Genomic DNA, 139760 nt, shown 5'->3' on the forward strand with positions numbered 1-139760 from the left:
TGGAGACCACGGCCGGCCTGGGCCCTGTGCCGAGCCCATCGCCCTCAGTCGCACCCGCAACAGCCCAGGAGGGATGGGGACTTTCACTAACCCCATTTTTCAGATGCGGCTCTGAGGCTCAAAAGTGATGTCACATAGCCAGTCCGTGTGGGCCAGGACAATATGTCCCTTGGGGCTGCCTGGCCCCTGACCATGGGACCATGGCTTTCTGGTCTGAAGAAAGCCCAGCCAACCTCCACTGCATAGATAGGGAAACCAAGGCCCAGAGCAGGGCAGACATTTTCTTGAGGTCATGCAGCCACTTAGAGGTCAAGAAATACAATCTCCTGCCACTGGATGAGGCTTGAAGCTATGGCAGCCCAAAGACAGCCCCAGCCTTGCAGAGATGGGGAGTGGAGACAGCCCAGGGTACAGGGAGGGTCTGGCCCTTCCCCAAGCCCACTGGATGCCCAGTCCTTCCTGCGAAGGTCCTTCCTGGTCCTTCTGCCAGGAAGCCCTCCCTGAGCACCCCCCCCACCTCGCTGACCTCTCCCTCCTATGCACTTGCAGCCCTGCCTGTGTCCCCACCATGGCCTTGTGACACCAGAAGTATGCATGAGTGTACGTGTGTACATGTGCATGGAAGTGTACGTGTGTGTGCCCGTACGCATGTGTATGCTGGTGTGTATGTATGTATGCACCTGTGCAGATGCATATGCATGAGTGTGTCTGTGCACATATTCCCGTATGCATGTGTGTGAGCTCTGTGTGCACTATGTGTACCTACGTGCACGTGCATATGTGCAGGCTACATGTGTATGCCCATGCAAGGTGCCTCCTCTGTGGAAGGTTTTCCTGGCGGGTGCCCATTCTAGGAAGCTCAGAGCCATAGTCCCTCAAGGCTTACTCTTTTCTGCCAGACTTCTATGGTCTCTGGAAGGAGACCAGACTCCTCTCTCTGGTACTTAAGGTCTCCAGCCGGGCCTGAACCTCCCCCTCCCACTTCACCCCCACATCACCCCCGAGTGCCCCTCCCCGCACCTTCTGTTCTCTCCGCATTGGCCCTTTACCTTTCCGGCCCTATCCATGCTGTTCCCTGCTCCTCTACCTGTGTGTTTATGGGGTGCCAAACCCCACTCTTGAAGGGTGCATCTCTCTAATCCCCACAGCTACCCCTCAAGGCAATTGTGACTTGTCTCTCCTCATTTTGCAGATGGGGAAGCTAAGGCTCAGAGAGGTGGAATGACTGGCCCAAGGTCCCAAGTGGTTGAGCTGGAACCTCAGCCCAGTTCTGTGAACTCCCCAGATTGTTGCTTCCCCTTCTATGCTTCTTCCTCCAGTAAGTCTTCCTTGGTTTCCCCTCCTTACCCGCATACTTTCCTCTCCCCCTCCCCCCAAGGAATCAGTCTCTCTCTCTTTCTCTGCTCAGCACTCCCACAACTCTGTCTGGCCACCACAGCAGCCTCCACCTGGCTGCCCTGCATCACAGTTCCCCGAAGGCTGACCCCCCACTCAGGTTTATGCCTTACCCGCCGCTCAAACTCTTCTCCCTGCTGCACCTCTCGTGGGTAGCCGTCAATCAGGAAGCCTTTGGAAGTATCTACTTTGGCAACCATGGCATCTCGGAGCATGTCCAACACTGTCTCCTGGGGTTGCAGCAAAAGGGAAGGGGCCATGAGCCTGTCTTCGCCATCCCTCCTCCAGGCCTTTGCTTGGGCTGGTCCCGCTACCTGGAAGCCCTCACCCTGTAACAGACGTCTAAACAAGACTCCCTGTCCAGGAAGCCTTCTCCGAACCTTGAAGCCTGTCGGTGACTGATCGATTGATTGATTGGGTCATTCATTCATTCAACAATATTTACTAAGCACCCTCCCCCCCTGCCCCGGCCCCAGCCAGCTCCTGTCCTGGGCCCTGAGGACATAGCTGTGAACAAAAGAGGCCTTCCTGGCCCTCAGAAAGCTCACAGTCTGATGAGGGGACAATTATACAGTTGATTTGTCAATTTCCAAGCATGACAGGCTGTATGGGCAAAGAAGGGTGCTACTGGAATATAAAATGGGGGGGAGGGTCTTGGAGGTCTGAAAGCTGAACTAGAAGGGAGTTTGGTGAGTGTGAGGAACAGAAAAGCCCGGGTGAAGAGTGAGGGGAAAGTTGGCAGCGTGAGGCTGAAGGTCAGCAGGGCAGGGTCCTACAGGGCCTTGGAAGCCTCTGGAAGAAACTTTCTGCCAAGGGTAATAGGGAGTACAGGAGGGTTCAGAGCAGGCAAGGTCGTGATCAGCCCTGCCAGTGTGTCATGGGCTTTGATCACTCATGTCCATTCAGGCCACCCTTACACCCTACCCCCAGCCCACCAGGGCCCACTCACCAACGGCACAAGTTGCCCCTTCTCCATGATTTCTGACAGCATCTTGCCCCTGGCCGAACCTGAGTTGACCTCAGCCCGTAGGAGGTCCCCGGTGGAGAGGTGGGTGTAGCCGTACTTCTGGACAATCTTCTCACACTGAGTGCCCTTCCCCGAGCCAGGCCCGCCTGCAAGCGCCCACCCATTCAGCGCTGAGAAATGGAGCCCTGGGAGGGACAGGGTCTGCCCGGGTCACCCATCCAGGGAGGGCCTAAGGTGCAGCCCCAGGCCAGGCTCCCACCAGTGCCTGCAAAGACCCCTCCTGCAGCACTGCCCTGCTGCACGGCCCGCCTTCGACTCACCCACCACAAAGACGATCTTGGTTGTTTTCAGCTTCTCTGTGGAAGAGAAAAGGGGAGCCCAGTTCAGTCACTTGCTTGACATAGAACCACAGGCATCTCGTGAGTACCAGGCCTAGGCTGGTCCCCAGCACCAGGGACAGACACAGCTCATGCTCCTGATGGGGAGGCAGACAAGTTACAGCCCAGAGTGTGCAGTGATGGGGTGAAGAAAGCCCAGAGGCTGGGAGAGGGCACAGGACCCAGTGAAGGCAAAGGCCCAGAGGTCAACCCTCATGGCCCCTCCCTGTGGGTAGCTGGACTGCAGGGTCAGATCACCTCTGGCCTTCATGTCTTCTTCACTGCGGAGGTCACCCAGCGCCGAGCAGCAGGCCCCCATGGTCCTGTTCTCCTGTGTCCCCAGTCCTTCCCCTCCCAGGCCCTGGCCCTGCCCATCACCAGCCTCCCAAGGCCAGCACTAATGTTGAGTTGGCAACCACAACATATGTTGCCATGGAGACGGTTGCTGGGGAGGAGGGCTGCGGTGGGCATGTGGAACACTTGCCCAGAGTCGGAGACAAGCTTACTTTCCAACATTCTGCCTCGCTGGCCCTTAGAACTCAGCGAGACCTCAGGTCCACTTGACAGAGGGAAACTGAGGCCTAGAGAGGCAGGGGCCTGCTCAAAGGGGTTGCAGAATCGGAACTGGAACCCAAGCCCCTCTTCCGGGGCCTTCTACTCAAGATTTTTGAAGCCCCAGTAAGTAGGGGACCGGCTAGATTCCACCTCACTATATGAGCTTAAGAAAGAAGCTCCTAGCCCCCTCTGGCTCTCTGCCTGTGCCCCAGTGAGGGGGTGGGCTTGGCAGCTCCCAGCATTCCTGACCACAAGGCTGGGGTCCCCAAGTCCTGGGCCTTAAGGGAGCCGTCACAGTCCGTGTGAAAGGCATGAACCTGGGGGCATGTAGAGAGGTCAGCCCCCCAGTGGTGGCTGATGTCCAGAGCCCCAGGGGTGGAAGGGTGACCACTGGCTTCAGGCACAGCAGTAGTCAGGACCCCCTGAACTCCTTTAAGAGCAGCCCCAACCAAGGCACAGTGCCAGGGACAGGACGGGTGTGCTGCCAGTGGCCGGGGATGGGCCCAGTCTGGGCTCTCTGCCCACCCATGTCTCCCTCCAGGTCCCAGCCCATAGGAGTTAGGAGGGTCCAAAGCATTCTCAACACCCACCCCTTTGGACGATAGGGAAACTGAGTCCCAGAGAAGGGCAGGACCTTTGCCTAGTGCTCATTAGGCTCCGCATTTTGAATACCTGTGGTGTCTCCCCAGGATGGGCCATCTCTCCCCATTGCCCACCCTCCCCGGAAAGAGGCAGGGAGTCTGAGCTCTATAAATACCAGCTTAGGAGTGAGCCGTGGGGCCCTCAGGAGGCTCAGGGAGGCCTCATCGATTCTAAAATTAATCTTGGAGAAGCCGAATCCTGTGAGAGGCCTCAGGAGGATGCTGGAGGCCCCAGACAGGCCCCCTCACCCCGGCAGATCAGCGTCTCCTCTAACTCCTCCCAGAATGCCTCACCAAGAGCACACCCTCTTTAGAGATGGGCACACTGAAGCCCTGGCAGTGAGTAGGGAAGGGGATGAGCCTCCATACCTGCCATTCTGCCGAGGTCCAGGGAGCCGAGTCAGCGCTCTGTAAGACAAGGACACAGGTGGGGTAGGTGAGGGGGATTCTACTCCCCTCTCACCTCTGCTTCCACCAAGTCATACCCAAAGCAGCAGGGTGTGGGCCAGGCCCCTCCACACACTCTGAGAGCAGAGAGGCCGCTGGGGACCAAGGAAGGTCCAAGAGGCTGAGTGACTTTGGAAAAGCCACCTTTCTGCTTTGTGCCTCAGTTTCCTCACCTGTTACAAGAGGGCAGCAATCCCCTCCCGTCCGCACCTACTCCCGTGGGAGGACCAAAGAGGGCGAGGCAGCCCTGAGGGGTGTGAAGAGCAACAAAGCAAAGGCCGAGCTGCTCCCCGCACAGCAACCAGGAAACAGACCATGGCCCACATCCTCGAACACCTCGACAACACTCCCCAGGGCCCACTCGTCACCTCCCTCATCTCTCTGGGCCTCGGTGTCTCCATCTGGAATGGGGTTTGGACAAGCATGCTGTAAGAGACACAGAGGCCCCAGGGGGAGTTATCTGTGGGAGCTGCTCACAGTTTCTAGAGCAGTAAACCCAGGAGCTCAGCCTATGCAGGGCCCAGCTTCCACCCTGCAGGCCCCTGCCCCTCTCACCACCTTGAGGACCTTGCTCCATGGCCCCCCTCCCCTATGCATGTAAATAAACACCAATCGCTCCTGCAGCCCCACCCTGTGCTTCCACAGCCCCTTCCAGCAAGGGCCCTTCCTATTGTCAGTCTTCGGAATTGCCCTTCACACACCTTTGACCTCTACTCCTTCACTCTCCACCTACCAGCCCTGCCCAAGGGCACCAGTGACCATCACAACCACTCTTGCCTGGACCCTCGACCCTCAGCCAGCGTTCCTTCTGCCAGGGACTTCCAACCCAGGCCTCTATTCCATCGTCTCATTCTTGGCTTCAGGCTCCAAGGACCTCCCCACCACTGTCCAGTCAGCCCAGGCCTCGCTTCCCAGTCCCATACGTCCACGGACCTTGGACAGGCCCCTGGAGCCCTTCAAACCCCTCAGACTGTGAACGGCTCCCTCACATCCCCAGCTCTGCATATCCAAGTCCAAACCCTCTACCTCCTAAACACCTCTCCAGTCTGTCTACGTCTCTCCTTCCTACTTCCTCGTTCCAAGCAGGGGGCCCAGGCCACAGTCCCAGCCTCCATATGGGTCTCCCTGCCTCCATACCTCACTGGCAATCTGTAGGATTTTCTCTGTCAAGCATTAAACCACATTCACCAAACCAAATCCACTGCCATTGAGTCGATTCAGACTCATAAAGACCCTACAGGACAGAGTAGAACTGTCCCATAGGATTTCCAAGGAGCAGCGGGTGGATTCGAACTGCCAACCTTTTGTTTAGCAGACAAACGCTTAACCACTGTGCCACCAAAACCCCCTGTGCCACCAGGGTTCCTCAAACCACATTACTTGTCTGTTTAAAACCCTTTCAAGGTAAAGCCTGGGCCTCTTGGCATAGCTGACAGGGCCTGTGATTTGGCCCCTGCCATTCTCTCCTTATCAGCTGCACTTGAACTGCTTGGTTCTCCCTCACCTACCGTTATGATGTCCCACAACCAGGCTCCTGTTGATGTTGTACCCAATGCCTGGAAGCCTTTCCTCAACCAGCTCTTGTTTAGGACTCAGCTCAGGTGTTACCTCCTTCAGGAAGCCTTCCTGGCTTCTCACCACTCCTACACTGGTAGGTGTCTTCTCTGAACTTCCCCCAGCACCACACACTGTGTTATACTTCTCTGACTGTGGGCCTGTGTCCCCCACCAGACTGGGCCTGGCATGGGCTGAGCACAGAGCTAGGGGACCTCCTTCCATCCTCACAGTAGGCTTGGGAGGGCTGTGGGCTGGGGAGTCTACAGAGAAGGAACTGGGTCTCAGAGAGGAGGAGACACTCGCTCAAGGGCCTGGCTGGGGTTGGACTCAGGCCTGCGTTTTCCACTGGTCCAGAGCCTGGCACCTAGTAGGACTTTAAGCAGCTCTGCTGACTCTCCCTGTTGCTCATGGGGCATGAGTCATAGCTGTTTTCCTGCTGAGTGTGCTTAAGGAGGGGTAGAAGCTGCCAAGCGCCCCTTGGCGGCTGGCGAGGGAAGGAGGAGGGCCTCAGGGCCAGGGATGGTCTGCAGTGATGCCTTGGGGAGTGTCCTGGACCCCATCTTACCTCTCCAGTAACCTAAGCCCCTTTGCCCTCCTGGCACCTGCCACTTCCTTGGTCCAAAATAACTTGGGCCGTGAGGAGGCCTCACAGAGGCCAGGGGGCCAGGGTGGGGTTGAGCTACGGGCTCAGCACCCAGGCCTTATAAGGCCCACAGCTCAGGGCCCCAGCAACTCCTTGTATGACTGGGTGGTCTGCCGAGAGGTCTGGGGAGCCAAGGCTCAGAGGGACAGTAACTTATTCCCAGCCACAAGGCAAGGCCAGGGCAAAGCCCAGTGTCCCAGCTCCTGATCCAAGGCCAGGCTTCCCAGTGGTTGGTGACAGACTAGGGTTCAAACCCTAGCTCCATCACTCAGCTTTGTGACCTTGGGTAGCTGGCATCCCCTCTCTGGGCCTGCACCCCCAGACCGTCCTGCTGCTGTGAAAGAGTCTTGGGTGGGTAGCTGAACAGTGCTAACCCCAGGGCTCCCACAGAGCCCCCACCTTTCCAGGAAGCTGGGACAGAAAGCTCAATATCCAAGGGGCTTCCTGTACCCCAAGCCTCAAAGTCATATGACAGAATAGCCCCTCCGGGCACACAGGCTGCCCCTGCCCAGGTCCTTTGGGGCAGGGAGCCAGGCCACAGCCCGCCCTCCCCGGGCCCTGGCTGGGACGTGCCAAGGGCAGGGACCCAGAACCCCAGGAGTGCTTGTCAGGACAAAGGAGTGACTGTCTAGGAGGCTGGGAGGGGCTGCCACACACACACACACACACACACACACACACACACACACGGATCTACAAAGGCACACAGCGTGGCACAAATACCCAGAGTCTGTGGAATACAGACACTCAAAGACGCACAGATACAAACACAGACATACACAAAACCCATGGATACCCTGACACACACAAACACACCCTCTCCCTCCCCCGTCCCAGGTGCGGCTTCCTCACTTCCCGAATAGGCACGCACACACCCACACAGACACATACACGGGCACACACTGACCTGGGGAAGGGGTGCAGATAGGTGCCAGGGGCCAGTGTGTGCCCTACCCGTCCTCCGCTGGCTGCCGGCAAAGGCGACTATTTATAAGGCTGTCGGCGTGGCGCGCAGCATGCCGGGAGCCAGTGCTCCGTGATGGCAGGGAGAGAGGAAGGGAGGGAGGGAGAGCCAGCTGGGATGGGAGGGGTCTGGACCTGAGTGGAGCCTTGAAGGGAGGTGGGAGGTCAGAGCAAGGCTGGCACCCCCGCTGTGCACCCAACAGGTGGCTGTGCCTGTACACATGCACCGCACTTCACAGTTCACCAAGAATTTTCCATTCCTGTTTTACCTCCTCTGATGCCCACACCACTCCATCGCTCCAAGAGGACAAGGTCAATCTTCCCGTACATAAGCTGGGAACACTGAGGTCCAGAGTGGAGAGGCTTTTTGCACAAGATTCCACAGGGAGTTGGTGACAGAGAGAGGCCAGAATGTGGGAGGGAGAGGAACGGACCTGGGCTCTGCTGGCCAGACCAGTTCCCCAACCCCTCCTCAGATCCCGCGGGGCTGAGACCTGTCTGAGACTCCCCCTCCTATGTTGGGAGGGGCCCCCAGGAGTCCTTCTGGAGCTAAAACTCCCCAGGACTCCAAAGACCACCCACATACCCAACCCCTAGCTGGTGACTGGGAACTCAGAGGTTATAAAAGTCAGTCAGCCCTACCCCTAGGAGTTCTGGTCTGCTGGGAGGTTCCAGTGAGTGAGGCTAGGGTGGGAAGTTCAGAACTCAGGCACCCAGACGGGGGACTGACTAATCCTAATAAAAAGAATCACTCCCATTAATTGAGCACTCACTACACACCAGCTGCTGGGCAGAGTGCTGGACTCACTCCACATCTGTAAACCCTTAAACACACAAGGGGAAAAAGAGGTTCAGACATGTACAATAGCTTGCCTGAGGTTCCCAGGTAGAAAGTGACCATCATTAACATTTAGCCAGCCTTTTGCATGAAAACTTGTACAGAGTAGTAGGTGCTTAACAAATGTAGCAGGACAGGGGGACAAGAGCCTAGGACCATCCAGCTCCAAGGCTCCCTTGCCCACTACACCATACCATGTTCTTGAAGGGTGGGTTGAATTTTGAGTTTGTCTTGTAGGCACTAGGGAGCCATGGAAGGTGTTTGAGCAGGAGAGTGAAACCACGAGGAGAGGGAGTCCACCTTAAGAGGGTGGCATCTTAACAACAGCAGCCAGGACACCAGGAGGCCTGCATCTAGCCCAGCCCTGCCACCTGTGACATCAGATGAGGTCCTTACTTCTTGGGACTTCAGTTTCCTCATCTTTTGAGTGGGAACGGTGCAGTGAGTCAGAGGTTCTGCATTAGAAGTTGTTTAAAAGGTCCTCTAAAAAGTTATTGGTGGCTGTGTGCATTGGCACAACCTTTGGGGACAGCAAAGTGATGATGTAAATCAAAATTTTAAATGCACCCTTAAATCCCACAATTTTACTTTTAGAAATCCATTTCAGGGAAACACACTCAGTCATAGCATGCATACAGGATGGTTCTCTAGTGCCAGCGGGGGAACTCGTGGGAGGAATAGTGGGGCAGCCAGCAGGGGCGAAGGCAGGTGACTGCTATCAGTGTGAGAAGGGAAGTCAGCGGGAGGTTTTCAGGGCTGGTGGAGGCAAGAAGCCCTGGATGCATAACACTAGTCTGATCTCACCGGCAGGAAAGTAACTCTGAACAGGCAGGCAGGTGTGTGTGTGCACATGTGTGTAAAATCTATTCCAAAATGCACACTGTTTGCATTTTAGCATCTCTGAAGTCGAACTGTCTTACAATCAGCAATATCTTAGAGTCTATGAAATGAAGCAGAACTGACAAACGGGGTGAAGGCCCCCCTGCAGCCCATCCCCCTGCGTGAAGGCGGGACTTTCACTTACTTAAAGGCTTCCCCATGCTTCTTTTTTTTTTTAACAAGCATCTATTACTTTATACATAAAACAATTTTAAGTACCTCATTCTAATTATTTCATTGGCATGTGACCTGTGAATTTTCCACCAATGCCAGGGTATTGAAGAGTCAGGACTTTTTTCCCAGCTATAATCTAAAGAGAGAAAAAAAGCCATGAGGAGGGAAGGAGGGAAGAAGGGAGAAAAGAAGGAAAGAAGAGAGGGAGGGAAGGAAGCAAAGAAGGGAGGGGGAGAGAGAAAGAAAGGGAAAGAGGAAGGAAGGGAAGGAGGGAGGAAGGGAAAAACTTACATGGAGGAAAACCTGGAAGATTACACCTATCACAGGGAATAGGATTGGAAGTGTCCTCGCTTTCTACCTTATATAATTTGTATGGCTTAAATTATTTTATAACATATATATACACACACACATATGTATCTAAATACCTAAAAGCATAAATATGTAAAGATGAAAGCAATTTTTAAAAAATATTTTATAACTATTTTTGTTAAAGAAGGAATTTCAAAGCTTGAAAACAAGCCAGCATCATGGAATGATTCTAGTGTTGGATCACTCTAAGAATCACGACTGGGTCCACGGGGTCCCCACGCAGGGTCCAGGGCACAGGGCTGCCCTGGGTGGGTCCTGCTGTGGAACCAGCAGAACCGGAATCTCTCAGCATCAGCAAGAAACAGCTGGAACAGGCCCAGTAGAGTGTCTCTTTCAGGAAGTATATGCTCGGGATTGCAGCTTAGGGGAGAGGTTGCAGGAGATGGGCACCCTCCCAGGAGGGGTGGGGGTGGGGTCCCTCTCCACAGAGGAAGTGCATGGTTCACAGGGGTAACTGGAAAGGGGATACAGTGGGGGTGCAGGTGCAGATGTAGGTGCAGGAGGGCCTTGAAAGTTAAATGAGGTGGTGGGTTTGGTCCTGGCCACAGTGGGGAGCCAGCAAAGGTTTCCAGAGCTAAGAGGAATGTGAGGGTGGGGACATCAAGGAGACGACTTTGGCAATGAGCAGATCAGTGCCCCTGAGTCCCACCTGAGAAGGTGAGAGTTTGAGGGGTGGAGGATTTGGGGACTAAGCCCCAGACCTCCTGCCCTCAGTGTCCTCCACCAAGTCCCACGTCCTGATGCTAAAATGAGCTTTCCCAGAGACCTCCCCTCGAAACCAACCCCCTCTTGACACCCTCCTGCCAACCTCCCCTTCACACCCACCATTAGGCAGACAGAAGAACGAAGGCATTCTGGGAATAATGAGACTACCCAGAAACCTCTGTCTTCGCATGGGGTTGGAAGTGTGCCACATTCCCTTACCCACGCGGGACTTTAGACTCTCCATGTAATGACTTCGCAAGGAGTCCCTGTCCCTCTAGAACGCCGCCCCCCCCCGCCCGCCCATTGTTGCGTCCGGTCCACCCCAGCACGTTGGGCCAGGCAACCTCCCAGCCTCCTGCCCTTCCTGCGGCTGCCTAACTTGTCTTCTCCAAGCAAGAAGCCTGGAGGCTCCACCCTCAGGCTGGCATTCATGGCCTTGGGCCATCTGGCCCAAGTGCTCTCATCTCCCACTGCTTCCTCCTGCTGCAGCCAAACTGGCCTCACTGTCCACTGAGTGAGGCCATGTTCCCCACCAGGCCACGTGCCTGCCATCCCTCCCACCTGACAGTCCCTCATTCATCAACTGCACCTAGTACGCGTGTGGCACGTTTCTGCTTATTGTACAAATGTATACGTGAGTTGACAAACGCAAAGGGCCATTCTGCCTCCAGCTCTGGTGGCCACCATCCAGCTGGCCCAGTGCCTGGGGAGAGTTCTCTTTCTCTCTCCCCAGCAGCCCAAGGCCCCTGGGAGGTTCCAGCACATAGGCCTGTTGCCCTTGTCTCACAGTTATACTTTGTTCGGCCTCTGCTCCCAAGGGCATCTTATCTGCCTAAACAGGTTATAATCTTCCGGAGTCAGGGACCCTCTTCCACCTGCCAACCTGGAAGAAACAAAGCTTTTGCTGTGAGGTTGGCAGCAGCAAGCATAGGGTTCTGGGCGTCCACCATCCCTCCATTCATGTACCCCTCCCTCCCCCTGCTGAGGGTTGCAGCCCTGCCTGCTTGTCTCCTGCTGGGCCAGGCCCGCACCCGGAGGCCCTCTGCGTTCTGGGTCTGCAGACCTCTGACCCACCGCCTGCCTGCCTGCCTGCCTGCCTGCCTCCCTGCCTGCCTGCCTGCCTGCCTGCCTGCCTGCCTGCCGCCTGCCACCCTCCACCCTCCCTCCCGTGTTCATTCCTCTCTGGCCTCCTCCAGCTCCTCCTTGGCTGCTTTCTGTTGCAGGAATTTCACTCTCCCTGCCTGCTTCCTTCCCCCCTCCCAGCCCAGAAGCTCTTCCCCTAGACCTCTGCATGACTCCTCAGCTTCCAGGCCTCAGGAAAAAGCCTCATCTTCTCAAAAGTCCCTTTTGCAGCCCTGTGTTACTATCTTCATAGCCCTTCCCCCTATAGAAGAGACCAACTAAGGTAGAACTTTTTGTCCCTCCCCTCCCTAGGACCTGAACTCCTCCAGAGCAGTGTCTGGTTGTAGCTGTACCCAGATGAGAGGACTGAGGCTCTGAGAGGTGAAGTGGCTTGCCCAAGGTCACACAGGCAGGAAGAGGCAGGGACAGGGCAAGCCAGGTGGGCTTGGTTCCAGCCCTTAACAAGCTGAACCTCCCACTTTTCCGTGAGTGCTCAGCCCAAGGGTGGGGCACTGTCCTGAGGAAGCTCACAGCGCTGGGCCAGAGAGGGCTGAGTTCGACCAGGGAGACACAAGAAAGCAAGCCAGAGCTTAGGTGTGTTTATTCCTGTACAAATCATTACAAAACCAAGTCTGGGGCAGTCACCAGCCCCCCACCCCAATGTGCAACGGCTGTCTGCTGACCTCCACCTCTGCCTGACCCCTCCGCCTCCACAACCTCCTCCAGGAAGCCCTCTGAGTCTTCCTTTCCAAGCTCTGGAGGAGCAGGGGACAAATCCACTCCACTGAGCTCCAGCAATAAAGGGCCATTTGAAGCAAGGGGACAGAACACAGGCAACACGGTTCCCGGCCCCCTACAGCCATCCTAGGCCTGGCTGGGGAGACCCTTGAAGCCCCCAGCGGCCCCAGTGGCTCTAGACAAAAGAACCACATGAAACCCAAGTTTGGCTGGGATCCCACCCCTTCGTCAGCCCCAAAGGCCCCAAGTGGAGAGGCCTCACACTGGATAGTGAAAAGGAGGCCCGGCCCTTTAAGAACCAAGCTAATGCCAGTGGGGCTGAGGGGACTAAGAAAACAGCTGAAGTTTTGTCCCACTCCTGTCAGAGTCCCCCAACCCTGGAGGAGTTTACGCAAAAATATCCTAAAGTTTTCCAGAAGGAGGTAGGGAAGGGAACCCCAGACCCCCAGGGAGCTGAGCCTCCCAGCAAGGGGTAGTGGCTGGAAGGGTCCAGTCTCAGGGAGGACAGACCCAAGGGTGGTCAGGTCAGTGGGGGAGGTGGAGGGGGGTTCAGACTCCACATAGAACCTGACACAGGCAGAAGGGTCCCCAGAGAAGGGGAGGGATTTTCCCAAGGTCACTTGGCAGGGCCCAGACCCAGATTCAGGACTTCGACTTCTGGAACCTCCCCACAACCCCCATAAATTCTCTGGCTCAGCTTCCAGACAGCTCCTACCCCCACACAACGTCTCTTTCTAGCACTGGGAGGTGAAGGAGTCACACAAAGTTCCCAACTTCTTGGGACAGGACCCCATTGTCCCACCCCCACGTGAGGAGTGATTTGGGGGTCCATTCCTGGGGCTCTGAACCAAGGCCTCATGGGAAAGGACATGTTGTTGGCCTAGACTGGCTCAGAAATAGTCCCATACCCTGACTGACTATGCTCAAACCCTGATTGGATACAAATACCTCTCTGACACCCTGATTAACCACACAGAATCCCAAATCCCTGATTGACCAAGAGATATGACCAGGCCCTGACTGGCTGGAAGATATATCCTCTTCAAGGCCCTGATTGGCCGGGAAACACTCTGGCCAGCCTTGACTGGCCAGGAGATGCTCCGTGGTTGAGTGGCTGAGCGGCAAGCCGTTCTCCTGTGTCCCTAGGCAGGGTGGCCTAGGTCCAGGAGGGGTGGGAGAAGGTGATGCCATACAGCTGGGCCCAGGACGAGAAGACCCTCTTCTCGGTGATGAAGCGGTGGTGGTTGCCCTTGTGGCTGTGCTCATTCTGGATGTAGGTGACACACTCATCCGGCCCCTTGGGCTCATAGTAGTGGTAGGGCATGCGCTGCAGGCGGGGCTGCTGGCTAGGGCAGAGCAGATGGGGGCCATAAGGGCAGGGCGGGCACCAGCGCGACCCTTGCCCAGGGTGGGGCTTAGGCTTTCCAACTCCTGACCTGCTATAGGACCTCAGTGGGGGAAATCCTTGCCCCTCCTTGGGCCTCAGTATCCCCATCTGTAAAATGGGTATAGAGTAGGCTAGGTCTGAGATCATCAAACTATTTTTTTCTTAAAGCAACAGAACTTTTTCCTTTCCCCAAGAGGCCACCAGTGTGTGGTACTGTGGGGACTCTGGACTCTGGAGATTGGTCCTCTTACCACTTGTGGAACCTCAGGCCACTCAGAAAAATCCTCCTCCATTTTTCTCAGCTATGGAATAGGGAGAATAACTGTATCTATCCCTTAGGTTGCTGTGAGGAGTAAATGAGATAATAAATGTAGTCATGCTTGGCACATGGTCAACACTCAGTAAAGAGTAGCTGTCACCTAGTATGCTTTTCATACAATGACAACAGTAATTGTTAATAAACTCTGGCTAAGCTTAGGGTAGAGAAGCTCTGGTGGCATAGTGGTTAAGCACTTGGCTGCTAACTGAAGGGTTGGAGAGTCGAATCCACCAGCTGCTCCGTGGGAGAAGGATGTGGCAGTCTGCTTCTGTAAAGATTACAGCCTTGGAAACCCTATGGGGCAGTTTTACCCTGTCCTAGATGTCAACAGGGTATTTTTTTGTTTTTTTTTTAAGTTTGGGGTGGAGGCTGATGAGATACCCCCAGGAGCCTAAATCTCTGCAGAACAGTTTGAACGTCATATAATAGAGACCCTTAAAGGCAGCCCCAGCCAAGATTTCCGAGTCCCCCAGCTCCTCCCGCTGTCACCAACTGGGCATTGTTCTGGGAGGGCACTGGCTAGGGGAGCTCACCTGCAGTAGTCAGGGGGGACCATGCCATACACGTGCACATGGTCACACAACTCCACTGCAATCACCATGGTGAACCAGCCCGTGCTCAACCACGAGTGGGACTTCTCCCTGGGGGCAGAGAAAGGTCATGATGAGGGGCATGCAGGGAAGAATGGTCAACCCCCTGGAATTTTCTGGAACTCCTCCCACCCACCCATTGGAGCCCTCCTTCCTCTTCAGTTACCCCTAGTCCAGCCCTTCTTTGGGAGCAGGATATGCTAGCAGAGGGCTCGCCTGGGCAGAGATGAGGGATGTGGAGAGAGCTACTCTGGGGGAAACAGTGGGAGCAGCCATACTAGAAATAAGCTCTCCCGGGGAAACTGGTCCGAGCCAGGCAGGCTGGGAGTGACCATGACCACAGAGCATGCTAGAAGCAGCTGTACCCATGAGAGTCTCCTAGAGAGAGATTAATCAGAGAAGGTCATGCTGGGAGCGACCACAAGTTCATAGCAAAGCATGGAAGAAGCATCCAAGACCCTAGAGCTATGTTGTCCACTACAGCAGCCACTACTCATATGTGGATATTGAGCCCGTGACCTGTGGCTGTGATGTGCTCTAAGTGTAAAACACACACTGGATTTCAAAGATAGTACTAAAAAAAAACAAAAGAATGTAAGATATGTCGTTGATAATTTTTCTGATATTGGTTCATACTGAACTAAAAATATTTTAGATATATTTGATTGAAGGTGGTTTTTGAAAAGTTAAAAAAAAAAAAAAAAGATAAACCTCTCACAAGACTGACAAGGAAAAAGAGAGCAAAGACACAAATTACCAATAACAGGAATGAAAGAGGTGCTATCACCATAGACTAGGTAGACATTAAAAGGATTAATAAGAAAATACCAGAAACAACTCTGCATATATAAATTTGACAACTTAGATGAAACGGGCCAACTCCTTGAAAACCACAAACTACCAAAACTCACCCAAGATGAAGCAGATATCCTGAATATCCTATATCTATTAAAGAAATTGAATTCATAGTTTAAAACCTTCTGAAAAATAACTCTCCAGACCCAGATGGTTTCCCTGGCAAATTCTACCAAACATTTAAAGAAGAAATAACACCAACTCTACATAATCTCTTCCAGGAAATAGAGGAGAGGAGACAACATTTCCTAATTCTGGGGCCAGCATTACTGTGATCCCAAAACCAGACAAAAAGAGTACAAAAAAACCCCACAACTATAAACCAATATCTCTCATAAACACAGACACAAAAATTCTTAACAAATCAAATCCAGCAATCTATAAAAAGAACGATATACCACAACGAAGTAGGGTTTATTCTAGAAATACAAGGCTAATTCAATATTTGAGAAGCAGTCATGTAATCTACCATGTTAACAGTCTTAAGAAAAACCACATGATCATATAATTGATGAACAAAAAAAAATTTGATAAAATTCAATATCCAGTCATGATAAAAACTCTCAGCAAACTAGGAAAAGAAGGGAACTTCCTCAGCTTGATAAAGGACAGCTATAAAAACCCACAGCTAATATCAAATTGAATGATGAAAGACTGAATGCCTTCCCTTAATATTGGGAAAAAGCAAGGATGTCCACTCATACCACTTCCAATAAATTCAGCATCATATTGGAAAATCCAGCCAGGGCAATACAAGAAAAAGAAATAAAAGGCATGCAGACTGGAAAGAAATAAAACTGTCCTTATCTGCATATACATAACTATCCGCATAGAAAATTCCAAAGAATCCATTGCATTTCGCGAGACTAGCAATTAACCATTGGTAACTAAAAAAAAAAAAAAAAAAGAAATTCCGTTGCCCCAAAAAATGTTTAATATTTAGGTATAAATCTAACAAAACATGTACAGGATTTATAAGCTGGACATATTGAGTTAAATATATTAAACTTGATTTCACCTGTTCCTTTTTATTTTTTCAATGTAGCTACTATAAACTTTTTAACTACATATGTCGTTTGCATTGTATTTATATCGGAAAGCACTGGTCTAGACTAAGGTACAATGCTGGAGAGCTTTCCTAGGGAGATTAGTCAGAGCAGAGCGTGCTGGGAATGCTATATCCTTAGAATAGAGCAGGCTGGGAGAAATTGTGTGCTTTAAGCAAGACATGCTGGGAATAGCCAAGACTTTAGATTAGGTATGCTATGGGGAGTTCTCCTAGAAACATGTTAGGAGTGACTATGTAATCTTAGAACAGAGCATGCTGGGAACTCTTGTTTTTTCAGAGCAAGGTGTGCTGGGAGGAAAGTTCTCTAAAGGGGGCTAGTCAGAGAAAGGCATGCTGGGTGAAGATTTGCCTTCAGATTATGACTTGCTGGGAGGGTGCTCTCCTGTAGAGACTCATCAGGACAAGGGCCTGATGAGGTGAGCATGTCCTCAAAGCAAAGCATGCTGGCAGGAAGTCCTTCTGGGGAGACAGCCACACAGAGCATGTTAGAAATGACCCATGCTAAGAGTTGGACATAATGAGAACTCTCTTAGGAAACCTGACCAGCGGGTGGCAAGAAGGGGTGACCACACCCTCAGAGGACTGCATGCTGGGAGCCAAGGCACTCTGGGCAGAGCATGCTGAGAAGGAACAGGGGGCTGGCCAGAGGAGGCAGGTGGGAGGCTGGTACCTGTCTTTGCCCGTCTCACCCCGGAAGAGGTCGTCAAATTGGTGCATGCGGGAGGGAGAGACGGCGTAGGCCTCCATGTTGGGGAACACCAGGCCTGCCCGCTGGATGACACGCACAAGGCTGCCCTGGGGCTTCTCCATCTTGCTTGGGGGACCCCAGAAGATGAATACAGTTTCAGGGGTCCGGTTGACGAACTCCTGGGGCCTTCGCAGCACACGGAATACACTAGAATGGGCCACCACACGGAAGGTGGTCTTGTTGCCCACATCAGCTGAGTAGCCTGTGGTGGGAGCATCGTTCATGCGGATGGTGCACTCAGCCCGCTCAATCTCAGGGCCCAACTTGGTGCCCAGCAGGTGGCTGGAGCTGGTGACAATCACACATTGGTGGCACCGGGAGGGCAGCGTCTGAAGGACAAGGAAAGTGAACACCGTCATGGTCACTCCATGCCAGGCCCTGTGCTCTGTACATCCAGGCCTCCAGGAGACCGGGATTATGCCCATTTCAAAAACAGAGAAACTGAAACCAGTTCATTTCAAAAACAGAGAAACTGAAACCCATTCATTCAACATTTAATATATACATATAACAAGCTGGCTAATGGACAGGCTCTGTAGCAATGAACAAGACAGACCCAGCCCCTGCCCTCAAGAAGTTCACAATCAGGGAGACAGAGACAACAAGTTAAATAATAAATAATGCCAGGTAGTGATATATGCAAGGCAGAAAATAAAACAGGAGCAGGGGATCAACAGAGACCGGAGAGGGGCTACTTTACTACGGTCATCCCAGGAGGCCTCTCTGAGCTGAGAACTAAAGGATGAAAAGGAGCAGAGGGAAAGGATTTAAGGCAAAAGGATCAGCAAGTACAAAGCCTATAAAGTAGGAATGAACCCAGTGTGTTGAGAACCAAAAGAAGGCCACTGAGTTGGGGCAGTTACCAAGTAGAAGAGGAGAGTCGTGTAGGGATGCCCTCAACGTCACATAGCAGAAGAGTGCAGAGTCAGGATTTGAACCCAAATCCTATGACTACAAAGCCCCAGTCTCAGCTTCAGCCCCAGTTCCCTTAACAGGACAACTTTCTAAAATGCACCCTGGACATTTCCATATCACCCATAAACAAGATAACCAAAAAAAAAAAAAACAAACCTTTTGCCGTTGAGTCGATTCTGACTCACAGATACCACCTCATTATTAAGCAAGAGGTATGAAAGCCATTCTGGGCCTCTATTTCCCCATTTCTGAAATAAACAGGTTAGAACCACAGGCACTTTGGGACCTATTTTCTGCCCATGAAATTCCTGTTCACCTTTCAGGGCTTGGTTCAAATGCCACCTCCTCCAGGCAGCCTTCTCTGAGCCCTTCCTCCAAGATCCAGCAACATGTCACATGTTCCTCAACTGATGGCTTTTCCACTTTTCCTGAGCTCTAGTGTTCTGCGCTCCCCCATCAGGCTAGAAGCAGCCTCAAGACAGATTCTGCCTCCTTCCCATCCCCATCACCCACACTCAGGCTGTTCCACTTTCTGCTGAGTTCCACCTTTTTTTATTCCTCTTCCAAGGGTTCTTAGGATAGAGAAAGTCTTAATTAGGTGCTAATCTGTCTCTACACACTTCCTAATGGGCCTTTTCCCAGTGAGGGTATGTCCAGAGCCCAGGGCTCAAGACTGTATATGCAAATGTCCTGAGGAAAAACTGGTAGGGCCAGCGAAGGTGGGAGAGGAGGGAGGTAGGCAGCGCTAGGGAAGGCAGGGCTTCCTAGAGACCTCATCTTCCTAGAAGGCAGACTCCATGCTCCAGGCCAACTATTTTCTCCCTGACCCCAAAGAAACCAATTGGGGCTTGGAGGCCTACAGCGTGAACCCCAGATCAGAGTTTCACGGCCATCCAAGGTAAACAGAAGTCCCCAGGAATGATTTTTTGGTCCCTCTATGCCTCCTTAAAGGAGCCCTGGTGGTGCACTGGTTATGCGCTTGGCTGCTAACCAAAACGTTGGCAGTTTGAGTTCACCAGCTGCTCCATGGGAGAAAGACGTGGCAGTCTGCTTCCTTAAAGAAAGCCTTGGAAACCCTATGGGATAGTTCTACTCTGTCCTTTAGGGTCGCTATGAGTCAGAATCGACTTGATGGCAATGGGTATGAATGCCTCCTCAACTCAGCAGAGGTTGGGGCAATACTATGTAAGCAATAAGGAAACCAGGATTTAAAGGAATGTTCCAGTGGGGCAGCCTTGAGGTCCCAGAAAGAGCACGGGTGTGGTTGTCAAATCGGAGTTCAACCCCAGCTCCTCCCCTCCCTTACTGTATGGCCTTAGACCAGTAACTTCACCTCTCTGAGCCTCGATTTTACCATCTATTCAAGGGAGATACCAATGCTGACTTCACAGGGTTGGTCTCAGGATTATTGATGATCATAGCACCTGGCACACAGCAGGCACTTGATAAAGGGCAGCTGTTATTATTACTGTTTTTGTGTTGTCAAGTACCCAAGTGTCCTGCCCCCAAGCACTGTGTGGACTCCCCAGCAGAGACAGAGATAAGTGAGAACCAGAGACACTCTTCCAAAGGGATTCTAAGTCAGGACAGTGTAGAATATTAGTGCTAGGGGTGAGGCCTTGGACAGAATTGAGGCCCAGAGAGGGTAGGACAATTATCCAAGCAAATGGCTGAAGTCACAGGAAGCCAAGGTCTCTGACTCCTGGGATCCACCATTTCCTTTAGGAGAGATGGGGTGACAGAGAGAAAAGGTGGAAGGGCAAGAGGAGAAGTGATGGTAGGCAATGGGGAGGATCTGCCAGCAGGCAGCTCCCGAGTGGGCTCCCCCAAAGTGGCTGGCCCTACCTTGTTGCCCAGAAGGGGGACGTAGCCATTGGTGATGCTCCACTTTTTGAGGTTGATGGGCCGGTGGCTGTGACCCCGCAGGGAGCCATAATGGAAGACCTCATTGGCACTGTTGGAGCTGTAGAGGATGAGGATGGTGATGAGGGCAAAGAGGACCACGAACACTACTGACCGCTGCTCCTGGAGAGGGGAGAGGCCGGTGAGGGCCCAGCCACGTGCAGGCTGGCCACCCCACCTCCTTGAGCTAACTCCTGTTGTTCATTCCCAGGCCAGCTCAGACACTACCTCCTCGAGGAAAGTCTCCTACAGCCCCCTGAGCAACCCCTCATCACAGTGCTGATCACACTGCATCCAAACTGCCATTCTTTCCTCCCATTTGAAGCTCAGAGGGCTAGGTCAGCCTCATTTCCCATCATATCCCAGTGCCTGTGGTAGGGTCTGGAGTCCAGTAAATTCTCAGAGACAGTTTGCTGGATTAGATTGGATATGGGTGTCAGAAGGATCCCTCCAGTTGCAGCCAGGAGGATGCCTAGAGGTAAGTGGTGCATCTGTGTGAGAGGGTCCAGGTCTCTTCCAAACAGTAACTTTACATAGATGTTTATCATTCAATTAAACCAGAGGGAAGTGTGCTGGTCAGGAATTGAGATACATGAATAGTAGGGTACCAGGGTGCGGCTGTGGTGGCCAGATAATGGGTGATGTCCAAGGCTGGGACTTATTTGCCCAGCGTCTGCAAGGCTGGGCAAGACCCAGGAGTCCTTCACCATAGCTGGACCAGTCAAGCCTAGGTAGACAAAGGCGGGGCCTGGTACCAGAGAGAGGCAGGAGCTTGTCCAAGGCCATACAGCAGATCAGTGGCCCAAGTAGGGCTCAAACCTGGGCCTCCCAGGCACCAGCTGCTGCTTGGCAGGGAAGAGACTTGTGGTGACCTGGGTCCCAGGCAGCTCCAAAGGAGCTGATTTCACAGAGGGAAGTGAGAGGCTCAGATGGGGACAAGAAATAGAGGAATACTTACTTTGCTGCTACTCATCTCTCTCCGGCGTCTGCTGAGGGGTGGGGGCCAGCGTCCTGCAGTTGGGCCGGGAGGCAGGGAAGACGGGTCACACCTGCAAGCCACCAGAAATTTACAAGATTTTGGCACCCTTCCCTGGGCCCATCTGGTCAAAGGCTACAAGCCCTACACCCTCCCACCCCTTACCAGCTCTTCTGCCCACCCAGAACTTTAAGACTCAGGGCCATAACCATTTTGTAAATGGAGCCACTGAGGCCCAGGAAGGGCAGGGACCAGCCTGAGGTCACACAGCCAAGCGGTGGCAGAGCCCTATCTCTCCTTGCCTCTTGCGCTCTCTCCCACTCTCCTTCCTGAGCGGGAACTACCCCACACCCAGGCTCTCCTAGGCAGCTGGCAAGCCTAAGGCTGGCTCCCCTGCTGGAGGACCTATCTGCTCTCTGCCACAGGCGCACCCCCCCTCACCCCGTCCCTGCTCTAAACCCTGTCTCAGGTCCCTGTGGCCTCAAAATTAATAACACTCCTCCTCCACATAGTTCCCCAAACTCCTTTCCTCTCACCCCTCCAGGTCTTGCATAAACTGTCCCCTCTGCCTGGAACACCCTTCCCTCCTGCACCCTGCACCCAGATGACTGGTGCTGATCCTCCGGGCCTGGGGTGGGCCAGAGCTTCCTCCGTGTCCCCCCAATAACTGTGTTCATCTAGGTCCTTGCTCCTATCCAGGCTGACAGCTCTCTGAGGGCACAGTTGGCACAGGTCCGCGCATCCTCCACTGTACCTCAGCACCCAGAGATACACAGCGTGGGAGTATCACTGAATGACTGAATTCATTAATCCATAAGATCTTGGTCCTTAATGGCATGTGGACGCACTTCTGAGAGACCTGGTTCTAGTCCCAGCTCCACCGCTGACTAGTTGAGTGAACCAGGCAGGTCACTTGGCTCCCTATCCTCCGACTCCTTCTGTCAAATGGCTGTAATCACAGCCCTCCCCAGGACGGGGGAGGTGCGGGGGGGCACCTCAGTGAGACAATGCAATCTTGAGCTGCCGCTTCCTTCCTACCTTCGTCCTGTGCTATGAGGGGATAAGCCCAGCTCCGCCCCTCACTCCCCAAACCGTCCTCTGCAGTACCCCGAGCTCCTCTCCAGACGTCAGTTTCCCCACCTGTATGAGGGCAGAAGGAGCCCCGGTGGTGCAGTGGTTAAGCGGTTCCAACCCACCAGCTGCTCTGAGGGAGAAAAGATGTGACAGTCTGCTTCCGCAAAGATTACAGCCTTGGAAACGCTATGGGGCAGTTCTACTCTGACCTAAAGGGTCGCTATGAATCGACTCCACAGCAACGGGTTTTGGTTTATAAAGGGAATAAGTGTGTGTCTAGCCTACCTGCAACAGATTCAGAAGGTAGTAATGGAGGGACAGTGTACAGAGGGATAAACTGGGGGTCAAGGGGGCCCCCCAGCTCCACTCCTCCTCCAAAGGCCTCTCAGCACAACCACTATCTCCGCCCCCTGACCTAGCGGCTGTTTACTCCTACCCTGCCATCAGAAATAACCAGAGAACCTCAGGCCAAAAGAGGCTTCCCACACACACGACTCCTGATTGGTTAGGCCCTGGCTCCGCCCCCACCCAACTTCTCTCCCTCTCCACCGGAGCCCCCCTCCCCCATGGCCAGCGTCAGGTTTCTCCAGGGCAGGCCCTTCACAGGCAGCTAGGGAGGCCCCTGGGCTTCTCACCTGACCCGGAGACTCAATGACGTCCGTCCCAGACGCGCAGTGCTACAGATCAGGAAACTGAGGCTCGTCAGAAAGGAGGAGGGGATTGTCCTTGGACTCAAAGCCCATCGGGGCAAAAGCCAGGGTCGCCCCCATCATCCTTGAGCCTTTGAAATTCAAGGCCCTCACTGTCCAGCCACCTTTCTGAGCTGAGTCTCCCCTCTCACTACCCTCTCCTGCCAATGCCCCATGCTCCACATACACTACAGCACTCCAGTTCCCAGGCCCACCCCCCACTTTCCCACCTTTGCCTGATCAGTGCCCTCAGCCAGGACCACCGTCCCCCTGGTCAGCCCCCTCACAATCCTGCTCTGAGAAGGCCGTGGTCAGTACAGCTTCTCAGGTGCGAGTTCGAATCCCGGTTCTACCACTTACTGGCTGGGGGGCCTTGGGCAAGCCATGTGACCTCTCTGAGCCTCAGTTTCCTCATCTGTGAAATGGGAATAATAAGAGCAGGTAACTCATGAGGTTGTTGGAAGGATTCAAGCCAATTGGGAGAAGGGGCCAGTTTTCTCTCTCTGATGTGGCAAGAGAAGCACAAGGCTTCAAGGGGCTCAGTCAGTGCCAGTGCTGTTAGTCTTGCTGTTACTCATTGTTCAAGGCCTGGCTCTACCGTTTTGTCAGCTCAACACCTACTCCCCATCCAGCCCAGCGACTTCCCCCTAATATCAAGAAAGGTGTGCTGGAAGCATGCTAAGCACCAAACACGCACTGAATACTCGTGGCAACACCCCTAGGCAGAGGTTCTTACTCCCCATGGGGAGACTAAAGTTCAGAGAGGCAAAGAGGCAGGGTCGCCCAGAAAGGCACAGACCATCTGGGTAGAGGAGCCTTCTTTAGAGACTTGGTTACAGGAGGCGGCCCAGGGCCGAGACTGACGGAGTCTCCCTAGCGATTCCCCTGGGCTGGAGAGAGCCAGAGGCCACCTTGTGCGTGCCAACACCTGGCCAAGCAGTGGGGAACAGGCTTGCTTAGGGTGGAGAGGGAGCAGGTCTCTCTTGTTGGGGAGCGACTTGCTCGGGGTGGGGAGGCGGCAGCCCAGAGAGCTGCGCCAGGAGCATGCATTCAGCCCAAAGGCTGGGTGCACAGGCTGAACCCGTGGGCCGAAGGTAGGAGCTACTACATTCTGCCCTCAGTTTGGGGGCTTTCCCTCTCCCAGCCCGAGGTGCCATCCCGCAGGGCCGGGACGCCCCCACCAGCTGCGTGGGAGGAGGGCTCCAGGAATAAGCGGAGGGGGACTCAGAATTCCGAAATCATGGGGGGGGGGGCGCCAAGCCCGCGAGTCCACCTGGGAAAGGGGCTCGCCCCTGCGCCTCCCTCAAGCCGACCCTCTCCCCAGCTCCCCGCACTCCCAGAGCCCTAGCCCCAGCTGGGAAGAGAGGGGAAGCAGGTCGGCGGCAGGGTCCACGAGCTCTAACGGGGTCGTCAGCGGCAGAGGGCCCAGCAAACCCCGCGACAGCCCTTGGGGGCGAGGACGGTGATCCCTGGGCGCCGATACCAAAGGCGAGAGGATCGGGGGAGCCCCCAGGCCACGCATCAACCCATCTATAGCTACCTCCCATCCCCGCCTCTCTGGGCGTAGGCAGCTCCCCACTCCCGCAGCCCGCCCCCGCGCGGCGCCAGCTCACCTCCGCCGGGGAGCGCCCGGCCCCCCGCGGCCCCCGAGCCCCCTCACATGGCGCCGGGAGCCGAGAGCCGGGGTCCGCTCTCCGCAGGCCGCCCAGGCCCCGCCGCAGCCCCAGCCTACTGGGTCCTAGTGCCGCTTGTCGCCTCCCGGGCTCAGGCAAGGGAGGTGGCCGGGGCCTCCGCCCCCGGACGGCGCCGGCGGGGAAGGGTAAGGGGTAAGAGACCCGGGTCCTAGGGCTTCGTGAACGGATCTGTTACCCCTCGGTGCAACCCGTAGTAACAACAAAAATAATAATCTTTCCGAGCCCTTTAGCATGGGTCAGGCCCAGTTCTGTCTCGCTGAATTATGCAACCACGGATGGGGAAACTGAGTCCAGAGCACACTGCCTCACCCCGGGCCTCCAGCTCCCTGCCCAGCGCCCTGCACCCAGTAGTCCCTTACTCAGGCGTTCACTCAGGCACTGCTGATCACTAACTAGTGCAGCTCCGAGAGAGGGCCACCTCTCTCAGGCAGTATGTATCAAAATCTACATGTCCATCATCCGTGTACTTCGACCCTCCACTCTGCGAGGAGAGCCTGCACACACTGTGCAAGGTTGAGCAGCACAGTGGTTGGGAGTGTGGCTCAGGTCACTCTGCTTGGATTCAAGTCCAGCTCTACCACCTACTAGCTGTGTGGCCTGGGCACATTACTCACCCACTCACTGCCTCTGAACAATGGGGAGAAGAGCAACCTCACAGGGTTGTAAAGATGAAAAATGTTTCCTCTTATAATTACTGGGGTATTCATTACATCATTTTATGTGACAGTGAAAAATAACAAATTAAGAAGCCATTCATGGGGGACTGGTAAACCAAAAACTCAAACTAGTCTACAGGACTAACAGCCCACATGAACCACAGCCTCATTCATCCTAAGACCCAAAGAACTAGATGGTGCCCCACTACAACTAACAATTGTTCTGACCAGGGACACAATAGATGATCCTGGATAGAATGGGAGAAAAACGTAGAACAAACCTCAAATTCCTAAAAAAGGTCAGACTTGCTGAACCAGTAGACTAGAGGATCCCCCGAGACTATCGTCCTAAGATACCCATTAAACTTGGAACTGAACCCACTCCTGGAGGTCACCTTTCAGCCAAATAATAGATTGGCTCATAAAACAAACAATATCACCCGTGAGTACTGTGCTTCTTTAAATAATCATCTATATGAGACCAAACGATCAATATTTACCCTAAAGCAAAGATGAGAAGATATGCGGGGGGGTGGGGGGGAGAGGAAGCAAGATTAATGGAAACAGGACAACCAGAATGCAAATAATGAGAATGCTGACACATTCTGAAAAATGTAACCAATGTCACAGAACAATATGTATAGAAACTGTTAAATGCAAACCTAGTTTGTTGTGTAAACTTTCACCAAAAGTACAAAAATAAAAAAAAGATAGGGTAATGGTTAAGAAAACAAAGACACAGTCCTGCTAAAGTGCACTGTGAGGCTGTTAAAATGAGTGATGTAGATCGATATGTACACAGAGGAAAAGATGCGCAGGATATTTAAATGAACAAAACAAGAGAAAACTACATTTCACATAACCACTTTGGAAAACAAAGTTATAAAAATGTGCATTCCACTTCCTGGGTATATACTCTGGAGAAATTCTTACAAATGTACACAACAATGTTCATAGCAGCATTGCTTGAAATAATACAAAGCTGGAAACAGCCCAAATATCCATCAACAGGAGAATGATTTTTTTACATTGTGGTACATTCACATTATGCAATATTACACAGCAGAGGATATTGAATGAGCTATAATTACATGCAATTACATGGATGAAAGTTAGAAACATGAAGAGTGAAAAATAAAGACAAATAAAACCACACAATATATTGGTGAAGCATCCAGCAGGTGGTGGACAATTATGATATATACAGCCTTTTGTGTATAGCATAGTATTCAAAAAGAAGGGTGAAAAAGGGAGGAAAGATAAATAAAAATGAGATACGTTTTAGCTTATCATAATAATTCCACCACCGGTCTGTCAGTTTGTCGTACCGTGGTGACTTGCATGTTGCTGTGATGCTGGAACCCATGCCACTGCGATTTCAAATACCAGCAGGGCCACCCATGGTGGACAGGTTTCAGCAGAGCTTCCAGACTAAGACAGAGTAGGAAGAAAGACCTGGTGATTTACTTCTGAAAATTAGCCAATGAACACCTTATAGATTACAATAGAATACTGTTCAATTTTGTGCTGGAAGATGAACCCCGTAGGTTGGAAGGCACTGCACAATAGCCAATGGACTCAAACATACCAACGATCATGAAGATAGCACAGGACCGAGCAACATTTCACTCTTATCATAAGGTTGGCAACTAACAACAACATTATAGTGACTAAAGTGTTAGTGTGGTTATTTCTGGAATAACGAGATTCTGGTCTTTTTTCTTTTGACTTAACTGTATTTTCCGAAAGTTTTAAGACAATGAACATGCCATGTTTTTAATATTTAAAAACTTATTTTTAATCTATAAAAAATGAACTGTATGTATAGCATGATTCATTTTTTTTTTGTTTGTTTTAAAATACAACTATCTATGCATGTATGTTTGCAAAAGCACACAAAAGGCGTCTGGAAGAATGCACACAGAAATACCAGCAGTAGTTTCCCCGAAAGGGTAGAGTTGGCTTGGAAGAGGTAGATACTACTTTCACTTTTTTGCGTTATAAACTTCCAGGTTGTTTGCTTTATACCAATTTGGTAATGTAACATTACTTTGTTTTTAATTAAAAGTCAGCAGCCACCAAGGTCCAGCCTCCAGGCTGTGAAGGCACTATCCTATCCAGCAGTCTGGGGCCCCAAGGGCGGATGTGAGGCCTCTTGCCCAGCCCCTGGTGTCTAGGTCCATCACTTCCTCTCAGCCCCCACCCCACCCACCTTGGGCGGTCTGACCTTAACAGAAAACCACCGAGCTGGGGCAGGGCAGCCAGGCCAGAAACCTGATGAACTTGGCTGCTGTGGGCTCAGAGAAGGGGAGCCCCTTGCCGAAGGTCACAGGATGAGTGGGAGGCTACACAGGGGTGGGGGTGTCTTATCCCCAGCCCTTGTCCCTGTCCCAGGTCAGTGATGCAGACCCCAGAAATGAGGGGGCTCCTCAGCCCAGCTCAGGCCTGCTGTGTCTCCGGGCCCAGGCTCGCTCCAGGAGGATCTGCTTTTTTAGGACTGGCTTCCCTTCCTGGGCCCCCAGAACAATAACCACCACCTAAATAATAATAACAAGGATAAGAAAAATAGTAGCTCCCATTTCTTGGGCACTTACTTCTATGCCAAATGCTTTGCAAACATACCTCATTGAATCATAACCTATGAGATGGGTACTATTGTTACTCCCACTTTCTAGAGGGAGAAACTGAGGCTTAGAGAGCACACAGGGGGCTAGTGGTAGAGCTGGGATTCCACTCAGCCTGACAGCTTAATTAACCACAGGCCTGTTCTGTTCCAAGGCCCTAGGTCTGTTGATGGCTGTGCCTACTGTAGGACTGCCCATGCCCACACCAGAATGGTCATGGATGGGCGGCTGTGCCCAATCCTGGCAGTACTACCCCACTTCGGTGTGCTGGATCACTTTCATACGGCCTGTCTTGCCATGGTCTTGTAACTCCCACTAAATGATCGGGTGAAGGTATGCAAATAAGGTGCTTGTGGCCCACCAACGGGATTAGCTTGTTAATAATACAAATAAGGTGCATGGCACCCTTGTGGGGGTGGTACCACGCAAATAAGGTGTATGGAACCCTAACGAGGGGATTGGTCTGTCTTGCCATCCTGCTAGGCTTAAAAAACAGCCAATCCCAGAGCAGAGGGGGGACCTCACCACCACCAAGAAAGAAGAGCTGGGAGTGGAGTGCATCATTTGGACCCAGCATCCCTGCACTGAGAACCCCCTAGACCCAGGAGACACAGAGAGCTATAACACAGGAGATGGCTCAAGATGGTGAGAAACTGGGGTAGAGAAATGGCGGCAGCAGAAACGAGAGATGGGCACAAGATGACACAGTGGGCTTCTTGGCCCACGGAGCAAGGTGGTAACAGTGGGTGTCGTGACCCACTGAGCAACAAAGCTGAACATCTTGAAGCAGGACACTTCCTGGCGGAATAAGGTGCCTCCGGGCACTTGTCTGTGGACAGAGCTAGAGAGCTGACCGCCTTCGGGTGGAGGCTTACCTGCTGAGTGAGGTGTCTCCGGGCACTTACTGGTGGAGCAAAGAGATTTTTAACACTTCTGAGCAGGGCAGAGGCTGGGCTGAAGGGCCGAGGGCCAGAGAGAGGCCTGCCTGGGGGCACAGCTGATAAGAGACTGTCGTGATGAAAGAACTGTATCCTGAATTGTCACCTGTTACTTCCCTAATAAACCCCATAACTCTAAGTACGGTTTGAGAGTTCTGTGTGGCCATTGCAACGAATCACCGAACCCAGCAGAGAGTGCCACAGGAAGGACAGCTTTTAGAACTAGTAAAAATATTGGCCTGTTGATCTTGATTCTCCTTCCCCCTCGTGAAGTTAGATGAGGAGGTCTGACACCCCACCACGCCATTTTTACACCTACCCTGAGTGGAGCAGGGTCCCCTCCACCCCTCAAGTCCCTACTCCATGATCTGAGTGTGCTGGCCTCTAGTCCAGTCCTTTCTGCCCCAGGGGTGGGAGTCCTGGGTGTGACCACCTTTTTTGCCCCTGAGCAAACCTTCTTTGCACTATTAAGATTTTTCCCTTTCACCGGGTCCTGGAAAGAACCCTCAGAGACCTCACCTGCTGCTATTCCAGCTCTCAACTTACAGAAACTGAAACCAAGGCCCAGAGGGGACACAGGACTTGCCCAAGACTCCCCAGCAGGTCCCAGGCAGAGCTGGGATGGGGTCCAGCCTGGGGACTCCTGCCTCTCTGCCTCTGGGCAGAAGAGCCTGAGAGAGAGGCATCTGAGGGAGACCAGGGAGAGCAGCTAGCAGGCGAGGGCCTGAACACAGTAGGTCCTCCATAAGCATAAGCTCCCAAGGCCTGGGCGCCCTCTCAGTGGAGGTGCAGGGGACACGGAACCAGGAAGTGCCTGGTTCTTCATGGACAGAGGCTGGCGTAGTCAGATTGACCCAGGGGATAACCTGGGACCAGCAAGCCATGCTTGCTTGGGCCAGCCAGATAGGTCCTGCGGGCCACACAGGACACCAGTGCCCACCATAACCAGAAGGCCTAAAATTCCTTTCCCCACCTGGTAATGAGGTTTGAGCATGAATAACTAGCTCCCAGCCTTGCTTAAGGCCCCTCTGAATAAGGAGCCCTGGTGGCACGATGGTTAAAGCAGTCGGCTACTAACTGAAAGGTCGGTATTTTGAACCCACCAGCTGCTCCATGGGAGAAACATGTGGCAGTCTGCTTCTGTAAAGATTTCAGCCTTGGAAACCCTAAGGGGGAGTTTTACTCTGTCCTATAGGATCGCTTTGAGTCAGAATCAACTTGACGGCAATGGTAAGGCACCTCCAGGCTAAGAGGGTTATCTGGCTTCCCCTCTGGCCTCTGGTCCCCACAGACGGGAAGCAGTCTGGTGGGTCCCCAGCAGGCCAGGGTGTGGACGGGGAAACAGAGGCCCAAAAAGGGGCTGCACATCAAGGTGTCCCCCCAACTCCTCAGGGCTGGCAAGGAGGTTCCTGCACCCACTCACCTTACGGCAGCCGCTGGGCGAGTAGCAGCAAAAGAGACAGGTCCTCAGTTTGCTCGTGGCGAGAGCCCTTTGTAAGCCCCAAACTAGTCACTGGGCCAGTCTGAAGGAGTAGCTGGAGGATCACTCCAGCTGAGTCACAACCCCAATAAGACAATATTTGGTCAACCTAGCAATAAACCCCACCTTAGGGCAGGGCCAGGACAGAGGCACCTCTGTGTGGTGGGCCTAAAGGTGGGGCAGCATTTCCCAGGGGATGGAGAGGGAAAGGAGCCCAGGTGGCACAGTGGTTAAGAGCCCGGCTGCTAACCAAAAGGTTGGCAGTTCAAATCCACCAGACGCTCCTTGGAAACCTTATGGGGTGGTTCTACTCTGTCCGATGTTGTTGTTGTTAGGTGCCATCAAGTTGATTCTGGCTCATAGAGAGCCCATGTACAAGAGAACGAAACCCTGCCTGGTCCTGCACCATCTCCACAATCATTGTTATGCTTGAGCCCATTGTTGCAGTCACTGTGTCAATCCATCTAGTTGAGGATCTTCCTCTTTTTCGCTGACCCTCTACTTTATTAAGCATGATATCCTTCTCCAGGGACTGGTCCCTCCTGATAACATGTCCTATATGGTCACTAAAAGTTGGAATCGACTTGATGGCATCAGGTTTGGAGGTGGAAAAGGAGGCAACCTCCAAGGAGGAGGTTAAGCTTGAATCTTAACAGGAACAGCAGACCCTGGGCTTTGGATGCTGTAACCAGGGAGGAAGTTGATGTAGGCGTGGGAGATCTTCCTGCCCATCTGTCACCAGACAAGGTAGGGCCAGTGGAGGGTGATCCCATATACAGCAAGTCTGCCACCTGTCTGTCATTTTGGCATACTGTGGTGGTTTGTGTGTTGCTGTGATGCTGGAAGCTAGCTACCAGTATTTCAAATACCAGCAGGGGCACTCATCATGGACAGGTTTCAGCGGAGCGTACAGACTAAGACAGACTAGGAAGGAAGGCATGGTGACCTACTTCCAAAAATTAGCCTATGAAAACACAACAAAATATTGTTCAATATAGAGCTGGAAGATAAGCCCCCTAGACTGGAAGGTACTCAAAATACACGGTGGTCACAACAATGGACTCAAGCATACCAACAACAGTGAAGATGGAACAGGAGCAGACAACGTTTCTTTCTGTTGTACATGGGGTTGCCATGACCGGGCAGCAACTAACAACATATCAAGTGCCAACTATGTTCTAAGCCCTGGGGCCAGGCACTTTACATGTGCCATCTCTCTGAATTCATACAATTCCGAGAGGTACGGACTATTTTAAAACCTTTTATAGATGAGGAAACTGAGGCACACAGAAGGGCACTACCAGAATGAGGCCAAGTCTGACTCCAGAGAGTTCCTTCTGAGCCTGGAAGTTTCCCCTGCCTACCCTCCACCCAGCTGCCAGGTTGCATCTCACCCTTATCTCTGCCCACCACCTGCTCCTAGGCCCTGGCCGATACTGCTGGGCCAGCATATGTGGTTAGGCTGCCAGCCTGCTCCTTGCTCCTCAGCTCAGGGCTCTCCTTCCTCCTCCCACACCCGAAGAGCTTTCTGGGCCCCCTGGCCATGGGTAGGGAGAGGCTGGGCACAAAAGGCAGTGCTGTGGGCCAGGTGCCAAGCCACCAGCCTCTCCTTAGTAGGCTGGGGAGGGAAAGGAGTGTGCTAAGTCACCCAGAGCCCCCTGGCACCACTATGTAATTTGCAGCGCCTACTGCAAAATGAAAATGCAAAGCCCTTGTTAAGAAATTAAGAATTTCGGGAAAGGCAATACACAATATGAGGGAAGTCAGTAAAACATGACCAAGGCAAGCGAAAAAAAAAAAAAAAAAAAGAAATTAAGAATTTCAGGTCGGCCACAGCAGAGCATTAAACTAATGTGGGGCCCTCCTGAGTGTGGGAGGCAACTACACAGTTCACACAGCCATGACAGGGGCCTGACCCCTGGAACTGGGAGCTAGAACCCCAGGGCTCTAGCCCAGCTGACAGCCTGAGGCCCTGCAGTCCTATCCCTTCATTAGTCTCCAGGTCTTCAGAAGAAGGAAGGAAGAGGGAGGAAGGGAGGGAAAGAGGAAAGCAGAGAAGGGAGGGAGGAAGGAAGAAAGGATGGAGGGAGGGTAAACAGTTACTATCCTGGCCCTTGTGAGCTCTTTCAGGCTCCTTGGCACAGGACCCAGGCATTTATGCTCTGCTCTCAGACCTGGGATTGCTCCCGGCTCAGCCACTCAATGGCTGACTTCACCTAGTGGTTTCACCTCATCTATAAAATGCAGCTAACGCCAGTCCCCCTTCCCAGCGTGGCTGTGTGCCCTCCCTAACTGCTAGCAGGTCTGTCCACTTCACAGGCGAGGAAACTGAAACTCAGAAGGAAACCCTCGACCTGAGGTGGGCGCTGGGAGTCCGACGTGAGCAGGGCTTCGAACTGGTTTGTTCTGGTTTGAACCCCTGCTCAGAATTTGCATTTCCACCCTAGATACACCGAATCCGAATCTACACTTTAATAAGATCCCCAAGTAATTCTTATGTATAACAAATTTTGAGAGCCACTGCTCTACTAGTGGGGCCCTGGTGGCACAGTGGTTAAGAGCTTGGCTGCTAACCAAAAGGTCGGCAATTCAAATCCACCAGCTGCTCCTTGGAAACCTTGTGAGGCAGTTCTCTGCTCTATAGAGTCGCTATGAGTCGGAATTGACTCCATAGCAAGGGCTTGGGCTTTGCTAGTGGTTCTCAGAATTGGTCCCTAACCAGCAGCATTAGCATCACCTGAGAACTTGTTAGAAAAGCAAATCTCAACAGGGGTTCGTACCGGAACAAACAGGTTTGAAGCCCAGGACCCCGCCTCCCAGCCATCCATCGCTGCCTGCTTGCCTGGCCTCAGTCAGCCCCTCACAACACCCCCTTGGGTCTGTCCTCTGCCTTCCTTCCTTGCAAGGAACCAAGCCCAGAGTTAACAAGAAATTTATTGGCAAAGTCTTTGGAATTTGACCCATGGACCAGGGAGGCAGCATGGGATAGAGGAAATTTCCTTCCCACCCTGAGACGTTTCGTCTCAGGCACCAGGCTTTCCTCCCCCTGGGGGCAGGGTAGGGAGCCCAAAGAAGCATCTGAGTGTTTCCTGGGCCACATGCAGCCAAGGGGCCAGACCCCCAAAAGGCTCCCCGACCCAGGGGGAAGAGGGTAGGGCCGGGCGCCACCAGCAGGAAGCTCTCTGGGAAGACATTAGAGGTGGATTAAAATGCCCAAAAGCCATTACCGAACATTTTGATCAAAGACTCTACAGAAGAATCCTGATCAAATGCGGGGGGAAATGTGGAAAAGAATTTAAAATTCTCAGGGAATCCGGACTTTCTGGAGTCCTTGAGGCTAGACAAACCCTTGAAACCATTGCCCTAAGATAATCTATAAACCTTAAACCAAAAATATCCTCTGAAGTCTTTTTTAAACCAAATAATAGTTTAGCTTAATTAATAAAGAATGTCTGTCTTGAGCATCGTGCTCTTTTAAAGATCTGTATGGGATCAAATTGACAACAGCATCCCGAAAGATTAGATAGGGACCTTAGGGGGCAGTGAGTTTATGTTAATGGGAGAAGTAACAATTTGGAAAAGGAGGGTGAAAATGGTTGCACACCTTGAAGAATGTAATCAGTGTCAGTGAATTATACGTGTATAAATTGTTGAACTGGTATATGTTCTGCGGTGCATATTTTCAACAATAATAAAATAAATTATTTTAAAATTAAAAAAAAAAAAAAAATGCCCAGAAGCCCAGCTGGCCACCAGCCTGGGGAGGGGACCACAGGCCTCAGCCTGCCCTCAAGTCAACAGGTTATGGGATTGTGGCAGGGAGGGGAGCCTCAACCCCCACCCCCAGACACATGACCACACAGAGGCAGGTGTTAGAAGATTATTTACCCGTACACTCCTGAGATGGCCCTGGCAGTCACATTTCAAAGGCCCATTTGCCCAACGAACTCCAAATTCTCGGCTGCCCTGACCAGGGTACTGCAGGCAGGACAACCAGCCTGTGAGGTGTGGCACCAAAGGCGGGTGGGGGCAGAGAGGAAGGACCAGGGCTGGTGCAAGGTCGAAGGTCATGATGCTGGTGAGTAGGGGCCATTAGCCCCAGGGGCAAAGGCCACTTGACAGACCTGGGGGCGAGATGAACCCCAAAATGAAGATTCGGATCCCGCAGGGGGCAGAGAGGGGAGGAGGGTGGAAAGGCCGCCGTGGCTCCCCTCAACTCCCGCTAAAGTCGTGAAGCTGGAGATGGCTCCAAGTGTCCCCAGCAGGGGGCAGGAAGAGACCCTCTGTCTGCCCTGCATCTGGCAGGAGGTAGGATCCACAAATTAAAAGTTTTTGGTGGAGTGTGTTGGCTTCAATGGAATAGAGGCCTGACGAAGGCATGGTGGCCAGCAGGGCTACTGGGCCCACCAGGACGGGTGGGCGAACACAATGGGCCTCTTCTTGGCCCAGCGGGAGAAGATGGCCTTCTCGGTGATGAAGCGGTGGGCGCTGCGGGGGGCCCGCTCGTGCGCCAGGTACATCTGACACTCGTCCAACCGGCCCTTCTCAAAGTAGTGGTAAGGCACCGAGGGGTGGCTCTCCTCTCTGCAGGGTGGGAACAGGGCTGAGGGAGTCAGGCACCAGAACCCACCTGCCTCTCCCCAGACCCTGTCCCCCACCATGACTACCCCTCATCAGGTACTCTGGGCCCACAGAACCCAGTGCCTGGGCCTGGGGGAGGCCAGGACAGGTAGGGGAGAAGCAAGCAGCCTACAGATCCAAAAGGCCAGAGTCCGAGCCCCGGCGCCACCTCTTGCGAGCTGGATGACTCTGGGCAGGAGATGTACTCCCTGTGAGCCTCAATAGTCCATCTGTAAAATGTGGATGGTAATAGCCATCTTCCAGGGTGAGTGCATAAGTCAAAAAGATGAGGACTGCAAAGCACCTTGCTGGTGAGGGAGCCCCTCACTCTGGCGGCCTGGAGCTGCCAGCCCTGCACACCCACCTACCCGTCAGACCATGCGTGCCAGCAGTCTAGCCAGTGCTGTGCAGGGGCACACAGCTCCTGCCATCACACCCACCAGCTCAACAAACAAGTTCCAGAGAGAACAGAGCATGAAAACGTGGGATCTCTTCTGAACTTGTTAATCACAAAAAATATTGAATTATAATAATATAACAATACGACAAAATAATAATTTGAACTAGTCTGAAATATAATATTAAGTGATATTTAAAAGAATAATAGTAAATATTAATAGTTTTAGTATAAATATTACATAAAAGTAAATATTAAAAGTAATAACTCATAAGTAATCTATAACTGATATATATATATAGGTCCCAGTGCTGGTGCTGTGTCAAGCACTTTGGTGGATTATTCATTGTTTAATAAATGTTTCAAGGAGTCCCTGTATGCTGTAAAGAGTTAACGTGCTTGGCTGCTAACCGAAAGGTTGCAGATTGAGTCCATCCAGAGGTACCTCCGAAAAAAGGCCTGGCGATCTGCTTCTGAAAAATCAGCCATTGAAAACCCTATGGAGCACAGTTCTACTCTGACATACTTAGGGTCGCCAGGAGTCGGAATCAACTTGACGGCAACTGGTTACTGGTTAAATGTTTCAACAACCTTCTGAGGAAGGTGCTATTCTTTTCTCTATTTTACGAATGAGGAAATTGAGGCTCAGGAGGTGGCGTGATCAGACCAAGGCCACACACAGCAGAGCTGGGATTGGTATCCAAGCCTGTTCCAGAGGCTGAGCTCTCTCCCACCGCCCCATGACCCACACCTTGGCCACCCACCATGAAGCCCACACAGCCTCACCACCCTTCTCCCGCTCCTGGCCTGGCCGGCCTGACCTGCAGTAGCTGTCGCTGACCATTCCATAGACAACGATCTCCTCGCACAGCTCCAGGGCGAGGATCATGGTGAACCAGCCGGTGCTGAGAAAGGAGCCTGACTGCCTCCTGCAGGAGAGGGGACACTGTCAGCCACCTGTACAACATGGAGCAAGGGTCCTGGCCTCAGCTCGCTCACAACCCAGGGTCATTCACTTTGACCTCTACAGAAGGGACCCTGGGAGGGGACAGAGCCAGCCTGAGGCCACCAGCAGGCAAGAGAAGAAGCTGCAAGCAAACCAAGGACTGTTCAACTCCTCCCCACCCAAGCAGGGCTTAAACCAAGCTATGCTTTGAGCGAACCTCCAGGGCAATGGGTGTGGGGGCCCTGGCCACATCCTCTCCACATCAAAGGGATGAGGCTTGGGGTGACAGTAGGAGGCAGCAGAACACAATGGGGAGTGTGTGTGCAGTCAACCTTTAACCTCTCTGAGCCTCAGAGACCCATCTGTGAAATGGGGATAATTATAGGTCCTACTCATGGGGTGGCTCATTCATTCAAATAACTTGACACCAACCAGGCCCTCTGCTGGCCCTGAACCTGCCACACCTGGTGCAGGGCCAGTTGAGACAAATATATTAGCAAGACAACGTCAGAGGGTGACAACTGTTGGGAAGACAAGATAACATGGCAATGGGCTAAAAAATGTCAGGGCAGGAGGAGATCCTTCAGATGGGCTGGTCAGGGAGTGCTTCTCTGATGAGGTGACATTTCATCCAGACCTGAATGGCAAGAAGAACCAGCCACAGAAAAATGTGGGGGAAGAACATTCCAGATAGAGGGACTGGCATGTGCAGAGGCCCACAGGTGGGGACAAGTGTGGTTATCTGAGGAAGCCCAGATGGCCAATATGACTGAAGCAGAGTGAGCGAAGGAGAAACAAGGTCCCAGGACCAGGGAGGGCCTGATCATGCAGGGCTTGTGGGCCGGGGAGGAGAAGGGTGGTGAATCCAGACTTTACTCTCCATGTGATGAGAAGCTGCTGTAGGTTTGAGGGCAGGTAACTGATGGGATGGAATTCACTGGGGCAGCTGGAGGAGCTCAGACTGCAGGGGCAACAGTGGCTGCAGGGAGACCAGAGAGGGGACTGCTGCAGGGGGCATTGTCATGGATTGAATTGTGCCCCCCAAAATATCTGTCAACTTGGCTAGGTCATGATTCCCAGTATTGTATAATTGTGTAATCTGATGTGATTTCCTTATGTGTTGTAAACTCTATCACCATGATGAGGTTATACTGATGACGTCCAGAAGATTGGATAGTGTCTAAAGCCAATCTCTTTTGAGATATAAAAGAGGGAAGCGAGCAGAGACACATGGGAACCTCATACCACCAAGAAAGCAGTGCCAGGAGCAGAGCGTGTCCTTTGGACCTGAGGTTCCTGCACAGAGAAGCTCCCAGACCAAGGGAAAATCGATGACACAGACCTTCCTCCAGAGCCAACAGAGAAGACGAAGCCTTCCCCTGGAGCTGACACCCTGAATTTGGACTTGTAGCCTACTGGACTGTGAGAAAATAAACTTCTCTTTGTTAAAGTCATCCATTTGTGGTATTTCTGTTAGAGCAGCACTAGATGACTAAGACAGGCATGGAGAGAGATTCAAGAGCCAGTAGGATGACTACAGTAGCAGGTGATGGAACAAGGGAGTTAGAGGAAAAGTCCCACAAGTTTTTGGCTGAAAAGCTGGCAGTTCTATTTCCTAAGCTGGGGAGGCTGAGGGAGGAGCAGGTGTGTGGAAGAGGGGGACAACGGGCATTAAGAGTGTTCTTTGGGATGTGAAATGAAGTGAAATCTTGAGTGCAGAGTGCTTAACCTAGTGCCTGGAGCATGAAGAAGGCTGCTATTTTGTGTTACTTCCATAATCTGGAAGAGATGTCAGATCTCAGAGCATCCCCTCCTGAGGGAAGTGTTCCCTGACACCCCTGATCATGTGCTCACAGGCCAAATGCCCCTCACCGCCATTTGGGATTCAACATCTGTGTGATAACTCCATGAATGACAGTCGCTCTGTCTCCTGCTCCCCAGTAGAGGACAGGACCACACCGCCTCCATCACTACTGTCCCCCCAGGCCCCGATCCTTGATACACAAGAAGCTCCTGGAGAAGGCTGGGCCCCAACTGCCCCAGACTCACCGGTTCTTGCCTGTTTCGTCCTGGAAGAGCTGGTCACAGTACGCCATCATGCGCTCGGTGAAGGTGTACACCTGCAGGCCTGGGTACATTTGGGTGAGATGCAGAAGCGTGCGGTAGGTACGGCCGCCGAGCGCCCGGTCCATATGCCTGCCCTGGCCCCACACCACATACAGCGTGTCGCGGGCCTGCTGAAAGTAGTGTGAGTAATTGCGCAGCAGCAGCGGCACGCTCGTGTGCGAGATCACGCGCAGGGTGCTGCGCCGGCCCACGTCTGCCTCGAAGCCCATTGTGGGCGCCTGGTTCATACGCAGCACGCACTCGGCTCCGTCGATCTTGGTGCCCAGGCCCGAGCCCAGCATCTGGCCAGAACTGGACACCACAGCACAGCTGCGGCATGGTTCCCGGACCAGTGGCTGCAGGGGGTGGTAGAGACAGAGGCATGGGCACACAGGTTCCACCCACCTGCTCCTCCACCCAGTAACACCCACTGACCTCCCTGAATCCTTGTATCAGCTCTAAGTATTGCTGTCAAACCATTTTGCAAATAAGAAAATGGAGGCTGGGAAGGTGAAGTGACTTTCCCAAGGTCACACTGATATAAAGCTAAGATTCTATATTCAAAGCCTATGCTTCCGTATCAGCCAGGTTCCCTGCCCTTGTCTCTGTTGCTGTCTCTCGGAGTGGACACTGAGGTCCTATCAGTACTCATTTCACGGGTTCCTGATGAAAGTTACACGAGTCAACACATGCAAAGCACTTAGAACGGTGCCTGGCATAGACTGGATGTCATACAAATATTTATTAAGTAAACATGAACCTCAGTTCTTCAGAACCATCCATAGGTCACTACTTCCCGGGCCCAAGCCCACCCACTCTGTGCTCAGTTTATGAGCAGAGCAGGGTCTTCAGTGCCCACAACAGGGCTGGAAATCTCTAGTTCTGAGCTTGAATCTTGGCTTTGCCTCTTCCTAGCTGCATGGCCTGGGGTAAGTCACTTTGCCTCTCTGAGTCTCAATTCCCTCATCTGTAAAATGGGGATGAAAGCAGCATCTCCTTGACCAAGTTGTAAGGATTAAATAAAAAATGTCGGAAGAGTGATCAGCACAGACCTAGGTCACAGTGAGGGCCACCACCCCTCCCCCCTCATTATCCCCCGAGAGGCAGAAGCTGAGTGAGCGAGCCTCAAATATCCACTGCGGGTGAGTGATCAGGGTTCCCAGAGAAAGACTTGCCCCCATCACATGTCTCCATGCCCTTCTGGGGGAATATGGGTTTAAGGAGACCCCATAAAGGATGTGGGGACATTAATCTAGTTAATAAAAAACACACCGTCACATCTTACTCAGGGAAATTTCATATCTGACATAACGTTGATTTAAGAACACGTAGGCCCAGGCGCACAATGGTTAAGCACTTGGCTGCTAACTGGAAGGCTCCACAGGAGAAAGGACCTGGCAATCTCTTCCCATAAAGATTACAGCCTATGAAATCCTATGGAGCAGTTCTACTCTGTCATATAGGGTTGCTAAGAGTTGGAATCAACTCAACAGCACCTAACAACCACAGGCTCATTTCCACACCCCAGCAGTAAAGAACAAGACTTTCTCATTCTGCCCTCAGTTTCGGCCTGTCCTGACAATTGAGGGTCACCACCAGTCCCCAGGAGGTTTCTGCTTGTACCCCATGAGGGCTTTAAATTGTATAATTAGTTGTCAACTATAAAAATTGGTTCTGACATTCAAAACCTGGATTTCCAGCTTTTCTTAAAAAAACAGAGGATCTGGTCACCCCAGGCCCTCGTTCTCACGAGGCTCCGAGTGTCTGACATGAACATCAACTGTCCCATGTAGGTGGGACAGGGTCCACCCAGCCTACCTGGCTGTTCATCCCACCTGACCAATCCTGTGGGCATTTGTGTTGATTTGTTTCTTCATCCATGATTTACACAGCACCTGCTCTGAACACTGTGTAAGAATTACCCAGCTGGATCCTCACAGCAGCTCTATAGAGGCAGGAACTGCAACGACCGTCTTTTACAGATGAGGAGGCAACTGAGACACAGAGGGATGAAGACTCAAAATATGCCTCCTCCAAGCCAGGATCCCTGAGCCTACCTCCCTCTGAGACACCCAACTCAAGAGTGGGAGCTTTCTGCACTGTGTGTCCACATGGGATGCCTTTGAGGGTGCTCACTGGATAAACCTACTATGTGGGGCCACTGAAATCAGCATGAGGGGGTAAAGTGCTCCCCACCAGATTGGGCAGAACAAGCGTGGAGAGGTGGGTGCCATGGGGCGAGGGCCGTATCTGACTTGTCACCCCTGGGTCCAGCATCCCTATCTCCCCGTGAGACAGAGGACTCTGGGGCTGAATGTGGCTTTTATCTATGTCATCTTTCTATCCCCAGCAGCTTGTAGCACAAGGCCCAAAACATCACAGGCGCCACATACATACCTGTTGAATGCATGGATTATGTGTCGACAGATAAATCTAAAGATGTGGAGAACGCACATATCACACCATGATATGACTGTCTGTCTCCCCCACTGGACTGGGAGCTCCAAGCAGGCAGCCATGCTGTCTGACTCCCTTTTTATCCCCAGCCCCCTGCTCAGAGTAACCACACAACATTTGTTAAAGAACTTGAGGCTCAGGGAGGTGACGTGACAGCCAAGGTCAAAGAGCTGGTGAGCCTGGCACAAGCCCAGCTCTCACAGTCCCCCAGAGTTGGGGGAGGAAGAATGCCCTTGGCCAGGCCTGCCCCTCATGTGACTCACCTTCCCATCCGGCACGCTGCTATATCCACTGAAGTGCAGGGGTCCCAGCATGGTGGGCCTGGAGCTGGTGGGGAGGTGGGGTTCCAGGCAGGTGGCCAGGCAGAGGGGCAGGCAGGCCCAGCCACATATTAGGATGTAGACAGCCAAGAAGACCAAGGAGCACAGGATGATGAGCAGGAGCCGACCCTGGGGGAGATAGCAGTCATGGGGGGATGGTCCCCAGGGACCCTAGAAGCCTCAGTAGTGGACTATACCCCAGCCTCATGAGTCCAGACCCCAACTCAGCAGCTCCTAGATATCAGCAGAATCCATGGCCTCTGTTTACCTGGCCTTACTCTGGGTTGCCAAGCTCTAGGCACATGAGGCCCTGGAGATTAGCTCCATCATTATCCCTGTATTCTGGATAAGAAACAGACCTGGGGTGAGGTGTGTGGTTAGGCCACACAGCAAGGAAGTGGCAGCATGGGGCCTCAAATCCAGGCTGTAGAGCCCATGCTCTTAACTCAAACACTGGGTGTGCTGTGCAGCCCTGAGTATGACTCTCATCTTCTCTGGGCCTATTTCTTCCTCCACTAAATGGGAGCATAATGACCGCAGTACAGACTTATTGTGAAAATTGTGGTTGTCTTAGTAATCTAGTGTTGCTATAACAGAAATACCACAAATGGATGGCTTTAACACAAATTTATTTTCTCACAGTTTAGGATGCCAGAGGTCTGAATTCAGGGGAAAGCCTTCTCTCTCTGTCAGCCCTGGAGGAAGCCCTTGTCTCTTCAGATTGTTTCCTGGTTCCTTAGAGATATCCATGTGGATTGGCATCAATCTTCCCCATTTCTGCTTCTTTGGTTTGCTTATTTAATCTGTTTTATATCTCAAAAGAGGTTGACTCAACACACCCCCTACACCTGTGTAAGAATCACTGATTAGAAAATTAATTTGCTATATAAACTTTCACCTAAAGCACAATAAAATGCTAATTAAAAAAAAAAAAAAGATTGTGTAACTATGTCCCTTGTGTCCTTAGTTTGTACAACAGAATTTTCCAGATCTTTAAGTCCTGTTTTCATTATGCACAGCTCATTTTTAAGGCCATTTCTTTCCTCTTGCGTTTTACTATAAGCAGCAAGGAGAAACCAAGCAGCCCCTTTAGGATTTTGCTTAGAAATCTCATCAGCCAGATATTCAAGTTATTCACTTACAAGTTCTACCTTCCACCAAACATTTGACCATAATTCAGACAAGTTCTTTGTCACTGCATAAAAAACATCACCCTTCCTCCACTGTCCAATCACATGTTCATCATTTTCTTTTAAAGCCTCACCAGAAGCACATTTAACGTCCACATTTCTAGCAACAACATATGTATTCTCTAAGACGACAGAAACTTTCTCTATGGCTTTCCTCACTTCCTTCTGAGCCCTCACCAGAACTGCCTTTGACATCCATAATTCTACTAACAGTCTTTTCAAAGCAATCTAGGCTTTTTACTATTAACCCACTGAAAAACCCATTGCCGTCAAGTCGATTCCAACTCACAGTGATCATATAGGACAGAGCAGAACTGCCTCATAGGGTTTCTAAGGAGCGCCTGGTGGATTCGAACTGCCGACCTTTTGATTAGCAGCTGTAGCTCTTAAGCACTATGCCACCAGGGTTTCCTTTTTACTATTAGGCACCTTAAAACTCTTTCAGCCTCTACCCATTACACACTTCCACATTTTAGGTATTTGTTAGAGCAGCACCCCCCTCTCCAGTACCGAATTCTGTCTTAGTTACCTAGTGCTGCTATAACAGAAATACCACAAATGCATGGCTTTAACAAATAGAAATTTATTTCCTCACAGTTTAGGAGGCTAGAAGTCCAAATTAGGGTGCCAGCTCTAGCGGAAGGCTTTCTCTCTCTGTTGGCTCTGGAGGAAGGTCCTTGTCTCTTCAGCTTGTTTCCTAGTTCCTTGGAGATCTCCATGTGGCTTGGCATCAATCTTCCCCCATCTCTGCTTCTTTCTCTTCCGTGTTTAATCTCTTTTTATATCTCAAGAGATTGACTCAAAACATACCTTACACTAATCCTGTTCATTAACATAACAAAGACAATCCGTTCCCAAATGGGATTATAACCACAGGCACAGAGGTTAGGATTTACAACACATACTCTGGGGGGACACAATTCAATCCACAACAGTGCTGAAGTGCTCAGTATACTGTAAAGTGCAGTGCACATCAGGTCAAGAGAGCAGCATGTCCAAAGAGCTAGCAGCTCCTTCAGCCTCTAGCCTGAGGCTGCCCAGCATGGGCCCCCTCACCCATACCCCACCTCCCAGCCAACTCGGTGTTGTCCACTTAGTTGATGATCACGATCTGGGCCAGCTGTCCGATCTGGGTCAGCTGTCCAGGTGAGGAAGGAGGATGACGGAAGAAATGCCGGAGAGGTGTCATTCAAGAGATGGTTTCAATAATTGAAAAGCTGCTGCCCAGAGGTCCCACCTCCAGAAACCATGTGCCAAAGGCTGTTTGAACCAGGAAGCCTTCCTGGCCTGGGGCTGGCCCTGTTGGTCAACTTAGGGAATGCCTTCCACCAACCCTGTGAGAAGGAGGGGCCAACTGGTAGGGAACAGGACCCTGGGTGGGCTGTCATGTTCTGGCACACCCTGGTCACCACCTATGCCTCTCTGGCTCCATGTTTCTCCCAAGACTGCCCAAGGTACAGGTCCTTGAGCAACCCCTCAGAAACCACCTAGCAGCTGGTTGGTGCTCTTTGAAAATCAGAGGTGGGAAAGCAACCCACATCCTAGGCACCACCTACCAGACGCCCACCATTTTCTGCCACAAGCCACATCAGCTTCTAAAAATAAGTCTCCTCTGTGTGGCCAGGTGTGCAAGGGGAGGGAGTTCAGGCCCTGGGGACTCAGGCCCTGCCTGGCACCTGGTCTCCTGCCCATGAGGAACCCAGAAACTTTGGCTCAGGCAGTCAGGGTTGACTACACCCCCAACACCCAGGACTTTCTCCCACCTCGACCAGGGGCTCCTGAGTAAAGACAGGCGCAGCTGCCATCACTGAATTCTCACACCATATCCAGCTCCCTGGGGGCGCCTCACCTGGGTGACCTGGGGAATGCACACAGGAGGTGGGTACTATCACCCCCATTTTACGGGGGTAGGGCACTGAAGCCAAAGAGGGGACACCACTTGCCTGGGGCCACACAGCCAGCCCGGGCAGGGTTGGACTGTGAGGCCAGCCCAGCCTTATCTGTCCAAGAATGTAAAGCTATCAGGGACATTCAGTCCTGGGATGGCAGAGGCTCCTGAGGCTGCTGAAGGCACCCCCAAGTTCCCTGTGAGCCCTGCTCTTCCGCCACTTACCGGAGCCTTCATGCTGCTGCTGCCGCTCAGCAACCCAGGGGCTGCCTTCTTTAGGGCTCGGGACGCGAAGAGGTGGGAGCCGGGCACCTGCCAAGACCCAAAGACTCAGAGCCCAGACGGGGGAGGGCAGGCCAGGTCCCAGCCTCTCAGGAAAACTAAGGCAGGAGAGTTGAGGCCAGAGTCTAAGGCAGATGGTGCCTGGGAATCAAATGCCTTAGAGCCCCCAAACAGTGGGCAGCAACGCCACCATCCTAAAGGCGCTGGAATCGGCGACCTTTAGGATACCTCTAGCCAACCCAACCCCAATTGTGTAGATGGGGAAGAAGAGGCAGAGAAAGGGAACCCTCAGCTCAAGGTCATCCATCAAGTCTGGGGCAGACAAAGCAGGAACTAGGACCCCGGACTCCCACCCCATCCCTCCTAGCCCCCACACGCGCGATGCAATGAGAGGCCTGGGGCGGGGCGGGACGCGGGATTTCCAACCCCCGCCCCTCCCCCCAGTCTCCACTGCTCCCTCCCCCGGCCAGGCGCTAACCAGGCAAGTAGGTTGGGGTGCGCCGGCTGCTGACGATCCACTGCTCTAAACTCCATGGCCCGTGGGCCGGGCGGGCAGGACTGGAAGCCGTAGCCCCAAGGCGGAGGCGGCGCGGCGGCCGCAGCGTTTGGAGACCGAAAACTGAATCTGCGCTGCCGGGGTCAGGGGCGGGCTCTGCGAGGCTGGGGCGGAGCCTGCGCGACTGAAGGCGGGTTCAACTACAAGCTTGGTCTGCGCTGCCGGCAGCAGGACGTGCGTGGCTAGCGGCTAGGCCTCCAGGCTGGAGGCGGGGTCTGCGGGCCAGGAGCCGGGAGCTCCAGCACCTTCACTTCACGTTTTCGGCCCACCCCTATTTCCCCCTGGGGTACCACTGAGGAAAGTGTTGGAAGGTGTTGAAGCTACGGCCCAGTAGCTGTCTAGCCATCAGTACTTGAGTTTCTCCATGTCAGAAATTGGGGGATGGGTAGAGAAATTAAGCTGTGGCTTGGCATTATGCAAGGTCCCTGGGTGGTGTAAAAGGTTTGCCTTTGCCTACTAACCTAAAGGCTTGTGGTTCAAACCCACCCAGTGGCGTCGCAGAAGAAACGCCTGGCGATCTGCTTCAGTAAAGATTACAGCCAAGGAAACCCTATGGAGCAGTACTACTCTGTTACACACAGGGTCACCATGAGTAGGAATCGACTGGAGGACAACATTTTTTTTTTTTTTAAGTGAGGATGATAACAGCATCTGCCTCATAGAAGGAGCAGCTTGTAGCAGTCAGAATTCAAACTCTGGGCAGGGCTCTTATCACCTACTTCCACCTCCCAAAGTCCCTTTGCCAGAGTGTCCACCAAATCCACATCAACCCAGACCAGGGCCCTGGCAGATGCTGAAATGTGTCCTATTTGAAGGCTCAGACAGGGTCCCTCAGGGGTCTCAAACTCAAGCCTTCAGGGGCCAGGGTGGTGGCAGAAAGGATTGAAGAGGGTAGATGTCAGGCAATAGGGAGGGGTGGATCCTGTGGTGAGGCGGAGAGCACATGCCCCACCTAAAAGCTTTTTTAACAAAATGTTGTATGGACCAGACAAGCTCATCCAACCACCCCCTCCACACCTACCTACCTCTGCAGGGCCCTGGCCTGGGAAACCAACCTGCATCCATTCAAGTCTCACCCTATCTGTACCAGGTTTCATTTGAAACTCCATTTTCATTTTTCTCAGAGGCTCAGGTATGGGCACAATGCCAGAGCATCCGTCCATGGCTCAGCAACCTCCCATGGCTCCCTTGCTCCAGGTCCAAAACCAAACCCTCTAGCCGGGTGTCTAGGCTGCATTCCTCTCCCCATACTGCACAAGCAGGGAAGGGGCCCTGCTGCAGCAAACTTGCCCCTGAGGCCTCCTTTAAACACAAACCTTCCACGTCCTCCTAGCCCCAGCCTGGCACACTTCAGAGGCAGTGCTCCAAGCTCACACTCTTCCTGTGACTCTTCACTCACACAAGGCAAGGCACACAGTGAGTCTGCAAGCCAGGGTCCCTCTGGCCTCCTCCAAGTCCTCATCCTTCAAATTTCTCTCCTTATAGACTCAGCCCCAAGGGGACAACAGATTCATTCATCACCCACAATGGCTGGTGAGGTGACAATTCTTTCCCCAGAGAAAAAAATCCCTCCTTGCTAGGGTCACTCAAAGGCAAGGGCATGCCCAAACGGCCTGGCTTCCCAGAGCAGATGATGATCATACATCCACAGTGGAACTGAGACTGGAAAGAACTGCAGCCCCAGATAAAGCTCTTCAGTCTGGTTTTGGCAAAAGCCCACACTTCAACAACTATTGGTCTCTACTTGTCTGGAGCAAAAGAGAATGAAGGAAACCAAAGACTCAGAGAAGGAACTAGTCCACAGGACTAATAGCTCACACGAATCACAGCCTCTTCTAAACTGAGACCAGAAGAACTAGATGGTTCTTGGCTACCACTACCGACTATTCTGACCAGAGACACAATAGAAAGCCCTGGATAGAATGGGAGAAAAATGTAGACCAAAACTCAAATTCCTAAAAAAGGCCAGACCTACTGGACTGATAGAGACTAGAGGAACCCCCAAGACTATTGCCCTAAGATATCCTTTGAATTTGGTACTGAAGGCATTCCTGGAGATCAACTTTCAATCCAAATAATAGGATTGACTTACAAAATAAACAATATCACTGCTGAGTAATGTGCTCCCTTAAACAATCAACTATATGAGACCAAATGAGCAACATTTTCCCAAAAGCAAAGATGAGATGTCAAGGAGGGGAAGGGAAGCTAGATCAATGGAAACAGAACAAACAAAATGGAAATAATGAGAATGCTGACACATTGTGAAAATTGTAACCAATGTCATGGAACAATTTGTATAAAAATGCTAAATGGAAACCTAATTCGTTGTGTAAAATTTCACCTAAAATACGAAAAAAAAAAAGCCCACACTTCTTACTCCAGCCTACAAAGCCCTGCACAATCTGACCCCTGCCTTCCTCTGCATCACCTTCCACCCATCCTGGCCACCCTTCTGACCTCTGAAGCACACTGAATTCATTCCCACCTCAGGGCCTTTGCTCTTGCTGCTTCCTCTACCTGGACTGCTCTAGTCACATGTCTTGTTCCTTCTTGTCATTCAGCTGTCAGCTCAAACATCATCTCCTCCAAGAGGCTCTTGCCAGCTACCCTGTCCAACACTGCATCCTCCATTTTATTTTCTTCATTGCATTTGTTACCCTGTGTATTAACTGGTTTCCTTGTATATGATCCACCCACCACAAGACTCTAAGCTCCACGTGGGAAAAAACAGACCAGACATGTTCTCATGGGCATTTCCAATACCTGCACAGTGTCTGGCACACACTAGGTGCTAGGTAATGTCTGTTGAATAAAAGAATTAGGAAAGTCAGGAGTCCTAGGCCCATGAGATCTTGGATAAGTCACTTCCCTCTCTAGCCTCAGGCTCTGTCTGGTCCCAGTGCCATAGAGGCAAAGGGGGAGATGGGGCTGAGTCATCCCCATCTATGAGAGCAGGTCTCTGGGGCTCTGACTCAGCTTGTCCGATTCAGACCACAGGGACAGCTGAGGCCAGACCCAAGTCCCCGCCTCAAGGCACAGCCACCACTGAGTTTCCATGGAACCTACTACCCAGACTAATGAGCTTAACGCACTTGGTGTTTCCACTTCCTGCTGAGCCAGAACAAGAAATTCTCCCGTGGCTTGTGTCAGCTCAGAGAGGTTGAGTAATTGCCCAGGGTCACTCAGACCATACGAAATCCCAGCAGCCTGCAGCATAAGCCTTCCCTTTCCGCCCCCTTCCCCATCAGCCATTTTTCTTTAGGGATAACTCAAGGCCAATGGCATGCCAGTGCTTGGAACAACTGAGCGGCTTTCCCAAGTTCCTGAGTTGTCCACTCCTGGGCTAAGGGGCATCTGTCAGGCCACACAGCCCCCACCCACAGCACACTGTCCCCTCCCACTCTGCACACTGGCCACAGTGAAATACTTTCTTTCTCTCTAATGCCAGGCTCTCTCTTACCCCAGGACTTGGCTCTACCCTCAACATGGAACCCTCCCAGGGATGTGTCTCACTGGAAGAGGCTGCGTAGGTCTGACTCACTATTATTAGTCCCCATTGCTAACACCCACATTGTCTCATGATCTTGTTTTTCCCTCCCATTCCAGTCTCTATAAAAAGTTTAACATTAACTTATGTTCCTCCTTGGAGGGTAGAAAACAAGTGATAATGATCTAGGAATGAAAAATGGAACAAAACACCCATCTTGGGACAAGAAAACCAGGTGTCGCCAGATAACCCCCAAGAAAAGGTTAACTTATCTGGGATGTGACCACGTCAAGGGGGAACTAACACTAACTTCTAAGACCCATAATCCTGTCCCTATAAAGCCTTCAGCCAATCTCTAGTGCGGAAGACAGGTTTTTGGAGGAATCTATTCCCCTCTGTCTCCTATATATCGATATATAATAAAACTCTTGCTGCTCACCTCACCCCGTCTCACAAGTGGCTATTGCGGCAGGCAGCTCCAATCCGCATTATTGCGGTAACAGCACTCTTCTGGTCTCAGTTTACAGGTGAGAGCCCCCTTCCCCAGCACCACCCATCAAAGCTCCATGAGGCATTGTCATGCCAGGTTGTTTTCGTCACTGTCACCCCAGATAATGAGTTCTGAGAAGGCGGAATTTGTCCATCTTGTTCAACCTCATGTCGCATTGCCCAGCAGAGGGCCTGTCACATGGTAGATGTTCAATATTTATTTAATGAGTTAATGAGGTCAGTTTTCATCCTTTCCATTTTACAGATTAGAACACTGAGGCACAGAGAGGTTTAGCACCTTGCCCTGGTCACACAGCCAGGCCCCAGAGCAGCTCTGGAGGAATAGCCCGCTTGGGTGTGGCCAGACTGGATGGGGTCAGACACCAGGCTGGAGTTTCCTGGAGAAGGGGAGAAGGAGTAATCAGCGCCTTCACAGGCACTTTATGCTTCTACTCCCTGTGATGTCTGTTTGTCCAGGGCATTTGGCCTGACCACCAACCCCTGCCCCATTTCACAGATGAGAAAAGTGAGGCTCTCAGCTCCTCTGGGTTCAGTGTCCCCTGCACAGAGTTGGGGCAGACCAGAGGGTGAGACCAGTAGCACTCACTCAGGACCAAGTGGACTCTAACAGAATGCTCCCCAGACCCCAAGACTCTCTCCACCCCCCACTACACCATCTTCTCCCTGCTGCATCCCTAGAGCTGGAGTGAGGTGGGCCATCCAAGAGGGGGGATTGAGCTAGGGCAGGGGGGCAGGAGGCCTGGGTTCTTGGTTGGCTTGCTGCTTACCCATGGGTTAACCCCTTAAAGTCTCTGGGCCTCAGTTTCCCCATCTGGACAAGGAGTTTGGAGCCTGTGGCCTCCCCTGTTCCCCAGAGCATGAGGACGGGTTTGGGGAGCTGGTGGTTAAGAATACAGGCTGCTGAATTCAAAAGGCCTGGCTGGGTTCGAGTCCTGGCTCCAGCATTATTGCTGAATGATCTTGCTCAATTCCTTCACCCCCTAAGCCTCCATTTCATGGTCTGTAAAAAGAGAATAGTAATAGCATTTTTTGAGGATTAAATGAGCTAATGTAGTGGAGTTCATGGCACAATGCCTGGCACAGCATCACCATCAAATGGAGAGGTGTTGTTATAGTATTAGTTAGGGGATGCTGCTCTCTGGTGGCCATCAGGAGGGAGGGACAACAGGCAAGGGGAGCCCGCCCCGCCTCTCGTCCAGGCTGGAACCAGCGCTCCTGCCGTGCTCCCATTGTCCAGACAGGGAGAGTGTGGCCGGGCTCTGGTCACTCAGTGTGCGCCTCCACCCACTGGCAGAGGCGACGGGCGTAGCGAGCCGGGCTGACAGTGGAGAAGGTCCGGCCTGGATAGCGCAGCGTCTTCCACAGGTGCTCCAGCCGCTTGCGGAGCCCGTAGACCGTGGCAAGGTCCACGAGGCCCAGGAAATAGCGTTGCTCAGACCCGTCTAGTATGTGTAGGGCGTTGGGGGTGTCAGGCAGCAGCCGGCGATTCTGGGCTCCCAGCTCCTCCTGGCTCGGTGTCCCCTGGACAGACCTGGGGGCAGACCGGAGGGTGAAGCTGCGGCTTCCTCCAGGGGGCCTCAACCAATCAGCCCTGTAAGCCTGGCCAGGCTGCCTCTGGGCGGCGCTCTGTGCGGACCCTGCTCTTCAGTCACTCATTCACACACCAGATATGGGAGGCTAGTGGTCTAGAGCTGCGCAGTGGAAATTCGTGCCACTAGCCACATGCTGCCATTGAGCACCTGAAGTGTGGCGAGTCCCAGTTGGGATGTACTGTAAGCGTAAACACGGCCCAAATTTCAAAGACAATATGAAAAAAAGAATGTAGAATATCTCATAAATTTTTATATTGATTACATGTTGAAATGATAAAATTTTGGGTATATTGGGTTAAATAAAATATATTATTAAAATTAATTTTATCTTTTAGAAAGTAAAGCTACTAGAAAATGTAAAATTATATCTGTGGCTCACATTATATTCTATTGGGTAGAGTTGAGCTAGACCATTTGGGTCATAGAGAGCCTGGTCTGCACGTATGTGCCAGGTGACTTTGGGTAAGTCCCTTATTTGGGTATTTCCTAAACTTCTGTTTGGGATCATCCAACCCTCACCATAGCAGAGCTGAAGCCTTATTAACGAAGTCCAACCCCAGTTTGTAGATGTTTCATGTCTTTTCACCTCAAAATATATCCCAAAACAGAAGATGCCTTTGGTGGGACCTCCAGGCCCAGCGAGAAGCAGGTTAGATTCCCTAACTTGTCCTCTAGTGGCGAGGGCTGAGGGGCTTTATTTCTGCTCTACTTGGGTGGTGCAAATGGGTTGCACTTGATTACTAAACAAAAGGTTGAAGGTTCAAGTTCACCCAGCAGTGCTGCAGAAGAATTGCCTGGCAATCTACTTCCTTAAGAATAATCCATTGCTGTTGAGTCTATTCCAACTCATTGCGACCCCATGTGTTACAAAGTAGAATTGCTTCGCAGAATTTTCTTGGCAGTAATCTTTATGGAAGCAGACTGCCGGGCCTTTCTTCTGCAGCACTGCTGGGTGGTTTCAAACTACAACCTTTAGGTAAGCAGTCTAGCGCAAACTGTTCACACCACCAAGATACTTTTTTTTTTTTTTTTGTAAGATTACAGCTATTGAAAATCCTGTGGAGTGCAGTTCTATTCTGAAACACATGGGGTCACCAGGAGTTGGAATCGACTTGAAGGCAAGGTCTTTTACCCAGGTCTCGGGGAAAAATAGGCCAGTGAGAGACAAACCCTCCCAAGCACCAACCAATGAGAACCCAGGGGTCTGAGGGCCTGAGAGCAGGGGCAGGGCCCTGGTACTCTGCCCTGCAGGTGTTAACCGGCTAGCTGCCAGCTGATAAAGGGCAGAGTTGGTTCTGAGCAACGGGCTGGGAACTGCGGTGGGGGTGGGGCCGGGGCAGTGGCTATTTACCAATATGTTTCAATATATTAACAACTACCATGTGTAAATCATGCGTACTGGCCAAATGACGACTCTGACCTAAGCACCAGCCTGGGGGTAGAGGGCAGGGGAGAAGCTGACTTAATGGGCAGACTTGGTTCTGCCCCCTGTGATTGACATTCTAGCAGCCTACCAGAAAGTGCCCAGCTCTAGGCTGTGTGGGGGGAGCCATTACTCTAGATTCTACCTAGCCTCACCCATCCCAAGGTTTTCCCCAGGGCGGGGGTGGGGGGTGGAGGAGGAGGATGGAGGGCTGGGGTGAGTGCACCTCATCTTTCACTTCTCTTGTCCACCCACCTGATAAATGGGATTCTTTTCCTAAAAGTGTCTGTCTCAACCCTTGTGTAATTCTTGTTGCTTCCAAACCGTCTCTCCCTCCCCCCTGCAACTCAGTCTGGTTCCTCAGCTTTGCCTTTGATGTTCAGGGCTCCTAGATTGTCTTATATAATCGATCCACTTGTTTTTTCAGGTCTTTGTTGTAAGAAGGAACACCAGAAGCATCTGGCTACTCCGCCATCGTGGCCCTTAACCCCTGTGTAATTCTGTTTAACCACGAGGGTGGACCTTGGAGAACTGAAATCCAAATAACATACTAACATTAGTGCTAACACAAGCAACTTACTTCCTCTCTCTGAGTCTCAGTTTTCGCATCTCTAAAATGAGAATGGGCCCACCCTCTCAATGAGGCTTGTGGTCAGCACGTAGAGACGGAGAGCTACTACTACAAAGATAAGGACAACATGGCAATGACCTCGGGGTCCTCATCTCAGGGTCCAAAAAGTGACATGACTGTGTTAAGGGACACGGGATCTTTCTAAAGTTCTAAAACGTCCAGTGCCTCCTCATTCCCTGCTGGAAAATGGGCAGATTCTTCAAATCAGCACCAAAATCCTTGTCCACTGAACCTCTCTGGTCCTGTCTCCTGCTGTGGCCCACCCATGCCCACTGTCCTCAACGGCCAGTCTTTTCCAGCCCAACATTGTACACATACACACATTCACACATTCACGTGGACACACATGTACACACAAGTGCTCCGTATTTTCCTGTCTTCAAATCTTTGCTTGTGCTGTTCCCCACACAGGGGAGGTACTCCCCCACCTCACCAGTTGTCCTTTCCATGATCTCATCACCTCACTCTTGCCTCTGCCCCGGGGCGGGGGGCCCACCTGGCCATGCGGAAGATGAGGTTGCTTCCCGGGCCCCTCTCATCCTCATGGAGACACTGGAAGGCCATCAGGAGGCTGTAATCCAGCACGTTGAGCTCCTGGAGGAAGGTGGTGTCCAGTTCCATCTGGCGGAGAAGCCAGCTCCGCTGGGGCCCTGCCAGAGCATCAATGCCCCCACCTCAGTGCCCACTATGTGCCAGGCACAGTGCTGAGGGCTTCACATCTACCTGCCCCAGGAGGGCAGGTGTCATTATTGCCCCCATTTCACAGATGAAGAAATTCATCTATAATTTGCCTTAGTCGCCTAGCTAGCAAGTTGTGGAGCTGGGATTTGAATCCTGATCTTTCTGACTCTGGAATCTAGCCTCTTGACCACTAGGGCAGAGGGCAGAGCAAGGCACACCATTCTAAAGGCTCACCCAGGTCAATGGTCTTGCCCTGGAAGTTGAGGTCCTTCAGCACCAGGACGACAGAGCTGCCCTCGGGGGCTGGCTCCACCCAGCGGCTCACCTCGCAGCCCTTGATGTCATACCTGTGTGGAGGACAGAATTCAGCTTCACAGACTTTGAGGCACACAGGAAACCTCACAAGGTAATAATAAGAAACAAGAGCTTCCATTGGGTGACTGTTCATGTATGCACTAAACCCATTATATACATCGGCTCTAATCCTCAGCACAACCCCCTTCTATTATTGTTCCCATGTTAGACATGAATAAACTGAGGCTCAGAAGGTTTCTCTGACTTGCCCAAGACAGTAAGGGGCAGAACAAAAATTTAAACACAGGCTTTATCCCTTACACAGGCTTTGGAAGCCCAGCCCAGGCTTTACCCCTGCCTTTCAGCACCGTCATCCTTGCGGGTGTCCCAGACAGAAGGGATCCATCAGGGGGCTTGAGGGAAGCCAGCGGTGGGGGCAGGCACTAATGGGGAAGCTGTGGGCAGAGCCAGGGCTGGGAGGCACAGCGGGCAATGTGCAGTCAAGAGAGGCTGGATTCAAATCCCTGCTCCCTCACTTATTAGCTATGTGGCTATCCTCTTCCTCAGTTACTCGTCTATAAAATGGGGATGGTAACAACGCACGGGAGGAGCCCTGGTGGTGCAGTGGTTAAGCTCCCCGCTGCTAACCCAAGGTCGGTGGTTCCAACCTCCCAGCCGCTCCACAGGAGAAAGATGTGACAGTCTGCTTCCATAAAGATTACAGCCTTGGAAACCCTATGGGGCAGTTCTACTCTTTCTTATACTAGATGGCACACTACCACCACCACAACACATCTCGCTCAGAGTTATTACGGGAGTAAAGGAGATAATGAATGTAAACGGCTAAACAGCGTCTAGCATACTGAGCATTCAAGAAATGCTGGTCGTGGGCATGCTTGTCTGATCCACCAGGAGACCGTGTGAACGCCCCTTCCCCTCCCTGGGCCTCAGTTTCGTCGTCTATCGAGTGCGTGTGGGTGCTTCAGGTGGCACATTCCGGTGGGGCGGTGCTGTGTAGGCCGGCTCTCCGCCAGACTCACCTCTCGGAGATGCGGCCTGCCGGGTAGAAGACGCTCTGCATGATGATGAAGTATTTCTGGGGGCCGGGGTGGGGAGTGAGGGAGGCCAGGATCTTACCCTCCTCCAGCGGCCCCCCTCCCCGGCCCGGCCCCTCGCCTCGGCCTCACCCACCTTCTTCCCCTGGGCCACTCGCAGGCTGTGCACTCCTGGAAAAGGAAAGACAGCCAGGTGAAGGGTCCCAAATCCCACAACCCCTGGTCCACCCCGCCCCAGTGCCCGCTCCAGGCCACGCCTCCTTGAGAACTGTCCCATCCCAAGCCTGCCCTTCTAGACCCAGTCTCCAGGCCCCTCCCTAAGCCTGGGTCGGAATGGAATCGGGACTTCTCCCCAGGGGCGTCTTGCCCTCCAGGGCCCCACCTCCTGGCCTGGCCTGCCCACAGATCCTGCCATATTCCGAGCCTGCCCCTTTGGGCCCGGCCTCCAGATGCAGCCTTCAGGAAACCTCCCTCTGTGAGGGTCTTGGTTCTGCCCCCTATCCCCGCCGCCAGACCTCGCCCATCCACCCAAAGACGTCCCGCCTCCAAGGGCCCCGCCTTCGGGACTGGCCCACAGGCACCAACCACGCCCTCCCCCTGTACTCTGTCTGCTAAGACCCGGCCCTCACCGAGCCCGGTCCCCCGCGGACCCTCCTCCATGCTGGGTCCCGGCTCTGGTTCCGCCAGCCTCTCAGCCCCGGAACTGCCCCACTGCCTGGCTACCTCCCCTCTTCACCCTCTCCTAACCCCCTACCCCGCGTCCCGGGTTCCCAGATCCCGGACGGGCCGTACCTAGCAACCGTGCGAGCAGCGAGTGTGGGTGCCGCTGCAGGTGCTGCATGTATCGGGGCAGGTGGGCGAGCAGCGCCTGCACTTCCTGGCGCCGTTGTGTCTTCAGGAAAAAGCGCTGGTCATGGCTGGGGGGCGGGAGGGAGGGGACACCGCCCAGGCCAAGCTGGAGCGGCCCCCACCAGGCACCTGCTCCCACCTGTCTTTCCGTCTTCCTGCTAAAGGTTGGGAGGATCTATCTTCCCACCGCCCTCCTGCCTGACCCTTCGCCCTCACTCTCTCATGTCCCCATCTGGCCTCCATCTGGCCCTGACCCTCTCTGACTCCTTGACGCTGTTTCTCTTCCCAAGGAGTCTTCCCACACCCCTCAGAAAACTGCCACCTACCCACCCCCACCCTTGCCGCCTGCTCACGACAGGAAGAAGCTGGCCTTGCTCTTGGAGGTGCTGAGAAACTGCAGGTAGGGGACGCCAGGGCCCAGAGCAGCCTGATAGTCCTCCTCAGCCAGGCCGAGAGAGCGTCGCAGCCTGGCGAAGGCCGGGCCCGCCAGGGTGTCCAGCTCGAAGCCCTGTGGGGGAGGGAGAGCAACCACAAGAGCACCCACAAGGGCCAGGTGTGTGCAGGTAGCCCTGGTTGGGAGGGTCAGGGTGGCCACACCCTTCCTGCAAGACCCTAAGGCAAGCCATCACTCCCTCTGCACAGATTGGGAAACTGAGGGAGAGAGAGGAAAGGCAGGTACACGCCCACTCCCACCCAAGAGTCTTGGGCTTCTTACCTCCTGAACCTGGGTCAGGACTTCCAAAAAATCCTCCTCGCTGGGGGGCCCCTGCAGGGAAGGATGGAGGGGCAAGTCTCAGGCCCCAACTACCTGCCCCAGGATCTCCAAGCGTCTGGCCAGACAGGAAGCAGCCGAGCATGCACCTGGCCTCACCCCCTTCCTCCAGTTTGATTCCTTCAGCAAATAGGTCTGCTCTGGGGGTGCCTGAGATGGGCAGACAGGCTGCTGGTCTTCCCAGGGCCTGGGTGTGTCTCACCCAGCACACACTCCCAGACACACAAGTTGGCCAAGTGAAGCCAGATGCCATCCCTGTACAAGGAGATGGCCCTGAAGGCAAGGGACTTGCCTGACCCCACCTGGGAGGGGTAGGGTCAGAGAGGGCTTCCTCGGGGAGGTGACCTCTAAGCTGAAATCCCAAGGGTGATGGAGAGAAGGGGCAGGGTGCTCATGCCAGTAGGAACAGTGTTGGCGGTCACCAGGAAGGGGAGGAGAGCCCTAATGGCTGAAGAGAGTAAGAGAGGGGTGGAGTGTGAGCAAGGCTGGACAGTTGGCCCCTGGGCTTGAGCTAGTAGGATCTTGAGGCTATGCTGAGGAGACAGGATTCCATCCCAAGGGTAATGGGGAGCCATGGAAGCTTTTCAGCAAGTGATGAGGTTTATAGGGTTCCTTGTGGTCCCCACATTCTCCCTGGATCTCCAGGTCCCTGTGCCAGGTATGTAGTCAGGCTGTGTACTTGTGCACGCACATAGATAACCCACACACTCACTCAGGCCTGTTCAGCTGCTGAACTTGCATTTGGGTGACCCTTTCTGCTGAGCCAGCCTGGCCCCAGCCTGAGCTCCAGGGAGGAGGGGTGAAGCGGGCAGGGTAGGGGTGAGTCGCTTCTGAGCCATACACCCTGGTTGGGCTGGGAAGGCCTCAGAGACCAGGAAGTATACAACCCCACCCCGATTATCAGAGGGAGACAGGAGGCTCAGAGAGGGGCAGAGGCCCACTTAGAGTCACATGGCAACCAGCTGGTCAGGATTTTCTTCACAAGTCCAAACACACTCTGGGCTTTCTGGCTTCTGGGCCTCGGCTTGCACCCCAGAATGTCCCTCTCTACATGTACACAGGATGGTGCAGGACTGGGCAGTGTTTCGTTCTGTTGTACATAGAGTTGCTGTGAGTCGAAACCGACTCGATGACACCTAACAACAACAACGTGTACCTAGCTCTGTCCCTTCTTCATGATAGCTCTCTCTGATCCCCAGCCCAGTGGTACTAGCAGGACAGAGCATCCGTCAGTGCTATGGGTTGCATGGGACAGACTGTTCACTCACCGTGGGCGGGTGGTCCATGGCGACCTGGGTGGCAGCCCACAGCCCTGCCTGCATCATGCACGTCAACTCGTGCAGCTCATGGCCTGGGCCAATTTCAAACAGGCCCAGGCGTGACTGCTTGTCTCGAAAGCGCCAGAGGAGCCCTCGGCGGCTGGAGCTTGAGGCAGCAGTTGCTCTGCATCCAGCCTCTGGGGAGCAGACCAGGACCTGGCGGAAGGAGGTACAGGAAGCAACGACCAGGCTTTGGACAGCCCAGGTTTGAATCCCACCTCCACTACTCATGAGCCTTCCCCTCACTTCTCTCTGCCTCAGTTTCCTCAGCTGTAAAATAGGGATAATGCTGGTACCAACCTGATAAGGTGTTCGAGGGGCTGCATAGTGCCTGGCATGCAGTCAGAACCCAAAATAGATCGATGGTGATTACCATCAGTATCATTGTCAGTAGGTAGGGCATGTGTTCTGCAGTCACACCTGCCCAAGACTGACCAGCCTCTCACCAGCTGTATGACCTTAGGTAAGTCATTTAACCTTTCTGTGCCTCATTTTCTCTTCTGTAAAATGGGGATTGTAACAACTCCTTCACCGCAGGTATTATAACAGTTGTTACTGCTGAATTTGAGCTCTGTGCACAGGAACCCTCAATAGTAGGAGCTGGGATGCTGCTGATTCAGTCATGTATTCCACTCACCTATGCTGAGTTGCTAGTGTGTGCCAGGCTCCGAGCGGAGGGTCAGCACCAGGCTGAGTTTATACCAGCTGACTCATTAGTAGTAGTGGGCACCCACCACGTGCCCAGCACTGTCTGAGAGCTCGACCTCCTAATAGCCCTATGAGGGAGGGGCTTTTATTACCATCTCCATTTTCCCAATGAGGAAATTGAAGAAGTTAACGGGGGATACCTGTCAGAGCCCGCCCTTCATACCTGCGGCCCAAAATGGGGCGTGTCCTAGTCCTCACCCAGTGCAGGGCCCCCCTTGGCTCGGATAGAGGGAGTGTCCGCGCAGCTATGGGTAGGGTAGGACGGCCCCTGCCCCCCAACCCATCCTTCCCTTTTCTCTTTCGGGTCCGCACCTACCTCACCAGGCCCTGGGCTCGGCGCAGCCATCGCCCGCGCAGCAGCTTCCCGGGCTCTGACCGCGTCCCCCGCTGCCCTGCTGCAGGAACCAAGCCCCGCCCCTGTTTCTGGACCGACCAATCGCATGGTGTTGGTCACGGCTACACCCAATCCGCGCGGGAGGCGCCGATGAAAGCCTACGGGTCCCACCCCCGAGGCTGCAGCATCCTTCCGACCGCGGTCCAGAGCCGGGCGGGGCCGCCGGGCGTTGGCCAGGGTCCTCTGGAGGTAGGGAGGAAGGACCCTGGCTTCTCCGGGGTGCTGGGCTCTGGTCTGCGGGGCTGCAGGTGGAGGCAGAGTAGCCTTAATCCACTCCTGCCACCCACACTGGCGTGAAATCCCCACCGACTCACTTTCGGGTGAGGAAACTAAGGTTCAAAGAGAGAAGTGGCCCAGATCACACAGGAAGTCAGGGGCATGCATTCATCCAACACATATTTTTTGACACTCACTATGTACCAGAGGCAGTGCTAGGCCCCGGAGGGGATTCAGTGGTGAGGGAGAGGGAGGGACACAGCTGCCAGAGTGATCTTTTATTAAAAGCATAAATCAAATGATGTCACTCTCCTGCTTAAAGTCTGCAGTGGCTTCCCACGCACCGCACCGGAACAAAATCCAAACCCGTGCTGCGGTCCCAGGCCCTGCGTGATGCGGCCCTGCCCACTCTCCAGCCCAATTTCACGCCACACTTCCTACACCCTACACCCAGCTCCGTGTTCGTTAGACACCAAACTCTTTCTCATTTCGGTACTTTTGCATTTGCTGTTCTCTGTTCGAAATCCTTTCCCTCAGACTTTTACTCCTTCTTGTCACCTCCTCAGAAAGAGCTCTGAACCCTCACTCTTTTTTCTAATTGCAGTAAAATATATATAACAAAACATTTGCCATTTCAACCATTTTTAAGTGAACAGTTTAGAGACATAAATTTCATTCAAAGAGCCAGGGTGCCGCAAGCTGTTTGCCATCGGTTGCTCACCTAAAGGTTGGTGGTTCAAACCCACCCAGTGGCTCCACCCCGACTAAAGTCCTGACCAACTGCTTCCATAAAGATTACAGCTAAGAAAATCCTATGGAGCAGTTCTACTCTGTAATACATGGGGTTGCCATGAGTAGGGGGTCAACTCAAGGGCAGCCAACAACCACAAATTACATTCACCATGCTGTGCAACCAACACCACTATTCATTTTCAAAAGTTTTTCATCCCCCTAAACAGAAACTTAGTACCCTTTAAGTAATAACTCCCCATCCCCCGCCTCAGTCACTGGTAACCACTAATAAACTTTTGCCTCTATGCATTTGTCTATTCTAAGTATTTCACTAAATGGGGTCATACGGTATTTGTTCTTTTTTGTCTTAACTTATTTTGCTCAGAATAATGTTTTCAAGGTTCACTCATGTCACAGCATGTATCAGAACTTCTTTTCTCTTTATGGCTGAATAATATTCCATTGTCTGGATATACCACATTTTGTTTATCCATTCATCTACTGAAGGACACCTGGGTTGTTTCCATCATTTATCTATTGAATAATGTTGCAATGAACATTGGTGTATAAGTATCTGTTTGCCATTGTTCGTTTGGGTTTCTGCTTTCAATTCTTTTAGGTATATACCTAGGGATTGCTGGGTCGTATGGTAATTCTGTTTAACTTTTTGAGGAACTGCCAAACTGTTTTCCACGGCAGCTGCACCATTAGTGAATGAGGCCAGCTCTCACTTTTAAAAAAAAAAAATTGTACTTTAGATAAAGGTTTACAGAATAGTTTCTCATTAAACAGTTAGTACACATATTGTTTTATGACAATGGTTAACGAACCCATACATGTCAACACTTTCCCTTCTCAACCTTGGGTTCCCTATTATCAGCTTTCCTGTCCCCTCCTGCCTTCTAGTCCTTGTCCCTGGACTGCTGTGCCTCATTAGTCCCATTTTGTTTCATGAGGCTGTCCAATCCCCAGCTGAACGGTGAACCTCGGAAGCAACTTCACCACTGAGCTAAAAGGGTGTCCGGGGGCCATACTCTCGGGGTTTCTCCAGTCTCTGTCAGGCCAGTAAATCTGGTCTTTTTTTGTGTGTGTTAGAATTTTGTTGTACATCCTTCTCCAGCTCTGTCCAAGACCCTCTGTTGTAATCCCGGTCAGAGCAGTCAGTGGTGGTAGCTAGGCACCATAGAGTTGTACTGGACTCAGTCTGGTGGCCAGCTCTCACTCTTGATCACATCACCTTGTTTTATTTTCATCACCATTAACACTGTCCGAGATTGTCTTGTTTATTTGTTTATTACATCTCTCCCCCAGAATGTGAGGGCCATGAGGGCTGGGAACCACATCTGTCTCGTTTCCTGGTTCAGTGCCTGGCACAAAACTGGTGACTAATAAGTATACACTGAATGAATGAATGAGTAGGACATGCAAAGGGCCACGTTGAGTTCCAGGAAATGAAAGTCCTGTGTGGCTGGAATAAGGAAGAGAGAGCATGCAGGGCCTTCCTTGTAGGTTTGGTAAGGAGGGGTATGGGAACCCAGAGATACATTATGTCTTAGTTATCTAGTGCTGCTGTAACAGAAATACCACAAGTGGGTGGCTTTAACAAACAGAAATATATTATCTCAAAGTTTAGGAGGCTAGAAGTCCGAATTCAGGGTGCTGGCTCTAGGGGAAGGCTTTCTCTGCTGGCTCTAGAGGAAGGTCCTTGTCTCTTCTGAGCTTCTGCTTCTGGGCAATCTTCACGTGGCTTGTCATCTCTCTTCCCCCATCTCTGCCCGGCTCCCTTGTTTAATTTCTTTTATATCTCAGAGATTGACTCAAGATACACCCTACACCAATCCTGCCTCATTAACATAACAAAGACAACCCATTCCCAAATGGGATTATAACCACAGACATAGAGGTTAGGATTTACAACACTTATTCTTTTGGGGGACACAATTCAATCCATAACACATTTTAAGTGTGGAGAAACATGCTCAGATGTGGTTTTAAAAGGCCACATTGGCTGTCGTGCAGTCAGATTGGAGGAGACCAGCACAGCAGGGGACAGCAGTGAAGAAGCCATCAGTGATTTAGGGTAGAGGATGGTAGTTTTGCACTAGGGAGGTGGCTGTTGGGAGGGGGAGGGGGATAGAGGAAAGGGCAGGGAGAACTGACAGGATTTGGGGTCGTGTGGATGAGGGAAAGCAGGGTCAGGGATGTCTGCCAGGCATCAACCAGGGTCAGGATGATGCTGGTCACAAGATGGGGCAGGGCATGACAGGAGAAACAGATTTGGGGGGCAAGTCTGTGAATTCAGCTCATGACAGGATGAACGTGAGGTGCTACTGAGGGAGACATCCCATGAGGATGTTAGGTCAGCATCTGGGCGCATGTGCAGAGCAAGCCTGGGCACTGACGAGGTCACCGAGGGGGCGTGAGTGAGGTCTGCGACTGAGCCCTGAGGACCCCCCAGGCTCGTGGCAGAAATGACAGGAAGGAGCGAGAGAGGCAGAAAGTAGAGAACGAGGCATCACAGACACCAAGAGGGCATTTGAGGGTAGATGGGATGATATCACAGGGATGTCCCAAACGTGGCAGAGCAGTCAAGGAAAGCCCCTTTGGATTTAAAGACTGGATGTCACTACTTGCATTAGTGGGTGCAGCCTTCCTGGGTGATGGGGATGGATGCTGACAGCAGTGGGAGGTGAGGAAATGCAAGCAGCAGATGTGGACACCCTTTCGGGAAGTTTGTGAAGGGGAAGATACTTGGGGGGATTACTGGGTTGACAGAAGGTCCCTTAAGTGGGTTATGATCATGAAACAATGGGAGAATCCTGCTGAGAGGCAGACGTTGTACCCATGAGTGGGGAATCCCTGGTGACAGGAGGTTCCTGCTACAGCAGTGGGACAGGATAGGTCCCAAAGCCCAGGTGTGCAGCTCTGTCTGGGACTGGGGGACAGGGAAGATGGAATAGGTGAAGTGAAGGAAAGTGTGTCTGCAGTTGGACTCTCTTCTCTCAGCAGTGAGGGAGACCAAGTCCTCCACTAACTGAAGGAAGGGTGAATGTCTGCTCTAGGCACTCTGGAGGATGGGAGCGCCAGCTGTCCAGGGGGGCACGGTGGGATTGCTGGCAGGGCTGAGGGGGCCTGTGCCAGATCAACCCAAACACAGTGGAGCCAGCCCCGTTCTCATTGAGCACCCCTTGCTCCTCAGGGCCATGCTGTGTGCAGGCAATACATGACAGGCTTAGGCTTTGGCTTTTAGGGGATTGGTCCCTGGAATGCTAGTCTATGCTAGCTGAGCAGTCAAAGGGAGGTACAGCGGAGGCTGATATGGTCTCTGGCAGATTTCTATGCCAGAGTCCCCACCTGGCCATCTGGTGGGTAGAGGCCCTGAGCTCCTCCTCCAAGCACTTATATCAACTGCCCAGCACCGATTCCCCAGGTGTGACCTCCACCAGGATGGAACCACATCTGTCCCAGTCCCTGCTCTTTCCTGTGTTCAGTCAGCACAGGGCTGGTTCAGAGGAGGCACCCTCATTGCATGAACCAGGGTCTTCTGACCTGAGGCCAACACAAGGGCCAGCTCCGAGCTCCTCTCCAGTCCCCATCTGCCCAGCTCCCCCGTTCAAGAGTGGCACAGAGACAAACACATGATCAACATTTATTGTTAAACTCTCCCAAACAGGCCAGCACTGGGGCTCGGGGGCTGTGCCTCCATGAAGAGGGGTCAGTCTGGGGGCCCAGTGTGGCCACCCTAATGTGCCCTGGTGCCTGGTAATGATCCCAGGGTCTGTCAGCCCTTCCCCTAGGCTTTCCAGATCCAAAAGTCCTTATAGGGCCTGAGGCTGTGTCAGACTCTAGAAAGCTGCCTTTGTAGGGGGAGCAGGACATGGTGGGGAGAGATCATGTGCTCCCTCAGAGCCTGCTAAGTCCAACATCAGCATGTGACAGGAGGGAAACTGCAGCAAGAGGGTAGAACCCAGAAGAAAAGGTGACAGGGAGTCTGAAGGTGAGGTGGAGAGGACCAGCATCTTTCAGGTCCTGGGCTAGGAGTAGGTGAGAAGGAGACTTCTAGGTACCCCCCACTCCTGACTTCTGGAAGGGTGAGCAGGGGAGGCGCAGGGGCTCTGGTCGGTCAGGGGTGAGTCCTGAACAGCTCCATCCCATGGGCATGACTGCAGGGCAGCCAGGCTTGAGGGGCTTCAGTGTATGGACCAGTCCTATTGAGTCCCACACTTGGTCCCTGCCCTGGAGGGAAGCAGAGAAGGGACTGACAGCCTTATCCCCTGCTGGGTCTTCATTGAGCCTTCTTGGCCACCTTCTGGTTCTTCAACATCACGCACGTGATGAACACTCCTGGAACATACAGACCACACAAGCTAGATAAGATCTGGGTACAGGGTTGCTGTAAGGCCAGAGCAGGGCATGGCATGGTGGAGCGACCCACATGCAGGGCCATGTACCCACCCTGCCACTCTCCAAGCCACCGGGTCGTCTTTTTAGTCATTAATCAAGCTACACACATTCACATCCATTCAGCAAACACCAATGGAGTGTCAACCATATGCAAGATGCTGTACTTGGTGTCTGAAATTCCATGGGGAACAAGACCCACCCATCTATTCATTTACTCATTCAATCAACCCTTGTCTACCTACATACCCACCCACCCACTCAAAATCCATCATCCATGCACTCATCTACCCCATCATCCAGTCATTCAATTGTTGACTCATCCAAACCACTTTCTTGAGCCCCAACTCGCTGGCAAACCCCGTGTCACATGCTGTGGACAAAGTAACTATTAAGACATAGTCTCAGCTCTTGGAAAGCCCACAACACTAAACCATGGGAGACAGAGAGGTGCAGGAATTAAAAACCAGGGTGACAAGAGCGTAAGAGGTGACTGAGGTGTGACCAGAGTAATGGTAGTGGTGATGGTGGTAGGAAAAAGGTAGACATCGCATTAGAGTCTTACGAGCTTGAGGCATTGGGAAGACCAGAGGGGTCACCACTGACTTCCATACTTGAAAAGGAAACAGAAAAACCCCAGGGGAAGACATGGGGACAATAAGCTTCAAGTAGATCTGCAGCAAATGCCAAAGTGTAGAAGTATTTTCAGGAACGAGAGAAGGTCAGGCGGGCCCTCCAAAACAGCCCTGCCCAGGGTTGAGGGAGTGATGACTTACCTACAAACAGGAGCAGCAGGAGGCCCACGGCCAATGGGATGGCGACAGCATAGGCTCTGGGCAGGAAATACTTGTGGATGACATGTTGGCTGTCGATGAATGGCTGGCACCAAGGGCAGAGCTCTGGTGAGCATCATTCACCTTGCCTAGGCTCCCTAGCTCCCTAAGCCCCATTCAGGGCACAGGGATAGCATTTGCTTTTCTTTAAGATGATGGCATTTGGGTTTCTTGGTTTGTTTCCTTCATTCATTTGTTTAATGGTTGTTTACTGGGTACTTGTTTGGTGGGCTAATGCCCACCCAAGCCACCCACCCTGGGTTGATGCTGGGGATCTGGCAGTGAAGAGAAGACAAGGGATCTGCCATAGGGCACTTACAGCCTAGCAGTGGCAAGAAGTACATAAGGAATCCTGAGAGATTCTGAATCTGAGCTCCAAGGTCTTCTTTGCTAGTATTTTTCTCTGAAGAATATCAGGTTCTGCAAGATTTTGCCTTCCAAACACACTATACTTCCTAAGCAATAACTGAAAAATTTTCCCATAAGAATAAACAAAAAAAATCCCAAAGGCTTCACAAAATCCATTAGCACTAGCCGTGCCCAGAAGCTAGCAGGATAAACACAACGACTACAATTCCCATCAAAGGCAAAGTAACTCAGGAACAGGGCTTTACAATGTAGTGGTTAAGCATACGACCTTGGGCCAAACCCTTTACTCTGAGCCCCAGCTTCCTCACCTACAAAATGAGGACACCACTAGCATCCTCCTCATAGTGCTCTTCTGGAGATTAAGTGAGGTAAGGCAGGTAAAACACACGGCACAGTGTCTGGCACACTGTAGCTCCTTAAACGTTGTTAGGGTCGGTGTTAGGGATGCGGGTAGGTGAATAGAGGGCGGAGGAGACGTACCAAGAGAATCACCCAGACGGTGTAGTAGGTGAAGATGAGCAGGCTAACAGCGACGAGGCCGAGTCCCACCACCTGGTCTGTTCCCGTGGCCTGGAGGAAAGGGAGGACTCAGCTGACGAAGTTGACTCTCCATCTGGGAGAACAGCTGGGTAGGGGGACCGGGGCAGGAGCGTCGTGCCTGACTGATCTAAACTTTCCGTTCATTGAACAGACGTATTGAGGGCCACCTAGCGGAGTCAGTTTCTAGGCTGGGCAAGGGGTACCGGGCCTCGGTGTTCTCATCCGTACAATGGGCCGGCGGGAAGGCAATCCCGGTTCCGAGTGCCGAAGACCCAGCTCCTGAGCCGAAGCGGCCTCCGCGCCTAAATTCCCCAAACACCCCGCACCTGGCCCCAAACTCACCATTACCCCCAGGCTCCGACAGCGGAGGAGCAAGCTACTTCCGGATCCGGATCCGGGACCTTTCTGCTTTGACCCGCGGGGCACGCCGGGAGTCGTAGTCCTCAGGCTGGCCCAGGACGACGTCACCCAAGACAGGCAGGCACCGCCTCCCCTTTGCATGTCGGGAAATGAAGTTTCTCAAGGGCATTGTGGGGACGATTGTTCACCGGAGGCCCGTAGGGAAATATGACAGAGTTGGGGACCTAGACTGCCAGGCCCTCGTGGCGTCAGTCTTGTCGCACCCGCCCCAGAAACCTAGCTTATTCCTAAATATTTAATAGTCCCAAAATCAGAGCTGGATGGGGTTGGGGGTTGGGAGTCCCATATTTCAGATGACGAAAGTGAGGCTCAGAAAGGGGCAGAGACCCGCTGGAGGTCGCAATTTGAGGAATGGTGAAACCGAGGCCAGAATCAGGTGTCGCTTCCCGGTCCCTAACTTGCCTGCTGGGGGAAGGGGTGCAGAGTAAGGCAGGAGCCTTTGATAACTGGAAAAAGTCCCGCAGTAAGTGTGGCCATGAACCAAGCGAGATAACATCGTAGAGCTTGTATTTCCTCTTTCAGGCAGGACGCTCAAGCGGGAAGAGCCGGTTTAAACTAGTTCAAGAAACCTAGAGTTAACTTTGGGTTATTAAGTGCCTCATACATATTAACTTTCCCACCCCTAGGAGGAGTTTAACCATTTTCTAAACACACATCCTATTAAGTTGTATGTAACCTCTACTGCGCCTGCGTGGCATGGTTTAGAACGTTGCTGATGTAGTTCACATGATCTCCCTGCTTGTAAACTCTATAAGTGACATCCCTAAACCTTATCCTTGAACAGCCTCAGAGGCACCGGCCCTACCGTTCCTTGCGCAACTAAATAAAGCTGCCTTTCTAATCTCCCACCTCGGCCTTTTGTCTATTGGCTGACCAGTCCTGCTGAGCAAAACCTGGGGTTTCCAGGTGGCAAGAGAATGTTCACTGCTGGGTCTGGGGTGCGAGGAAGAGGGGCTGGCTTGAGTCCGCAGGGACGTGGGAGATTTCGACTGGCAGAGAAGGGGAGCCTAGCATAGGGATAGGTCCTACTTCCCCGCAACCCTTGGGGTGTCCCTCTTCACTGCAGGGCTGGGGCTAGGAGTCCCTCCCTCCCTTCACCAACTGCCCAGAGTGTGGCAGCAGCCCAGGCACGTCTCCCCGACTGGCCAGGTGAGGGCAGGGCTACCATCCCCCTCCGCCCTGCCCCCTCCCCCACTCCACCCCTCCCCCCACACACATTGGAGGCCTTTTCTTCTAAGTACAAGGGGAGGTTGGACCAGATCATCTTTGACATCTCCAGCTAGCTCCAGGGTCTAGAACAGTCTCCCCACAGCTCACAGGGCTGGCAGCTCCTCATCCATTAGGTCCCACTGGGGATCCTCCAAAAGAAGTCGCTTGGGCATCTGGAGGCAGAGGCTCCCTCCTGTCACCATGTTTTAATCGGCTAACTTACTTGTTGGTCTGGCCCACTATGAGCTCCCTGAGGGTAAAGCCTGTGGTCACTGCTGTATCCAGAATGGGGCTTGGCACTCATCAATCAACTAGCTTTAAGATTCTGTGATTTTTTTTTAGATCCTGGAATAATACAGAGTACAACATCTGGGCACTCCAGGCCTCCCTGATGAGTTACGTGGAGGCCCTGGGCCTGCCATCTCCCCTGCAAGGGGGAAGTGGCCAAGTCTGAGTCTGGCATGGTTTGCTCCTGCCAGCAGCATTTATCTCGCTCGAGTCATGTGAGCTCATCTCTGACTATAAGGGCTGCCCAACACCCGCCCCCCCCCCAAAAAAAATGGCTGATAGGAACAATCCTTCTTGGCCTACAGCTCAATCCCTTCCATCTCAGGACTGATGGGGCTCGGCTGGGAGCCAAGTTCTCCCTGGGTGTGCCTCACAGAGGAAAGGGCTAAGAATTAGCATTCAGGGCTTAACGGGGCCACGAGTCAGGGTCAGCCCCGAGAAGGGGTGGGGCTAATGCTGGGCTAGGGATAGGGACCAGACTGGGGAACATAGTCCCTTCTTGCCTGTCCAAAGCCACCAGGCTTCCCACCATTTCTGAGATCATTAAAGGCCAGGACAACCTACCTTTCCCAGAGCTTGGCTAGGCTGCCCAGCTCCTGCGTGACTTTAGAGTCAGGTAAATGGGGAAAGAGTCAGGTAAGCGTGGAGACAACTCTGGCCTGGGGATAGAGAGGTTGGGAATATGCTCAGCACCTCCCACAGCATACTCACTTTCTCATTTAATACACAACTCCATTTTGCAGCTGAGGAAACTGAGTTATTTGCCCTCAGCCAAACCCATTGCAGGCCACCTGACTGCTGGGATGGTGCACAGAGCAATGGTTAGAACTTGGGCTCTGAAGTCAGAAACAAGTTCAAATCCAGGACCTGCCAATTAGTAGCTGTGTGAGATTAGCAAGTAAGGGCCCTTCTGGGCTTCAGCTTTCACACTAGGGTTTGGAATAATAAAGGTGGTGAGAATTATGACTGTAGGCAAGACTTGGCAAACCCTGACTGCTGACTTCTTCCCCACTCCCAGGGCATCACCTCACACACACATCTGGGCTTCCTTCTGATGCTGTCTTTGACCCCAAAGTCAATGTGGTAAAGTAACAAGATAAAAAACAACATGCCATACCAAAACAAAAACCACAATATTTATTTATTTTTCCCCCAGACCAAGACACTGACACTAGACTGATTTCCCCTTCAAATGTTATTTTCTACAATAGAAGCTGGGACGGATATACAAACACAGTCCACTGAATTCAGGGGTGGAGGTGGCAGCATTCTGTTAGAAAGGAGAGGAATTAAAAAAAAAAAAAAAGGCTCCCCCCCAACCCTTGTTTCACTGCTCAACTCCCTAAAAGGAGAAAACATGGACATCTTCCATCCTGGTAGATCACACCATGTGGTCAGTTTGTGGGGTGACCAAAAATAAAAACCCTAAAAAATATTGTAGACCTTTATTTTCTTTAAATCTCCTTGTAAAAAGGCTAAACTGTCTTCCAAGAAGATTCCAAACTGGCATTGCATAGACCAATTCCTTTCCAAAAATATCTCTAATATATCTCTGTCTCTATATATAGAATTTGAAGTCCAGGAACTGTGGGCACCTGGTCGGGATTCACTGAGCTTGAGGGGGCCAGAGGGCTGAAGAAAGGGCTCCCACGTGGGGCCGAGGCCAGGGCTCTTGGCCTCTGGCTCCAGCCAGTGTTAATTTGGTTGTGGCCAAATTCTTAGCTAGTCCAATTCTCCTGCCCAGGGCCTGGCGCTGGAAAAGTATGGCTGGCTCTGTCTCCTCCTGGGGTGACTGCTAAGCTTAGACCTTGCCTTGGGCGGGGCTGGGGTTCCTGGTTTGGGGGAGTCTCCCCAAGAGTGCTAAAGCCAGCAGTTTTGTGCCTGAAGCCCCAGAACTTTGGACCAGACCCAAAAACATCCTGAATGCACCCCCCCTCGCTGGGCTGAGGTCACAGACACAGAAGGGAAGGATGACACTTCCCCACCTTCTGGGGGTCACCCCATTTGGAGATAGTGCCACCAGCTTCCTTTTAAAGTGCCAGGCATCTGCGGGGCAGGAAGGGACCCTCAGAGCTAACCAGAGCTCCATTCTGCCCCAGCACGCACCTTCTAACATTCATTTTCTACAAAAAGACTTAGGTGATTAAAAAAAAAAAAAAAAACAGTAAAAACAAAACCAAACCTAAAAACGCTCTGGTCCCAGTGCCAGCCAGGTTCCAAGACCAAGAACCCCAACTCTTGCTAGCAGAGGCAGATGAGAAACTGCGTAAGGAACCCTCCCAGCCTGGGGAGGAACCCTACCTACCTATACCAGAGAACCAGCATCCTGCGCCCCCTCCCCACATCTACATGCCCAGCCCTGCTAGGACCCAGCCAGCAGGCAGAGCAGAGCACAGAACCTCCTACCCCTCACCTGGGGGAGGAGAAGATACCCAACTGTGAAGTCAAAAAAAAGAAAAAAGAGAGAGAGGGGAAAAAGAAGAAATAAAAAGAAAAGAAAGTTGTAGAACTTAAACACCAGCCTGCTGGGTTTATACAAAATGAATGGAATTTAAAAGAGGGGTGCGGTGGGGGTCCAGGGACTGGCTGGCAGCCAGAATCCACCTTTAAGCAAGTAACGAGGACCAGGGAGAGAAAAGTGCTGAGAGCAGAGACTTTGGGGAGCGGGGGGCAGGGCCAGACTGCTCCCCACTGGAGAAACAACTCCTCTTAAAGGACTTCACCTATGCCTGGCCCAGAAGTGGGGGATGCTTTCAGAGGAGGGTTGAGTGCTTGTCTGGCCAGGAACCCAGCTCCGGGCCAGCCCAGCCACAGCCCACTACCTCTCCAGCGTCAGCCCCAGCCTGGGCCAGATGATCCTGAAAGGCAGAGAAAGGGGGTTCTGCTTGCCAAGCCCAGCCTAGCCAGACCCCCAACCCCCCAGGCCTTGGAAGGCACCTTCCCTGGCCTTCCTACATGAAACCCAGCTGCTCAGGACCCAGCCCCGGCAGAGGGGAAACGCTTTGACATTCAGACCTTTTTCAGCACAGGTCCCAGGCCTGAGCTGCGGCTAACTGGAGGGAGGAGAGACAGTGCCACGTTCCAGCCGGGCTGCTAGGCCTGGGCCTGACTGCACAGCAGGCAGAGCCCAGGGATCCTTGGTATAGGGCCGGGGAAGGGTGGCAAGGGGCAGTGGGGCTGTGCTGGGACAAGCATGTGCAAAGTGCAGACTGCCAGGGCAGCAGGAGAACATTCGATGGGGCGGGGGGGAAGGGAGAGGTCTCAATCTAGAGTGTGGAGAGGATCTGAGGTCTTGGCTCCCAGGAGGAGGCCGCCAGCGGGCCCCCCAGGATACAAGGAAGGGATAGCTGAAGCACTAAGCAGTCAGAGTGTCACGGTGGCAGGATTCTGGGGATGGGCTGGGCCCACAAGGGCAAGGAGGCAATGGAGCCAGGCCCTGCCAGAGTGGCTGCAGCCAGTGTTCCTGGAGTGAATGGAGATGCAGGGAAGAGGCCCCCCAACCACAAGCAGCCCCCTCGTGTTTAGGAGCTGCTGCCTGTCCCTGGCCGAGGGGACCCTGTCTGCAGTGGAGGCAGTCCTGCTCTTTGTCTTGGCTACCTGCTGCAAGGGCCCGCTTGTCCTGCCCTCTAGTGGTTCAGAGGAGAATATTCACAGTGGTGCCTGGGCCCCAGTGGGTCAGGAGGGTCCCAGCATGGAGGGGAGGACCATGGAATGATGCTTTGGGGACATGTGGGGCTGGAGTGCATGGAGGAGGCACAGATGAGATGCAGCCCAGATGGGGATCTGAAGGGGAAGGTCCTTCGTGGAACGACATGAGTCTGGACGTCCACGAAGGCAGGGCCCTTCTCCAGTCTGGACACCTGCTCCTCAATGGCTTTCGATCACGACTGGCTCGTAGACCCCAGAGGAGACCCTGTGGGGGAGAGACAGGTCAGCTCCGCCTCCTCACTGCTCCATGAACCCAGCACTCCTCTGGGCCAGGCCCTCGCAGGTGCTTTACAAGCAGGCGCTGCTAACCAACACTGTTTTGCAGAGGGGGAAACTAAGGCTCAAAGATGTTAAGTCACTTGCTCAAGGTGACACAGATTGTAAGTATCGGAGTCAAGACTAACTGCCAGGTCATCCAGGGGACCACAGAGCTGGCACAGGCTCTGTCCCTGAGCTCTTCCTAGGCACCAGTGGCTCACATACATGGGTGTGCTGTCCCCATCCTCACAGCAACTCTGTCAGGTAGGGACTGCATCATCACCCCATTTGACAGATGAAGAAACTAAGGCTCAGAGGGGTTCTGAGATTTGCCAAGAGGCCAGTGGAAGGTAAGGGGGCCTGACAATTAGCCAGCTCTTGTCCGCACTGAGACCAGGACCATCCACGGGGTTATGGACACTTGGGGTTCAGCATCCAGCTCCACTATCACCTTGCTGCCCACCAGATTGGTTTCATCCCTCTCCTGGACTCCAGCTTCCTCATCTTCAGTGGGGGTGTTCATAAACCTCCAAGGAAGCCCCCTGTTTTCTCGTTGCCCAGCCCACCTAGGGCAGCCCAGAAGGCCAGCTGGGAGATGGGAGCAGCAATTTCGAGCCTCGGCCAGCAGGGGTCAGCAGAACAGCAGCAGAGGGCAGGTCCTGGAACCCTGGGCTGCCCAGTCAAGTCTCTTGCCTCCTCTGGGCCTAGATTTTCCCACCAGGCCAACAGAAACATGGAGGAAAGTTTTTGGCACAATTCTGTAGGTGGGAAGCTCCTCTACTCACTTCCATATCCATTCATTCATTCATTCACTCATTTATTCGGTAAGCTAAAGACCTAGTGAGCTAGGTGCATGGTAAACACGCTCTTAAATGAATGGATGATAGTGACAGAACACTCTATAAACTGTAGAGTTGAAGGAAAAGTTTGATCCTACCACCCCCTCATCTTGAGCATCCTGTGGGCAGAGATGTGGGCTGCTCACTGCTATATCCCAGCACCTCGCACAGTGCCTGGCATATAACTGGTGCTCAATAAACATTTGTCCAATAAATAAATAAATCATCATGATGTTTTTAGGGATTCCGGGAGGAAAAATAGGGTCCAAAATAAACATGTATGCCAAGCTGTGTGCCAAGCCCTTTGCCAAGCCCTTTCCAACGATTACCCTTGGAACTCTCACAGTCAACCCTGTGGTGTGCTTTCTGTCCCAGGTTCCCGGTGAGATGGGTGTTGTCCACACCATTTGACACGTGGGGAAACTGAGAGTCAAAGAGAAGTGACTTGCCCAAGGTCACACTGCAGTGACAGAGCTGACATTCAAGCCAGGTCAGGTGGTCTGCAGAGACTTTGCTCTTACACCACACCCCAAGGCTATCCTGATGACCACCCCTACCCAACTTTCACCCCCTACCTGTTGGCCAGCTGGATGCCACTCAGTGTGGTGGAGCCATCACGACTCACAAACAGCCGTAGGTTGCTGTCTGTGGAGACATGGGGGAGGATGGAGGCTGAGCTCTGGCAGGCGCAGCTGGGGAGCCCCTAGAGCAAGCAGCACTGCCCCCAGCCTGCCCAGCACGGGCAGCCAGCTCACCCTCACTGTTGCTGCCATCTGTGAAGTCCTGGCTCTGCATGATCTTCTCCACGATGTCGTCTGCGTCGATTCGCGTGTCATCCACCCAGGTTGGGTGGCTCTCCATCAAGTCCTTCTTCCGCCTGGGTTGGGGCAGAGCAGAGGCACGACAGTCAGAGCAATAACAAGTACAACAACTGCATCTACAGCTCTTAGAATGTTCTAAGCACATTCCATGTTGTATTCATTTAGCCCTTACAACAACCCAGGGATGTCGGTGATGACTTTACAGATGAGGACATGGAGGCTCTGAGAGGTAACCTGCCCAAGGTCACACAGTGTGTAAATGGTGGACTCAACCCACTCTATCAGGCCTGACAGATCATACTCTTGACCACTACACTAAACTGCCAACAACCATTAACTGAGCACTTGCTATAAGCCAGACACAGAGCTGTGCCCTTTATGAACATCAGCTGGTAGAATCATCAGCATCCAACCCTCTGAGATGGTGACAGGATTATCCCCATGTTATTGATGAAGAAGCAGAGGCTCAGAGAGCCATTAGAAGCCGAGATTTCTAGCCCTCTGCATCATGCTGCTTCTGGAGGTCAAATGCCCAGCTGAGTCCTCTTGGGCTCCTCAGCCCTTACACCAAGCCCTGCCTGGTAAGCTGCAGCTCCGGCCAGGCCTCACCGGAGGGGACTGTTCTCTCCAGGAAGCACTGAGCAATAGGGCTCACCGAAAGGAGCGGTCTGACAGATGTGGGGGCCGGGGTGGCCGGGGCGGCTTCTCAGGGGGCCGGTGCTCCCGCTCGCTGCCCTCAGGGCCCTCCACAGTCATGCTGAGGCCGCCAGAGGCGCTGCTGCTAGTGGACGTGTTGCGGCGGTGAGTCAGGTCCGACAGGCTAGAGGAGCGCGAGTGCTCCATGCTGTAGCCTGGTGGGTGGTCAAGGGGGGTGGTTCATTATTTGGGGGGCTCTCAGGACTATGGAAGGCCACTGACTTGGGGCCAGGTGGACACTCACCAGAGATCTTGGACTGCTGGCTGGCGTAGCTGGAGTTGCGGGAATGGCCAGAGTGGAACACCTCCTCGGGGCTGGACAGGTTCTGGTCCGGCTCCTCTGGCACCCCTTGAAGGCAGGGAGGGGAGCGGAAGGAGGTTACCCAGTGGTGCCCACCCTGGCCCTTCTTCACACAAGTCTTCTCATTGAAACTCCTACAGTGGGTGGTTGCGGGGGAGCATCTATATTTCCATTTCACAGACTGAAAAACTGAGGTTCAGAGAGAAGAAACCTGCCCCGAACCACAGTTGGCCATTTGAACCCAGGTTTGTTCATGCTACAAATATCTGTTGAGGAGCTCTTCCATGCAGGGTGCTCTACTGGGTGCTGTGAACAGGAGACAGGGTTGATTACCTCAGAGGGTACAGCAGACAGGAGGAATGTTGAACAAAAAACAACCCGCAATTAACCGCAACTGAGGTGAGTGGTACAGAGCAGGGGTACTAGGAGCTGAATGTGTACTGGGCGTCAGGGAAGGCTTCTCAGGATGCAGGGGAGGGAGGGAGCCAGATAAAGCATCAGGGAAAGGGCCTTCCAGGCAGAGGGCACAGCATAAACAAAGGCCCTGAGGCTTGAATGAAGCTGGGTGAGTGTAGCTGGAGTACAGAAAAAAGGGTGAGGGAATGGGCTGGGAGAAGGAAGAGGACTGGCCCTGAAGGGCCTGTCATCCAGGGCACACAGCCTTGTCCCAAGTCACCCATAAGTCCAACTTCAAAACAAACATTCTTGACACTCCCCAGCAGGAGGCACAAGGGAACCAGGAATCAGACAACAGCCACCATCTGCTGCTCATCCCAGCTTCCCCTGGCTGAGACCCCTCCAGGGCTCTGAGGCTGCCACGAGCCCAGGACACGAAGGAAGGACTCATCTACCTCCTCTTCAGAGACGAGCACACCCAGGCCAAGGGCCGGACCCTCGGCCCGTTTGTGACCCTACCCAAAGCCAAGTGGCTTTTCAAGTTTCCAACAGGTCCTCTGCATGGGGGGTGGGAGCACCAGCTGCAGAGAAGAGTGGGGGCTCAAATCCCACCCTGTCTAGAAGAGGCGCCTATTCTACTTTTCCTAAAGGCACCGTCTGTTCTGGGTGGCCAGTCCCCAGATCTCTCCTCTACGGGCCCCACCCTGAAGCTGGAGAACACTGGCACTGAGAAGCCCCCATTCCTACATTCAGCCCCCAGGCTGGGGCGGACAGCTCTGGACCTAGCCCTCTGCCATCCTGACTGGGTCTGCAGGAAAGGTGGGAGTGGAGGAAAGATGGCCCCTTAGGGTGAGGGGGTCCCTCACGGCTCCCCACCCCTGGGGGCAGAATCACCCAGCAAACATCTGCTGTGCACCTAAGCCCTGTGCCCTCTCTAATTGCTTCTGTGGCACAAATCAGGGCCACCATGTACCACCTTGGTCACTCATCAGCTTGGGGCCGGTCCACCTCCCAGCTCTGAGCTCACCAATGGAGAGCGGGTGTCGGGGGGCAGGGGGCCGAGGTTCCTGTCGGGGGGCCCTGCTCACCCCGCACAGCATTAGGTATAGAGGGGCCCAGCAGACGCTTGGGGGCAGGCTAGCGCCTCCTCTCCTGGTAGTACCTCCTCCTAATTGCCACACCGGCTCCTCTGGGGATTCAGGCTCCCTCTCATTTTTCACAACATTAGTAATAGTGGTAATTTAATGAAAATACAGTGCCAGGAAATAAACACTGAGTGTTTATTATGTGGCAGGCATGGCATTTGCACTTGCTTAGTTAATCCCCAAAGCAACCTAGGATGTAGTTACTATTAAAATCTGGTGCCGTCAAGTCGATTCCAACTCATAGCAACCCTACAGGACAGAGTAGATGCCCCATAGGGTTTCCAAGGAGCGGATGGTGGATTCAAAGTGCCGACCTTTGGGTTAGCAGCTAAACGCTTAAACCACTGTGCACTATTACTGATCCCCATTTTACAGGAGGCCACTGAGACTAGAGGCGAAATGGCTGCCCAATGGCATACAGTACTTGGGAGAGCGTTCTACACCACCTCTCTCTGCCAGGAACACTGCGCCCCAGATGTCAGCCCAAACGCCACCCAGACACTGCCTCTCCCGCCTTCTGTACCTGCTTTTCACAGCTCGTCACAGCTTTAAATGGATATGTATTTGATTTACTTATAATTTAACGTCTGTCTGTCCTGCTAGATTAGGAGGGCCACGAGGGCAGGGACACCATGTCAGTGTCGGTGCAGGTCACTGCTGTGATCCAGGGGCCAACCGCAGCACCTAGCACACAGGAGTGAATGGAGACCCCATTCCATCACCTCCCTCTCCTCAACAAGTCTCCCTTGGGACCTGGAGACACTGTGGTTATAAAAGCCTTCCGTCGCTGGGAGGGAGGGGCAAGGTAGATGGGGAATGGTACCTGAGCTGAGGATGGTGGGCCGGGCCTTGGGGGGCCGGGACCCTGTGAGGGAGTTGGTGCTGCTGCTGCCGCTGCTGCTGGTCCCACCGCCCTTACATGTGAGCTGCAGGGAAGAATCCTGGCCCGGAATGGAGATGGACTTGGCAGTGGATGGTGGCCTGGGAGGACAGATGGGTTATGATGGGGGTGCCCCGCCCTTGGGGCCAGACAAAAACAGGAGAACCCAAGAGCCTGGCGGAGGGAAGAGTCCTTGTCGTCCCCCAACCCAGTGCCGAGGACCGAGCTCCCACCCCCTCTCACAGCCTGCACTGGCACTCACGTCTTGAAGCAAGGGTCTCCAGAGAGCAGGGACATACCAATGGTGACCTATGGGGAAGGGGGAGAAATCAGTCAGCCCGCCTGCCCACACCCTGCCCAGGTACCATGGCCTCCCTGCAGCCTCCATGGCTTCAGAAGGTCTGAAGTTTAATCCTGTCTCTGCCCCTTCCTGACTGGGGGGCTCTGGCAAAGCCACCTAACTTCACTGAACCCGTTTCCTCATCTGGAGGGTGGAGACGAGCCTAGCACCTGCCTCATGAAGTAGTGCATTTGCCTGGCTCAGCGCCTGGCACCGAGGGAGTGTGCAGCACAAGTTAGCTAGTTTTAGTTTAAACTATGACTACACTGTGAGCTCCTTGAGGGTGCCAGGAAATACACGTTACTAAGTACTTACTACATGCCAGTAATGGCATACGCATTTGCTTGGTTAATACCCAAAGCAACCTAGGAAGCAGTTACTGTTCCTAATCCCACTTTACAGAGGAGGTCACCAAGACTAGAGGCGAAATGGGCAGCCCAAGGGCACGCAGCACACAGGAGAGCAAGAGCATGCTCACTCTCTGTCCTCAGTGCCCAGCCTGCAGTCTTCACAGTACGGGGGAAGGTGGGGGGCTCATAAAGCTCCACATGGTGGAAGAAGTGGCCCCTGAGCCAACATGGGGGACAAGAGTAGGCGGTGCTCTCAGAATCCAACTCAGTTGGAAGGGGCTTAGTGAAAGTTTGTTGAATAAAAAGTAAGGCATGAAGCCATTAGAAATTTAACATCCGCCTGTGCAAAGATTTTCACGATGGCCCAAACATGGCAAGGTTTGGATCCCAAAGTCTGGGCTGAGATAGAACAACAGGCAGAGGGTGGCAGGGTTGGGAAGAGGTGCTCTGATCCCACTGACAAAAATGGTGACCACTGGGCTGAGGCTTTTTATGGGCTATTTCATTTTGGCCCTGGGAGCAGCCTATAAAGTAGGTGATAGCCCCAGGTTGCAGATGAGGGAACTGAGACGTTGAGAAGGGAAGCCACTCTCCAAGAAGTTAGGAAGTAGGGGAGCTGGCCTTGAACCCAAGGCAATATGACCACCAGGTCCTCCTGATATGGCTTGACAAGAGCGCGTGGGGCCACTGTCGGTGAGGCTCAAAGGCTGGACTCCCGCCACATTCAGCCTCGACCTTTGGTCTCTGGTACCTCTGGTTCCTTCTGAAAAGGGTCCAGGAGGTCCAGAGCCCCTGCCCACCACCCCCTGCCCAGCTCTGCTCTGGGCATAACATGCTCCCACTGGGCCAGCTCCCTGTGAAGTTGTTAGGACAAGACTTGTTTTCTCAGCCGGATGGAAGGGTGTGGAGATAGAAGAAGAGCGGAGTGCTGATGGCGAAACCCAGACCGCTCTGTTCCCAGGAGGCCAAAGAGGCAGCTGCCTGGGGCGAAGGAGCTCCCCCACCACTGGAAACCCGCACGTGGCTGGCCAGGGCGGGTGGCATCTGGGCCCTCAGGGCAGCCGCCCACAGTCCACACAGGTTCTTCCACTCACTGATACTCCACCTGGCAGCTCAGGCCACCTCAACGAGGTCATGTGGGGCAGTGGTTAGGGGCTGGACTGCGGAGTCAAATGCTGGGGGATCAAGTCCCAGCTCTACTTGTGACCTCAGGTGAATTACTTAACTTCTGTGCCTCAACTCCCTCCTGTGCAAAACTGGGACTAATAATAGACACCACACCTCATAGACTGTTGTCAGGGGATCTTGAGAGATAAGAGATGCACGCATTCAGCACGCTTATCTCATTGAAAGCGCTCACCTAACCATTAAGACAACTGTCTGGGTCCAACACTGACCCTCATTTATGGATGGGGGACACTGAGCCCAGTGGCCAGGCCTCTGATGGTGGTTTCCTGATCCCTGGGCCCACATCTTCCCACTGCGTCTTCCCATGGTCTCACTGCCAGGTTCTGTGCCCACCTCCCACTCCTGCTCCTTGGTGGGAAGGAGCCAGAAGAGGCAGGAGGGCCTCTGGGTACCTTGAGGATGGAGTTGTCCTGGCGGGTGTTCTTCGTGTCATATCCTTCCAGCAGGCAGCAGCGTACTGTGGAGCCTGAGCCCGCAAACTCAGCCAGGTTCAAGTCGGCAAAGCCCAGCTGGGAGAAGAGGAAGGAGCGTGTGGGAGGTTTCAGGGAGTGTGGGCTCGGGGCTGGCAGACCCAGCCAGAAAGGTTAACTTGGCAGAGATGGGGGAGGGACAGGAGGGAGGGGCAGGCAAAGCCCCTGGGCCCACCCCAGAGCCCTGACTGTTGCATAACCAAGGCCCAAGAATAGAGGCCTGGGTCGGCGGCACTGCACCAATGTGGCAAAGCCAGGAGCTCACATCCCTGAGCTGCACAAAGCGCCCTTTGTGCTGCATCCCAGAGTGCACCAGGGCCAGTGTGCCTGAGATGAAAGGACATTGTTGTCTGTGACACAGACACATTGTTCCCTGGGAAACAAGGCCGTGCTGTCGGGAGCTGCCAGACGAGTGAGCAGGGGAGGAGAGAAGGCCTGTGGGAACTTGGCAGCAGGGTGGGGTGATGGGACACCCCTCCTCCCTCAGGGGCTTGGGAGGAGAGGAACGGGCACTTTGCAGGACAAGTGGGAAACCCCAGGGAAGGCTCTGGCCTACAAGTCCCCCTGGCAGAGGCCTGATGTTAGGGGGCTGGCAGGCAGAGTCCAAGGTCTGGACGGGCCCTTGAGGCCTGGCAGGCTCCTTGGAACTCTGGGATCCAAGGAGGGGTACTCTGGCTGCTCTTCTGATGCTAAGTCCAAGACGGGGTGGGAGAAAGAAGTGCTCTTAAAGCCAAGTCTGCTCAGACCTGGAGGGAAAACTGAGGATGAAGTAAGTGGGTACCAGGCTTGGGGGCGGTGAGCACAATCCAACAAACCAGGGACATTTACTGAACACCTGCTGCATTCGCATCTCTACTGCAGGGTTTAAGAGAATAAGCTCCAGAATCAAAGACTTGGGTTCAGATCCTGGCCTCCCCATTGACTAAGAGTGCCCCTCATTTTACAGATAAAGGAAACAAAGGTTCAGGGAGGGGAAGTGATTTGCTCAGGACCACCAGCTTTAACCAACAGAGCCAGGAGTAAACTCAGGCCTGACCAGTGCCAAGTCCCACCACCTCTCTAGGTCTTGTTTTCTCTTCTTATACAGAAAGTAAAGCTTACAGTGAAGATTCAATTTAGATGCTGGAAGGGAAGGGGCCTGCCAGTGGCTGACGTGCTAGGTGCTCCATACATGTTTTCTGGGTAGAGGTGGGATGCTCCAGCTGTTTGCTGATTGTTTCTTTCCTAGTTGGATGGCTGTCCTCACCCACATGAGGCCACAGGAGGAGAAATTTCCATTCTGACAGCACCATCCCCAGCCTGGTTCTAGCCACCCTGTCCTCTGCTTTGGAGAGGGCCATCAGCACTCATGGCCAGGGCAAAGTGCACGGTACAGCCCGCTGAGCTTCCTGAGCTCTGGTTAGTGGGAGGGCCACGCCCTGTGCAGCACCACCCTCAGGACTTCCGTGCAGGGTGAGAGTTGAGGTGAAGGCATTTCCCCCTTCCAACTGACTAAGCCCACCCTCCTGCTGGACTATCTTCCTGGGAGTTATAGAGAATGCGCCAAGAGTCCCCATGGAGGAGGACTTAGGGTAGAGCCTGAGGTGAACCTTCCAGAGCCATCTTCTTGATGCAGGGATGAATTGTCTGTTGGTGCAGTGAAAAGCTGGCAACAACGTAGATGTCCAACAAGTGGGGACTGGCTGAATCAACCCAGCCACACAATGTGATACTCTGCCGCTGTTAGAAAGTACATTTGTCTGTGCTGACATGAAAAGATGCCCGTGATGTATGGGTAGGTAAAAGCCCAAGCTGCAGAATCAGTTTAGAACAAATCCCATTTGTACATGAAAAATCATATTGTTTGCCATGTGTACCAGTATATATATATAGAGTGATCATTTTATATTTCTCTAATCATATGTATGTATTATTCACTGTTCTGTATGATATATTTCACGATAATTTTTTTCCCCCTGAAAAGGTCTGCAAAGATCCTAACCAATCCCAGTGGTGAGGTCTGGGGAGGAGGCCTGGAGTGGGGTGGGGTGGGTGGTAGAAACCGTCCCTTTTCACCACATGAACTTCTGCATTATTTGTGTTGCAACAAACCTATGCTGCCTTAATATTAAGTGTGAAACTATCAATAACGGCATTTCTAAAAAACAATCCATTCCACGTAGGGCTGAGTGTCTCTTGTTTGGGGAAGAGAGGGGGCTGGAAGTTCTCCCAGGAGCTTCTCTCATGCCTGTCCTCTCCCACCCCAGTGCATTCCATCATTCCACCCCTTCACAGCCCCGCTTACCTTAGAATAAGCCTTCCCGCCTTTCAGCTCCTGCACAGGGAGGGAAGACATAAGCAGTTGGTGACTAGGGAATCCAAGGAACCGTGTGGGACCATCCCGTTTTCCCTTGGGGGAGGACAAGTCAGGGGATGGGCCTGAAGCCACCAGATCAATGCCCCAAACCCTGTCCCCTGGCCCTAGGCCTGCAGCCCCCACCCTGCCCATGAGCCCCAGCCTCACCTTGCGCACAGACACGCGGAAGACGCAGGGGTCCAAGAGGCCGGTGGCCGGGTTGGCACTCATCTTACACACGAAGGTGAACCTCTTCCGCCATCGCACACAGTTCTCTTGCACCTCCTCCCTGTGGGTCAGACGGGGACACATGAGCACAGGCATACATGTGCATGGGCACGCAGGTCCAACGCTGCCAAAGGGACCCCACATCAGCGACAGGGCTCACCTCTGAGGATGGGGGGGTGGGTGAAGGGCCTAGTGCCAGAGGGAGTGAAGGGGAGGGGGGCTCTCACGTCTCACTTTGTATCACAAAGTGACTTAATTTTCACAATAAGAATGTGCTAGTGAAATTGTTAAAGTGTAAAAACACAAGGAAGGGTGAAGTCATGCTGAGAGCAGCTGACCCCTTCCTCAGAGAACCAACAAGCTGTCTGTGCACTCTGGGCCTGGTCAGCAGAACCCTCCTTTGCCCGGGCGCTGCCTTCCCCAACACCTTGCTCTGCGGCCTTGGGCAACTCCTTCACTGTTGCCATTACCTCCTACTAGCCAAGCTCCTGCGGGCCATCTACTGTGTCCCTCCCAACTGTCTTCCCAGGAAGGACTACTGTTAGCCCACTTTATAGATTAGGCTACTGAGGCTAAGCAAACAGCCCAGTTCTGCCTGACTCCAGAGCCCCCTTCTTCACCAGTAATAACAACAATGGCAATAATAATAATAGCTGCTAACACTAATATGGTGCTTACCATATGCTGGACAGTGTTCAAAGCATTTTACAAAAGCTGGCAGTCATTGATGACTGCTCCAATTGCTAGAGATACATGATCACACGGAACCCTTCCAACAACTCCCAGGGGCAGCTACTGTCGTAATTCGATTCCTCATTCAAGGAAACCAGAAACTCTGAGGGCTAAGACTCTCCCCCAAGGTACACCACTGGTGAGAGGCAGAACAGGGATTTGAACTCAAGCAGCCTGGCTCTAGGTGCCACACCAGAGCTGAGACACCAATTCAGGGCTCTCGGCTTCCCTGACACTAAATGGGGGCCTGGCCTTTCAGTCCCCAACATTCCTCCTGGGGCTAGGGAGCATGACCGAGCTGAATAAATCAGCACCCCTTTAACAGGGAGGTGCTTCGTGCCCTCGGAGTGGGTGGGAACCAGTGGGAGCAGTTCGTCCAAGCTTCTCCCAGCTTCTGTGGGGGCCTTGGCAGGATCTGGGGGTGGTGGCAGCACGCGGCAGAGATGGGCTCTATGCCGCGCACAGCACTCAGCCTCCCGCAACCCGCCTGGCAGAACCGATGCTCAGGGAAGAGAGGGGTAGCATGAGAGACATTATCTCTAGTTTCCAGAGAAAATAACCTCTCCACACCCTAAGTGACCTGAGGGGCATGGGTTAACTGTCAGACTAGGGAATGAGAGTGGAGGGCCACAAGCCAAGCATCTCCTGAACATCGGCTTGTTTGCTTCTCACAGCAACTTCGTAAGGTAGCTCTGTTCCACCTCCTTCTACAGCTGAGGGCACTGACACGCCAACAGAAAGCCACCCTCCAGAGATCACACCTCTAGTAAGTGACAAAGCAGGATTTGAACCCTGAACTTTCCAACATCAGAGCCTGAGCACTCAGCCACTGCCCTGGTTCCCAGGCCTCAAAGAGCCCGGAGCCTGGCACAGAAGCTATAGGTGTTCAGAGCCAGCAGTGCCCTGCCATGCATACTCCCACTCATCTATATGAGTGCCAGGTATGTGCTAGGCAATGGGCTACTGCAGTACACTTCATTCACAGACTAACATTTTACAATTACCCCCAGTGAAGACTCAGTGTCACCAGGAGAGGGTAGGGGGAAGAGCTGAGTCAAGGGCAGTGATAGCTGCAGGGAGGGGACACTCAAGCTCAGACCCAAACGAAGAGTGGGCAGTTGCCAGGTCAAGACAGTTCCAGGCAGAGGAAACAGCATGAGTGAGGGGCAGATGTACTCTCCATTCTATTGGGGAATGTCTCCTTGGCTGATAAAAGCCCTAAGACTAGTCTTCTGTGAGGAACCCCCTCCTGTCAACCCTCTCCTGTTTCCACGAGGTTTTAAGGATGGGACCAAGGCTTATCTTGTGTACCAGAAAGGGCCATGAGGGACACTGGGACTTGGGTCAGGCAGATCTGGGCTTACAGCCTTCATACTCACTCTGGAGCTTGACCTCTCTTTGTTCTCATCTGTAAAATGGGCAAGCCACCGACTCCCTCGTGGGCCCTGAGAGCGCCCAGGGAAGTTGAGCCCCACAAAATGCCTGGCCTTGTGAGAAAGGCTGCTGTGAGACATGTTTCATCTGATAAAGATGCTGGGGTATAGGGGGACTCAGTCACCAGAATGCGCCAACCTCTTTAGGAGGGTGCACTCCAGCAAATTCCTGTAACCCCAAGACTGGGCAGGAGCAAAAAAGGTCAGGACCAGAGATAAGGGGGAGGAAGGAAGAGTACCTGACTCACCTGGCAGCAGGTATGGGTGGATACTCTCGGGCAGCAGGTGCCACAAGAGGAGTAGAAGCCCTGGGGTAGGGGGTGTCACCTGACCTTAGTCATGCAAGCTTCACTCATTCATTCAAAAAACTGAGCAACATCTGTGTACCCAGCCATGTTCTACGCACTGGGAACACAGCAGTGAGCAGCTTACATTCTGGTAGGAGGATAAAGATGAGGATCAAACAAAGCAGAAAAATACATGGTAGTGGAAAGGAAGAAGTAAAACTATCTTTATTCACTGATGACATGATCTTGTATGTAGAAAATCCTAAGAAATCCACTAAAAAAATAATAGAACTAATAAATGACTTCAGCCTGTTTGCAGGATAAAAGATTAATATACAAATAGCAATTGTATTTCTATAAACTAGCAGTGAACAATCCAAAATGAAATTAAGAAAACACTTCCATTTATGATAGCATGAGAAAGGATAAAATAAGTAGGGATGAATTTAACAAAAGTGGTACAAAATTTATACACTGAAACCTATAAACCATGTTGAAAGAAATTAAAGACGATTTAAATAAATGGAAAGACATCCCATGTTCATGAATGAGAAGACTTAATATTGTTAAGATAACAATATTCCCAAATTGATATACAGTTTCAATGTAATCTCTATCAGAATCCCAGCTGGCTTCTTTCTTTGCAGAAATTGACAAACTGATCCTAAAATTCATATGGAAATTCAAGGCACTAGAATAGCCATAGCAATCTTGAAAAAAAGAGCAAAGTTAAAAAATTCACACTTCTTGATTCAAAACTTACTGTGAACTTACAATAACTGAAGCAGTATCATTCTGGCATAAGGATAGATACAGAGAATGGAACAGAACTGACAGTCCAGAAATAAACCCTCACATTTATGGTCAACTGATTTTTAAGAAGAATGCTAAAGTAACTCCATGGGGGAAAGAACAGTCTTTTCAATAAATAGTGCTGAGACAACTGGATATTCACATGAAAAAGAATAAAGTGGGATTCTTACCTCATACCATATACAAAAATTAACTCAAAATGGATCACAGACCTAAATGTAAGAAAACATAGGGATAATTCTTTGTGACCTTGGATTAGGCAACAGTTACTAAGGACACCAAAAGCACAAAGACAAGAGAAAAATTTGAACTTCATCAAATTAAAAACTTTTGTGCTTAAAAGGACACCATAAAGAAAGTGAAAAGACAATTCACAGAATGAAAATATCTGCAAATCACATCTATGACAAGAGACTTATATATCTAGAATGTATACAGAACTCTTACAACTCAATGATAAAAGACAAATAACCCAATTAAAAAAAAAATGGGCAAAGGACTTGAATAGACATTTCTCCAGAGAAGATATATAAATAGCCAGTAAGCACATGAAAAGATGTTCAACATCATTAATCACCAGGGAATGCAAATCAAAACTACAATGAGATACCACTTCACACCCACTAGTACGGCTACAATCAAAAGAGGTAATAAGTGTTGGTGAGGATGTAGAGAAATTAGAACCCTCATACGCTGCTGGTAGGAATGCAAAATGATGTAGCTGCTTTGGAAAACAGTTTGGCAGTTACTTAACAGATTAAACATAGAGTTACTATATGACCAAGCGATTCCACTCCTAGGTATCTACCCAAGAAAAATAAAAACATAGCCATTATTTATAATAGCAAAAAAAGTGGAAAACAACTCAATGTCTACCAACTTATGAATGGATAAACAAAATGTAGTATATCCATATAATATTACTTGGCAATAAAAAGAAATGAAGTACTGACATATGCTACAACACAGATGATAAACCTTGAAAACACTGTGCTAAGTGAAAGAAGCCAGACACAAAAAATCATATACTGCATGATTCCATTTACATGAAATATCCAGAATAGGCAAATCCATAGAGATAGAAGGTAGATTAGTATTTGCCAGCAGCCTGGAGTTGTGAGAGGGGATTAGGAGGGAATTGAGAGTGACTGCTAATGGGTACAAGCGTTCTTTCTGGGGTGATGAAAATATTCTAAAATTGTGGTAATGGTTGCACAACTCTATACTAAAACCCACTGAACTGTACACTTTAAATTGGTGACCTATACAGTATATGAATTTTATCTCAATAAAGCTGTTACCAAAAAAAAAAAAAAAAGCATGGTAGGTCAGATGGTGATAGAGAAAAATGGAGAAAACAGAGCAGGGAAAGCAGGTCAGGAGGGGTGGGCAGAGATCAGGAGATAGGGCTGCTACTTTAGGTGGTAGACAGGGAGAGCCCCTAAGGCAGTACAATCTGATCAAGGCATGGAATGAAGTGAAGACGTAAGCTGTGCAAAGACCTGGGGTAAGAGCTGTTCGGAGGCGGTAACAGCAGGTGCAAAGGCCCTGAGGTACAAACGTGCTTGGTAAATGGAAAACAGCACAGAGGCCAGTGGCTGATGGGGAGAGGGGTGGAGGAGGAGAGGAGGGGTGAGGCTGGCAAGAGAGCATGGGGTCAGGTCACATCAGACCTCGAGGGCCATGTTTGAGGACTTTGGATCTTATTCTGACAGTGGCTCTGTCTTGTCATCATGGATTCTGGCTTTGGGCAGAGGTCGAGAGCAGCCTCAGAGGAGGCAGGTAGAGGGCTGAGAGACCAGAAACGCTTCCCAAACAGCCAAGGGCCCAAGCCTGAAAGCGGGAAAGGGCTACAGGGTAGCCATGTCTCCCTTACGTACTCTCAGACCCTCTCCTCCAACCCTGCTCAGGAGTTGGAAGCAGCTGCTGGAGACCTGAGGAGGAAGCTTGCTGTGCTGGGCATGCTGAAACACCCAGAGGAATTAGGATTAGTGTCTGGGAACAAAAGCGGATATATCGAATTGTGGGTTTTTCTCCCTTCCCTTTTGAGAGTCAGCCGTGGGAACGCCTGTCCAGGAAGCTCGCAGGCCGCTCGTGGCTTCTGCTGGCCCTCCCAAGCTCAGGTAACAGGCCTCTTCCTCCTCTCTGAGGGAAGGAAGGTGAACCTGGGCAGGACTCACAGGATCTGAGCTGGGCCTCCCTCCTGTTTCCATAGGGCTCTAAACACACACTTACTAAATGCCATCACTCCCACAGGAAGAAGCTAACAGCCTCGCCTCACCTCACCCCTAGGAGTCACAGCAAGGGTAAAATAAACACCACAGCAGGGGCCATTTCCTGAGGGGCCTACTGTGTGCCACCTGGAATTCTCCAACAATGTTTAAATGTGTTATCATAGTCCACTTTCTGGATGAGAAAAGGGGGTTCAGCAAGGTTACCAAACTCACCCTAAGCCTTAGAGCTGCGAGCAGCAGAGGCAGGGCTCCAGACCAGCCCTGAATGACAAAGTCCGAGAGATCCCAGCAGGACTTAGCCCTGCAGCTGTCTCCAGGGCCCACAAAGCCTCCCCATCTACACTGAGGGCCCCTCTGGCGGGAGGGCACTGGGTACCCCCAGTTGGGTGGTATGGGCTCCCAGGCACATAGAAGGGGTAAGAGGGGAGATGATCACAGGCTCAGGGGTGGGGATGTGATCATAGAAATGAACCTCCCTCCCTCCACCCACAGGAATGAAGATGGAGCTAGGCGCTAGTCAGGTCACTTGAAACCTGTTTGAGTAAATCTTAAGACTTGATTAACACAAAACTCTTTTATTAAGTACCTACTATGTGCCAGGAGCCCTGGTGGCATAGTGGTTAAGAGCTCGGCTGCTAATCAAAAAGGTCACCAGTTCGAATCCACCAGTTGCTCCTTGGAAACCCTATGGGGCAGTTCTCCTCTGTCCTATAGGGTCACTAGGAGTCTCAATCGACTTGACAGCACCGAACAACAACAGCAACAACACGCCAGGAAGGAGCCCTGGTGGTGCAGTGGTTAAGCGATCGGCTATAAATCAGAATGTCAATGGTTCAAACCCACCAGCCACTCCTCAGGAGAAAGATATGGCAGCCTGCTTCCGTAAAGATTTACAGCCTTGAAAACTCTATGGGGCAGTTCTCCGTCCTACAGGGTCACCATGAGTCGGAATCAACTCGATGGCAACAGGTATGTGCCAGGGACATAAGCAGGAACAAAGCAGACAGAAATTCCTGTCCTCAAGAAGCTTAAACTCTGGTGGTGGGTCAGATGGTGCTATGGGGGAAAAGGAAGTAAGGGCATGAGGTTAAGATGGCCAGGGAAGGTCTTAATGGCAAAGTGCGATCTGAGCAAAGAGCTGAGGGGGTAAGAGAGGGAGTTATGCAGATACTTGGGGGAAGAGCAGCCCCGGCAAGTGCAAAGGCCCTGAGGTGGGAATGTGCCTAACATGTTTAAGAAAGAGCAAGGAGGCCAGTGTGGCTGGAGCAGAGTGAGCAAGGGGGAATGGTGGGAAGTGACACTGGGGAGGAAATCTTGGCCTCAAATTTACAAAGACTTCTCAGAAGGAAGGGGCCTTGCAGAGTGCTGGCAATCGCTGGTGTCCACATGTACAGGAGTGAGCAGCTGCTGCCGTGTTTACAGTCGTGAAGAATGGGGACAATCCAAATGCGCAACAACACGGGTCTGCTCAAGTCAGCATCAGGCTGGCAGGTTCCAGGAAAAACCGGAGGTGCAGGGGTGCCTGTGCTCACCGATAGAGAAAGATGGCTCCATCTCACCTGCAGGAAAAGCAAGATGCAGAAAAGTATCTACAATACAACCTCACTAAAAAAGAAAAAAAAATCCACTATGTAATGTCTGTGCGCACAGAAAAAAACTGGAGGTGTTCACCTCACCTTGCTAAGTCACCAGGGCCACCTCTGGCCACTGGACTTCCAGAGATTAGAGATGGGCAGGGAAGGCGAAAGAAAGAAGAAGGATGTGGAGGGGGACGGGGTATTGTGTATTCTTTTTAGAAGTGACAAGTATCAGTTTAACTTTTTTTAAAAGCAGGTCTGGGGGGAAAAAACTCATTTAGGAGTCCTTAAAGTTTCAATCAAGTCAGAGGCCAAAAAGTCTCTGGGGAGTAACTCCTGGGAATAGCAGAGGCCCACAACAGCACTGCAAGACCCTGAAGAGTGTCTAGAATCCTGAAAACTGAGAGCCCCCAGCACATGTCCTCCAGTGACAGGGAAAAGGCAGAAAGCTGCCTCTAGTCTCGGAAAGAGGGAGTGTGTGAAAAGTTAAAGCAAATAAGCAGCTATGAAGAAAAATTACAAATAAAATGTTTATTAAGAAAACACCGTGGATAAGCAAAGCATTACTGAAGAAGAACAAAGTAGGAGGCCTCACACTTCCCAATCTCAGAACCTACTATACGGCTTTGGTAGTCAAAACAGCCTGTACTGGTACAACGACAGACACACAGACTAATGGAATAGAACTGAGAACCCAGAAGTAAATTCATCTATCTATGGACAGCTGATCTTGACAAACGGCTGAAGTTCATTAAATAGGAAGAGAGAGTCTCTTTAACAAATGGTACTGGCAAAACTGGACATCCATTTGCATAAAAATGAAACAACAGCCATACCTCACACCATACACAAAAGCCAACTCAAAACAGATCAAAGACCAAAGACCTAAACGTAAAACTTAAGACTATAAAGACCATGGAAGAAAAAATAGAGACAATGTTAAACCAAAAAAAAGCAAACCCAAATCTGTTGTTGCCGAGTCAATTCCAACTCATAGCGACCCTATATAGGGCAGAGTAGAACTGCCCCATAGGGTTTCCAAAAAGCAGCTGGTAGATTAGAACTGCGGACCTTTTGGTTAGCAGCTGCTCTCTTAACCACTGCACCACCAAGGCCCCAGGGCAACGTTAGGGGTCCTAATACATGACATAAATAGAATACCAAACATAGCTAAAAATGCACAAACGGCAGAAGATAAACTAGGATAACTGGGTTTCTTAAAAATTAAACACTTATGCTCATCAAAACACTTTATTAAAAGAGTAAAAAAAAAGAACCTGCAGACTGGGAAAAACTTTTTTGGCTATGACATATCCGACAAGAGTCTAATCTCTAAAATGTATAGAAAACTTCAACACCTCAACAACAAAAAGACAGCCCAGTTAAAAAATGGGCAAAGGACATGAACAGACACTTCACCAAAGAGGGCATTCAGGCAGCTAACTAACATATGAAGAGATGCTTGTGATCATTAGCCATTGTTGTTGCTGTTGCTGTTTGCCATCGAGTCCATTCCGGCTCATAGCGACACTATAGGACAGAGTAGAACTGCCCCATAGGGTTTCCAAGGAGCAGCGAGTGGATTTGAACTGCCGACACTTTTGATTAGCAGCCTGAACTCTTAATCACTTCGCCATCAGGGCTCCAAATAGCCATTCCAAAATGAAACCAAATCTGTTGCCATCGAGTTGATTCCGACTCGTAGCTACCCTATAGGACAGAGTAGAACTGCCCGTTAGGGTTTCTAAGGAGCAAGGTGGATCTGAACTGCTGACCTCTGGGTTAGCAGTCAAGCTCTTTAACCACTGCACCACCAGCCAGTAGAGAGATGCAAATCAAAACTACAATAAGATACCATCTCACCCAGCAATGATGGCGCTGATCAACAAAACGAAAAACAATGAATGCTGGCGAGGTTGTGGGGAGACTGAAACTCTTATACACTGCTGGCAGGAACGTAAAATGGCACAACCACTATGGAAAACGTGCAGCCCTGGTGGCGTAGTGGTTAAAAGCTAGGATGCTAACCAAAAGGTCGGCAGTTCGAATCCACCAGGTGCTCCTTGGAAACACTAAGAGGCAGTTCTGCTCTGTCCTATAGGGTCGCTATGAGTCAGAAATGACTTGACAGCAACGGGTTTGGTTTGGTTTTGGTACTACGGAAAACAGTATGGTGCTTCCTTAAAAAGCTAGAAATAGAAATACCATATGATCCAGCAATCCCTCTGCTAGGTATATATCCTAGAGAAATAAGAGCTGTGACAAGAATAGACATATGCACACCCATGTTCATTGCAGCATTATTCACAATAGCAAAAAGATGGAAACAACCTAAGTGTTCACCAATGGATGAACAGATAAACTTTGGTACATACACACAACGGAATACTACACAACAAGGAACAATGATGAATCCACAGAAAATCTCACAACATGGATGAATCTGGAGGACATTATGCTGAGTGAAATAAGTCAGTCACAAAAGAACAATACTGTTTGAGAACACTATTATAAATAGCTAAGAAAAGGTTTAAACACAGAAAGAAACATTTTTTGATGGTTACCAGGGGTGGGAGAGGGAGGGAGGGAAAATCACTAACTAGAGAGTAGACACGTGTTAACTTTGGTGAAAGGAAAGGTAGTACATAATATGGGGGAAGTCAGCACAACATGACCAAGGCAAGGGAAGACACTGAGAGGTACGCAAGAATAAAAGGCAACGACAGTAAATACTACAACACATACAATCCTGCAACAACAGTAATTGCTGTTAGGGGCCGTCAAGTCGGTTCCAATTCATAGCGACCCTATGTACAACAGAACAAAACACTGCTTGGTCCTGTGCCATCCTCACAATTATTATGCTTGAGCCCATGGTTGCAGCCACTGTGTCAATCCATCTCACTGAGGGTATTCCTCTTTTTCGCTGACCCTCTGCTTTACCAAGTATGATGTCCTTCTTCAGGGTCTGGTCTCTCCTAATAATATGTCCAAAGTATGTGAGACGTAGTCTCGCCATCCTTGCTTTTAAGCAGCATTCTGGTTGTACTTCTTCCAAGACAGATTTGTTCATTCTTTCAGCAGTCTATGGTATATTCAATATTCTTCGCCAACAGTAATAACAAACAATAATTTATGAGTGGATATGTAGGTAGATATGTATGCTGAAAAGGTGTGAGAGGATGTATGGGAGTACACATAAGTGCATATATAGGTTTGGTTGTGGATATTTTTACATACATATTTGTAAGTGCTGCATGTATATTCATTTACATAATAGAGCACACAGGGGGCACAGTCATGGAAACATCCTAGACATAACCAAACACCTTGCAGGACTGAGTTGCTGGGCTTGATGGCTAAGGACCATAGTCTCACGGGACATCTAGGTCAATTGGCGTAACATAGCATAAAGACAACGTCCTACGTCCTACTTTGGTGAGTAGCATCTTAAAAGCTTGCAAGCAGCCATCTAAGATACAACTATTGGTCTCTTTCCATCTGGAGCAAAGAAGAGTGAAGAAAACCAAAGACTCAAGGAAACAATTAGTCCAAAGGACTAATGGACCACAGGAACCACAACCTTCACCAGCCTGAGACCAGAAGAACTAGGCGGTGCCCGGCTACTACTACTGACCACTCTGACCAGGATCACAGTAGAAGGTCCCGGCTAGAGTGGGAAAAAAAAATGCAGAACAAAATTCAAATTCATAAAAAAGACCAGATTTACTGGTCCGAGAGAGACTGGAGGAACTCCTGAGACTATAGCCCTTAGATACCCTTCTGATTTGGAACTGAAGCCATTCCTGGAGATCACCTTTCAGCCAAGTAACAGACAGGCCTATAAAATAAACAGTAACACCCGTGAGGAAAGTGCTCCTTAGAACAACCATCAATATGAGACCAAAAGGGCAACACGTGCCCAAAAGCAAAGATGAGAAGGCAGGAAGGGGCAGGAAAACAGGGTGAATGGAAACGGGGAGCTCAGGGTGGTAATGGGGAGAGTGCTGACACATTGCGGGGATTGCAACCAATGTCATGGAACAATTTGTGTATAAACTATTGAATGGGAAGCTAATTTGCTCTGTAAACCTTCACCTAAAGCACAATAAAAAAAAAAAAAGAAAGAAAGAAAACCAAGACTGAGTAGCCCCCCTGCTGATGTGCTCACCACTGGCCTATAGAACTAAAACAAAAAACGACAAAGCCAAGGCCCAGAGGGCCTTACCATGGGGGCCCAGGATCTTGGAGTCTGGGCTTGAGTAGCTTGTTCCACTTCCACATTGACGTGAGGAGACGATGCCTAGGAGGAGGGAGGGAGGCCTGGCTAAGGTAGGGGTGAGGGGTCACCAGTGCCATTCTCTGTGTTTCTGTCCTCAAGTTGTTCCCATAATTGAAACTTAAATTGGAAAGTAAGAAAAGAGTGTGAAGTTATGAGGGCTGGTCAAAAGCAAAAAGGATTTGAACCTCCATCTACCTGATTCAGGCTTGGGCTACACTTGCCCGAGGCATTGCCGAGTTGCCCCGTGGGGTATGCGGGACCGCAGGCAGGACTGGGTATCCTCATGGAAAGAAAGAGCAACACCCGGGCTCTCCCCAGCCTGGGGTTTCAGGGTGCAATTTGCCAGATCCAGGCTGCTGGGGACAGGTAATTAAAGAGACTGGGTTTTCAGGGCGGCTTCAGGGGAGTTTCATTTTTAGCTTTAAGATATACAATTAGACGTCTAAACCCCAGAGGCAGGGCAAGGGATAGTGGTGGGGTGAGCCCTCCACCCACCGCAGATCCCAGCAGCAGAATTCAGCTATTTCTGGGCTGTCCTGAAATAGAACGGCGCGCGCCCACCAGGCTAGTATCCTCAGCCCACAGAACTCCCCTGGCCCCAGGAAGGCGAGACGAGTGACCTGACCACCCTGTGGCCCATCCCTGGTGACCATGCAGAGTGGTGTGGGACCTGGAGTCAAAGCCTGACTGGGGCCTCTATCATGCACCCAACAAAGGCTTACTGTGGGCGCCAGCTCCACGCCAGGCCCCGTGCTGGGTACAGGGACACAACGTGAGCACACCTCCCTCGAGGAACCCCCGGTTGAGTGGGGAACAGACATTACACAACAAATTCATGACAAATGCCACCAGTCTCAAGAAGCAGAACTGAGTCAGAAGAGTGTTGAGCAGAGCAAGGGTCTGATCTAGTCTGAGGGCAGGAGTCAGAGAAGGTTTAGGGGACAACGACGTCAGAGGTGGGACCTCGAGACTAAGGGTGGTTGGTTGGGTGATGATTCAGGTAGAAGGATGTTCCAGGCAGTGGGAACAGCCCCGGGAAGACCCAGAAAGAAGGAGATGGCTCCCAGGAGGAGGTGAGAGAAGACCAGGGTGGTGGGATCAGGCCGATGCAGGCCAGGGGCTGCCTCCGTGGCCCAGGGGAAGCCCCATCACAGTGAGTCTTGACTCCTTCATCTGTAAAAGGACATGGTGCTTATCACACGGGGTGGTTGGGATGACTCCACAATCCTGTGTCCAGGCTCCTTTATCCACTGCCCTGCTCAGCTGGAGAGGGCAGAGGATGCAAAGATTTCTGCCAATACAGTAGGTGTGCAGCCTAGTGTTTGCCCCATTGCTCTCAGGGGACCAAGGCAGGCAGCTGGCCACAACGGGGACCCCATATGGAGACCCCTGAATGGTTGTGGATCCCATGCAGATGTTACCGCTGTCTCCCCAGAGCCCAGGACATAGCTGGCCTAGAGCAGGACCTTTGCCCTGGTCTGACCCCAGCACCTGCTCTGAAACATACAGGTTTGTCTTTAATTAATCAACAATAAGAACAATTCCCATTCACTGAGCTGTTCTGTGGGCCACATGTTTTATGTACTTGACCAACTGAATCCTACTCCAATCCTATGAGGTATATGCCATTATCATCCCCATTTTGCAGATGAAGAACTGAGTCCCACAGAGGGGACAGGACAGGCCCAAGGTCACAGAACAGGGCTGGATGCTGAGCCGAGGTGGCCAGGCACCAGGCTATACCTTCACCTCTACACCCTACTCCTTTCCCCATGCCAGCTCCCCTCAAACACAGGAAGGAAATGGAGACCCCAGAGGAGGGAAATGCTGTCTCCCCAGGTCCTCAGCACCTGAAGGCTGCTGAACAGGCCTTGAAGGTAGTGAAGGATGGCAAGCCACACTGAAGTGAGCCACCATCCTCAGGGACTCCAATAGTTTCTATGGTTTCTGGAAATTGACTCACTGTCACATCCCCAGCACCTAGCCCACGCCTGATTCAGTGTCACTGTCCATTAAGTACAATGAGATCGCATAGTCTTGGAGCTCCTGGGATTCCAGTATGCAGGCAACAAGGGCCAGAGCCATGGGAGCTATCTCCTGGCAATAGGCCACCCATGGCCCCCAGGATGTCAGGCCAACAAGGTCCTTGCTGACAGGGACTAAATGGACTGATCAAGACCTCTCCCCAGAGTCATCGCAAGAACAGGGAAGACAGAGAGGAGGTAACTGTGGAATCAGTGGGGCAGCCCAGCCCAGCCCAGCCCAGGCCCTGTGATGGAGTCTTACGACAGAACTCCCACATGAGCCCACATCCACCCTCAGCACTTCGCCTTCCCAACTGCAAGTACTCTGTCCGTACATCCGTCTTGTGCATCACTACATGCCTAGCACGGAGCCCTGGACCGGCAGGGAGCAGGTGTTCAATCTGTGGCAGAGCCATGAGCAGAGAGGGTGGTGGCAAGGCGCTGCAGGACAGGGGTTCTCAGATTCGAGCAAACATGGAGAAAAAAAAAACAACCTAGCTTGTCAGAAATGCAGATTCCCAGTCCCTGCCAGAACTACAGACTCAGGACACGGTTTCTCAATCTCGGCATCACTGATGTCATCACCGTAGTGGCTGCCCTGTGCACTGCAGGGTGTTTAGCAACATCCTGCCAGTAGTACAACCCCAGTTGTGATCATCAAAAATGTCTCCAGCCGTTGCCAGAGGTCCCCCCAGGGGAACAAATCACCCCCACTTGAGAACCACTGCTGGGGCCTTGGTTTAGACGTTCTGAATAAGCTCTCAGGTGATTCGGATGCAGGGAGCTGGGCACCCTGCAAAGAGCATGGCTTCAACAAATGAGGCCTCGCCCCTCCAAAAGGAGAAAAGATACATAAGTCCATCCTACCCCTGGCTGACAGCACAGTGGGAGCCCCCCGCCACACACATTCCATCACGGCGGCCCCTGGGGCCTGCACCTCTTTAGCCACGTGAACCCTGTGACGGCCTGGTCTCTCAGTCCTTGGCCAGGTTCCTGCAGGAGCGAGCAGGCACAATGATGCAACCAAAGTTCCTGGCTGATGAAACCCAGCCCAGGCCCAGGCTGGGAGAGGCGAGAGTCTAATAAGGAAACAATTTAAATCAACAACATCTGCCTGTGCTTCCCCGAAGAGGAGAGTACGGCCGCCTGGGGAGGGGCCCACCCCAGGGACCAGTCGGAAGGGCCTCCATCCCGGCAACACGGCCAACGTGGCAGTCCAGCAGTGCCTGGCTCCTGCCAGAAATTCAGGGCTGTGCACAGGGAAAGCAACTTGTTACAGTTCTCGCATGGCCAGGCCCCTCCTCCCACGATAAGGCAGCAAGAAGTTCCTAGAAGACAAACCATTCTGTTCCCGATACTGGAGAGCTCAGAGGAGCCACCCCAGCTGCCCCAACACCCCTTCTTAGTTTCCTACCAACGTGAGCCCCGAGGGTGGCTTGGGTTTGGTGGATGGGCTAAGAGTAGAGGTTGGCATCAGTGAGTGACCTGCTGATGTAGGGAGTTGGTGGACAGCATGCTGGAAGCTTCAGAAACTCTAAGATGGCAAAGGGGCAGGCTAGGTCATTCACGCTTGGTAGGGAAACAGCAGGGTTAGGAGGAAGGGTTCTGGAACCAGACATACCTGGGTTCAAATTCTGCTGCTCCCCAGCCAGATAACCCTGAGACAGTGCTCTTCAAAACCGACTGAGGGCAGGCGCCAGCATCCCTGTTCTACAGACACAGGCCACAGCCTCTCTGCTATGCCTCCTGCACCCGAAAGCGAGGTGAGGCAGGTGTCTCGAGCTTCCCTACCACCCGTGGGACGCTGTGAGTGCTGTTCTCAGCTGATGCCAGTGGGTCATTCCCTCTTGCTCTTATAGCCCAAGAGGAGAGCGGGCCATTGAAGAAATCCAAATTAAACGCTGGCTGCATCCAAAGATTAGACAGGCCCATAAAACAAAACGAGACTAAATGGGCACACGAGCCCAGGGGCAAGGATGAGAAGGCAGGAGGGGACAGGAAAGTTGGTAACGGGGAACCCAAAGTTGAGGAGAGTGTCGACATGTCCTGGGGTTGACAACCAATGTCATGAAAACAATATGTATCATTTAATGAGAAACTAACTTGCTCTGTAAACCTATATCTAAAGTACAAAAAAAACAAAGTAAACATCGACTATGACCAAGCGCTGGCCCAACCCCACACACCCACGGGAAGGTGCCACTACCCCCCAACACGGCCCAGTTTGGCTCCTGTTTCCCAGGTACCCTCCCCTGTGCCAGGTGCTTCTCAAGCATTCTCTCCCCACAGGCAGACCACCATCTACCCCACAGCTGGGGAAACTGACACTCAGTGAGTCCAGGTACCTGCTGCAGGTCACATGGCAGGTGAGTGTGGTTGCATCCCCCATGCCCCACCTCAGAGTCCACTCCCCACTCCACCCTGCAGGATCCCTGAGAAAATCTGCCGAGACACTGAGCCATTCTTAGGGGGTTGTGGCTTCAGGGTGTTTGTCACACCGGTGACCCTGGACCCTTCACTTTGTGGGATGCCTCTTCACCATAAGTCTCAATGCCAGAAAGACGTGGCCAAACCCATCAGGACCTGCTGCTGGTGGGGACCAAGCCAGGTCAATCTAGGGTCAGAGGGAGAAGTGGAAAAATGCTTCCCAAAAGGCAGACACTGTGGAAGTTCATAACATTGGCTTCCCGCCTCCTGAGCATTTACTACGAATCAGGCACTGAGCCGAGAGCTTGACCTCTGGGAATCCAGACCCCAATCCTGGGAGGTGGATACTACTTTCCCCATGTCACAGGCAAGGGAACTGAGGCACAGAATGGGGAAATCACCTGCCCAAGGTCTCACAGCTAAGAAAGGGCAGGGCCGTGATTTGACCCCGTGGCTGTCTGATCCCAGAGCACCAAACTGGGCCCCCATACCAGGGCTGGGTCAGACTGGTAGATCCAGGAATTCAGAGAAAGAAGTCACAGTTGGCATCATGCTGGGCTGTGGTCATAGCTTCCCCTCCCAGGACCCACATCTGTAGAACACAGAGCTTCAGGGTTGGCTTTGTTCAGGAAATTTCCCTTCTTGAGCCTGCAAGCCTCTCATCAGGCCCACTCACAAGTCACAGGAGGCAGAGAGGCTGGGGTTGAAAACCCAGCTCTGCCACCACTGGACACTTGACCTCTCTGGGCCTCAATGTCTCCAGGGGTTGCTGTGAGGGCCCAATGAGAGAAGAGGGCCTGGCACATACAGGACGGGCACTCAATTACACTGAATGGAGGACACGGACTAGATGCTCAGGAATCACTGGAGAGCGACCTGAGTGTCCCTCCAATATGGATGGTCCAGCAGCAAGCCAGGTTCGCAAAGCCCCTAACCCAGCCCCCCACCCAGGACCATGGATCAGGACATTTCCACAGGCCTTGAACCTGTCCAGGACACTCTGGCAGGGATGCCCAGGGTGGTAGGCAGGCAGGTGGCTCAGGTGTGCCCAGGCTGCTCCTGGCTGACTCACGCCCGGGTGGTGTTTGATCTGCCAGAGGAGGAAGGGAAGAGAGGTGGGAACGAGCCCAATCCCTGGGACCTGGCTCCTCAAATGGCTAGACTTGGGTTATGGAGGTGTCCCTGTCCTCTAAGTCCCTAGTGTCCATCCATACCATCCTGAGAGCACCTCTACCCGTTCCTGCAGACTGGACAAATTACCTCCTCTTGGGGCCTCAGTCTGAGGTATAGTGAAATGGAATGAGTCTCCCATCCCCCAGAGAATGCAGGGCCTGGAGGTAGGGCCTTGTCTCACTTACTGCTGCATACCCAGTCCCAAGGAGGGCACCTGGCACAGTAGGTGCTCAGTAAGTATCTGATGACTAGTGCTCGTCACACCCCTGTGCCTAACTAGGGCTGTGCCTAAGCCTCCTTGCACTGACATCTCTGCCTCCAGGGAAGGGGCCTCCCAGCCGTGGGTGGACTGCATCCTCTTGATCTCTACAGAATCCAAGGGGTCAGGAGTCATCGCTGGAGCTGCCGCCCAGGTGTTCCCGCTGATCCACACAGCATTCCTTGAGGCTCCCTGGTCTTTTGAGGTTATCAGGTGATAAGCAGGGAGCACTCTGCCAGAGTCACATCTCCTCACAGGCCTGGTGCAGGCTCAGACCTGTTTTTCTGGCCGTCTTCAGTGAATGCCCAAGATTCCAACCACAGGAGGAAAGGCTCAGGGTCAGGACGGACCATGAGGCCCTGACTCACTATCTTTCCCTCCTCCTGAGACACCTAATTCCTCTGAGGAATCACTGCCTCTGCCTCCCACTTACTCCACACACATTTTCTGAGCACTTACTATGAGCCAGGCCTGCATGGGGCACAGAAAGACACCCTAACACGCCTGCATCCAAACTGTGCATGCTCATCCTCACTCAGGTCCCAGCTGTAACCCTTAGGAAGTTCTGGAGCCCAGGGCCACTTCTTTTGTCATTCAGGGAGAGCAAGGGCCAGTCACCAAGGAGAGTTCAGGGCCAGAGCAGGCAGGAGGCCAATGCCTTCCTTGCCCTGCTGTACTCACAGCAATTCTCTGCGAGATGGATGAGTCTAATGGTCTCCCCTACCTACGGGCACTGAAAGCAGGCCCCATGACCGTCTTGGGCTTTGCTGGGCCCAGGGCAGTATCGTGGCTCTAGTCACAAATGTTTGCTGAATGACTGAACAAGGGAAGAGAGAAGAAAAACGATTAAAGGGAGAGAAGAAGAAACATGGGCCTTTCTTCTCTCCTCCCACTCCTGGGTCCCCTCCAATAATTGCCCTGGATTAATACCAATCACTTCCAGCCTCTACTAAGCACTCACTTATGCCAGGGGCTTGCTGGGTATAAAACGAGTTTAACTCATTTACTCCAAGCACCAAGAAAGAGCTTATTACCCTATTTCACAGATGAGGAAATCAAGGCTCAGAGACATCTCATGGTCTGGCAGCCTCAGGAACTCTCCTTCTGAATCACTAAGCCCCACAGCCTAGCAGTCTCAGCCAGAAGCCAAGATGAGTTATTGCCTTGTAAAAAGAGGCTATGCTTATAAGGTCAGGATGGCTCAGGAGAAGACCTGAGGATCTTCCCGGCTTCCAGCTGCTCTAGAAGGTTCCACATTTTTGTCTGAAAGACTCTGGCTCCCAGGCACCACCCAAAGGTGTCAGGAGTCTCAAGGCTTCTTTTTGGCTGAGATGTGCACACATCAGTACACAGCTTGACGGATTCTTGGAGTGAATGTATTATGTAGCCATCCCCCAAGAAAGAGAATATTGTTGTTGTCAGCTGCACGGAGTTAGCCCCCCGACTCATGGTAACCCCATGCATAAGGGGATTGGACCATTGTGATCCACAGGGTTTTTCATTGGCTGATTTTTTAGAAGTAGACCACCAGGCCTTTCTTCCTAGTCCACCTTAGTCTGGAAGCGCTGCTGAAACCTGCTCTGCATCATAGCAACCAGCAAGTCTCCACTGACAGATGGGTGGTGCTACGTATGACATACATTGACCTGAACCCGGGTCTCCCATATGGAAGGTGAGAAATCTACCTCTGAATCACCAACATTCCAGGCCCCAGAAGCCCCCGTCCAGTCATGACCTCCTCCTTGACAAAGAGAACACCAGTCTGACTTGTGTCACGATGTTTGTATCGGGAACACTACAGAATAAATGACATACAGCACACTCTTGTCTGGCTTCTTTCACTCAACGTTATGTTTGTGAGACTTACCCTTGCTGCTGGGAGTAGCAGCAGCTTGCTCATGCTCACTGCCATGTAGCATGCCTCGAGTTTTGTTTTCAGTCATTCCATAAAGACGGAGGTGGGAAGCCACTCCTCTCGGCTGATAGCCACCTCCCCTTCTCAACCTGGAGCCTCAGCAGTCAACGCCATCACTGCCCTAGGTGGTTCTAAAACACAAATCTGACTATTTCTCCCTGGAATAAGGTCCAGGCCACCCCACTCCACCCCTACCTCAGCACTCTACCCCTGTTCTTCCTCTGGTCTGAGCTGCTCTTCTCCCTCCACCCGGCTTACCCTACTCACTTCCTCAGGGCCTGCCACCACAGCGATGATCATAAACAGAACCAAAGACTGCAGGAAGATTCAATTCATAGGCCTCCCCCACTGAAGGGAGTTCTGTGTCCCCAGGGCCCACACTGGGCCTCACACACAGCAGGTAGCAGACTGGGAGGGGAGGGTGGGGAACCGCCAGTGTGCTGCTCCCCACGTCTGCGGAGAGCCTGTTGCTCTCAGAGAGGAAGTGGTGGGGAGGTGAGGGCACCTCGCGTGCGAAGAGCACTCAGGCATGCCCCTCCCCGAGCACTGAGTTGCCCCCTTCTCCCCAGCACCACCTGCTCCCTCAGTAGGCTTTAGTCTGTTTTGAGCTGCTACCTGCCTGGCCCTGTGCTGAGCACTTCACTGCCTGATCTCTGGTTATCATCACCCCCAACTGACAGAGGGGGACACTGAGCCTGACAGGGCAAGGCCCTTGGCCATGGCCACAGGGCAAACTGGCAAGGTCCAAGTGCAGAGCCCAGTCAGGCCACAGCTCCCTCCTCTCCTCATGCTGCTATGACCACCCCTACCCCCACCAAGGGGTCTACCAACACAACCCATCAGGCTGCCAGCTGCCTCTCAATTGCGGCCTCTGAGCCCATGGCTGTACCCAGCTGCCTGGTATGCGGGTGAGGCTGCTCCTGACACAGACTGGCACCTCAGGGCACAGGGCTGGGGAGGGGTTGGGCTCCAGCAGCTGACGGTCCAGCAGCATCAGCACCCACGCTGGTTCTGAGCCAGGGGAGGAAAGTCCCAGCCCCACGCCAGCACCAACCTGCAGCAGGAAGCCCCAAGACAACGAAGGTCACTCCTGCGGCCAAGGGCCCACAGTCTGGGGAAGGAGCTAGAGACGTGGCTGGGATTGCAGTGCCCTGAGACAAGGGCCCACAGGGGGTGAACAAGCTCAAAAGAGGCCAGGGAGGGCTTCCCAGAGGAGGTGGCTTTTGGACTGAGCAGGAGTTCAACCAGGTGAAGAAGTCAGGGAAAGGAGCTTGAGGAAAAAGCAACTGCACGAGCAAAGGCACAGAAACTGGAAGAGTAAGAGGTGGTCACGGAAGCAGACACAAGGACAAGGAGGGGCCGGGACTCCCATCCCCTGAGGGGCCCTGGCTTTCTTACCCACTCCCCTACCCCCTTAGTGGGTTGCCAGCCAGTGGCCTCCACCTAATCTGGTGAGCAGTCTTCTGCTGCTGCCAGAGTGGGTCCCAGAGATGGCTGTGCCAAGGGCCCCTTCCTGCAGGCAGAAGCTTTTCCAGGTCGGCCAGCCCAGCCCAGCAACGGAGCAGAAAGCTCCAGACCTCAGCAGCATGTAGCTGAACACCCCATCACAGCAGGTTCAAAGCAACGGAGGCGAGAGGGTGTGGACATCACTGGGGACCCTGAGCTCCAACCCTAGCCCCTAAAACACCAGGTGTGCTCCTCATCCACTCCCACCCCTCTGGAGGGCAGAGAGCCCCGTGCAGGAAGTGCCCTCTCCCTGCAGCACCCAGAAGAATCATGAGACAGAGTCAGCACCTTAGTCCTGGCCCACAGGGAAGCGCCAGTTGCCACAGAAGGGCAATTGAGGTAGGTCCTTTGGCTCACCACCGCGACTCCACCCCAGGACCAGAGAACGACTGTAGCGTGTATGGTGTGTCTGCCACGTGCCAGAAGCCAAGCTGGATGTCTGACAGGCATTATCTCACTGCCTCCCCCGACAATGCTATGAGGCAGGCCCCAGCAGCCTCATTTCGTAGGGAAGGTCACTGAGGCTTAGAAGCTAAATCCCTTGCCCAACGTGGCACATTAGTGAGTGGCAGAGGCAAGACCAGAATGTCAGTGTGTGTCTCCACTGTCTTCCCCAAGCCTGAGCAAACCCACTCTTCCCCCAGAGCACCCAGAGTCCTCCACAGGGGCTTCCTTCTTCCCAACCACTGAAGTGGGTCAGCTGAAGGAGATCGTGGGCTAGCTGCTCCCAGCTGACATTTGGGCAGGGCAGAAGAGCGGGCGGCTCCGGGCCTGCACACAAGAGCTGTTCCAAGCCCTAGGTGCCTAAAGAGGCTCACAGTAAAGATCATCACAGGCCCCAAGCAGACACCAAGGCCAGGCACAGGCCGGGTAGCTTCAGGCCACACCAAGGCCACCAGCAGCACAGTCTGACCTTGCGAGGAGCCAGCAGGTCTGGGGAGTGACTGACGTCACATCACAAGCACATCTGGGTGTCTAGGGGCAGGTCTGGTCACCCCACAATCCAAAGCACTTGCCAGGCAAGATGGATAACGAGGAGAGACACACTCCCTCACCACACCCAACATGAGTTCCAGGTCTCTTTCTAAGCAAATCTGATGTCTGTCCTCTGCTTAAACCTTTCCATGGCTCCCTGGTGACATGAGGATAAATCTAAACTCTTTGCTGTGATTGCTGAGGTTACCACTGCCCGTCCGTAGCAGCAGGGCAAGCAGCCACAGGGTTACCACAAGGCAGTCACCAGACTGCACACACCAAGTGCCTAGGCTCCCAAGCCCATGAAATAGCTAGCAGCTCTCCCAGGGCCTAGGCAGGGCTGCCCAAATGCAAATCAGGACTTACAGGTACTGAACAAGCAGGGTTCAAAGGCGAGCAGGGTTCAAAGGCGCTGAGGGACGGCCTCCCAGTCACGCCAGACCAAGCAGGGCTTGCAGGCTTGGTTGCTGCTAAAAATCCCTGGCCAGAGCAGCTCCCAGGAGAGAGCTGAAAGTGAGGAACAGGCCTCGGAGAATAGCCTTGGCTCCATGGAGCCAGATCACCTCGGGTCAGGGCTGCTGCTGGTGCCAGGTTGGCGGGCAGGCGGCAAAGACTGCCAGGGCAGCACCTGCCAATGGTGTGGCCAACTGGCAGCAAAGACCGGGTCCAAGGAGCAGGCATCAAGGCCAAGCACGGGCTGGGCAGCTTCAGGTCTCACCACAGCCACCAGCAGCACGGTCTGACCTTGCGGGAAGCCAGCAACTGGCCTGGTGCCACAGCCTTGTTACCCAGGGTGGCCTCTGAGGCCTCCTGGCCTGGGCCTGCTCACTTCTCCTGCCAGCAGGACTTCTCTCCACAGGCCACCTTGCCTCCTCAGGCATTCCCATGGAATGCCTCCCACAGGGGCCCCCGGGGGACCAGGCTGGGCCAAGTAAAACAAGGGAGATGGGCGTGGACGGGGACCCAAAGATGTGCAGTGAGATCAAGAAGAGGTGAGAGCAGGCAGGCCTGCGTGAGGAGGCAGCTGCAAGGCCCCTGCAGCCTAATGCTGCCATGTGGCACCAGCACCAGATCTTCCAACTTAAAACAAAAGTCTGGATTTTTATGTGATCAAAAACTTTTGGAGGTCAACAAAACCCTGGCTACATTTAGTCACTGTGCACACTCTGAACTTCCATTTCCTGGCACCTACTACTGCTCAGCATGGTGCCAGCACTTCAGGACAAGGAAAGTGACCTGCCTACTTGGCTTTCCAATACTCTTTCCAGTTTGCCCGCTTCCCTTTCTCTCCCTGCCGTCACTCACCCAGGCCAGGCCAGCACTGCCCACGTGACCCAAACCAAATGTCCCTCACTGAGCGCCGGTCAGGCCCTGTTGCATCTTCTTCCCCTCAGCCAAGAGCCACTGTCCTCACTGTCAAACCTGGTCACATTGTTTGCCTGCCCCTCGGCAGGACCCTCAAGACCGTGAATGGTCCTGCTCAGCCTGGCAATCGTCCATCTTCATCTACTCCAGCCCCTCCTGTATACTAACTACACCAGCCCCTTGCCACTGGGACCAACTGCCTCCTCCTCCCTCTCTACATTCTCAGCCTCCAAAGCCCAGGTCATACAATACCTGCTCTGTGAAGGAAAGTGGATGCTCTCTTCTCAGTGGTCCCAGTGTACCTCTACATGCTTCCCTTAGCCCTTAGGGGCAGAATCGTGCATCCATCTCCTCACTAAGACATGCCTGAGAACAGGCCTCCTAGTATGGTGGCTTCAAGTGGCATTCCACAGCTTTTTCCAAGGAGGGAGGGACCGGGACTTGGAGAAGCAGAGGACCTGACCAAGCCTGTGGTGCGTGCAGAAAGACCACTTTACCCTAGCATCCCAGGGCTGGGCCTGGGTGCAGAGCTGACCTGTCCAAAGCCTTCCTCATGCCCAAGGAATCCCAACATCCCTCAGAGGCCTCTCATCCCTCAGAGACACTCAGAAGGCAGGCAGTACCTGTGTTGAGAGCAGGCACACATTCTTTCAACAGGTAGTCCCCCAAAAAATCCCAGTGAAAAGCCAATTGAGGATTCAAAGCTGCCAAAGAAAAAAAAGTGGGGGGGGGGGCTGCTTCAAGTCACACAGTCGGCTTTTTGGACAGCCTGGCACACAAGAACAGAGCAGGAGGAGTCACCTGAGGGGCCCCTCCTCTCCTTCTGGCAGCCCAGCCTACAGGCACAGGGGACAGAGGTCAGGGCTAGCCCAGAGTCCACCCAGCTGTGCCATTAGCTCCTCCTATGAATTGACCCTGGGCAAGTCATTCTCTGCCCTGGGCCTCAGTTTCTCTGTCTGTTGGCTGAGAAAATACTCTCTGCTTGTCTCTTCCAGAGAGGACTCACTGCGAGTTGAGTCAGCTGCTTCCTCACGCTTCCCTCCCCTGGCACCACCAGCCACGCGCACGGATAAGCCACGTGACCGGTGCCAACTAGAAGCACAGACCTCCTGGGATTTTTGGAATTCTTTCTGTCTGAAGGCTGCCTTGGACAGGGTGGCTGGAGGCCGCAAGCCTGCCTCCTGGCCCACCCTGGTGAGACCAGGGCCTGGCCCATCGCTTTCCGACTTGCCAGACTTGGCTGGAGCCCTGCATTTCTCCCAGGTCCCCTGGGGAAAGCCTGGCGGATGTCATTTGGATGTACTAGCCTAGCAGGGCTCCAGGGCGGGGACTCTGGCAAGTGTCCATTGTAGCCTGGTGCCAGCTCATGCCTGGCCCCAAGTCCACGGCAGTGACGCCAATCCCACCCCCAACTTATGGCTCTGGGGATCCTTTTCCTTGGACCTCAAAAGACCTGGCTTGGTGCCTCCAAACTATCCAAATCTGGTCTTTCTGTACCATTCAACCCACTGAAAAGAACATCTTGGGATGTCATAGGGGTCTCTAGCTACTTCCAACACTTTGCCACCAAGGCAACACAGGACTTTGGATTTGACTTGCCCAAATTGAAATATTATCCCTGTGACTCCCTAGCTGTGTGACACAGGCCTAGTCACTTTAGCTCTCTGGACCCCAGTTTCCTCGTCTATAAATGGAGATAATGCCATCAGCTCACAGGTTGTTGAGAACTCAACAGATCACGCATTTGAGGTACTCGGCAAGCCCCTGGCATACAGCAACTGCACAATTAAGAGTGGTTCAAACATCTAGAAATAAATCTAACCAGGGATGTGAAGGACTTATACAATGAAAACTATAAAACACTGCTGAAAGAGATTAAAGAAGACTTAAGTAAATGGAAAGATGTTCCATGTCGATGGAATGGAAGACTTAATATTGTTAAGATGTCAATACTACACAAAACAATCTACAGATTCATCACAATCCTGATCAAAATTCTAACATCCTTCTTTACAGAAATAGAAAAACTAATCTTCAACTTTATATGAAATGGCAAGAGGCCCCGAATAGCTAAAATAATGTTAAAAGAGGAGAAAAAGTAGGAGGCCTCACACTTCCCGATTTTAAAGCATACTATACAGCTAAAGTCATCAAAACAGCCTGCTACTGGTATAACAGACACACAGACCAATGGAAGAGAATTGAGAGTCCAAAAACAAACCCACACATCTATAGTCTACCAATTTTTGACAAGGATGCTAAGTCCATTTGATGGGGAAAGAAGAGTCTCTTCAATAAATGGTGCTGGGAAAATTGGATTTCCAGATGCAGAAAAATGAAACAGGATGCATGCCTCACACCATACACAAAAACAAATTCAAAATGGATTAAGGACCTAAATATGCAAATTAAAACCATAAAATTCTTAGAAGAACAAGCAGGGACAACACTGCCAGGCCTAGCTTTCAACAATGGATTATCTAATACAATAACAAAAGCACAAACAGCAAAAAACAAAATAAATAAATGAGACCTCATATAAATTAAAAACTTTTATCATGGAAAGACTTTACCAAAAAAGTGAAAAGACAAGCTACCAACTGGGAGAGTATCTTGGGAAATCATATATCCAACAAGAATCTAATAACCAAAATATATATAAGACTTTGACAACTTAATAACAAAAAGACAAATAACCCAATCATAAAATGGGTAAAGGACTTGAATAAATATTTCACCAAAGAGGACATCCAAATGGCCACCAAACACATGAAAAGATGCTCAATGTCATTAGCCATCAGAGACATGCAAATCAAAACCACAATGAGATACCATTTCACTCCCACTAGGATGGCTAAGATAAAAAAACAAAACAAACAAAAGCACAAAAAATAATAATAATAAAAATAAGTAACAAACGTTGGTGAGGACGTGGGGAAATTGGAACCCTTATCCTTCGCTAGTGGGAATGCAAAATGGTACAGCTATTGTAAAAAACAATGTGGCGTTTCCTCAAAAAAACTAAAACTAGAACTACCATATGACCCAACATATTCCACTCCTAGGTATATACTCAAAAGACTTGAAAGCAGAGACTCAGAGACTTGTACACCAATGTTCATTGCAGCACTATTCACAATAGCCAAAAGGTGGAAACAATCTAAGTGTCCATCAGCAGATGAATGGATAAACAAAATGTGGTACTTATATACAATGAAATACTACTCAGTCAGTAAGAGAAATGAAGTCTTGATACACTCTACAGTATGGATGGAGCTTGAAGACATTATGCTGCATGAAATAAGCCAACCACAAAAGGACAAATATGTATGACCTCACTTATACAAAAAGACAAGAAAAGGCAAATGTACATAGACCAAAGTTTATTAGTGGTTACCAGGGGTAGGAGGGAGAGGAAAGTGAGGGGTTAACGGTGATGGAAAAATCACATTAATTAAGGGTAGGCTTACATAGCTGAATACTGTAATTGCTGTCAATAAGTTGTACACCTGTAAAAAGTGAATTGGCAAAAGTTGTGCAATAGATATATTTACAACAACAACAAAAAAAAAGAGCAGCTGCTGAGGCTGCTTATGCAGAACTAAATACCTCATGGGACTTGGTTCCTTAGTTTGGAGGTTTAGAGTCATAGTTTCATGGGACATCCCAGTTAATTGGCCTAATAATATGTTTAGTGCTTCTGTTCTACCTTCTATTCTGTTACCTAGTGCCTGGGGTCTTAACAGCTTGCAAGCAGCCATCCAAGGCACAATAATTGGTCTCTATTCACCCGGAGCAATAGAGGAAGAAGGAGAATCAGGAAGAGGAGGAGGATATGGAAGGTGAGGCTAATTGCCTCCATGAACAACCGCCTCGTTTGCCATGACACCAGAACTGGATGGTGCCCAGCTACCATTACTGAACACTTTGATCAAAGAGTGCATAGAAGAATCTTGATCAAAAGAGGGTAAGTACAGAATTGAATTTCAAATTCTCACGGACTCTAGACTTTCTAGAGGTGTGGAGGGTGGATGAACCCCTGTAACTATTGTCCTGAGATAATCTTGAAACCTTAACCAAAAATATTCCCTGAAGTCATCTTAAAACTGAGCAATAGTTTAGTTTAACTAGTAAAAAAGGTCTGCCTTGAGCATTATGAGTCGGAATCAACGCGATGGCAATGGGTTTGGTTTTTCGGGTTGAGCATTACGCTCTATTAAGAACTATCAGTATGGGATCAAATTGACAACAGCAACTCGGAAGACGAGATAGGAACCTTAGGGGGCAGTGAGTTTATGTTAATGAGAACTGAGAAAAGGGTGAGCATGGCTGCACAACTCAAATGTAATCAATGTCACTAAACTGTACATGTAGAAACTGTTAATGTATTTTTACTATGCATATTCTCAACAACAACAAAATAAATAAAATTTAGAGGAAAAAAAAGTGGCTCAAAACATAATGATAAATCATTCTTTTCCCCATTCTGCCATTTAGCAGCTGGGTGACCTTTGGCTTGTGGCTTCATCTCTCTGGCCTCAGTGCCTTTCTGGATGGCTGAGAGGATTAACAGAAATACCATTTTCAAACGCCCCAACACAGCACCTGGCACATAGTACAGGCACTCAAAACATGTTAGCTGTGAGGATTATCGTTCATAAGGAGGCCTTAGAAAGACGAGGCTGAGGAACAGCCCAAGGCACCACCTGTTCTACCTGCTCAAATTGGGTCACGTCAAAGCTGTGTTACCCGGCCTCACTCTGACACCACCCATGTTGCTACCACTGGGTCTCAGGGCCATCTTGGTGGGGGGCTCCTCTGGGTTGAGGGGAATACGCTACTGGATATGACCCTATCCCAACTTGTCATGGTTTGAATTATGTCCCCCAAAAAATGTGTGTATCAATTTGGCTAGGCCATGATTCCTGGTACTGTGTGATTTTCCTGTATGTTGTAAACCTGCCTCTATGATGTTAATGACGGAGGATGGATGGCAGTTGTGTTAGTAGGGAAGGACCTGATCTACAAGACTGGATTGTGTCCTGAGGCAATCTCTTGAGATATAAAAGACAGAAGTGAGCAGAGAGACAGGGGGACCTCATACCGTCAAGAAAGCAGTGCCAGGAGCAGAGCGCGTCCTTTGGACTGGGGTCCCTGAGCCGAGAAGCTCCTAGTCTGGGGGAACACCGAAGAGAAGGCTGACAGAGAGGAAAAGACTTCCCCTGGAGCTGACACACTGAAATTGGACTTTTAGCCTACTTTGACTGTGAGGAAATAAAACCTCTCTTCATTAACACCATCCACTTGTAGCATTACTGTTATAGCAGTACTAGATGACTAAGACACAACTCAATAACAACAGGGCATTGGCTATTTAGAGAAACAGGCTGTAAAGCAGGGCTCCTAAGCTACAGGCCAGGGTGGGGTATGGGGAAAGGGAGGCAAGAACCCAGGAACCACCCTCTCCCAGACTCCAGGAAAAGCCAACCAGCTCAAAACTAGCTTCAGGTCCCAATGTCACTGTAGGGTCTCTCCAGTCACACCTGCCCAGCAGCAAACAGGTATCCAGCATCTACTAAGTGCCCAGCCTTGGGGGCCTCTTTTCTCCTCGGCTTCACTCAGGTTTCACCCAGCAGGAGGGCTGGGAGAGGCTATTTGGGTTCACCAGGGTTCGAGGAATCTGCGTCTCCTTGCCAAGAGGGAAGAAGGGGAGGCAAAGGTGAAATCCAAATGCTGTGGGCCAAGGCCTGGAACTTTCCAGACTTTCCCAGATGAAGGAACAAGTTTAAGGTGGATAGAGTCCTATAGGTAGGGAAACAGAGGCTCCAGGGCCTGGGAGGTCAGGCAAAAACATAGTCTGGAGCTTGATATCAACTTCTCGGTGGTAACCAAGACCCTGCTCCCCAGCACACATGCAGGCCCCCTGCAGAGTCTACCCGGTCACTCTAAGACACCGGAAGGGGTGGGGCCTGGGCCCTCTGCCCATAGTAACCACAACTGCTGTAGCACTTCGCCTGGGCCAGACATGGTATATACATAGGTATCACCCACTTTTCAAAAGTTTGCTTTATGCTACTTTGCTTTTACAGAAGACTTACATTAGTACCTGTTTTTGCTAACCAAAAGAAATCCAAAGAGGATTTTCGCTTTTACGAAAAAAGGTGAAAAGCGGAAATAGCGTTCAGCATTTGTCTTGCACCAGCACGTACCCAGAGCAGCGAGAGTGGAGTGCCAAGCTCGTTCCCCAGGAACTACACTCAACATCTCATCATCAAGCCGCCACAGCTTTGAAAGGTGTCTGTAAGCCAGTGTTTTGTCTTGATTTATTTACTGCATTCGTTAGCAAGATGTGTCCTAAGATATCAGAAAAGCCTAGGAGAGCTCGTACGGGTTTTATGCGTTATTTGGTATGATTTGGTGGGTTACTTTTTGGGTCTTGGGAATGTAAAAAATTTTTTCCCGTATAAATTAATGGTAATTGTTTCTTCACTTTACATCATTTCGGCTTACGAAAAATTTCACAGGAACGTGCTCTACTTTCTGATAGCAGAGGAAACCTGTATTATCCATTCCCCCATCACAACCCTAGGAGGGGTATGACTTCCCCACTTTACTGAAAAGGAGACTGAGGCTCAGAGGCAGAACAGGGTAGTGGTTAAAAGCACACCCTGAGTTTGAATCTGGGCTCCAACATACCAACTCAGGCAAATCACTCCCTCTCAGAGCCTCAGTGTCCATTTCTGTAAAATGAGGATAATAATCCTGCTCTCTCTGCTCCACGGCACAGTCAAGGGATTAAGCGAGAAGTGCTTGTAAAATGATGAGCCATAGCACCCATAAATGCTGCCTCTTAGAATCAGAGAGACTAGGTAACTTGCCCAAGGTGATGCAGCCAGTGAATGACAGGTTCTAGGCCCTAGCTCTGGACACAGCCCTCTCCCAGAAACCTTGGGCCCCTAGTGTGGGTGGCCGCAGATAGTAGGCTTCCCAGGCAACTGAGGATGGTCCCTACCCCGGCTGAGAAGGACAGCCTGTCCGAATTCCTCAGATAAGCGGCTCCCAGCAGAGCGGGGAGCCTCCAGGCCTCAGCAGCGGCCAGAGCACACAGAAAAGGCATCCCACCCTGTCTACACAGAGATTCCTAAACTTGGAGCAGGCTGCACGCTCCTCTCCCTACCTCCAGCAGTGCATTCAACTTCCGGATGCATCCAACAGGTCCCCAAACAGGCCAAGTTAGGTTGTCAGTTGCCACCTGCAAGGTCCCTGGCAAGTCACTTCTTCCCCTCTCTGGGTCTCGGCCTCCAGATCTACAGCATGCACCCTCATCCTTGAACAGTGAGGCAGCTCTGACTAACTGCACCCACAAGGAAGCCTGAAGGAGCAAAGGGACACACCAGGAAAGAGAACCAGCATTTCCAGGCATTAGGCCAGGCCCTGCATTGCATTCTCTTTCACTGAAACTTCACAGCTCTCTGAGAAGGGACTTGTATCAGACCCATTTTCCAGAAGAGGAAACTGAGGTCCAGAGAGTGATAGAGCCAGGATTTGAACTCCCCTGAGCAGGCCAGAGCTGGGTAACCCTGGATGGGTAGGGGGGCGGGGGGTCCAGCCAGCCTGGCATAGTCCGGGAACTCTGTCACCTTCAGCAATAATCTGGGCAGCTGGACCTGCCAAGATGGGGAGGAACACAAAACTCCACTCAAAAGAACCTCCTTCAGAGCAGACACCAGCCTCCTCTACAAGGGCATTTGCAATGCAAAGCGGCCCAGCTCTAGCCAGAAGGGGACAGTCACTCAGTGGGGACTGGGAGGGCCAAAATCCAGCCACCTCCCTCCAGCCGCCCAGGGCCTTCCTAGACACTGGGGAGTGCCAGGGAACCTGTGGCTGGCAAGGCTCTAAATCATACGACAGTTCAAGTGGCCAGCTGGAGTGCAAGGGCAGGGGTGAAGGGGGTTCCAGGTGGCATCTCTCCCTTACCATCCCCTGAAAGCACAAACTCCACTGGGCTCATCCGGCAAGTCTGCAGAATAGGCCTACTGAGGGCTGCATGCAGGGCCCCAAGTAGGGGCTAAAAGAATAGACCCCCAGATATCTGGCTGATCACCTGCCGCCCGGCACCCTGCCAACTTCCTCAGGCCCAAGACTTCCAATCGGCCAGTCCAGCCTTGTGCAACTCCGCCAACGCACACACACACAATCCGCAAGACTCTCCCTGGCCCCCAATGAGACCCTTTCACTCTTGCCAACTGGATGTGTTTTGCTCATCACTTCCCTCCCCTGCAGGCACCAGGCTTCCACAAGGGCCCCAGCCGCCCCCAGCTCCTACCTTGACGACAAGCTGACAAAATCCCCGCCATCCAGCAGCCGGACCTTGCAGAAGAGGACCCCGTTCACGAAGGGGACCGCAGTCAGCTCTTCCAGAGTAAAAGTGGTTTGGAATTTGAATTTCTTCTTCTTCATCAAGAAAGCCATGGACGAGTTCCCTGAGTCTGAAGCCCCGAAGGCCAAGAAAAAAAGGTGGGGTAGAAATCCCCAGGATTCCTTTCCCTACACCACACCCCCTCCTCAAAACACTAGAGCCGGATCCCGCCCAGAAGGTGGCGGAGACGGCAGAATGGGCGGACGTTCTGAGTGTCCAGTCCAGTTCGCAGGTCGGGTGGCTTCACCCTCGGTGGGCCGGAGCTCGGAGCGGATCGGAGCGGCCGGAGGCTTCACCGGCATGTAAACAGCGGGGCATGGCCCAGGAGGCAAGGGCAGGGGTGGCGGGCGGTGCGCGAGCGGCCGCGCTGGCGGACAGCATCCCGAGCCGCGGTCCCCGGGGAGCTCACGCCGCGCGACCAGGCGCGGCGGGCGGACCGGTGAGACTGAAAGCGGCTGGGAGACCGGTGAGGCTGAGGGCGGAGGGAGGCCCCGCCCCCGCCTCGCTGGCGGCCGGGGGAGGCACCTTCGCCGCACACACGCCCCCGCACCTGGATGGCAGGCGGCCTGCGCAGGTGAGTCCAGGGGGAAGCTCAAGGCACCCCCAGGGGGCGGCTGGGAGCTCTGGGGGGAGCCTCTCCGGGAGACACGTCGGGGGCGCTCCGGACAGGGGTCTCGGGTTCGGCGTCCGTGCTCAGGCCAGGAACGTCCGGCCGTCAGCCTCCTCCGGGCGGGCACCGGGCCCGGCCCGGAGCAGCGGGGACGCCGCCTCCTCCTCGGTCCTGGATCCCGCTCCGCGGGCCCTGGCGGAGCTGAGAGACCCCTCCGGCCCGGCCGGTGGCGCCCCCCTCACCCGCCGCCTCTGCCTAGCACCCCGTGAGCAGCAGCGCTGCCGCCTGCGCTCCGGACGTCGCCGCCGCCGCCGCCTGCCCGAGCCCGACGCTGCGCTGCGCCGCGGCGAGAATGCCGAGGCCCTGCGCGGCCGCCTGCGGAGCCGCCGCTTAGCGCGAGAGGGGCGGAGCGCCGGCGGCTCAGCCTGCCCGCGATTGGGCGGCCCGGAGGGGCGGGGGCGGAGCAGCGTCCCTGCCCCCGATTGGTGGATGGCGGTGTGAGGCGGGACTCGCGGGAGACAGAGGTGGCCGAGGGCCTTCGGATTGGTGTGCTGCACAGCTGGGTTTGCCTCCTCGGTTAGGGCGAAGCGGAGGGAAAAGGAGAGGGGCCCCGGAAAGGCAGTGGGAGGTCGCGGGGTGGGGAGCCAGGGCTTCCTAGGCGGGGAGGAGAGCGCGAGAAGAAGAAAAGAAGAAACAATGAGGAGGAGAAACCATGTGAAAACTGTCGCTGGAACGGCCTTCCAGTATTCCTGCAGACTTGAGCTCGTTAAACACCAAATCAGGCCTGGGAGGTAGCCGCATTTCTCAGAAAACTGACACGCAGACAGTTCACCTGGACTAGATCCTAGTCTTTCGTCCCCAAATCTCAACTTCTCAGCATTGAGAAGTGTCTGAAAAGGCTTCACCGAGGAGGTGATGCAGCCTCGTGACCCAGCTTCTTTCCTCCCAAGCTGTTATCGAAGCCATTTGTTGTCGTTTAGTTTCTTGCCTAGTTATGGCTGGTCCCCCAACTGGATTAACTAGTTGCTCTGGAGACAGGGACTGCTTCCAGAGCCTCGTACCTCCTGACACAAAGAAGACCCTGGACATAATTGTAATTCACTCATGCAGTCCCCAGATGTTTAGCGGGTAATCTGCTCTGAGCCAGGCTCTGGGACTTAGCATGAGCCCCATGGGCCTGCCCTCTCCAGGCTCAGGACCAGGTAGAGAAGCAGACAGGGACACAGGCAGTGGTAAATCTGATGGATAAGAGCTGTAATACTGGACATGCAAGAGTCTAGGAAGTTGTACCTAGGGTTGCTATGAGTCGGAACCCACTCGAAGGCACCTAACAACAACAGGGGAGCTCCAAGGAGGGACCGAGGGGGGAGACAGGGTGCTCAGAGAGAAGGCTTCTTACATAAAGCGATGCAAGCCACCTGCAGGATGCATGTAGGATCCAGGCAGTGAGCTGCATATGCAGAGGTCTGGCAGCCAGAGAGAACACAGTGTCTACAGAAAATTCCAAGTACCAGATGACTGCATTGTGATTTGAGAGACAGGCAAGATATGAGACTAGAAAGGGTGGCAGCGGCCATATCTCACAGAGCCTTGTAGACCAGAGTAAAGAGTTTTAATTTTCCCAAGGGCACAGGGGAGCCACCGACAGGTTTTAAGCAGGTCAGTAACATGTCAGATTTGCTTTTCATTGTAAGAAGCTTGCTCTGGCTATAGGTAATGTGGAGGGGTGATGGGAAACAGATACAGGAGTGAGGGACTATTTATGGCGATCCAGGCAAGAGATGATGATAGAACTTCAGCACTGGGGGGAAAACAAGAGGATGGGTCTGAGAAGCATTTAGGAGGCAGATCAGATTGAATTTAGGGATGAGTTGAGTCTGGAGATGTAATCAAGAACTGAGGTTTCTAATTTTTTTCCACATCCCTCTTTCAGTTTTCCTAGCCATAAAATGATTGGTGATCCATGCTTCTCTCCAGTTTGTCCCATCGTTTAGAAAACACAGCCAAATGGGAGAAAAATGATAATAGCTGCTCCCAGTGCTATTCTTTATTCCCACTTACAGACAGGGAAATTGATGCCTGGAGAGTTTAAATCACTTCACTAAGGTCTTGACCCTGGAGTGCAGTTTCTAGAGTGCTAAGCTGTGTGCCCACACTTTCGCTAACCTTTGCTGAGCCTGCTCCATGGGGGAAGAGTCTGTAGCTATCTCACCCCAGGAGAAGATTTCAGAGGAAGGAACCAGCCAAGGATGTCCTGAGGCTTGACTGACTCCTGGGCTGTGACCATGAATAACCTCAGGCCACCCCAACAGGAAGCAGAGTGGGCCTGACTACCAGACTTAGCACGGGTGGGGCATTTATCTCCCTGCAGACCATGGGCTGGGAACCCAGGAAGTTTCCCTTCCCTTCGCTTCTCAGAGAGGGAGAAGTGGTACCAGGCCAAGACACTGGATTTGGGGTGAGACAGGCCTGAGTTAGAATTCTAGCTCTGTTGTGTATGGGCCATGTAGCCTTGGTTTGGGACACTGAGGCTTGGAGAAGAGTCATTGTGGTATGGTTGGGACTACTTGCCCTGGAGCCAGTAGAACGGGGTTCAAAGTCCAGCTGACATACCACTGACATGCCTATGTCACACAAAATTTTTCCCTCTCTAAACCATAGTTTCTTCCTCTGTAAAATGAGAATAACAATACTAATCTTTCTAGAGTGTTTGGAGGACTTCAAGAGGCTGTGCCCATGAAAATCTCAGGCCTGGAAGGACACAGAGATCTAAGCTAGTGGTGAGCAGGAAGCTCCAGCCCAGCACTTCCACTTCCCCCAGCTGCCCAAAATTCCCAAGCCTGGCCTGTCCTACCGTCCTAAGACCCTAGACAGACATAAGGAAACCAGTACTGAACAAGATAATCTCAGACAAGTGGTCTGGAGAAGGAAACCCAGGGAAATGTGAGAGAGAATGATTGGGGCAGGGCTCCCAATTTAGATAGAGTGGTCAAGAGAGGCCTCTGTGAGGTATCATCTCAGCCAAGACCAGGGGACCAGGCCCAGGAAGCTCTGGTGGAAGAGGAACAAACTGGCATGTTTGGGGGACTCTGTGTGACTGAAATGGAATGAGTGGGAGGGGGTAGAAAGGGATGGGACAAGCAGACGCCTGCTTACATGGGCCTTTGTGGGCCTGGGAGAAGTTTAGATTTTTATTCTAAGTCCAAAGGGAGGTCATTGGAGGATGTAAGCAGGGGAGTGACAGGTCCAAAATATGTTTTTTAGAAGTTCCCTCTGGCTGCTGTGCAGAGAATGGATTGATTATCAAGGGGAGAGAACAGAAGGAGGCAGACAGGTAAGGAGGCTGTTACAGCCATCCCAGCAGGAGACTCTGGTGGCTCAGACCACGGTGGAGACAGAGCAATATGGAGAGAAGAGGGACACATTTCAGAGGAAGAGCTGAGCACTTGTTGAGCGATGGTAATAGTTACTCAAAGTCACAGTCAAGGTCAAGGCTAAAGGAACCCAGCATGGACATAGAGCCTTTTGAGTATAAATAACTTCCTTGTGCTTTAAATTAAATTGAATGCCACCAGGCTCTTGAAGTTGGGAGCTAAGTGAGCATAAGCACTGAGTTAGATGTTGGAAAAGTGTTGAGGGGGAACAACAGAATCAGTGGTAGATAAAGTAGGAGGGCCTTAGAGAATCCTTACCTTTATCTGGCCCTGGACACTCTCCTGGTGCTGTTTACTTATCTCTCTCCCATTACAACATGAGCTTCACAGGGTCAGACACCTCATCCATGGTGTCCCCATGTCTAGTTCAGAGCCTGCCACGATTATTGTGGTTAGTTGTCATCAAGTTGTCTCTGACTCGTGATGGCCTTATCTGTATGTTATGGATTGAATTGTGTCTGCCAAAAATATGTGGTGGTGCAGTGGTTAAGCACTCGCTGCTAACCAAAAGGCCGGCAGTTCGAACCTACCAGCCACTCCGTGGGAGAAAGATGTAACAGTCTGCTTCCGTAAAGATTTACAGCCTTGGAAACTATAAGCTATGGGGCAGTTCTACTCTGTCCTATAGAGTCGCTATGAGTTATAATTTGACTTGACAGCAATGGTTTTTCTTTATGCTTGTGGATGTAATCCCATTTGGGAATAGGGTTTTCTTTATTATGTTAATGAACCACATTAGTATAGGATACCTCTTAGGCGAATCACCTTCAAGATATAAAAGGAGCAGATTTTAGCAAGCAGAGATGGGGGAAGATAGATGCCAGGCCACGTGAAGATCACCAAGGAACTGAGGAAAAGAAGCTGAAAAGAGTCAAGGACCTTCCCCCAGAGCCAACACGAGAAAGCCTCTCCTAGAGCTGCCACCCTGAATTTGGACTTCTAGTCTCCTAAACTATGAGAAAATAAATTTCTGTTTGTTAAAGCCACCCACTTGTGGTATTTCTGTTATAGCAGCACTAGATAACTAAGACAACAGAACAAAGCGTTGCCCAGTCCTGTACCATCTTCATGATCTTTGATATGTTTAAGTCAATTGTTGTGGCTTGTGGTACAGTGAATTACTTAATATGCCCTTCTAGCCATAGTCTTTGTATCTCCCACCAAATGATGGGTGAGACTATGCAAATGAGGTGCTTGTGGCCCACCAAGGGGGACTGGATAGCTTGGTAATAATGCAAATAAGGTGCATGACACCCTTGTGGGGGTGGGACCATGCAAATAAAGTGTATGGAACCCTAACAAGGGCATTGGTCAGTTTTACCATCCTGCTAGGCTTAAACGAGCCATCCTAGAGGTGGGAAGGGAGGATCTCAACACCACCAAGAAAGAAGATCCAGGAGTGGAGTGCATCATTTGGACCTGGGATCCCTGCTCCGAGAACCTCCTAGATCCAGGAGACAGAGAGAGATAGCGGTACGAGATGGCAGGAAATCAGGAGACTGGTACAAGACAGCTGTGGTGGGGCTTCCTGGCCCACAGAGCGAGAAAGCTGAGTGACTTCAGGCATGAGGCTTACTGACGAAGTGGGGTGCCTTCAGGCATTTGTCAGCAGAGCTAAAAGACCTTTGTAACACTTGTCCGAACAGGGCAGAGGCTGAGGGGCCAGAGAAAGGTGTGCCTGCAGGCAGGGCTGAGAAGAGGCTGTCCTGATCGAAGAACTGTATCTTGAGCATTCCTGAACCTGAATTTTAACCTAATAAACCCCATAATCGTGAGTATTGCCTGTGAGTGCAATGTGACCATTGCAACAAATTATCAAACCCAGCAGAGAGGTAAAGAGTACGGTGGAAGGAGCAGTTGGTGTTAGAATTAGTGAAAAGGGGAGAGGGAGGAGGCATGTGTGACCTCCACCTCATAGGAATCAGCCTTGGGCTGTTGATCTTGATTTTCCTTCCTCCTTGAGAAGTTGGAGGAGGTCAGACGCCACCCCTGCCACACCATTTTTGTGTAGCTGTTATGTCAGTTCTTCTCATTGAGAGTTTCTCTCGTTTTCACTGACCCTCTACTTTACCAAACATAATAGTTAATTCCAACTTATGGGGGACCCCATATATGTCAGAGTAGAACTGTATTTCACAGGGTTTTCAATAGCCGATTTTTTGGAAGTAGATTGCCAGACCTTTCTTCTGAGTTGACTCTGGGTGAACTTGAACTTCCAACCTTTCAGTTAACAGCCAGGCGTGTAAACCATTTGCACCACCCAAAAAAAAAAACAAAAACAAAATCCATTGCCAGAGAGTCAGTTCTGACTCATAGCAACCCTGTAGGACAGAGTAGAACTACTGTATAGGGTTCCCAAGGCTGTAATCTTTACAGAAGCAGACTACCACATCTTTCTCCCATGGAGCGAGCGGCTGGTAGATTCGAACTACTGACCTTTCAGTTAGCAGCTGAGTACTTAACCACTGCACCACCAGGGCTCCTTTGCATCACTCAACAGGGTTCAATAAATATTTGTTGAATGAAGGGAGGCGTCACCAGTGGGATGTTGTACAGCTGTCGAGGAGGATGAGGGAGACGTAGGTGTGCTGTGGTGGGAGACATCCGCCCTACAGTGGAAAAGCAAGTCACAGAGAAGTACGTACAGATGAGCTTATTTTTGTGAAGAAAAAGTGATATGTTTGTGCATGCACAGAAAAGAATCTGCAAGAATACATCCTGAACTGTTACCAGAGGCTTCCTCTGAGGAGAGAGTTTGGAGGAAGATTTTGACTTTAATAAATATTCTTGAGTATTGTTTGGTGTTTATAATAGGAAAATAAGTTTTATAATTTAACAATTAATTATAAGGGTATTATAAACAAAAGCCCTTCCATGCTTCTCTATCACCTTCTGGATAATAGCCAAGGTTTTTAGCCTGGCATTCAGTCCCCTCCAGAAGCAACTGCTCAGCCTCTCCTGCCTGCCTCCCTTGGGCTCCTACAGCCCTGTTCAAAAGTCCTGGGTCCCCCCGCCACCCCTGCCCACCTGGTGACACCTATTCAAATGTCAGGCTTTACCTCAAGTATCCCCCACCCTGCTCTATTCCCCCTACATCAGGTATGATACCCACTCCCTGCTCTGCACCCCACATTACCAAACCTGTGTGTGCAGAGAATGAGGGCCTGGCCTTCTGTTTTCCATCTCCCCAGGTCCTAGCACAACACCGGGTACATACTTGGCACTTACTGGAATAAAGGAAAGGAGGGAAGAAAGAATGGAGGGAGGGAGGAAGGAAAGAAGGACAGAGAGAGATAAAGGGAAAGAAACAAAAGAAAGGGGAAACTGAGATAAGATGGAAAAAGTCACTTGCTCACATCGCCCTGAGGGCAGCTACCCAGGTGGCCCGCTCTCTATCACCTGACAACCATGCTTCTGTGCCACGCCAAGCTGCCTTTCTGGCTCTGCTTGCCAAGGGCGGTTGGTGCTGATTCACTGATGACTGGGCTCCAATTATTTGCAGAACAGGAATGACAGCCCTGACACTGCAGCAGCTGACCAAGGGCGTATCAATTTATGCTGGGCTCCTTGCTAATATCTGAGCCAGTCATACAAGAAGATAAAGGCTCCAAAGAACTTGCCCACAGTGATCTGTCCTGCTTAAGCCTCCCACAACCAAATCCACAGGTCTGCCTGTTGATCGGCCAACTCTGCCCTTTCCAACCCAAGCCTGACCATCACTCACCGAGGGTAGTCATGGTTCAGAACACAAGATCTAGAGTCAAGCGGCCCTGGGTTCCAGCCCAATGATTACTGAGTCAAGGGGTATTTGCATGTTGAGAGATGCTGCCAAATTGCCTTCAAAAAGATTAGACCCATTTATACACCCACCAACAATATAAGAAAGCACCTATTCACCTATTCACCACACTTTCTCCATTTTCACCAACCTGTGTGACCAAAAAAAAAAAAGTCTTATCTTATTGTGATTGCATTTCTTTCATTAGTATCTTTTCATATGTTTTTTGGCCATTTGAATTTCTTCTGTAAATTGCCTCTCCATATCCATTGTCTATTTTTTAATTGGAGTAGTTATCTTTTTATTATTTATTTATAATAGCTTATTACATATTATGGATATCAACCTCTGTTTTATATATACATATATTAAAGTAAGTGTTTCTTCTACTTAATCATCTTTGGGCTTTGTTTACGGTGTCTTCTTGACTCACAGATGCCCCTTACCAAGCCCCAGCTAAGAAATAGGAGTCAGCCTATCTCTTAGATTCTATGGAGAGAGTACTGAGCTCCTGACTATGGAAGTCAGGAGCTCAGGTTTTGAGTACCACACATACCACTGACTCACTGTGTGACTTTTGACCAGACTCTGATCTCTCTTTCCCTAATTGTTAAATAAGAGCATTGGATTAAATAGTCTCTGAGGACCTAGCTACCTCCATGATCTAGACCAGCACTGTCCAAAAGAACTTTCTGCATGGATAGACATGTTCCATATGGTAACTACTAGCCACATGTGTCTATTGAACACTTGAAATGTGGCTGGTGTGAGGAACTAGATTTTAAATTTCGTTTAAATTTAAAATCTAAATAGCCACATGTAGCTAATAACTAGTGCAGGTCTAGATGGTCTAGATCCCCCCTTTTCTGAGCAAGCTATAGTACAGAGCTGTAATTAAGGCAGGGGCGCAAGAGTCCCTGTGTGACTTTGCACAGGTCATGTTATCTCTCTGAGCCTCAGTTTCCCCCTCTGTCCAGTAGAGTCCACAGTGGTCCCTGCCTCCTAGGGTTGTTGGACAGATTTGATTAGGAGTGTATATGAAGGCCAAGGCCCGAAGCCTGACCTGACGTTGTACAAAATCAGCCCAGATTCTCAGGCTGAAATATGACAGTGTGTTTACTCCATTTACACTGGTCCAGAGACCTGCAGTTTCCCCCTTTGACTTCCAGGCCAGCTTTACCTTCTTAAACCAGGACTTTGGTTCCAGCATGCCTTTAGCCAAGGACTCCAAATCACAGAGAGGCAAAGTCCAATCTCTTCAGCTTGTGTTCCTAGCCGCTGAGAGGTAGCCCTGGCCTTGCAGTACTGTTGTTAGTACCACCCACAAGTCAGCTATCCTCTCCCTGTATCTGCCTCCTACCCCAGCCTTCCAAGTTCTGATGACCACTTCATTCATTCACTTCATTCATTCATTTTTCAACCACAAGTATTTGTCCCACCATCTGTTCTGGGACTGGGGTTGCTGCAATAGGCATGCAGATATAGCCCAAATAAGGTCAGCTGTGATACACATGGTGGGTGGGTGGGGAGTTCAGGGAGCAGTAGGAACACTAAGGAGGCCTGACCTGGAATGTGGCCAGGACAGGCTTCCCTAAGGAAGTGCATGTAAACCTAAGCCTGACAAATGGGTAGAAGTCAGCAGGAGAAAAGGGAGTTGGTGGAGAGGACAGTCTGAGCTGGACCACAGTGGGAGAGTGTAGGGGCCCAGGAGATGGCAAGAGGCAGAGGTAAGGGTGGAAAGGTAGGCCAACCCAACTCCACAGGAGGGTCGTGTTAATGATGTTATACTTTATCCTAAAGGTAATGCGGAACCATGGAAGGTATTAGAGAAAGGATAATGTGATTATCCAAGCTAGTTCCCCACATGGCCTCTGCTTCCCTGTGGGAGTCAAAATTTAACCCCTTTACCTTTTCCTTCTCTGCCTGCACCTGGGCCCCAGAATGCTTCATGAGCTCACAGTCCCCAAGACCTTTCCTCTCCCTAAAATGACCTGGGCTCAAATCCCAGCCCTTCCCCAGTTCTATCACTCCAAGCAAGTCATTACACTCTCTCACCCCTAGTCTCCTCAGCTGTAAAATGGAGATAATGACATCTTCTTTGCACAGTTACATGAATTAATGAAGAAAAAGTATCTCGCACAGAGCCGCTTAGGAAATGGAGTCCAGTTGAATTCCTCTGTGCAGGGTCAAACGAAAGCCATGCAGGGGGCCAGACGGGGCTTCCCAAAGGGCAGGCAGAAATCTTATTTCTGGGAAGTGGCCTTTTAGCCCAGCTGGCCCCAATGGGGGTGGAGGGAAGGGTTGGTGGAGGCCTTTCTTGGGCAGCCTGACCAGGTGCTTGGCCACCTTAAACGAGACCTGCTGAACCAGGACCTAGTCTTCTGGACTTTCTCAAATCCCCACCCAGCAATGCCAGGAGTCAGCCGGCGGGCACTGAGCTTACATAACTGGGCGGGAGTCTGACAACTTTCACCCAGTAATCAAGGCCTTGTTTACTAAGAAGAGGTGTTCCTGGGTCACCTCCCTTCTGTCTTTGATAGGGGAAAACACACAACCCTTTAGCCTTGCTGAGCTCAGTTTATTTGCTAAATTCTTAGTCCCAGTCCCTGATGTTACTGTCAACCACAGCTATAGTTCCTAATTGTGAAAATCATCACTGGTGCCATTTAGGGGAGAGGCATTGGGGGTGAAGGGTGGCAGCAGGGACGGGACATCAAACCAGGGTATGAGTCCCAACCTCCTCTACCTAATAGCTCTATGACCTGGAGCCAGTCACTCAGAGTCTCTGAGCCTCGGTTTTTACAGCTGAAAAGTGGATTTAGTGGTCGTACTTAAACCTCATGGAATTCTTTTAAGGATTTGATAAGGTAGAACTGTATATAAGGGACTTTGGTGAGTACCTAGCACATGGGAAACACACTCATCAAATGTGTGCTGTTAATATCACACCGTGTCCTGTAACCTGCCTTTTCTACTCAATAGTTCATTATGAATCTCTTCCCACTGACAGACAACTTAACACTTCTGGGGTTTTTCCCATAATCCCAAACTCTGCACTGCCAGGGATTACCGGGCTGGAAGCCGGGAGCTCTAGATTCTAACCTCCTGTTGGCCTTAGGTCAGGCATCAATACCCACTTGTGGAACCACGGGAGAGGAAGGTGGGGTGGGAGAGCTGCTGTCTAATTCTGTATTTCAGACACCATGGCCCTGTACCTCACCTTTTCCTTCCTTCCTTCAGCAAACATTGACCAGAGTTCAAATCCTAATTTTGCTACTTTTTGGCTGTGTGATCTTGTACAAGTTAATCTATTTCTTGATCTCTAAAATGAGAAAAATCATACTACCTATTTCACAAGGTTGTTAAGAGTATTGAATGGTAGATATTTATAAAGTGCTTAGAATACTGCCTGTTTGATTTAAAAAAACATTGAGTGCCCACGATGTGCCAAGCACTGTTGTAGTCACTGGGCAACAAGTCCTATCCTCAGTGAGCTTTTGTCGGTGGGGAGGGGCAGGAAATCAACACTTCAGTGGTAAGGCCAGGCACGGTGGTGTTGGCAGTTTTCCCACTAGGGAGTTGGCTTTAAAGAAGGCATTAGTTTTCCCTTTTCTTTTTCTCCAAATAACAACAGATTTTGTGTATTTACCTTGTCCTGTGAGCCAGGCCCTGGGCTAAGCGCTGTGCTGCTAAGATCTCCTGAAACGCCCACAACAACCTGTGGATGGGTACCATCCTTATCCACATTTCACAGATGAGGAGATAAAGGTACAGTGAGGTTATGTCCGCCACCCCCTGCCCCTCAGTCTGGCACATAATAGTGGTCCAGTGAGTGAATGTTGAATGAACACTACTGAAGCTAACCTTTTCATGAGGTAAGTGTTCAGCCAGGAGTTGGAGCCCTTGAGCTCCTGGAGGGCATATGCCTTGTGGCCATCACCCTGGCTGTGGGATATCCCTCCTTCTCCTCTCTGTCACACCTAACACTTTACTGAATGCTTCACGGATACCCCAGGCACTGATCTAGGGTTTTCTGCATATGAGCTGTTTTCATCCTCATGACAATCCCATAAGGTATGTCCCATTTCACAGGTGAGGAACCTGAGGCACACATAGGTAGTCAACCATGGAGCTTACTTCAAATCCAGGCAATGAGCTCTTGACTGCTGTGCAATGGAGACATTCTTCTTCTTGTTTAGTGTCTGTGTTTCTGATTTCAAAAGTAACACATGCTCATCATTTACATATTCAAGCTTTGTGTAATTTTATACTGTAGAAAGTGAAAGCCTAGAGAGTAGAAGTTCCCCAGAATGGCCCTCCCCAGAGATAAATTGTATTAACAGTGTTGTGTAGACACCTCAGATGGTCTTTTCCAAAGCTTGCAGTAATTTTTTTTAAAAAGCAAAAATGGAATAGTACAATGCACATTATTTTGTCACTGTTATTTATTTAATTTTTTTAACTAACAGTGATCCTTGTCGGAACATTCTCTTTAAGGGCTGCGAAGTCATCCATGGTGAGGACATCCACACTGGATTTAACCAGTTCTATCAGGTATGTTTGAGCTGTTTGCAGTCTGTTACTATTTCAAACCACACTGCAGTGAACACCCTTGTAAACACCCCCTGTGCATGGTGGGAGAGTCTGAGGGTAATTTCCAGAAGTGAACCTCTGGGCCAAAGGGCAAGAGCATTTTTACTGCTCCCTCCAACAAGGCGGAACCAGCTTTGCCCAGAGGGCGGGAGCAGTCTGGGCCCCACCCTCACCATCACTGCTGTCGTCTTTGCCCGACTGGTCTACAGGAACCCTGGCTGCCCTGCTGAGCCGTGCCCGACCCACAAGAGTGACCCAGCTTGTGGTCCCCACTCTGCTGCTGCCATTGCAGTCTAGAGACTGGCCATTCTCATCAAGAAGTTTCATCAGGTGGCTGTGGCTAAAGCACTTCTCAAAAACTCCAGTGTTTGCCTTTTAACTCATTTGGTAAAGGCAGGAATGTGAAAAATAAGCCCTTGGAGAGGGGCCGAGAGCTGTACCACTTTGGAGGTGGGCCTGGCCTCTGATTAGCATCGCCACGCTTGGGTAGCTGGACTGGCTAAATTCCCTTCCAGGATCCAGTGAGCGGCTTTTTCCCTGACTCATCATGACTCCTGCAAATCTGGCACTAAAGTGATTAACGGCCACTTAGTAGTCAGCGTCTTCCTGGACATATCTACTGGCTTATCCTGCTGCTGCCTCAGACAAGCTGCGGGCATTCAACTGTGATTGCTGCTGGGGAGGCGGGTGGGTACTGAGAGAACAGCCAGTCATGTGAAGGCCAGGGCGGGGGCCTTATCATGCCCTGTCACCCTTGCCCAGCGTGACCTTTGTCAAGATGCTTACCTAACCTCGGACGCCCTGTACATGCTGTTCCCTTTCACCTGGACCTCCTCCTGCCACACACCCCGCCCCCATCCCTTTACCCGGCCCACTCCACTTCACTCTTTAGAATCGGTGTTACTTCCCAGGGAAGCTGTCTCTGACCCCTCTAGGCTAGGATGGTCCCTTTCTAGATACTATGCTTGCAGCATTTAAATCAGTTTATCATGCAAGTCATTACTATTTATGTCTGTCTCCTCCCTAAGTGGTAAGGTCCACGAGGTAGAATCTGTGTCTTAGCCTGTACCCCCGTGCCTGGAACAGTGCCAAGCACGTGGCATTGCCTAGGGGGCAGTAGAGCATAGTGGTTATAAGCATGATACTTGAGCCAGACTGCCTGAGCTTGAATTCTGGCTCTGTGAACTGGGGCAAGTTACCGAAACTCTTTGTGCCTTGATTTCCCCACCTGCAAAATGGGAATAATAGTACCTACCTCATAGGATGGTTAAGAGGGTTAAACGAGTGAATATAGGGGAGGTGCTTGGAATGGTGCATGACCTGTAGAAAGTGCTGGATCAGTGCTAATGTTAGCATTAAACGCTAGTGGTGAGACAAGGGTCTCCAAGCTTCCATCTGTGGCAGGCCCTGTGGGTTGCCTCCCCAGCATCCTCCTGCATGTTGCAAGCACCCAGCTATTTTTTGTTGTGGTTGTTGTCATATCAGTCTTACAGACAGGACTGTGGCTCCAGTGACAGTGACAACAAGCCCCTTAGAAGCTGATCTCTATGCCGTTGTTCCACATTCTGTGTATCTTTCCACCACTGCTCCTACTAAAGAAAGCCCGATCTTCCCCGTAAAAAAAAAAAACAAAAACAGTTGCCGTTGAGGTGACCCCATGTATGTCAGAGTAGAATTGTGCTCCACGGGGTTTGCAATGGCTGATTTTTCAGAAGCAGATATCCAGGCCTTTCTTCTGAGGTGCCTCTGGGTGGGCTCGAACCTCCAACCTTTTGGTTAGCAGGCAAGCTTGTTAATGATTTTACTACCTAGGCACTCCCTTTCCTCTATAACCTAGTTGAAATTCATCAGAGGACCTTTGACCATCGCCCTGGGCAGAGCTTTGCTGTGGCAAGGCAGGTGTCTGAGCAGCTGTAGCCAGGGGTAATTTGTGGGGGTGGTGGGGAATAGAAATGCTATGATACAGAACCTGGGTGGGAAACCATTCCATGGGAGGGGCTTGCACCAGGCTGACTTTCTAATGCTTGAGCCCCTCAGGACAGCTGCCACACAGAGAGGCAACATATCCTCTGGGGGCTAAACCACCCAATCAGATTTTCTGTGTTTGGAGAGTGTAGTGGATAGCTTTTAGGAAGTCATCCATTCCACGACTGCCCCTTCTCTGAGAACCCTCTGAGAACTCCTTAGAAGGCATCTTAGTATACTTGACGCCATCCCATTGGCTAATGGGTGCCACCTGACCTGAATGGGCCAATCGGATTTTACCTTGGGAATTTGGACTCAGAACCAGTCTTTCCCGGCACATGAACTACCCACCAGGGATAGCCACATGCCCAGAGCAGCAGAGAACAAAGCAGACAGGCCTTGGCACTAACAATTCAAATGGGTCCTACTGGCTTTCTAGGTCTCTTTTCTGGTCCATTAGGAGCCAGGCTGCACCGCATGCCCTCTGTTTCCACAAGCCTCTTTCTCAATATAATAAATTCCCCACCTCTATCCCCTTAAAGCCAAGGGTGAATAGAATTCCCTTACTCACATCCAAATCCCACGTGCATTTCCTCTGCAGAGGAAACGCTCTGGGCCTGCCAGCGACTAGCAGAGAGACGGTCGGCACCAGCGGGTGATTTACTGGTCTAACCTAGGCTAACCCCTGGGGCTTCCAGGAAGCAGCTGCAAGACTGGTCTCCGTCACTGCCCTGTAGGCGGCTGTGTGCCTGGGAAGAGCCCAGCCGCCACAGCACAGGAAGCCCTTGAATCTGTCAACTCCCGTCTCCGGCTGGAGAGGACAGACCACTGGAGGGGAGCACTCCACGAGGTCAGCAGGGGCTAGGCCCTGCTGAGGGCACTTATTTTGTTTTCCTCTTGCAAAATGGAAAGGACTTTATTTATTATAAATATAAATGCAGACGTGTGGTTTTTAAAAGCCTTACGCAAATGCAGAAAGGTTTAAACAAAAAATCGACCTCACCTTCCACCCTATCACCCAGAAAATATACACACGAACACTTTTTTTTTTCCAGAAAGGAAACCAACTGTACCTACAGTTTGGAGCCTGCTTTTTTTTTTTTTTTTAATTTAGTGATATATTAAGGAGGCATCTTTTTTTTTTTTTAATAGCTTTATTGAGGTATAATTAACATAGAATAAACTGCACATATTTAATGTGTACAATATAGCTTTAGCATATGTATGCACCCATGAATCCATCACTACAATTGAGATAACAAATGTACCCCTAAAAACCTGTTGTTGTTGAATTGATTCCGACTCATAGTGACCCCATGTGTTACAGAGTAAAACTGCTCCATAGTCAGCTAAGATACAGCTAGTGGTCTCTTCCCATCCCAGCAAAGAGAAGTGAAGAAAAGCAAAGGCTGAAAGGAGCAGTTAGTCCAAAGAACTAATGGACCACATGAATCACAGCCTACGGGACCCCAAGACCAGAAGAACTAGCTGGTGCCCAGCTATCACTACTGACTGCTCTAACTGGGATCACAACAGAGGGTCCCAGACAGAGTGGGAGAAAAATGTAGAACAAAAATCAAATTCACAAAAAAGACTAGACTTATTGGTCTGACAGAAACTGGAGGAATGCCTGAGACTATGACCCTAAGACACCCTTCTGACCTGGAACTGAAGCCATTGCTGGAGACCACCTTTCAACCAAACAATAGACAGGCCCATAAAATAAATAATAACACCCAAGAGGAAGGTGTTCCTTAGAACAATCAATTATGCAAGATCAAAAGGACAACATTTGCCCAAAAGCAAAGATGAGAAGGCAGGAAGGGGTAGAAAATCCAGACAAAAGGAAATGGGGAAACCAAGGTGGAAATGGGAAGAGTTCTAGCACATTGAAGGGAATGCAACCAATGTCATGGAATAGTTTATGTACAAACTATCGAACCGGAAACTAATTTGCTCTGTAAACTTTCACCTAAAGCACAATAAAAAATTTAAAAGAACAAAAAACTGCTCCATAGGGTTTTCTTGGCTGTAATCTTCATGGAAGCAAATCCATGAAGATATACAGCAACATGTAAAAAAATTGGCATAATGGCGCTTATGAAAATACCTCGCGGGGGGAGGGCACAGTTGGCAAACAAATGTAGAAGGCGCTGCACTATTTTTGTAAAAATACAGTAATTTAGCTAAATAGTTTTTTAGTTTAGAGATGAGTTCAGGGGATAATTTTGGTTTATGCTTTGAAGATTTGCTCAGAGCAATAGATTTGCTCAGAGCAATAGATTCAGGGGTTTCTCTAGTCTCAATAGATCCAGGAAGTCTGAATTCTGTAAGAATGTGAATTTCTGTTCCACATTCTTTCCTCTTTTGATCAGGATTCATCTATTGAGTCCTTGATCAAAATGTTCAATAATTGTAGCCAGCCACCATCCAGTTCTTCTGGTCTCATGGCTAAGGAGGCAGTTGATATAAACATTTATATACTAGTTTTTGTATGGGCATATGCTATTACTTCACTTGGGTAAGCGTATGTTTAACTTTTTAAGAAACTGCCAAACTGTTTTCCAAAGTGGTTTTACTATTTTTACATTCCCACCAGCAGTGTATGGGAGTTCCATGTCTCCCACATCCTCACTAGCACTTGGCATGGTCAAGCTTTTTAACTTTAGCTATTCCCATAAGTGTGTAATGGTTATCTTGTTGAGATTTTAATCTGTGTTACTCTGGTGACTAATGAAATGAAGCATCTTTTTGTGTGCTAATTCAAGGCTATCTTTGTATATCAATAAACTAAACGGAGCTCTACATTATCATTTTTATTTTATTGTGGATATATATATATAAAACAAAACATTTACCATTTTAACCACTTTTAATGTACAAGTCAGTGACAATAATTACAATCATCATGTTGTGCGACCATCACCAATATCAATTTCCAAATATTTTTCATCACCTAAACAGAAACACAGTACCCCTTAAGCAATAATTCCTCATTTCTCCCTCCCCTTAGCCTTTGGTAACCACTAATAAACTTTTGTCTCTATGCATTTGCTTATTGTAGATATTTCATATAAGTGGGATCATGCAATATTTGTCCTTTTGTGTCTGACTTGCTTCACTCAGCATAATGTTTTCAAAATTCATCCATGTCATAGCATGTACCAGAACTTCATTTCTCTTTATGGCTGAATAATATTCCCTTGTCTGGATATACCACAATTTGTTTATCCGGTCATCTGCTGATGGACACTTGAGTTGTTTCCACATTTTGGCTATTGTGAATAATGCTGTGATGAACATTGGTGTACAAGTATCTGTTTGAGTCCTGCTTTCATGTCTTTTGTGTCTATATGTAGGAATAGAATTGCTGGCTCACATAGTATTTCTATATTTGACTCTTTGAGGAACCATCAAACTGTTTTCCACAGTGGCTGCACCATTTTACATTCCCACCAATAATGGATGAGGGTTCCAATTTCTCCACATCCTTGCCAACGCTTGTTATTTTCTGTTTTTCTGATAATAGCTATCCTAGTGGGTGTGAAGTGGTATCTCATTGTGATTTTGATGTGCATTTTCCTAATGACTAATGAGGGTGAGCATCTTTCCACGTGCTTGTTAGCCATTTTTATATCTTCTTTGGAGAAATGTCTATTAAAGTCCTTTGCCCATTTTTTGTTTGGGTTGTTTGTCTTTTTGTTGTTGAGTTTTAATTCTCTATATATGTTCTGGATATTAAACCCTTATCAGATATATGGTTACCACATATTTTCTCCTATTCTGTATGTTGTCTCTTGATAAAGTCCTTTGATGTGTGAAAGTTTTTAATTTCGATGAAGTCCAATTTATCTATTTAGTCTTTTGTTATCTGTGCTTTTGGTGTCATATATGATGATCCGTTGTCAAAAACTAAGTCTTGAAGCTTTGTTTTTTTCTAAGAGTTTTCTAGTTTTAGTTCTTATATTTAGATCATTGATCCATTTTGAGTTAATTTTCTTGTATAAGATACGGATCCAACTTCACTCTTTTGCGTATGGAGATCCAGTTGTCCCAGCACCATCTTTTGAAAGAGCCTATTCTTTTGAATGGACTTGTCAACTACATTACCATTTTTACTGACTGTGTAGTACTCCAACAGAAGCCCTGGTGGGGTAGTGGTTAAGTGCTTGGCTGCTAACTGAGAGGTCAGTGATTCGAACCCACAAGCGACTCTGTAGGAGAAAGACGTGGCAGTCTGCTTCTGTAGATTACAGTCTTGGAAACCCTACGGGGCAATTCTTCTCTGTCCTATAGGGTCGTTACGAGTCGGAATCGACTCGATGGCAACAGATTTGGGTTGGTTTTTTTTTTTTGGTAGTACTCCAACATGGGATGTTGTTATTGTTAGTTGCTGTTGAGTCAGTCCTGACTCATGACAACCCCATGTGTACAGAGTAGAACTGCTCCACAAGGTTTTTAAGTTCGTGACCTTTTGGAAGCAGATTGCTAGGCTCGTTTTCTGAGGAGCCTCTGGGTAGGTTTGAACCACCAACCTTTTGGCTAGCAGTTGAGTGCTTAGCTGTTTGCGCTACCCAAGGATCTTCCAACATTGGGCACATCATTTTATTTAATCAAGGCCCTATTGATGGCCATCTTAGTTGTTTTTGGTATTTCGCTCTTATAGTTAATGCTGTGATACACAACCTTGTACGTGCACTTTTGCACATTTGTCTGATTATTTCCTTCATGTGGGATCTATGGGTAAAAGGGATGCACATTTTTAAGGCTTTTGAAACACACTGACAAATAGCTGTCCTGGAAATCTGCACCCATTGCAGCCCTGCTGTAGGCAGGTGGAAAACTGTCCCCGTTGCTAATTCAGGCAGAAGCCTCCAGAGCAATGACTTGCAGGGTTTGAGGAAGTCTTTCAAGTGTGACCCCATGACTTTGGGCAGGAAGCCAGCAGTAAGGGCAAATGGCGATAGGACTCACTTGGAGTGGCCTAAGGAAAGTCATTAAGATGAGCTGGGGGAGGTGAGGCCGTTTCAGGGCCGGGGAAAGAGGAAAGAAGTTGAGGTCAGGCCAGGGTGTGAGCCCAGTACTGTTCATTCCTGACCCTGTCACCGTTTTCTCAGAAGTAGATTAGAACTAATACTAATCCCAAAATGCATGAAAGCCTTTTACAAATTCGCAAATGATACATAAAGGTGTGTGGTTAGAAGACTTCCTTTCCTCTCCAGAAACGTGGGCAGTACACATTTCCTCCTGCTGGCCTGCTGAGGGCACCTGCCTGGTCAGGATGGTGAGGGAAGGGCCAGATCTGATGAAGAGGGAGAGGAGGTATGGTCGGGCAGAAAAATGGCCCCCCGAAGATGTCCACATCCGAATCCCCAGAACCTATGAATATGTTAGATTACATGGCAAAGGGGAATTAAGCTTGCAGATAAAATTAAGGTTGCTACTCAGCTGACCTTAAAATAGGGAGATTATCCTGTGAGCCCAGTGCAATAACAAAGGTCCTTCAATGTGGAAGAGGAAGAGAGAATCAGAGAGACGGCAGTGGGAGAAGGACTCAGCCCCGTGTTGCTGGCTTTGAAGCTGGAAGGCAGCCATGAGCCAAGGAATGCGGGCAGCTTCTAGAGGCTGGAAAAGGCAAGGAAAGGGATTCTCCCCTAGAGCCTCTAGAAGGAAAACAGTCCTGTAGACGCCTTGATTTTAGCCAGTGAGACCCATTTTGGACATCTGACCTTCAGTAGTATAAAATAATAAATCTGTGTTGCTTTAAGCTACTAAGTTTGTGGTAATTTGTTATAGCAGCAAAAAGAAACTACGTAATACATGAGGGCAGGTGGACACCATGAGCTGCAGGGATGACTGGGGAAGGGCTTGGAGGAGGTTGAAGTGCCTGGACTCCAACATTCCTGGTTCGGAGAACAACACCAGTAAATGTGTGGCAGCAAGCGTCCTGTGTCTTTGGGAACATTCAACAGAGAGCTTTGCTGCAGTGCAGGTTCATGCTGGGAGATGGGAGGGGCAGAGAGAGAACCCTGAGCTGGAGGCTCCAATGCTAAGCTTGACATTCTGGAGGCGGTGGGGAGCCATGGAGGGTCTTGAGCAGGGCAGAGAGGTGATGAGAACTTGCTTTTAGAACTGATTTGGGATGAAAGAGCACTGGGCCTTGGGCCAGCCACTCGACCTCTCTAGCCACCGTTTTCTCAGACGTGGAGCAGAACAAATAATACTAACCCCTAAATGTGTGAAAGCCTTTTTTACAAATTCGCAAATGATACACAGAGGTGTGTGGTTAGAAGACTTCCTTTCCACTCCAGGAATGTGAGCAGCACACACTTCCTCCTGCTTTTAGAACTGAGGTGGGGTGAAAGAGCTCTGGGCCTTGGGCCAGCTACTTGAACCTGGTTCAAGTCCCACACTGCCTCCCTGGGTGACCTTGGGGACAAGTTACTTACACTCTTTGGATTTACTTTGTTTCCTGAAAACATTACGGTGATTTCTGGGTTTCTTCCCAGTCAAGGAACGCAGCTGTCCCAGTCTCATCAGGGTCTTTCAGAATCAAAGGAAATTCTCTGATGTGACACCCAGGGGTGGAGAAAGTAAAATAACAACAACATCTATTGGGCACTAATGGTGGGTTAAGAACTTTGCATGAAGTATCTCATTTAATCATCCCACCATCCCTTCAGTAGCTTCCCAGTGCCCTTGGTTTAAAGGTCACAATCCCGCTGTGGCCATAAGGCACTGCACGGTGTGGCCCTCCCTGCCGACCTTACAGGCCTCATCTCAGAACTCTCTCCCTTCAAGCTGCACTCAGCTTCTTTCAGTCCCAGAAATGAAAGTGACATGCCCCTCCTACCTCACGGCCTTTGCACAAGCCCTTCTACCTGCTAGGAATGTTGTTATCCTGGTCTTCACTTAGTCAGCTCCTCCATCCTTCTGATCTCAACTCTGTGGCCATCTAGTTGCCCTACTCCCCAACTAAATCAGGTTCCCGTGTATTTGCACTTAATTTCAGCTGGAGTATACCCATATATAAATTACATAAACAATCGATCCTCATTATTCATAGATTCTGTATTTATGAATTCGCATATTGTTAAATTGTTTGTAACCCCCAAATCAATTCTTGTGGCACTTTTGCAGTCATTCATAGACATGTGCAGAGCATCAAACATTTGAGTCACCCAATGCACATGTTCCCAGCTGAGGCCGAACGTGATGCTCTGCCTTCTGATTTCAGCTTTCATACTATAAACAAGTATTTTTTTCACCATCAATTTAGTACCACATTTTCCTTATTTTTGTGCTTTTGACTGGTGATTTTGCTGTCTAAAACGGCCCCCAAGCATAGTGCTAAAGTGCTGTCTAGTGTTCCTAAGCTCAAGAAGGCAGTGATGTGCCTTACAGAGAAAATATGTGTGTATGAGATAAGCTTTGTTCAGCACATGAGTTACAGTGCTGTTGGCTGTGAGTTCAATGTTAATGAATCAACTATATATATTAAACAAAATGTCTTTCAACAGAAACACACTTAAAACAAGGTTATATATTGATCAGTCGATGAAAATATTGTGACCAGAGGCTTGCAGGAGCCTAACCCTGTATTTCCCCTAGCAGCAATGGTTCAGTATTCCCTAATTCAGTTGCCTTGGAGTCGACTCCAACTCACGGCAAGCCCCTGTGTGTCAGAGTAGAACTGCGCTCCATAGGGTTCTCAATGGCTAATTTTTCAGAAGTAGATCATCAGAAGTAGATCGCCAGGGCTTTCTTCCAAAGTGCCTCTGGGTGGACTCAGACCTTCAATCTTTTGGTTAGCAGCCAAGCGTGGACCACCTAGGAACTCATTATAGAATATCAAAACCAAAACCAAACTGCATTGCTGCAAGTAGATTCTGACTCACAGCGACTCTATAGGACAAAGTAGAACTACCTTATGTGGTCTCCAAAGCTATAATCTTTACAGAAGCAGACTGCCACATCTTTCTCCTGCAGAGTGGCTGATGAGTTCAAACCACTGACCTTTCAGTTAGCAGCCAAGCACTTTAACCACTGACCACTGGGGCTCCTTATAAAACATAACTAATGTGAATAATGAGAATCAACTGTAAATACATATATCTATGTAGGTATCTGATTGGCCTTTACCTCCTCCACCAGACATGGGTGCCATGATGATAAATGTTTAATATTTGAATGAATGAATGTTTGCGGAAGGAATAAACAACAGAGCACATAGGTTGGTATTGTTATCACCCACATTTTTCAAAAGCAGAAATGGGCACAGAAAAGATCAGAGGTTTGTCCAAAGTTATAAACATGAGCCTGGAAGGTCTGGTGTCTGCTCTCCTCTTTGCAGGAGGCTGGGGCTGGGACCCATCTGAGCTGAAGGGTCACTATGAGAAGGGGGTCAGTGTCAAGGCCAGAGGAACTTGGGCCTGTCCATGAGGCAGGTCTGCTGGAGAAGTGCCTTCAAGGGTAGCACTGAAAGAGGATGTGCTGAGCACAGTTTCCAGAAGAGGAAGGAACTGAGGGCGGGTAGGCGGGTGAAGGCCCCAGACCCTACCCCTTACAGCTGCAGCAGATTATCTCCAAGTCTAGGCCTCCACCTCACCCCAGCCACTCTCTGTAACACTTTCTCACCCTCCTCCGGCTAATGTTGCTGTTTAAATGGCTTTTCAAGGTAGGTCACTCTGTTGTGGGCAAGGGTTGGAGGCCATGCTCCCTTGCCCACCGCGGGTGAGAGTGTGAATCAGTGCAATCATTTTGGAGGGTGATTTGGCAATATCTGTGAAAGCCATTAAAGCACGTACGCTTTGACCCAGCAATTCTACTTCTTGGAATTTATCCTAAATAATTCTATCACCAGGCAACAATAATATTCACCCAAGGAGGCATTTACTGTAGCATTGTTGATCATGGCAAATAACTGGAAGCTACCTAATGTCCATCAGTAGGAAACAGAGAAGTAAATTATGCTTCATAGATCCCATGGAAATCATGCAATTGTTAAAAAGAATGAGCAGATCTAAATGAAATGCTATAGAAGGATGTATCTAACTTATGTTTTGTTAAAATAAAAAAAATTGCAGAACAATACATGTTTCAGTTATCTATTGCCGAACAAGAAGCCACCCCAAAACTGACCAGTTCTTCAGCTACATGTGGCATCAGCTGGGGCCACTCACATGGCTGCATTCAGCTGCAAGCTTGGCTGGGGCTGGAACATCCAAAATGGGCTCGTCCTCCAGGGCCTCTCTCCACGCTGTCTCACTGCCTTGCAGTCTAGGTTGAGCTTCCTTTCAAGAGTATTTCAAGAGGACAAGCCTCAAACGCAAGTCCTGATCAAGCCTCTGCTTGCACCAAGCCTGCTAATGTCCCACTGGCCAAGGCAAGTCACATGGCCAGATCCAGAGTCACTGTGACAGGGTCCTTCTCCAGGGCATGCACCCTGGAAAACATGATTCACCATGTAAGTAAAAATTCGTATTTTATTGAGAAGCTGTGCATGTTCTCAATAAAATATCATATTAGATATGTGTGTTGTTGTAGTATAATACATATATATGTATACATGTTTGTATATGCATTGATATAAGTCTGAAAGATGGTTTACTAAATTGCTAACAGTGGTTAGCTTTCAGAAGTAGAAATGGGTAGGTAAAGGGGGTGTATTAATTTCCTAGGGCCGCTGTACCACAAAGTGGGTGGCTTCAAAGAACAGAAATGTATTGTCTCACAATTCTGGAGGCCAGGGGCCCAATTCTAGTAGGCTAGAATTCTGGGTGTTAGCAGGGCCATGTTCTCTCCAAAGGCTCTAAGGGAAGATTCTTCTCTCTCAGCTGCTAGTAGCCCCAGGTGGTCCTGGGGATGCATCTTCACATGACCATTGTCCTTCTCTCTTCCTCTCTGTGTCTCTTCTCCTCTTTTATAGGACACCACTCAGACTGGATTAGGGCTCACCCTATTCTGGTATGACCTCCTGTTAGCTACCTGATAACATCTTAAAAGACCCTGTTATGGATTGAATTGTGTCCCCAAAAAATATGTGTTGTAAATCCTAACCTGTGGTTATAATCCCATTTGGGAATGGGTTTTCTTTTTAGTTAATGAGGCAGCATTAGTGTAAGATGTGTCTCAAGTCAATCTCTTGAGATATAAAAGGAGTAGATTAAGTGAGCAGAGATGGGGAAAGATAGATGCCCTGCCACATGAAGATCACCAAGGAGCCAAGGAACAGAAGCTGAAGAGACAAGGACCTTCCCACGGAGCTGACAGAGAGAGAAAGCCTTCCCCTAGAGCTGGTGCCCTGAATTTGGACTTCTAGCCTAACTGTGAGAAAATAAACTTCCGTTTGTTAAAGCCACCCACTTGTGGTATTTCTGTTATAGCAGCACCAGATAACTAAGACAGACCCTATTTCCAAACAAGGTCAATTTCACACACTGGGGGGTGTCATGGATTAAACTGCATCCCCAAAACTATGTGTGTCAATTTGGCTAGGCCATGATTCCCAGTATTTTGTGATTGTCTGCCATTTTATCACCTGATGTGATTTTCCTATGTGTTGTAAATCCTGTCTCTATGATATTAATGAGATGGGATTAGTGGCACTTATGTTAATGAGGCAGGACTCAATCTACAAGATTAGATTGTGTTTTAAGCCAGTCTCTTTTGAGATACAGGGGTCAGAAACAAGCAGAGAGACATGGGGCACCACCAAGAAATAAGAGCCAGGAGAATAACACGTCCTTCGGACTGGGAGTCCCTGCACTGAGAAGCTTGTTGACCAGGGGAAGATTGATGAAAAAGATCTTCCCCCAGAGCCGACAAAGAGAGAAAGCCTTCTCCTGGAGCTGGCAGACTTAATTTGGACTTCCAGCCTCCTAGACTGTGAGAGAATAAACTTCTCTTTGTTAAAGCCATCCACCTGTGGTATTTCTGTTATAGTAGCACTAGATAACTAAGACAGTGGTCCGGTCTGGGGTCCACCCTCACAAGAACCCAATGCCCATTTCACAGATGAGAGAACTGAGGCCAACAAAGGGGAAACAACTTGCTGTGCAGCTGTGGGGCCTCCACCCAGTGGGGGGTTCATTGCTCCCAGTCTGGCCTCTGAAGCCCCATCTCAGGCCCTGTCTGTCTGCTCTCCCGCTCAGGGTCAAGTCCAACCTCCTTATGACAGAGGGTGATCTGGGCCCTGCTCATCTGCCTTCCCCCTCCTCCCTCACCACTCTCAGCCCTCACCTTCTGACCACCGCCCAGATTAACCTGCTTTCAGTTCCCTGAAGGAATAAAATGCTCGCTGGTCTGCGAACTTTTGTATAAGCCGTCCCCTCTGCCTAGAACACCCTCTGCCTCCTCTCACAGCAACCCCCCACAGGCACTGGGCTGGGCACCAGGGATACCAGAATCAACAGACAGTCCTTGCTTGTAAAGCTCCCATCTCAGTCCAGGTTGGGGGGATGGGAAGAGGGCAAATAGACAATGCAGGTCCACCTGTGAGCAGCGCTGGGCTGGTCATGAACCATGGGACCATGCAAGCCCAATGTTCCTCCACCTCGAATCATGGACAGACCCATTTCAAAGTGGGAAAATTTTTCTTAGAGCCCCAGTGGTAACAGCTGTAGATTAAATCGTGTCTCCCCGAAATAGATGTTGGAGTCCTGACCCCTATACCCATTTGAATGTAATCCTATTTGGGAATAGGGTTTTCTTTGCTATGTTAATGAGGCCATATCAGTATAGGGTGTGTCCTAAACCTAATTGCTTCTGAGTGATATAAAAAGCAACCTAGACACAGAGACGAGCGAGCACGAACCAGGGAAGGTATATGCCATGCCACGTGAAGATCGCCAAGGAACCGAGGAATGCTGGACAAAACATGGGTCTTCCCCTGGAGTTGACAGAGAGCTTTCTCCTAGAGCTGATGCCCTGAATTCACACTTCCAGCCTTCTGAACCATGAGAAAAGAAATTTCTTCTTTTTTAAAGCCACCCATTAGTGGTATTTGCTTCAGCAGCAGCAGGTAATGAAGATAGTGACATAGATGATTTCAATTATTCTATTTTTTAAATATTGTCTTAGTTATCTAGTGCTGCTGTAATAGAAATACCTCAAGTGGGTGACTTTAACAAACAGAAATTTATTTTCTCACAGTTTAGCAGGCTAGAGGTCAGCATTCAGAGTGCCAGCTCTAGGGGAAGTCTTTCTCTCTCTGTCAGCTCTGGAGG

General features: G+C 51.0%; 6 protein-coding genes across 9 annotated transcripts in view; all 6 read right to left on the bottom strand.

Annotated features, from left to right (window-relative positions):
- The window catches only part of AK1 (adenylate kinase 1), a 10052-nt gene extending 2491 nt beyond the window's left edge, over positions 1 to 7561 (bottom strand). The window contains exons 1-5 of the mRNA XM_004375701.2: positions 7490 to 7561; positions 4305 to 4343; positions 2683 to 2718; positions 2345 to 2508; positions 1509 to 1625 (exon numbers count right to left, since the gene is read on the bottom strand). Coding sequence (XP_004375758.1) covers positions 1509 to 1625; positions 2345 to 2508; positions 2683 to 2718; positions 4305 to 4311 — 324 coding nt within the window. The 5' untranslated portion in view covers positions 4312 to 4343; positions 7490 to 7561. The remainder of the gene's footprint in view (positions 1 to 1508; positions 1626 to 2344; positions 2509 to 2682; positions 2719 to 4304; positions 4344 to 7489) is intronic.
- Positions 7562 to 12938: 5377 nt separating this feature from the next.
- On the bottom strand, positions 12939 to 24644 carry ST6GALNAC6 (ST6 N-acetylgalactosaminide alpha-2,6-sialyltransferase 6). Of its 3 annotated transcripts, none has more exons than XM_023730765.1 (6): positions 24511 to 24644; positions 21117 to 21207; positions 20102 to 20281; positions 17264 to 17670; positions 14613 to 14720; positions 12939 to 13715 (listed from the first exon to the last, which is right to left on the bottom strand). In XM_023730765.1, the coding sequence occupies exons 2-6, from the start codon at positions 21129 to 21131 to the stop codon at positions 13229 to 13231; spliced, it is 1197 nt and encodes a 398-aa protein (XP_023586533.1). In that variant the 5' UTR covers positions 21132 to 21207; positions 24511 to 24644; the 3' UTR covers positions 12939 to 13228. The 3 variants fall into 3 exon arrangements, with proteins under 3 accessions (XP_023586533.1, XP_023586534.1, XP_023586535.1); XM_023730766.1 differs by having other exon boundaries at positions 13392 to 13719; XM_023730767.1 differs by lacking the exon at positions 24511 to 24644 and adding an exon at positions 22844 to 22959 and having other exon boundaries at positions 13392 to 13719.
- Positions 24645 to 34624: 9980 nt separating this feature from the next.
- On the bottom strand, positions 34625 to 45110 carry ST6GALNAC4 (ST6 N-acetylgalactosaminide alpha-2,6-sialyltransferase 4). 2 transcript variants are annotated; one of them, XM_004375703.3, is made up of 6 exons: positions 44974 to 45110; positions 44439 to 44525; positions 41079 to 41264; positions 38302 to 38714; positions 36128 to 36235; positions 34625 to 34873 (listed from the first exon to the last, which is right to left on the bottom strand). In XM_004375703.3, the coding sequence occupies exons 2-6, from the start codon at positions 44448 to 44450 to the stop codon at positions 34684 to 34686; spliced, it is 909 nt and encodes a 302-aa protein (XP_004375760.1). In that variant the 5' UTR covers positions 44451 to 44525; positions 44974 to 45110; the 3' UTR covers positions 34625 to 34683. The 2 variants fall into 2 exon arrangements, with proteins under 2 accessions (XP_004375760.1, XP_023586536.1); XM_023730768.1 differs by lacking the exons at positions 44439 to 44525; positions 44974 to 45110 and having other exon boundaries at positions 34684 to 34873; positions 38302 to 40352; positions 41079 to 41211.
- Positions 45111 to 49978: 4868 nt separating this feature from the next.
- Positions 49979 to 63878, bottom strand: PIP5KL1 (phosphatidylinositol-4-phosphate 5-kinase like 1). The gene is made up of 12 exons (XM_023730860.1): positions 63785 to 63878; positions 58881 to 59011; positions 58697 to 58798; positions 57617 to 57823; positions 56292 to 56342; positions 55930 to 56084; positions 55520 to 55644; positions 54864 to 54898; positions 54713 to 54768; positions 53613 to 53725; positions 53194 to 53347; positions 49979 to 50582 (listed from the first exon to the last, which is right to left on the bottom strand). The coding sequence occupies exons 1-12, from the start codon at positions 63876 to 63878 to the stop codon at positions 50315 to 50317; spliced, it is 1491 nt and encodes a 496-aa protein (XP_023586628.1). The 3' UTR covers positions 49979 to 50314.
- Positions 63355 to 66244, bottom strand: DPM2 (dolichyl-phosphate mannosyltransferase subunit 2, regulatory). The gene is made up of 4 exons (XM_023730626.1): positions 66203 to 66244; positions 65801 to 65890; positions 64895 to 64997; positions 63355 to 64061 (listed from the first exon to the last, which is right to left on the bottom strand). The coding sequence occupies exons 1-4, from the start codon at positions 66203 to 66205 to the stop codon at positions 64003 to 64005; spliced, it is 255 nt and encodes an 84-aa protein (XP_023586394.1). The 5' UTR covers positions 66206 to 66244; the 3' UTR covers positions 63355 to 64002.
- Positions 66245 to 70221: 3977 nt separating this feature from the next.
- EEIG1 (estrogen-induced osteoclastogenesis regulator 1) lies at positions 70222 to 113643 on the bottom strand. Its single transcript, XM_004375705.2, has 12 exons — positions 113061 to 113643; positions 81673 to 81793; positions 81454 to 81483; positions 79092 to 79208; positions 77084 to 77130; positions 76765 to 76922; positions 74344 to 74448; positions 74059 to 74254; positions 73338 to 73459; positions 73158 to 73227; positions 70793 to 71690; positions 70222 to 70635 (listed from the first exon to the last, which is right to left on the bottom strand). The coding sequence occupies exons 1-11, from the start codon at positions 113204 to 113206 to the stop codon at positions 71645 to 71647; spliced, it is 1158 nt and encodes a 385-aa protein (XP_004375762.1). The 5' UTR covers positions 113207 to 113643; the 3' UTR covers positions 70222 to 70635; positions 70793 to 71644.
- Positions 113644 to 139760: the final 26117 nt, after the last annotated feature.

This window comes from Trichechus manatus, unplaced genomic scaffold, assembly GCF_000243295.1.
Source record: "Trichechus manatus latirostris isolate Lorelei unplaced genomic scaffold, TriManLat1.0 scaffold00038, whole genome shotgun sequence".
In the NCBI taxonomy this organism is placed as follows: Eukaryota; Metazoa; Chordata; class Mammalia; order Sirenia; family Trichechidae; genus Trichechus; species Trichechus manatus.

What these genes read in the sequence shown, in the direction of transcription:
- ST6GALNAC6 (XM_023730765.1), bottom strand. An exon ending in TCCCCCTTCTGGGCAACAAG is followed by an intron (nt 17,671 to 20,101) that starts GTAGGGCCAGCC and finishes CTTGTCCTTCAG; the next exon opens with ACGCTGCCCTCCCGGTGCCA. An exon ending in GTCCCCCCTGACTACTGCAG is followed by an intron (nt 13,716 to 14,612) that starts GTGAGCTCCCCT and finishes TGCCCTAGCCAG; the next exon opens with CAGCCCCGCCTGCAGCGCAT.
- ST6GALNAC4 (XM_004375703.3), bottom strand. An exon ending in GCAGCGTGCCGGATGGGAAG is followed by an intron (nt 38,715 to 41,078) that starts GTGAGTCACATG and finishes CACCCCCTGCAG; the next exon opens with CCACTGGTCCGGGAACCATG. An exon ending in GTCAGCGACAGCTACTGCAG is followed by an intron (nt 34,874 to 36,127) that starts GTCAGGCCGGCC and finishes CCCACCCTGCAG; the next exon opens with AGAGGAGAGCCACCCCTCGG.
- PIP5KL1 (XM_023730860.1), bottom strand. Translation starts at nt 63,878, where the DNA reads ATGCCCATGGGATGGAGCTGTTCAGGACTCACCCCTGACCGACCAGAG. An exon ending in CCAGAAGTCAGGAGTGGGGG is followed by an intron (nt 59,012 to 63,784) that starts GTACCTAGAAGT and finishes CTCCACCTGCAG; the next exon opens with CCCCGCAGACCAGAGCCCAG. An exon ending in TGCGCCGAGCCCAGGGCCTG is followed by an intron (nt 57,824 to 58,696) that starts GTGAGGTAGGTG and finishes TCCTTCCGCCAG; the next exon opens with GTCCTGGTCTGCTCCCCAGA.
- DPM2 (XM_023730626.1), bottom strand. An exon ending in CCGTCTGGGTGATTCTCTTG is followed by an intron (nt 64,998 to 65,800) that starts GTACGTCTCCTC and finishes CCTTGGTGCCAG; the next exon opens with CCATTCATCGACAGCCAACA. An exon ending in CCTGCTGCTCCTGTTTGTAG is followed by an intron (nt 64,062 to 64,894) that starts GTAAGTCATCAC and finishes TGTATGTTCCAG; the next exon opens with GAGTGTTCATCACGTGCGTG.
- EEIG1 (XM_004375705.2), bottom strand. Translation starts at nt 113,206, where the DNA reads ATGGCTTTCTTGATGAAGAAGAAGAAATTCAAATTCCAAACCACTTTT. An exon ending in AGGACAACTCCATCCTCAAG is followed by an intron (nt 77,131 to 79,091) that starts GTACCCAGAGGC and finishes CCTTCCCCATAG; the next exon opens with GTCACCATTGGTATGTCCCT. An exon ending in GCCCACCATCCTCAGCTCAG is followed by an intron (nt 74,449 to 76,764) that starts GTACCATTCCCC and finishes CCTGCCTTCAAG; the next exon opens with GGGTGCCAGAGGAGCCGGAC.